The sequence below is a fragment of the Ahaetulla prasina genome, chromosome 10 (genome assembly GCF_028640845.1).
Source record: "Ahaetulla prasina isolate Xishuangbanna chromosome 10, ASM2864084v1, whole genome shotgun sequence".
Classification (NCBI taxonomy): Eukaryota; Metazoa; Chordata; class Lepidosauria; order Squamata; family Colubridae; genus Ahaetulla; species Ahaetulla prasina.
In genome coordinates this window covers 22,014,950-22,129,001 of record NC_080548.1, presented here as the reverse complement: position 1 = coordinate 22,129,001, position 114,052 = coordinate 22,014,950, and the positions used below count along the sequence as shown (strand labels likewise).

Genomic DNA, 114,052 nt, shown 5'->3' with positions numbered 1-114,052 from the left:
ATGGGAGTTGGGCCAGCCCAGTAAGGAAAGGATTGACATCTTTTTAGAAAAAAAAAGAGTGTTATAATCTTCTTAACAAAATCAGTGTAGCACAGGTAGGCAGATTAAAATTGACTCTGCACCTTTGCTCTTCTGTATGCCACAAAGTTTATGATGGCCTCTGATATGCAGGCTGACAATAATTCAAAGTAAGCGGAACATTCATTTCTTGCTGAACTCTACCCTCAAGTTAAATCAATTATTGGGAGAGGATCTCTCAAAAAAATTCATTTTATTGTTTTTAGGAAATCACTGAAAAAATTAAAAATCCCTGAACTTGGATCCAAAGAGACTTGGCTCACACAACGCCCTCAGCCCAACCAACCACCATCGAATTTAAGATTAACTGAGCTTTGCACGCCACTAAATGGTGCCAAGCTTTGCATAATTGACTGGGTTAAGTTATCTAGTGGGGCTGCAGTTGATGAGGTACGAATGAAAACGACTACATGTTAGCCTACAATATTAGCTGATTGAGGAACAGTAACATCCCGTGGCTAAAAGGAATATGCTTTAGGAAGGAATTTAAACGCTCTGTAGGAACCAGAGTCCTTAGAATTAGAGTTAAATGTTGCAATTCCCCCCCTGGCACTGCAGCATCTCTGACCCAATTGAAGGAATGGCTCAAATAGCAGCAGAATCATTGCAGGTTTAATTTTCAAGTAGCCTGAGATCAAGAAGAATGGAACTGTTTAGATCATGTTTCATATGCTAAAGTGCTTTTTTTAAATTCATGGTGGAATGGCTTCTTTTGGGAGGGGTGGGGAACTGTTTAAAAAAAAGCATCCTTTTTTGGGGGATTAATCCACAGGCCTCATCTTATTACTAGATCAGGCAAACAAAGCACACACACACATCCAAAAATTACTCATTAAAATGGCTACTACAGGTTGGTTTACCACACGGTTCAAATAAGACTTTCATGTAAACTTGGCACCCATCAACGGACACAAATCGATTAAGGTTTTTTTTCCCCCCCCCTCTTCTTCATTCCCCACTCCCACAAGCTGGAAGACTTGCCAAAAATCGGAGAATAAAAATAAGTTTTACATTATGACAACAATCCAAAAAGTGCTGGAACGTGAAATAAAGGCTTATTAGATCTTTTTTAAAAAAAAAGAAGAAGAGGGGCCAAATTTGGTAACCACTCTTTTGGCGGTACTCCCATCAAAGGCTGAGCCGGTAACTTAGGGCTGTGATGTATAACTTCAGAACTGCTTTCAGCCGACTGAAGTAACCGCGATTATGCAAATACAAAGCGCAGAAAGGTAGTTTTGGAAGGAAGGCATTCGGTCTCCGACGATCTCCTCAGATTTTGCTACAAGAACCAGCACTGACACTCTTTTATAGGCCAAACCAGCAGTAGGTTGCCTCAGATTCATGTCTGAACCTCTAGCAGATGGTAGCCCACAAAGGTTCCTAAACATGCCTTGGGCTTCCTAGACTTTCTGCAACAAAAACCAAAACCCCTCACACCTTCTTTTATTCCTGTTTGTGCAACAGAAAACATGGCATGCAAAAAGGGGGAAACTAGGAGTTTTCACAGCGAGCATCGGTTTAGGTTCCAAATATTGCAAGGTTAAGCTACAAATCGCTCTTTGTGGTTCTAGAACCTGGTTTGTGTTGAAACCCTCGAAGGGTGTATCTAGCAGGCTGATATTTTCAACAGTGATGAAGGAATGACAACATTGGAGGTGTTCCCAGGACATGTGTTTCCACCCGCCGTTGTGGTCACGTGTGACTTTTTAAATAAAGTCTGATTGTGTTATTCAAATCCTTGCTTGACATAAAGCAGAACTTTGCACATGCCGCATACTCTGGCTATAATCTCCCCAGGCTAATGACTCCAGGCATGGCTGCCACAGGAAGTCCAAACTTTTCATGAAACTCGTATGCGGTGGGAGTAAGATGGAGAGGAATACATGCACTTATCGTATAAAAAAGACACATGGATATACGGGCTCTTTTCTCTTGAGCAAAGCTATTCCAGTGGAATTCCCTGCTCTGTATGGTTGAATAAGGTGACTTAAGAGCAGAGGGTCTCCAAACTTGGCAATTTTAAGACTTATGGACTTCAACTCCCAGAATTCCTCAACCAGCCGTGCTGGCTAAGGAATTCTGGGAGCTGAAGTCCACCAGTCTTAAAAGTTGCCAAGCTTGGAGACCCCTAGCTTAGAGCAGGGCTGCCAAACATTTTCCTTCATTACCCAAAACTGCTTATCAAAAAACCTTACCAAACTCCTTTCCTTCCAGTACCATTGTAACTTCGAACTGTCACTGAATGAATGGTCATAACTCGAGGACTCCCATTATTATACAAAACAATCATCCCTGAAGGATCATTTCAGCAAATTACCAACTTGTAATTTTATCAACCTTCCTCTTAATAGGAATACTTTGGGAGATTTTTTCCCCCGAATATATGTGGCAATCTAAGTCAATCCAAATGTCCCTATTCTGATTGGCAGTGCGGTCATGTGTTGTTGCGCAAAGAAAACAAAAGCCCCAGTCTTGCTCAGTTTTGGGTAATGTCCTCACATTTGGGAAACACCGGCTTAGAGGGAGGCAAATCTTGTTGAAGCGCACAGTGCTACGCCCTGAGCCCTAACACCATCAGGCAGCCATCAAATGATTTTGGAGGAAGAGATCAATGGTGGATGGTGACAATAGGTGATGGTTGACAGTAAGGAACTGATGGTAGGCGATGGTTGATGGTGAGGAAGCGACAGTGGATGTGCTGATACAATTCTCCCCCACACACACACAAAAAGGCAGCTACTACCGTGTTTCCCTGAAACAAACCTCCCCTGAAAATAAGCCCTCCCAGAAAATCTTTAAACGCATGCGCAGCTGGTTCCCACCATTTCCTCTGGTTAGGGTTAGGGAGACAGCTGGAAATCAGGTAAGATAGCAAGAGGAGCCCTGTCTTGCTCCACGCGCCCCAAAATAAGATGACCTCCCCGAAAATAAGGCCAAGCGCTTATTTCAGGGTTCAAAAAAATATAAGACAGGATCTTATTTTTGGGGAAACACAGTATGCATCTGAAGCAGAATGACAGCAGAAGGAATGTAAGACCATGGGGGGGGGGGTGAGAGGGAAGAGAAAATGACCAAGTCTGAATATAAACCTGGTTTTGAATGCCAAGAGCATCAATCCCATGTTTGCTTCCCAATGTGTGAGTGAAAACGACTTGCAGGAGAACCACAGGAAAAGGAGAAACCAGGTACGGTACCCACAAATTCTCGCCCCCTCAAAACTTCCCCATGTTTGCTCCCAGCTATCCAGACAACACAGAAGCTTTGCAGGTAGTAATAGCAGGTGAGGGAGGTGGTGTGCAGGTGAGCAGACTCAACAATCCACTGGCTGATTTCTCCTCCCTCAAACCCATTATCGTCATCCGAGCCACACGGACCGGCTGCCGTAATAATAGCATTTTTAATTAACTCTTGGAACCCATGCATATCCCTTTGTCAAAACAGCTGGAGTCTGGAAGGGTGTTGCCTGCGAGTGTGGATGACAGCTCACAGCCTCACATGCTCTACAGAGAACCTCCGGACTGGTTCTCATCATTCTAGTGCTCGGCATGATTGTACATGCGCATGAGAGAGATTCCTTTAAAAATGGAAGAGCAGCTAATTCCGGTCAGGTTTTGTTTTGTTTTTGAGTTCCCACCTTGGCAAAACAGGAGCAGAGGCAAGAGCAGCATCTGAGCGAGACGCACAGAATACAATGAAAAAGAGACCTGGGGGGGTGGGGGCGAGGATGGTTGTGTGAACCAAGTTCGGTTTGCTGTTTCAAGAGGTGGAAGAGGGCAGCCGCTGGGTCTCCGGAAGATCCTACGCTGGTCCTTCTGTCCAAGCAAGTGGTGAGGTAGCAGAAATAAAGGAATGTGTCCCTCCCCTTCCCCCCCCCCCATTCCCAAGGATGCGCTGAGGTGCTGGACAAACCTGACACTTTCCAACTGCCGGCCGCCCTTGAGTCTTCTAGGGCTTAGTTCAAGTGACGTCAGAACATGGCACGCTGGTCCCTTTGGATCGGGGTGCGATTTGATGGGGAGCAGAGCGGGGAGGCTTGTCGATGAGAGTCATCCGTTGTATTACCCCCCAAATCTGGCTGGTTTTTTTCAAGGAGTGTGCTAGGCCAACAGGAAAGGAAGCAGCTGTTTTGAGGCCAAAGGGAACCCACGAACCTTTGGTGCTCCGGTCCCTGCCAGTGGAGCAGGAGACAGTGGAGGAGGGAGACCCCATCTCAAATTTATTGCTTCTCTGGATGGCTCAATCAAACATGATCGGTATGAGCGGCCAAACTGTTGCACTGCGGGTGAGAAGGAGGAGGAGGAAGAAGAAGAAGAAGAGATGCTGCTACTGGGAAGCAATGGCCCAGGAAACCCTGCTAGGCCCTTCTTCAAGAGCTGTGGGTCGGAGGTGTCTGGTAAATTGGCTCTCCAAAGCTGAGGACCAGCAGACACAAGTCCAAAGTGGTTTTCCGTGGGACTTTCAAGTCAAACCAAACCGAAAGCTGCTCCGGGAATGGAGTCAATTAAACACCCAAGCCAAATATCCAAAGTTCTTGGATGCTTCCAAGCAGTTCCTAGCTGAGGGTCTCCATCGATTCGCGCTCGGTAAAGTCCCAGAGTGGGATTCCCCTGAGCAAAGTCTCCACATCCTCCTTCGCGGAGGAGGAAGAGAACGCAAAGCCACCATGAAAAGAAAAGTCCATCTGGGTTGGGGTTGGGTTTTTTTTGTTTGGTGGGGGGGGGGAGAGGGAGAGTACTGGAGCACTGAAAGGGGGTAGTCAGGCACCGAATCAGTCCCCCCATGGTGGACTGGCATCAGCAGCAGCAGGAGAAAGATGGCGTTCCAGGTCTGGAAGTCATGCAAACTGCAACAGGAAATAAGCTGGGGATACAGAGAGAGAGAGAGAGGGAGAAAGAAAGAAAGGACAACATCAAGTGTCAGTTTTAGAGCTAGTTTGGTGTAATAGTTAAGATGCTGGCCTAGAAGCCAGGAGACTGAGTTCTAGTCCTGCCTTAGGCATGAAAGGCAGCTGGGTGACTTTTGGGCCAATCACCAGGAGACTGGAAGTTCTAGTCCCGCTTTAGGAATGGCTGAGGAACTCTGGGAGTTTAAGTCCACAAGTCTTAAAGTTGCCAAGGTTGGAGACCCCTGATCTAGGCTCCCCTGGACTCCTGAACAAAAAGAGAGAATGAAGCCTTACCCTCAGCCACTTCAGTGGGCTTCCGAGTGGTCTCTGGACCACCGCCTCCGTTCCTCAGCCCTGCTGCTCGGAAGTTGGCGGGGCAGTTCCGGCTTGACCTCTGCCCTCCTCCTTGACGTCAGTTGCTCAGAGGAACTATATGCTTTTCTCCTGGGAGCAAAATCTTTGTCTTCCTGTACCAAAAAGCAGGAGGAAAGAACTTTTAACAAAATTTTGTGAGTCACCTACACAAGTGGTCCTCGACGTACAACCACAATTTTAGCCCAAAATTTCTTGTTGCTAAGCAAAACATTTCGCTGGCAGAGCTCTTGGGCCACCACAGGTGTCCCCCCCACGTCATAAGTGATGTTGAGTTGGCCACACCCACCAGGCCCCAGAAGTCAAACACAACCCTGGCGCAGCCCTCAATGAAATTGACTTTGACCCCCCCTGTTCTAAACTGTTAAACCAAAACATTCAGGTTTTGGTTTCCCACAAATAGTTTTTGTCTCTTAAGGAGCCGGTAACTCTGGAAGGTGTTTCTTTTTTATTTATTTATCTATTTTGTCACAAAGTATATATGAGCGTAAGCATGAAATAACTATACAATATATAAGCATATATATAAGTATGGGTATGTAATAATTATATTAATTGGATATAACGAAAGGAAACAATAGGACAGGAATGATAGGCACGCTTGTGTTCTTATGCACGCCCCTTATAGACCTCTTAGGAATGGGAGTGAGGTCAATAGTAGAGTTTTTGGTTAAAGCTTTGGGGATTTTGGGAAGAGACCACAGAGTCAGGTAGTGTATTCCAAGTATTAACAACTCTTGTTACTGAAGTCATATTTTCTGCAGGCTTATCTTCTCTTCCTGCAGGCTTATCTTCTGAGCTGAAAATGACTTCCCCAAATCTCTGATGGTGTTTAGCATGGAGTTTTGAGTTTACTTTTACTTGTCTCACTGCTGTCTTTTAGACAGATCTCCTGGCTGTGATTTTTAATCCATTAAATAAATTAAAAACAACTTCTTGCCGCACGATCCTGCACTTTCAGGTGGATGCCAGAAGAGGGCGTTGCATTACAAGATCTAAATTTCTTCAAACATTCAAAACTATAGTTCCTTTCCTTAAAAAAAAACTTGCTCCTTTGCATGTTTTTTAATTGCCACTTTCTGGTTCCATGAGCAATGGGGGAGGGGGGTGAGAAGAGGAGACAACCAGGCTTGGCTCTCCTTTCCACTCCTTGCCAGAAAAAAAATTTGCAAAACAGCTGAACCAAACGGCCTCCATAAATCCCTCATCCAGAGAAGTCACTCCTGAGAATCAGGGACTGAAAGTCCAGCCAGTTTCACCTGTGAAAGATGGACACACACACCCCGCCCACAAAAGGGAGGGGAATCCATCTGCAGAGAAAAAAGGCCTCCTAGTTGAACCTTAAGACTTTTTAGTCAGAGAATTGCATCTGCAACTCTTTTTTTTTTAAGAAAAAAATTATTGGTTTTAAAAACAAACAAAAACAATCGACATTGCTCTACGTCTCTGGTTTCTAACATTTACGTCAAGTTCAAGTTACTATATCATACATTCCTCAGTCTATATACAAATTTAGGTATCTTCTGCAACTCTTGTCTCTACTCAGACTTTGCCTTTGGTGGAATAGGCGGCCACCTAAATTTGTGTGTGTGTAGATAGATGATAGATAGATAGATAGATAGATAGATAGATAGATAGATAGATAGATACAAACAGACAGACAGATATGGGACGGGACTAGACTAGACTAGATTAGATTGAGATGTATAAATAATAGGTATAGATAAGGTACATATATCAATAGCTATAGCACTTAATTGTATACCGCTTCATAGTGCTTTACAGCCCTCTCTAAGCGGTTTATAGAGTCAGCCTATTGCCCCCAACAATCTGGATCCTCATTTTACCCACCTCGGAAGGATGGAAGGCTGAGTCAACCTTGAGCCTAGTGGATTCGAACTGCCAAATTGCAGACAGCCAGCAGCAGAAGTAGCCTGCAGTACTGCATTCTAACCACTGCGCCACCACAGCTTTATAGAAAGATAGAGGAATGAGATGATAGATAGGTGAGAGAGAGAGAGATGCATAGATATAATGATAGAGATAGATAGATAGATAGATAGATAGATAGATAGATAGATAGATAGATAGATAGATAGATAGATAGAAAGATAGATAGATAGATAAGATAAGATAAGATAAGATAAGATAAGATAAGATAAGATAAGATAAGATAAGATAAGATAAGATAGATAATGAAAGAGAGGGGGAGGGAGGGAGAGGGAGGGAGAGGGCTGTGTAAATTACTAGTGCATCAGTAAAAGAAAACATTTTCCTCAGGTACCTATTGTTGGTATTTCATGGCAGGAACCGGAGTAGGGTGAGGAGAAATTTGCTTCCTAAGAGTTACCCCAAGTCCATCAGTAGTCATTATCCGCAACTACACAGGTTGCAATTGATAGGTCTCTACTTCTTGATGGGTTATAAAACGAACTAGAAAGTATACAGTCGGCAGGTGGTTTCTAAGACGGCATTCTGAAGGTCAGTTTGGACCATAGGCCGCCTTGGTTTGGTATTCTAACTTCCGAGACAAGATTTCTTCTCTGGTGGGCAGGAAGGAAGAGAGGAAAGCTGGAAAGGAATACGGCAAAAACAGGAGCGCACACCATGACCAGCTCTAACCATCTTGCGAATTTTGAGGACAGAGTTAAGATTCTGCCAAATGGGTTGAGATTGTGTGGCTGGTGCTCAAGGCATACTAATGGTTGGCAGGCACGGACGCCAGGCAGGGCCCTATCCTCCCTCCGAAGGCAACAGTCACGCTATGCCTTTTCACTGACAGTTATCCGACTCACGCAACCATTCAGCACAAATAGAAGAGGATTTAATTTAGATCTTTCAGCATCTAAGAGGCAGCTTTCCAAATGCAATTAATAAAAAAAGACTGGAGAATTACAGCTCATTTGGGACAGTTTCCATTGAAAAAGTTTGGCTTGGAGAAGACGGCACAAAAGGGGATGAAAAATGCAATCCTGGATTCTATGGTGGCTTGCCTAACCATGGTTTATGGGAGAATTTCTCTCGGGGTTCTTATAGGTCCCCGAGAGGAATTCACCACAGACCAGAAGGGGTCTCCAACCTTGGCAACATTACGACTTGTGGACTTCAACCCCCAGAATTCCTCAGCCAGTGCATGCCGGCTGAGGAATTCTGGGAGTTGAAGTCCACAAGTCATAAAAATGCCGAGGTTGGACACCCCTGCCATAGACCATGATTAGTTGAGAGGTTCAGATTTGGGGTGGGAGGCAGGCCGTCCTTCCTCCAAGTGTTTACAGAATCCGAAGCGCTGACACGTTCTTAAGGACAGGAAAAAGGGCCAAGGAAATGCTTATTGCTGTGAGCAAGTAGCACACAATGATGTAGCAGCTAACGGGAGACTTGTGGAATTCGGGACAAGAAAATCCTCCCCCGGATTCTTGGGAAATCAGCAGGTTATAAAATGGAATAAACAAGAGCCTTCCTAACAATCATGCGATTTCTCAACAGGAATTCTGCTTCCTGTAGAGCTATGTGGTACATCCTTATATGGATTACTGGTGAGCTGCATTGCAATACGTGTTGTGGGCTGGTGGCCTTTTGAGTGTCGTGACAGGAACCCGTCCTGTGAAAAGTGAATATGGCCAGGACAAAAAAGCAAGGGAAAAATAATTTTAATTCAATTAGATTTCAATTCCTTTTTTTCCCCCCCTTCTGTTCAATGGTGTCCGATTCTTGGAAACTGACTGGACTAGAGGCCCTTACAATTCACTTGGCAAGGCTTTTCATAAGTGGTTTGCCACGGCCTCTTTCCTAGGGCTGAGAGAAAGAGACTGGCCCAAAGTCACCCAGCTGCAGTGGTGGGTTGCTCCCGGTTCGGTCCGGTTCTTGCGAACCGGTAGGAAAAGCAACGGGAGGCTCTGCCCACCCACCTGGACGTCATCATGGATGATCTGTGCATGCACGGAAGCTTCTGCGCATGCGCACTCCCGTTGCAAACAAGTAGTAAAAGTAAGTAGAACCCACCCCTGCCCAGCTGTTTTTTTCATGGAACTAGAATTCAGAGTCTCCCAGTTTCTAGCCTGATTCCTTAACCTCCACACCAAACTGGCTCTCTTAATTAACTAAGATACCGTACATTTAATGTGACAACTCCCAAATCTTTAAAATTCCAAGCAGCTCAAAAAGAATTTCTGGAAGATGGAATTGCCAGCCTGGGGTGCGAGGTTGGATATATATATAACTGACCCCATAAGCTGAGCTCTTAGACCTTTCTATCTGTTGCAATTTGATCCCAGTTACACAACACAACCCAAAGTAAGACTTCGGAATGTGCTACTTTTAGAATCCTGGCATTGTTATGTTTATCTGATTCGGCTGGTTTTCATGTAGCTTATTTTTCCAAGTTGAAGTTCTCACCGCTCTTATTTTGTTTTTAACCATCGTCCAGCAATAAGTCAGTAAGTTCCAGGGACCGGGAGGGGAAATAAACACTTATAAAATAAGACGGCATTGGTAGGAACTCTTAAAAGAAATCAAAACACATCCACTGCAGAGGGGCCAACATAGGCAACTGCAAGCATTTTGTGATGGACTTAAGTTAATGGATTTAAGTTTGAGTCGTGGTGGTGCAGTGGTAAGAGTGCAGTACTACAGGCTACTTCTGCTGGCTGCCCACAATTTGGCAGTTCAACTCTCACGAGGCTCAAGGTTGACTCAGCCTTCCATCCTTCTGAGGTGGGTAAAATGAGGACCCAGATTGTTGGGGGCAATAGGCTGACTCTGTAAACCGCTTAGAGAAGGTTGTAAAGCACTGTAAAGCGGTATATAAGTCTAAGCGTTATTGCTGTTAATAAAAGTGTAAGAAACAATGGACGGGCCTATCTTGCTTAAATTCTTCTGTGTCAGGCTTTCATCTCAATAGGGCAGTCCAGCTAAAGCTTTGTCGATCTTGTGCTTCGGTTTGTGGACCCCGGATATCTAACTCGACCAACCAAAGGCATTCTCTAAAGCAAGGGTCTCCAACCTTGGCAACTTTAAGCCTGGAGGACTTCAACTCCCAGAATGCCCTAGCCAGCTTTGCTTTGAGTTGAAGTCCTCCAGGCTTAAAGTTGCCAAGGTTGGAGACCCCTGCTCTAATGATATCCTATTTTTTTTAAAAAAATGTCAAACACAGTCACCCTGATCAGCCATACCATATCCTATATCCCAGATTCTATTTCCCTTTAATTACTATTTCTGGTCCCCATACCCCCCCCCACTCCGCATCGCACTATAAATCATCAAGCATTCAATACTTTCTAGGCATGCTCAATTGTCACACATGGAAATCGAAGAACCATTCCCAAAGATCCCAAAGGATCTCTTTGTCATGCACACACACACACACCAGGAGGGAGAAAGGGGTAGGTAGGGTTGTGTGTGTGCCTGTGGTTACTTTTGCTTACTAAAATTGCCTTACACAATGTAAGCCGCCCTGAGTCTTCGGAGAAGGGCGGGATATAAATTCAAATAAAATAAAATAAATAAAATAAATAAATAAAATAAAATAAATAAAATTAAGCAGCTGAGAAATGCAGACATAACTGATACAACATGCCTATGCATTGTTGCAAATCCAGATGCTATACACCAGCTTGAAGGTGGCCCCCGACTGCAACTCTTTAAAATAACCATGTTTTCCTCTGGGTGCCTTCTGCAAAATCCCAAGAAAAGACATACCCTACATTTGCACCTTGATGTGCTCTAAACCAGGGGTCACCAACCTTTCGGACCTCAAGGACCACTATATACATAATGTTAAATGCTGCGGACCACTAATATGATCCGTCTAATGACCAGCTGGGTGGTCGTGGCTAGGTGGTCATGTGACTGGATGAGTGTGGCCAACTCGATGTCACTCACATGGAGGGGCGCCTCGCCAGTCTCTACTCACCCTTCCCCTCCCAGCCACTCCTGGCCTCCCTGCCCGGGCTCCTTAGGGCCCCAACAGGAAGCAGTTGCTGGAGCTAAGCAGCCACCACGAGAAAGAGTTGGCAAAACAGCTGGCTCAGTTCAAATTGGATCTGAGCGAGAAAGAGGCTCAGCAGAAGCACCTCACTAAGGACTAGGAGCATAGGCTTTCCAAGCAGAGGGAAGACCTGCGGGAGTGCAAGGCCAGGTACCAGCGCCTGCAGGCTTAGCGGGCTGAGATGGTCAGCCAGTTCCAGGCCATGATGCAGTCCCACTGGAACAAGACCTCTGGTTTCTTGCTACCAGCAGCACTTCCCTCCAGCCTTCGCCCAAAGCCCCACACCAGGAGGCTGAAACAGATCTCAAATCGGAATTTCTGCCCCCCTCCAACCCCCACAAAAAGACCCTGAAGGGGGAGACTCTCTGCAGCAACACAAATGTTCATTACACGTATCCAGCCCAGGGGCCGTAATTTGAGGACCCCTGATTTAGTACAATATAAAAAATGCAAATAATTTTTCTATCAACTGCCAAAATTTTCTCACGGACCACCAGTGGTCCACGGACCACCAGTTGGTGACCGCTGCTCTAAACAACCTTTTGCCCTGGGAATCTGAAAAGTACAATTAACAGTCCACATTCAGAAAAAAAGCTTGAGCAAACTGAAGCGAGGATGGCTGACCTATAAATCATACAAAAAGGCAGACATTGAGTAAGATGTTCAAAGGAAACCACTGACATTTATGTACATGTGGATGTATTTATTAGTCAGAGCACAATGGGAGGGAATTTGAAGCCAAGTAATTTTTTAAGGGCTGCTTTTCTTCGACATTTTTCTTTCTCTGTTTTTTTTTTTCTCCCGTCGCTCTTTCGTTTTTGTTTTCTTTTTAAATGATCACGTCCGATTATCCTTTCGATAATGATAAATAGTCGGCATATTAATATTATGTTCAAGGTTTTATAAAGTTCCCCGTGGAGGGTTGTTGTTGTTGTTTTTTTTAGATGATAGAATGAACTTTGCTCTACACACCATCAATTAATTAATGAAAATCATGAACTTCAAATTTCATGATAATTGTAAACTTCCTTTCTGTTTACTATTTTGTTTTCTTTATCCACTGTGTTTCTTTTTCTTTTTCTTCTTTTGGTAGCTATTTATTCTTTTTAATATTTCAAGAAATAAACCGAAAAGGAAAAAACCCTACTTAGTGCTAAAACTAGACCACAATCCAAACCTGTTTCCAATATGCCCTGCCATTAAAACTGAAATATGTACAGTATCAGAGATATAACAAGTTCCATGGACTAATTCCTTCTGGCCCTTAATATGCGGGGAAATTCCAAACTATCCATGGGAATATAGGAAGGATCCAAATATCTAGAGATATTATCAACGGGTAGCTGAAATGTCAACTATAGGACAAGCCCTTTCACTGCTATTCAGTTCTGTCCCCACTTCCAAGCACAGTGCAAGATTTAACATTTAAGGACAGAAAAACCGGCAGTTTGTGGAAGAGTTCTAAATGAAAATCAACCAACTGTTGAGTTTGAGGCACAAACGAAAATGAACAGTTTGTTGGAAAAGGCAAATACCTTCCCGTCCCTTTGCGGCCCCAGCCCTTTTTAACTGTTCTATGAAACTGTTGTAATTCATATGGTTGTCAAAGTTATGTTGCAGATGGAACATAAGGTATGCAAATCTAATGGATGAAATTGCAGAGTATAAAAAATAAATGTTGATGTACACGGACGGCCTACATAAACACCGCCGTCAAAATGCGGGGTAGATATGCCAAATCAGCAAAGCACCCAGACTCTGGGGCATGAAATGGATGCTGATTGGGTAATTTCTATCTAATGGAGTTGTACAGACACATCCTAAGTATTCCCTCATATACTGTATGCGCATGAATTGCATTTAAACTCTCCAAGCTGACTGAGGAACTACAAGTCTTAAAAGAGCCAAGTTTGCTGACCCCTGCCCTAGGGCAAGGGGAAGGATGCCAATAGAGAAGTTGAGAAATTTATAGCGTTCAATCAGGGGCCTCTGATGGCTCAGACTGCTAAGACAGTCTGTTATTAACAGCAGCTGCTTGCAATTACTGCAGGTTCAAGTCCCACCAGGCCCAAGGTTGACTCAGCCTTCCATCCTTTATAAGGTAGGTAAAATGAGGACCCAGATTGTTGGGGGCAATAAAAGTTGACTTTGTATATAATATACAAATGGATGAAGACTATTGCTTGACATAGTGTAAGCTGCCCTGAGTCTTCGGAGAAGGGCGGGATATAAATGCAAATAAAAAAAAAAATCAGTCAGAGGCATACAAGCCCATACAGGTTGTCCTTGACATACGACCACAGGAGAGCCCAAAATTTTTGTTGCTAAGCGAGAGATCTGCTACGTGAAACGCGTCCCATTTTATGACCGTTCCTGCGACAGTTGTTAAGTGAATCACTATAGTTTTTAAATTAGAGATGTGATTGTTAAGTAAATCTGGCTTCCCCATCGACTTTGTTTGTCAGAAGGTCACAACAGGGGATCGCATGATCCCGGGAACCATCATAAATATGAGTCTCGGGTGCCAAGCATCCGAATTTTGATCATGTGACCATGGGGATGCGGCAACGGTTGTAAGTGTGAAAAATGGTCATATCTCACTTTTTTTCCAATGTCGTCGTAACTTTGAACAGTCGCTAAATGAACTGCTGTAAGTCAGGGACTACCTGCATGGGTGATTAACTCTGATTATTATTGGAAAGGATGGTAGGATGGTCGTCTTGTTCAAAGCAAAGCTCCCAGGCCCAAAAAAGGGTAATTTCCCCTTTTTATATAAACAGCCCCCTTCCGCCTTATTTTAACAATGCAGTTATTTCAGAACCAAAAAAAAAAAAAGGATGTCAAACTTACTGGCATTACTGTGCAATTCCAAGAGGAAGCGGCCACAAGATCATTGACGCAGCTTTTCTGGTTAAGCATCTCGGATGCGCTCAAGTTACTTTTGGTCCTTCTAGAGTCTAATTCTGGAGTATTCCAAGAATTCGACCCGGCACTCGCCCGTCTGGAATTCTGTTCAATCGCATAGATGCGTGCCGTGGTCCCTTCCGGTTTAGAAGGGTCAGTCGATGACCTACATGGAGTCCGAGGATTTACATGGTCAACCTCGTTGGCTAGAGAGTCTTCCAAAGAACGCAATCCTCGCCTTGTCCGCCATGAGCTTCTTACTGTGACGTGCTTGGCCTCGGAGGAGTTTGTCGCCAGATTGCCGTGACTCTTCCAACTGACCGTCTCCAGGGGTGGTTCACTGTTTCTTTCGGTGGCCTCCGAAGGCCTTATTGTAATACTACTTTTGGAAATGACTGTTTCTACTCGGCTCCTCAGAACAGAGTCTCCATTTTTATCAGTCTCTGGTAACTTTAAAGTTATGCTGCTCCTGTTAAGTGAGAAGTCATTGGGAACGGTGGTTGCCTCTCCTCCTGGAGACAGCTGGCTTGGAATGGCTTGAAGTGTTGCATGTAGCTGCTCCTTTGTAGGGTCCATGAGGCTGGTCCTTGGAGTCATTGGCTCAGATGGGTAAATAGTGATACTGCTGGTCATTTTATGGGCTACTGTCTTACAAGGGGGAGGCTGTTTTTCACAGGGGGCTTCCAGACCAGAACCCACACCACCCATGACTTCTTTCACGTCTTTCTCCACAATTGCAGGTTTGATGATGGCTTTGGAGCGTAGCGCTTCCCGCGGACTAAATGGCCGTCGGGATTTTAAGCCTGACATTGCCCCGGCCGGTGTCATTTTGGATGGCCGACTGAGGTCTTCTTCGCTGCTGGCATGTCTATCATTTTCCAAGGAAGACGTGTGAACGGATCCCCGGGAGGCGGCGAATTCCCGGGAAGCGACCTCTTTTCTTATCCCTAAGTCTAAAGTAGTAGAGATGTTTCCGATTTTGCTTGTCCCTTCCTCGATGCCTGCTCTCTCGATCCGGCTGGGATTGGCAGCTTTGGACCTTGTTGCTTTTAGGTCCAAATTGTTGCAGTTTACAGTTGAGAAAAGAGTTTGGTCTGTTTCCCCTCTTTGAGGAATTGGATGATTCGGCGAACTACCGTTTTTCGAAACGAACCAAGGCTTCGATAAAAGTGAAGGCTTTGTCATTTCAAATGGAAGATCCACGGGCTCTCGATTTTGGAAGTTGACTGCCTTTTGAGGGTCTTCTTCCAAGGGCTGCCTGCGAGCCGAAAATGAGGTTTCCGTCTTCAAGCTCACTGACTCGGAAGCTGGGCTTTCTCCCGAGGGATGCTGCCCATAGGACAAAGCAGCGCCATTGGGTGGCCCACCGTTAGTTTTGGAGGTGCGAGTCTCCGTTGTAAGAGCCAGCGGCTCTGCGGCATGCATCTTTAGTCCCTTTTCAGAAGACGGTCCTGTGAATTCTGGTTTGCTGGACTGATCTTCAGGTTCATCGGGCTTAACGTCATGAGCATCGTTCAGTGGTTGAGGTCCTTTTTCAACTCTATTCCTTGTGGTATTTTCAGGTTTGGGTTTTGGAGAGGCCTTCCAAGATTTATTCTCCTGGGCTGCAGGTGGATAACGGCTAAGCACCGAAGGCTGTTCCCTAGACTTCTTCACTTCAGTGGCAGAGGTGCCGTCGTCTTTTGATGGAGAACTGTTCACACCTAAGATGGATTTGTCTTCTACCCGTTTAGCATCAGTTGATAACGAGTCTAATGCAGTACATGTGCCAGATGTTTTGGCTACCCGTCTGCTGTTCATATTAGGGCTTGTAACTCGTTTGCTACTTTGGCCGTAACTTTCATTATTCAATTCTCGATTGCGTAGCCTCTCCCGCCGGTGTTGAGGTGAAAGTTCCCGTGACTTATGCTTAGAAACCGCTGACTCGGTTGTAACCATTCGATGCTTAGGTCGGTCATGCTTAGCTCGGCTGGGCACATTCACTTCCTCCATCTCTGCTTCACCATTCTCCAGCTCTTTCTGCTTTTTCATCTCTGTCTTTATTTCTTCCAGCTGGCCCACGAGGATCTTATTCTTATTCTGTTCGCTCAAGTAGTTGTCATGGAGGTCATTGTTTTTGGCTCTTAGGGTTTTCAGCTCCTCTTCTAAAGACTCGAAGTGTTTCATTTGGGTCTTCAGCTTCTCAATTTCTTGATTGAGGTCCCTCACTTTGTTGTCTTCTTGGTTTTTATTCTTCTGGTTTTCCGATTTGTTTCGAGTTTCGTTTTCCACATGTTTTAGGTAATCCAAGCTAGCTTTCCTCCTTGTTTCTTTTGAGGATAATGCTGAAGTTGTCAAGTCAACCTCAATCCTCAAGTCATTTCTGTCAATTATACTGTTGGATGATCTCTCCAGCAGGTTTGATGTATTGCGCGTTTGGTCAGCCCGATTGAGTTTATTATTCTGTTCCAGCTTTAGGGTGAGCTCTTGTATCAGCTTTTCGCTCTGCTTCTCCTTTTCGGTGAAATGTTTTCTTTCGTTGACAAAAATGAGGGCTAAAGATTTCAATTTGTCCAGTTCACTCACTAAGCTTTGCTCTGTTTTATCCAGCCGGTCTTCGGACTGTTCCAGTTCTTTCACTTTCGCCCGAAGAATTTCCAGTTCTGTCGAAATCTTCTTGGTCAGGTTTTTCTCCTCATTGAGACTGAGGCAAAGCTGAGTACAGTCGTTCTTACTCCGACCAAAAGCCTCCTCCAGCTTCTCCAGCTCAGCCATTCGCTTCTGGAGCCTCTCGATTTCAGATTTCAGTTCTCGGGTAAGGCTCTCCTCTTCCTCCAGCTTGGTCTTCATCACGTGGCAGAGCTCCTCTGCCTTTCGGATCTCCTCGTCCTTGCCTTCTATTTTCAAAACTCTCTTTCTCAAGGTCTCCACATCAGCCAACATGCTGGAGTTGCTGCCTTCCGCCTGGATCACTTTATCCTGCAAGTCTAATAACTCATCCTCGGCTTTCTGGAGATTTCTTGTTGCTTCTTCTAACTCATCAAGGCGGCGGCTGAGACTCTGAAGTTTGAAGCGCAAATGCCGATTGGAGGTCTCTTTGTAAGTCGAGTAGTCAGCCATGTTTGCCGCTCAGTTTATTTCCCTTGCCTGGGTCTCAAACAAAAACTGACAATTGGTTGGTCCTTTTCCTTGATTTCATAAGGCTTCGTAGAGAATCGGCACCTTAAAAAACAAAACAAAAAAAAGCAGAAAGTCAATACAAAGAATGGGACTTATTTTGTTTTTCTCTTCAAGCTCCATGATTGAGTTTGTTTTAATTAGAAGGATAATAGCTCATCAATGGTCTCAGGAGGACAATTCGTTACATTTCTAAGACAGGACCGAAAAAAGCTAAATCTAGCAGTCAACTTGGCCTTAAGGCAGGGATCTCCAACCTTGGCAACTTTATGATTTGTGGACTTCCAATTCCGAAAATTCCTCAACCAGCTGGGAATTGAAGTCTACCAATCATAAAGTTACCGATGTTGGAAACCCTTGCCTTAAGGCATACCTTAAACAAAAATATTTTATCTTCTAACAGTTGGAATATCCCCAAATCCATAAAAGTTCCAAAAAAATTAACAGAAGAAATAGCAGAGATAATTTTTAGAAATGGTGTGCTAAGAACCAAAAAAGGCATTCTCCACCACCATTGCCACCCAAAACTTTACCAATATTTAACAACTAGAAAATACTTTCTTTGGGCATTCAATTCATTGCCCAAATTATGAATCGGTACAAAATATATATAACATACCAGTTATTTTAACTAAGATGTCACTGGTTTTAAAATTCCTGCAAATTATAAATGAGCATCTCAGGGACAAAATTTTCAACTTGAGGTTTTACTATTATGATAGTTTTCTCTCTGAAGAAGGCTTTAAAGTTGAAAAGAGAGAGAGAGAGAGAGAGAGAGAGAGAGAGAGAGATATTTCCCAGTATGTGAACTTGAGTGCTATACTCATTCTAATACATCAGGACTTGGATACTATGATAATCTATATAATCTATGACTTAAAATCAGTGTGATGCAATGATTCCACAACACACAGATATTCAGATATGATTATCATCCTTGACTATTTTCTGAAAGTTTGAAACGACCAAGGCAGAAAAAAAACAAGTCAATAATAGTCTTGGCTCAACTCAAGTCACAATAAGAGACGTACAGTCAATTCAAGGCACTTTAATTTGAGGTCGCTCATTTAAAGGGTTATAACCCATAGCACCATATATTTCTCCCTAAGCTTGGGCCCAATTCTCAGAGACCTACACAAAGGTGCCATCAAACTGTCATTTGCAATACTGTGAGTGGGGAAGATTATGAAAGACACAACTGCAGAATACTCGTAATAACTGTAAAGGTTCCCCTCACACCAATGTGTTAGTTGTTCCTGATTCTAGGGGGCAGTGCTCATCTCCATTTCAAAGCCGAAGAGCCAGCGCTGTCCAAAGAAGTCTCCGTGGTCATGTGGCCGGCATGACTAAATCTCAAAGGTGCATGGAACCCTGTTTCCTTCCCACCAAAGTTGGTCCCTATTTTTCTACTTGCATTTTTTTTTTACATGCTTTCGAACTGCTCGGTTGGCAGAATCTGGGACAAGTAACGGGAGCTCACCCCGTCACGTGGCACTAGGGATTCAAACCGCTGAACTGCTGACCTTTCGATTGACAAGCTCAGCGTCTTAGCCACTGAACCATCGAATCCCTGCCCATAATAGCTGCACTTAGTTAATAAGTAAATGGCAAGTGCCCTAGTCTCCTCCATCAATGGGGAAAGCTCTCCTCTTTGGAATGTAGCTATGGTGCTCCAAAACAGCATCCTTTGAGCGCATACCAGGGAAATCTCAGAGACTTTCTGTATGCAAGTCCATCCATGGATTGACTATATAAATAGTTTACCTTTGAACATGTAAATAGAGCGAAATAGTTTCATATTCGCTCATTGAAAATGTAGTTGTGATGTGCTTTTTAACCTTTTCATCGTAGGTTAAATAAATAAATGGAGTTAGCTTCGATTACTGTGATATTCAATGAAATCAGTCCCAGTTTTTGTTGTGGCCTCGTCCATTTTGGCATGGGTCCTGTGACCCAGTACACAGAGTCCCAATGTGGCTCTTGGCATAAGCAAACAGAAGCCCAACTCTGCGGCCACTGTGGTAGCACAGAGACCTTACGTGCGTTCCAATTTACTATGTTCCGACATAAAATCCACAATGCGCATGAAGCTTCAGTGGGCCAGCATGCTGTGAGACCTCCTTGGACATGGCTTAGGTCATCCATGTTGTACACTGAGCAACAATGGCGCAATGGCAAAAAGCAAAGGTCACATTGAAGCAGGGCAGGCCATTTCTTTATAGTCCAAGACATGGCTTGCTTTCCATGTCTCTTGCCAAGTCCAGCTGGAATTTCGAGAGACACCAGGTGGGACGTGCGCATCCCATTTGGGAGAGAAAAAAAACCCTAAAGCAGCCTGCATTCCTGGAGCACAACCTTTGTAGGGGTGAGCAAATGGTACCCTGCTATAACCCAAAGGCAGAAATTATGACGTAGTGACCCTAAGAGGGTCAAGGATAAAAATGAAAGAAGAAAAAAATCAAGCTGATGATATCGCACGCTTAAACGAGCCAAATATATCCTCCTGTATCCTCTTCTCCTTGGGAAGCCTCTCCCTCTTCAGTTGCATCCTGATGCCATCTGGTTTGCAAGGAAGACCTCTTTATATCCCCAAGCCCAACCTCTTGTGATATGAATCACTCACAGTCCTATTAGACGGCTCCCACCCAGCAGATGTCCTTTCCGAGAGTTAGTTCACTTCCTTTTCCTTTCCTAATGCTGAATTACTCAGCCTTGTAAAAAATGGGCAAAAGAACATTTTGTAGAGTTGAGACAAGGAGTCCAACACGATTTGGGAGGCTGGGGCTGGTATCTCCGACAGGTGCTGCCACAAAGAAGAGGGAGTCAAACTATTCTCCAAAGCACCTGAAGGTAGAACGAGAAGCAGTGGGTGGAAACTAATCAAGGAGAGAAACAACTTAGAACTAAGGAGAAATTTCCTGACAGTGAGAACAATTAATCAGTGGAACAACTTGCCTCCAGAAGTTATGAACACTGGAAATTTTTAAGATGATGTTGGATAACCATTTGTCTGAATGTGGTGTAGGGTTTCCTGCCTGGGCAGGGGGTTGGACTAGAAGACCTCCAAGGTCCCTTCCAACTCTGTTATTCTATTCTATTTTAAATGAAAGGTTATAGAGTACTCGGACTTGGCCCATAAAAGGATCATCAGAGCAATTACAAAACAGAATGAAAAATCATAATTACAACTTCCATAGGTTGGTGATTAAGACAAGCTTTTATTTTTCATTTTTCTTTTTGTTGCAAAATAGTCCCAGCTTCAAGTATGGAGCTAATCTGGAGCTAATCTCCATAAACCAGCATATAATCTCCATAAACCAGCAACGGAACTTACTATACCGGTGATAGATAACCTTTTTTGCTGTCATGTGCCAGAAGCGGGGAGCGCTGGGGTGGGTGGGTTTGCACGTGCCCACATCCATAATTCAATGCACCCCAGTCCTCAGGCATCTGCGTGCAACTCCCCCCCACTCCCCCCATTTTTGGCACATGACGGCCCGGTGGGCCCGGTAGGCCCATTTTTCTACCTCCCGAGGCTCCAGAGCCTTTCTTGGAGCCTGGGGAGGGCGAAAATGGCCTTCTCCCCACACACACACCCTGGAGGCCCTCTGGAGGCTGGAAACAGCTCCATGCATGCTGGAGCTGAGCTAGGGCAATGCTCGCAATATGGCTCCACGTGCCATTTGTGGCACGCATGCCATAGGTTCGCCATCATGGTATTATACTATTCATACAAAACACTTAACCAGGTCGGTTACAAACTTATTGGTTCCTTGAGTCCAAGGCATCGTTAAAATCCAGAATGTGGTTTAAATTCGACAAACAGGTGAAGCATTTTGTATGAAACCACTGCTATTAAGATTGCTTTCCTTATTCCTAACTCCATGCTAGGTTTAAATATCGCACTAAGCCACCAAGGGATTTGTTTGGTTTTGGTTTTGAGACCTGTGACTCCAGGACAGGGTGTGAAATATTGTTTTGTGGTTTAGTATTATGTCAGAATTAGATCACTGTGGCGTGTTCAGACCAAGCACGGTGGGTCTAACAAAAGCAGTATTTTAAAACTTATTAGCTTTTCCCAATATTGTTACCAAGTCTGTGGGCCTTCAGACGCTACTATCCTAGCACAGCCAGCGATGAAAGAAATGGAAACTTGTGATGGGATATTTTACTAATCCTGGAAAAGCAGAAGAGGAAAACAAGATCATTGCAAATGTCTGTGGAGAGCCTCAATCATCCAGGTCATGGTTGTCCCAAAGGTGTCTTTTTCCAAAAGACAATGGGACATTCTTGGGCTGTTGTTTTTTTCCTTTAAAAACATTTCGCTTCTCATTCAAGAAGCTTCTTCAGCTGAGGAGGGAGAGAGAAAGAAGAAAGGGAAGAGGAGAGGATGAAAGGTAGGGGAAATAAGAGTAGGAAAGAAGGCTAGATAGGGAGGAAGTAGGGTGGAGGGGGAGAAAGGAAGGGAAGTAGAGAAGGAGTAGGAGAGAAGAGAAGAAAGGAGGGAGGAAGAAAGGAGGGAGGGAAAGCAGTGAGAGGAGAAGAAAGGATTGGTGTGAAAAGCAAAAGATGAAATGGAAGAAAGGCAACCCCGAAAATATTTGAATATATTAGGATAAAAATTGAAATAGTTAAAAAAAAAAAGAATGAAAGAGAATGAACACTAAAAATGGAGAAATTAGAACTTGAGGGCGAAAGAAGATGTGACTTAATAAAACGAGCAAGGAAATATTAGGAAATGAATAAAAACTATGAAAACAGAACATTTTGGTAAAAACTAATTAAGTAAAATATATTTGAATATATTGAATTGTATAAGATATGATATGACCAATACTCTGTTCATAAATCAGGTATGTGTGTAGGGGGGGGAAACTAAAAAATCAATAAAACTGGGCCTCTGGTGGCTCAACAGACTAATGCAGTCTGTTATTAACAGCAGTTGCTTGCAATTTCTGCAGGTTCAAGTCCCACCAGGCCCAAAGTTGACTCAGCCTTCCATCCTTTATAAGGTAGGTAAAATGAGGACCCAGATTGTTGGTGGCAATAAGTTGACTTTGTATATAATATACAAATGGATGAAGACTATTGCTTGACATAGTGTAAGCCGCCCTGAGTCTTCGGAGAAGGGCGGGATATAAATGCAAATAAAATAAAAAAACTTGCTAAAAAAAGAAGAAGCTTCTTCAGATGATAAGTGAAATGCTCTCAAAGGAAAAAACCAAACCAAACCAGAATGTCTAGTTGCCTTTTGGGGAAAAAAACACCTTTGGGCAAGACCATTGTAAGAGGCACCTTGGGTCAAGGCAGTGGGGAGGCTTATGGGGAGAAAGAAATTCAAGAGTAACTACACCTTAATTACATTAGGTAGAGGCTGAGCAGGACCAGCTCCTAAATAAGCTGCCAAAGGTGCTTTTTTTTCAAGAGGCAACTAGACTTTCTTGTTTTTCTTTGAAGACTTTTATTTGGCTTCTCATCTAAGAAGCTACTTCAGCTCAGACCGGATGGTAGTGGGGAATGGAAGGATTTGCTGTATATTCCTTGCAGTCAGCTAGTCATTTGCATCCTTTTAGAGAGTTGTTGAGGCCACTTGGGAGGTTTATCTGTGTCCTCAGGGTCACCCGAGTGGTGCAAATGGGTGTGGAGCCTTCTTGGAACTGCTGAAAGGACCGTGTTGTAGATTGGAGATAGATGATGTCTATCCCTCCCCCTCTGTTGAGAGAAGGGCTGTTCAGTTTTGACATAGATGGTCCCTTTGACCCAGGGGTGAAATCCAGCAGGTTCTGACAGGTTCTAGAGAACCGGTAGCGGAAATTTTGAGTAGTTCGGAGAACCGGCAAATACCACCTCCCCAGAGTGGGGAGGGAATGGGGATTTGGCAGTATCCTTCCCCTGGAGTGGGGTGGGAATGAAGATTTGGCAGTATCCTTTTCCTGCCACGCTCAAGCCACACCACGCCCACCAAGCCACACCCACAGAACCGGTAATAAAAAAATTTAGATTTCACCACTGCTTTGACCCCTTTTTTAAATCAGAGATCCCCTCTGTCCAAAACGTGGACTTTGCTGCCTTCAGAAGAGTGGCCTTTGTCTTTTAAATGCAATAGCAATAGCACTTAAGACTTATATACCGCTTCACAGTGCTTTACAGTCCTCTCTAAGCAGTTTAACGAGTCAGCCTATTGCCCCCAACAATTTGGGTCCTCATTTTACCCGCCTGGGAAGGATGGTAGGCTGAGTCAACCTTAAGCCTGGTGAGATTCAATCTGCCAAATTGCAGGCAGCCAGCAGGCAGCAGAAGTAGCCTGCAGTACTGGACTCTAACCACTGTGCCACCGTGGCGCAGATGGACTGCTGAATCTTGCCCTGATGGGTTTGTTCTCCTATGTTGTGCTATGTTGTCAAGGTTGTGTTGTATTATTCTCCTGGTAATAAATACCTTCCAGAAATCCAAATAGTTCTCAAAGAATAGAATAGAATAGAATAGAATAGAATAGAATAGAATAGAACAGAACAGAACAGAACAGAACAGAACAGAACAGAACAGAATAGAATTTTATTGGCCAAGTGTGATTGGACACACAAGGAATTTTCTTGGAGCTTGGCCACTGCAGTTCAGCCACGGTTATTTGTCTTCACAAGGCTATTTAGTCTTCAATCCACACACAAGATCATAATTTTTATGACTATAGCTGGCCAGGGAGTTCTGGGAATTGAAGTCCGTGAGTCTTAAACTTGTCAAGGTTGGGAAACTCCTATCTTAGTCCAACATCTTACTTCTCATTACGGCCAAAATGACAGCTTCTATGATGCATGTAAAAAGAAGACAGAGGCATGTTGCTCCCCGGCCATTCTCCTCCAACTGGTGTTTGGAGCTAGGCTGCTCACAACTAGAAGTTAAGGCTGGGTCTTCAAGAGCAATAGTCCTTAATAGACTTGTCCTCCATGAATTTACCCAATTCATTTTCAAGTCATCCATGTTCAAGGCTCTCATCACATATTCTGGCAATAAGGTCCTCAACAGCGGTGGAATTCATTTTTTTTACTACCGGTTCTGTGGGCATGGCTTGGTGGGTGTGGCTTGGTGGGCATGGCAGGGGAAGGATACTGCAAACTCTCCATTCCCATCCCACTCCAGGGGAAGGCTATTGCAAAATCCCCATTCCCACCCCACTCTGGGCCCAGCCCAGAGGTGGTATTTGCCGGTTCTCTGAACTACTCAAAATTTCCGCTACCGGTTCTCCAGAACCTGTCAGAACCTGCTGAATAGCACCCCTGGTCCGCAAGGTAATTTGTACCATGTGAAGACGTGTTTTCCTTTGTTCAAAATCTCCTTCCAATCAATGTCCCTGGATGTCCCTATAACAGCCTAACCGCTTCCTTCTAGATCTTCCTCATTCCATCTAGGTCTTCCTCGCCATTGTGCAAAATTACCCTTCTTGGGCAAGAACTTTTTCTTTTCTTGCCTTCTTTTTGATCAGCTGTTTCCACAGCTTTCTTTGCAGCTTTAGACGGGCCAGAAAATTGCACTAAAATATAAATTATCATGCCCCACCCATTCAAGTGATGGATTCTCCGTTTTCCCCACTTAACTGCATTCCAATGGCAGGGTTCCAATTATTGTTGCAGAAAATTTAGGGTTGAAAAGGGAACAGGGGTCCTTTTATCATAAATATTTATATGTTGCCTTCATGTGGAGAAAAATATTTAGCCCAGAAATATTCAAAATAAAAAGGAGGGCATGGAGATGATGAAAGCTCAGAGGGCAGGAACACTGTAAACAGCCTTTCCCCATTGCCTTTTTTAGTTTTATTGTTCCGCTGCTTTTTAACGTTCTTTTTTTTTTATTATTGGGACAAACCAAACATCAACCAAACATTCAAGATAAAAAGGAAAAAAAAGGAGTTCTTAAAAAAAAAGGAAGGGGGACAAGGACAAAAATCAAACACTGGAGGGGGGGAAACACAGCTGTGGTTATATGGGAACATACGAACATACATTTGTGGTCTTAAGGAGAAAGACCAAAAAAAAAAAAAAATTAAACATCTGCATCCAATATTTCTATCTGGAAAGACCCTGGCACAGATGGAGTTTATCTGCTAGAACGATATTATTGCAAATAGTAAAAGATTTCCCTTTCCATTCCTGAGATGATACCGCTGCTTTTAAAACCAAAATATTAGCTGAAGGTCAGCCTAACTTTGCCTCTGGAGTGTTATTTAGCAGCTAAGACCATGGTCACTCCAGATGTTTTCTTCCCTTTTTAAAGGGCAGGCCTTCCTGTCAATCAGACAGGAATAGGTTTTTTTTCCCCCTTTCTCTCTCTCTATAAGCAGCAACCACAAAAGGTAGCTTTGGGCTAAGTGAAATTAAAAATGTAAAATGGCCTCTCACGGCTCCTTAGACCAACATCTGATGTCCTCCAGATGTTTTGGATGACACTTCCTCCAATGCTTTGCTATAAACTATGCTGGGTTGGAGCCAATGGGGACTTCAGTCAAAAACATCTGGAAAATACCAGGTGACCTTAGAATAGTCTTCCTTACCCTGATACTTGGAAGGTACTTCTGTAGTTTACTGAAATGTCTTTCTATTGCAAAAATGAGAAGATAGAGCAGTAAGAGGCAGTTTGGTCTAGTGGTTGAGGTGCCGGGCTACCGTGTTTTCCCCAAAATAAGACCGGGTCTTATATTAATTTTTGCTCCAAAAGACGCATTATGGCTTATTTTCTGGTTAGGTCTTATTTTGGGGGAAATACGGTACTAAATGCACCCATCTGGCTGACAATCTTAACTGGGGCTTATTTTGGGGGGTAGGGCTTATATTACGAGCATCCTGAAAAATCATGCTAGGGCTTATTTTCCAGTCGGGTCTTATTTTCAGGAAAACAAGAGTAGAAACCGTGAGACTGTGAATTCTAGTCCCGCCTTAGGCATGAAACACCAATTGGGTGACTTTGGACCAGTCACTCTCTGTCAGTCCAACCCAGCTCACATGGTGGTGGTTGTGGGGAAAGTAAGAAGAGGAAGGTGTGTTGTATAAGTTCACTGCCTTGAGTTATTTGTAAATAATCAGGTGGGATACAAATAAATAAATGACTTTCTATATGGCCTAGAGCAAGGGTCAGCAACCTTAAACACACAAAGAGCCATTTGGACCCATTTCCCAAAGAAAAGAAAACACCGGGAGCCACAAAACCCTTCCCGGGCCTGACTATTTCCTAAGCGGCCACAAAACTAGCATACGTAGTTGAATTAAACGTTCCGTTTTCTTCTGAAACTTTTCTTTTCTTGGATTTATCCATGGTTGGCCTACTGGGAGCTGAAAAGCTCAATAAACCGCGTGCCAGCGGGTGTCGCACATTGGCGGTTTTGTGACACATATTTTGAGCGACAGGGAGCTGCAGCAGAGGGATGAAAGAGCCACATGCGGCTCCAGAGTCGCAAGTTGCTGACCACTGACCTAGATGGGTGTTTTTCAAACTTTGCAAATTGAAGATGTGTGGACTCTCAGATTTCCATACTTTTCAAAATTGCCTCCTTTGAAAAACACTGCTCTTAGAATTTAATACGCTAAAGGTTGAGCTAAATCTATATTAATTAAGTGGGTTTTCTTCTTTAATTTTTGTTCATTTTAATTGCTATTGTGTATTTAAACTTTTCTGGTTGAATTATCACCGTATTGTTTAAGATAGATTGTAGATAGATGATAGATAGATAGATAGATAGATAGATAGATAGATAGATAGATAGATAGATAGATAGATAGATAGATAGATACAGATGGACAGACAGAAGAGATAGAGATGTAGATAGAGATATATAGATATGAAATCAGAAAAGAAAAATCTAAACTCCAGAGATTACACTTTTATAGGTCAGTCAATGTTTGTATTAGTTACAAACTTTCTAGCGCCTTGAAATTCTTCTTCATGATAGTTTTGATTTAATTATGTTGTTTTGCTGAGTATTCTTCTAGTCCTCAAACTTAGCACCCTGAATAAGAGAGTGGAGAATTTTAGGAATGTAGACGTATGCAAAACTAAAGCTCCTGGGTGTTTCTGCTCTCATCACTTCCCAATTCTCCGTCCAGTAGCTTTGTTTCTCATACACTTAGCTAAATTCAGCAGCTTCTGCTGACAGCATTAAGCGCACAAGTTTATTGAGATGCGAGCAAATTTAGATTTCCTGATGATTTGCTGACCTTCTAAGCTAAGGAAACAAAACAAAGAAAAAAGAAAAAAAGAAGAAAAAACCATTAACACACTATGCAGATGATGTGTTCTGCTGCAGGAAGGAATTATCTTGCTTCAGCATGTCAACATAGGCAAGAAGAATAAGGAACAGAAAAGGGGAGGGGACACTAGAGAGCAAACTTTTCTTCTTTCTATTCTACTAGTAGTAAATAATGTTTTTATTAAGACACACACATACAAATGCAGAGGACTAGAAACATGTTTCTACAGACCCTTCCTTGTGATCATTTCTTTGTTTATCTGCCTCTCTTTCACCAGTTCAAAGACTCCAAGTGTCTGGAACAGGCAGGCACAGTCGTGGCCTCATGTTACCTTTGCAATAAAAAATAGCATGGATGCTACCTAAGCAATAGATAGTGAGCTGTGGTGGCGCAGTGGTTAGAGTGCGGTACTGCAGGCTATTTCTGCTGACTGCTGGCTGCCTGTAATTTGGCAGTTAGAATCTCACCAGGCTCAAGATTGACTCAGCTTTCCATCCTTTCCGAGGTGGGTAAAATGAGGACCCGGATTGCTTGGGGGCAATAGGCTGACTCTGTAAACCGCTTAGAGAGGGCTGTAAAAGCACTGTGAAGCGGTATGTAAGTGCTATTGCTATTGCTAAGCAGGGGGAAAAAACATATCAGAAAGGCTCCAAATACTCACATTAAGCTCCTTATGTCACTTTAGGTTCCAAGGAGAAAACGACATCTTTGTATGCCATTTTTATCGAAACTCTTAAACAAAAAGATTAAAAAAAAATACAAACGAATATAAAGTAACGAAGACAAAAAAGAAATAAAAGAAAAAAGTGACAAGTGATCGAAAAGGGAAAAAAAAGTTGAAGCAAAATAGAAAAGAAAAAGATATAAAAGAGTTAGGCTTCTAATATTCTTCCCAACAATTATAAGTAGAAATATATTTTAACTTCTCTCTCAAAAGTTACAACTCATTACTCTTGTGTCCATACCCTATCCTCTCCAATCCAATCCTCAGAACCATACATCAAAAGTTCCTTTTTTTTTCTCATTTTTATGCAAAAAGACCATAAGAGGCTTCCAGACCCCAATAAATGTTAAGTAATATATTTTCTTCTAATCAAAGAAGTCAATTGATCCATTTCAGCGAAGCCTGACAAGTTCATCAACCATTCCTCCATAGTGGGCAGCGCTGAATCTTCCCGCAGAGAAAAATGACAATTTCATCGCCACCACTGGCCATTAGTCAAGTGCAACCCAGAGAGGAAAGAAAGGAAAAATTCTGGTCTCTGAAAAAATGCTGACCAATCAAACTGTGAGCCAGCTCAGTCTGTGGGGGATAAATCCGTGCAAGGAGACAGCCTGAAATGAACTCTTATAGAGCCGGGTCTGTTTAGAGCACTAAGTGCAGATCTGGGCAAAGAGAAGATTGGTCACTAAGCAGCATACCAAGAGAAGGGTGGTCATTAACTAACATACCAGGAGAAGGATGGTCATTAACCAGCATACCAAGAGAAGGTTGGTCGCTAACCAGCATGCCAAGAGAAGGTTGATCATTAAACAGCATAACAACATTTTTAATGCAAAGCAAGGAAGAGAGAATTATCACCTGGATTTATATATTCCAAGAGAAATCGGGCGATTCACACGTTAGTCCTTCCCCAGAGTCTTTGAATGGCACACAAACAACTTTTTGTTATAAAGAATTTCCATCCAGGCCTTGCTAGGAAGCAACCACAACACACACAGAATGTGCTGTCCGCTTTCTCACTCTCCAGATGTTAATTGCCTCTGAGTAAGCAGATCCGTTTAGCTATTGTGGCTAATCATTGTCTCTTGAAGCCAAGAGCCACTGTCGCATCTTCGGGGACTCCGCCAAGTATAACTACTTCCAGCAAAACTTTGTTACCGCACACAACACTACTTAACTTAGAAATTGTGGGGAAAACCTGGAACAATCCACGGAGGCTGCTGTTCATATGGCCATGGGAACTGTACCTGTAGTCCTCAAGTTACAACCATTTGTCTAGCAATCATTCAAAGTTACAGTATCATTGAAAAAAGGGACTAATGGCCGATCCTCGCACTTACAACTGTCCCCAGGGCATCCTCAAGGCCATGTGATCAAAATTCGGTTGTTTTGCATTCGAGGTCACATTAACACTATTTGCAACCTTCCGGCCGGCTTCCACCAAGCGAACGTCAATGAGGGGAGCTGGAATCGCTTAATGACATGATTCCTTTAACGGCTGCAGTGATTTGCTTAATAAAACTGGCAAGGGAGCTTGTAAAATCGGGAGCCTCTCACTAAACGTTGCTTAGCAACGGAAATTCTGCTCCTAACTGTGGTTGTATGTCGAGGATTACCTGTGGTTCAGTAGCATCCTCACAGGATTATGGGTTACCCAGTCCTGCTCCTCTTCTGTCTCCCACTAGGCTTGATTTGTGTCAAAGGCCGCAACCTCGCTTACCAAGCTCATTGCTGAAATGTATAGCTGAGATGAAATATCAATAATGTTCCGTTTATAGACATTTATATCCACGCTAATAAAATGCAGGCTGAAATTAGCCAAGCCTTTCTGGAGAGTAACAGTTTATATCCCATCAAGCCGCTTTTTCAATTTTATTGCTGAATTAGCCTGTTAATATTAATAAAACACAAACCGGATCGCCCCAGGGAAACCAAGGTTAACTCTTTCGTTTCCATATTGCAAAACAAACATGCAGCTCTCTTCTTAAATCTGCCTTGCATTCCCCTGGCTTTGGAGGGAGGGGCTGCAGACAGCTCCCCCAACCTCCTTGTTCAAAGCATCAGGACACTGCCAGGTTTGTTTCCTTTCAACAAAAGGAAAAGCGACATGGGTGTCAGGTGCAAATAACCAGGAACACTTGCTGGGTTCAAAGCACTACAGCACGGGTGTCCAATCGTGGCAATTTTAAGACTTGTGGACTCCAACTCCCAGAATTCCTCAGCTAGCAATTAATTGTCAATTAATAGTCAAAATTGAATTGGAGCTAGATAAGTGTAAATTGAATTCACCGGGGGCAGGTGGGGGGGGTGGACTTGGGTTTCATGTGGCTGCACAACGATTCCAAACTGATGACGTATTTAACTCCGCCTTCCAGCTCAGACTACTCATCTCCTACTATGGGTGTGAGAAACCTTCACTAGGTTTAAGTCCCCTATTTTTATTTTTTTTTGAAAAAAAATCAACGTCCCCAATTTTCCTGCCCCAAACCTCCCAATGGCTGCTAAATGTTTCTGCTTCCCACCTTCATTGCTAATGCTGCCACACCCACTTCGCTTCTCAAAAGTGACCCAAAGCCACCTCCTTGATCAATGAATCTAACCTAAATCCTGCTGAAATTCTCCCTTAAGGCAGTCCTCAACTTATGCCCACAATGGAACCCAACATTTCTAGATGGAAAATAGATCAGAAAATTGGTATAAGGCAAAGTGATGATAATTTGGTAAAACAAATAAAAGATCAAGGTCAACAGCATATAAAGAGATTATATAATGTATTGGTTGAAATTGATTCAGAAATGGAGTTGGTTAAAGATTGTATGGTAAAATGGGCACAAAATTTTCAACAACCTATAATGTTAGAAACATGGGAAAAAATTTGGGTGAGGAATGTTAAATTCACGCAAGCACAAAATTTAAGAGAAAATTTTTATAAAATGTTTTATAGATGGCATTTAGATCCTAAAAAACTGTCATGTATGTATCCAAATGTGAAAGCAAAATGTTGGAGATGTGATTGTGAGGATGCTACCTATTATCATATATGGTGGACTTGCAAAAAAGTTAAAGCCTTTTGGATTAAAATATGGTGGATTATGCAGAACATTTTGAAAAAGAAGATCAAGTTTGTTCCACAGTTCTTTTTATTAGGAATAATTCCAGATTGCACTGTTATAGAGACAAAACTGATTTTGAACTTAATAACTGCTGCAAGACTATTGATTGCACAATATTGGAAGAAAGAAGACTTACTTACAATTGGAGAATGGATTAGTAAAGTATCAAATTTAGCAGAAATGGCAAAAATTTCTGCCTACTTGAAAGACTGCACACAACAAAAATATATTTTGGAATGGAGGAAGTGGATTGATTATTTATTTTATTTTATTTATTTTATTTATTTAATCAAATTTGTATACCGCCCTATCTCCCGAAGGACTCAGGGCGGTTCACAGGCCAATAAAAACATATAAATACAGATTAAGATCACAATTAAAAAACTTATTCTAAAGCCAAATTAATTAAAATGATATAAATACTAAAACCAATTAAAATCAATACAAATTTAAAACCTAGCCCAGTCCTGCGCAAATGAATAAATATGTTTTAAGCTCGCGGCGGAAGGTTCGGAGGTCCGGAAGTTGACGAAGTCCTGGGGGGAGTTCGTTCCAGAGGGTGGGAGCCCCCACAGAGAAGGCCCTTCCCCTGGGTGTCGCCAGACGACACTGCCTAGCTGACGGCACCCTGAGGAGTCCCTCTCTGTGAGAGCGCACGGGTCGGTGAGAGGTATTCGGTAGCAGTAGGTGGTCCCGTAAGTAACCCGGCCCTATGCCATGGAGCGCTTTAAAGATGGTTACCAAAACCTTGAAGCGCACCCAGAAGGGCACAGGTAGCCAGTGCAGTCTGCGCAGGATAGGTGTCACGCGGGAGCCACGGGGGGCTCCCTCTATCACCCGCGCAGCCGCATTCTGAACTAACTGCAGTCTCCGGATGCCCTTCAAGGGGAGCCCCATGTAGAGAGCATTGCAGTAATCCAGGCGAGACGTCACGAGGGCGTGAGTGACCGTGCATAGGGCATCCCGGTCTAGAAAGGCGCAACTGGCGCACCAGGCGAACCTGGTAAAAGCTCTCCTGGAGACGGCCGTCAAATGATCTTCAAAGACAGCCGTTCATCCAGGAGAACGCAGATTGCGCACCCTCTCCATCGGGCCAGTGACTCGCCCCCAACAGTCAGCCGAGGACTCAGCTGACTGTACCGGGATGCCGGCATCCACAGCCACTCTGTCTTGGAGGGATTGAGCTTGAGCCTGTTTCTCCCCATCCAGACCCGTACGGCTTCCAGACACCGGGACAGCACTTCGATAGCTTCGTTGGGGTGGCCTGGTGTGGAAAAGTACAGCTGGGTGTCATCCGCGTACAGCTGGTACCTCACACCAAAGCCACTGATGATCTCACCCAGCGGCTTCATATAGATGTTGAACAGAAGGGGCCAGAGAATCGACCCCTGCGGCACCCCACAAGTGAGGCGCCTCGGAGCCGACCTCTGCCCCCCTGTCAACACCGTCTGCGACCGATCGGAGAGATAGGAGGAGAACCACCGGTAAACGGTGCCTCCCACTCCCAACCCCTTCAACCGGCGCAGCAGGATACCATGGTCGATGGTATCAAAAGCCGCTGAGAGGTCTAATAGGACCAGGGCAGAGGAACAACCCCTATCCCTGGCCCTCCAGAGATCATCCACCAACGCGACCAAAGCCGTCTCAGTGCTGTAACCGGGCCGGTTATATTCAAAATAAGTATCAGATTAAAAAATATCAATTAGTTTTTGAGTGAAGTTAGGAATTGCTATGTATTAGTTTAAGAAAGAAGGGAATTGATAGTGTGATGGTGTGAAATGGAATATGTTTTATGTTATATTTTAGATTATGTTTGTTAGTTACAATACCCTGTATTCTGTTCTGGGAAGTCTCGGGGGGGGGGGGGGGGAGGAGAAGACTATAAATTGATTGGTTGCCATTGTACAGGAATAATGGTAGAATTAAACAAGTTGGAATGGTGTAAAGTCGGGACTGCTCGGTAACCACTCCCGAAGGGAAAGGGTAAGGAAAGAGGAGTAAAGAAGGAAGAAAGTAGGTAGGCAGGTGGGTAGGGAGGAAAGAAGGGAGGGAGAAGAAAGAATAGGAGGAGAAGAAGAAGGAGAAGATAGAGGGTTAGAAAGGATGGTAGTGAGAAGTGGGAAAGAGGTGGGGAAGTAGGAAAGCGAGAAGGATGGTGGGGAAAGTTGAAGAAGGATGAGAAGGGAAGAAAGGATTAAGGGAGGGAGTGGCGGTCGAGCAGCCCTGATTGAGTATAATTTGAGTATAGGATTGATTGTTGGATAAGTGATTGTATTGTACACTGGTCAAATTGTGGGAATTACTATGGAAAATAAAAATTTTGCCCTAAAAAAAAAAAATTCTGTTGCTAAAGCAAGGCAGTTGTTAAATGAGCGTTAAGTGACTCGTGCTTCATTTTACGACCCCTGCTCAGGGCCCCTTGTTTCTCTTTGCCCCAGGCATTTCATTAAAGCCCAAGATAGGTATTGACTTTGAGTCTAAGGACAACCAGAAGTTATGACCTACAGATTAGGAAACCTTGTTTAGCAGTTAATCAGAAATGTCACCCCATTTCTGCTAGACTCTGAGTCACCTGGCAAATTAGCTTCTTGCGTGAGTCCCCTTGCCTGCCTTTGCATTCCAGGTTGGTGGCAGACCTTAATAATCAGCTCCCTCGAACCTTTGCTTCGCACGCCCCTCCGGATCCCGGCTGCTTGGCTCACAACACCGCACACTTTTGAGTTATTGTTCTTGGATTTCCTCTTGGCATTCAAACTCAACATAGGAAAACAATGCCAGGGCCCCTGGGTGAGTCAGCTGCAGGAGGCACAACATTCCATGTTGGTATGGCTCAGGACTCACAGATACGCCAGTGGGGACCGTTCGGGTTAGCGCATAGGGCTCCTGGCAGCGCCACCTGACGGGAAAGCCACAAACACTAGCTCGCACAAAATTTAGCACTGTGCAGTCGGGTCTTTCATTCGCCGTTGTCAGGATGTGTTCGGTTGGCTTCTCTGGGATGTCGCCAAAGAAATCCATGGAATTTGGCATCTGGAGCAAAAGTCGGCACTCAGAAACACCCAGTTTTCCTGTTTTGCTTTGTTTCTTTTTTTAAAGAAAAAAAAAACCTGGCTTCAAGCCTGCCCCATAATCTCTATGCCCAAAGCAAGTTCTGAATTTTATAATTCCTTTCCTCTCCAGCCTCGGAACTATCGGCAGAGTTAAGAATAGTCGCAGACATTTTGAAGCCGAGTGCTGCTTAATATGTTAAGTCCTTTGCTAGGCAGATAGACTACTCCTCCAAAGCGGGTGCTGTGTACAAAATCCAAGCCTAAAGATCTGTCTATTTTTTTTTTCTCCTCTCCTGCCAAGGGTACATTCCTGTCTTAGACCCCCAAGTGCAATCGCTGCAGAACCCTTGCTAACCTCCCGATTTCTTCTGTTTTCATTCTCACCATGTTGCAAACCGTCTTAGGTTGCAAGCAGGCCGTTGTTGTTGTTTTTAAAAAAAAAAACTCGCTCCTCTCAGCCAAACTCGGTTAAAAACACGCTGTTTAAACAGGGGTGGCGATCTGGATTGAAGCATTTACAGATCTCGGGCAAAGAGCTGTGAACAAGAATGCCACAGATTGCACATAAAAGGCCGGACGAATCTCCTCTATTTAGTTCAGAAATTCTGGAATGCAGAACAGGAAGTCTCACGCAATCCAGACAGTTCACAAATATGGACAAAAGGGAGGCTATCTTGTTTTTTTGTTTTTTTTTCCTATGCACATTCTCCAGAAACTGGTACTGAAGGAATGTTGTCTACAATTCGGGGGGGGGGGCGGCAATAAACAGCCAGGAGGTTGACTTACCGCTGATAGGCCAGACCTGTACAAATTTGTCCATTCTTTTTTAAAAGCCTCTCTACGGGCATCTATCACCCCGCAAACAATGGAAACAAATTCCATTGTTTAATTTAGCATCATGTAAAGAAGGACTTTCTTGAATCTGTCCTCATTCCCCATGCTCTTTATTCCGACTGTTGGCCTCAAATTCTAACGTTATGAGAAGCAAAAGAACTTTTTTGTTTTTCCACTTTCCCCCGTGTTTTGACATACCTCTGTCACGTCTTCTTTTAATTGCCTTTAGTCTAAACTTAAAAGCCCCAATTGTGGTCATCTTTCTCCATAAAAGATCTGCCTCGTCTCTCTAATCATTTCAGTTGCTTTTTTTTTTTTTTTCCTATGCACATTCTCCAGAAACTGGTATTGAAGGAATGTTGGCTACAATTCGGGGGGGGGGGGGGCGGCAATAAACAGCCAGGAGGTTGACTTACCGCTGATAGGCCAGACCTGTACAAATTTGTCCATTCTTTTTTAAAAGCCTCTCTACGGGCATCTATCACCCCGCAAACAATGGAAACAAATTCCATTGTTTAATTTAGCATCATGTAAAGAAGGACTTTCTTGAATCTGTCCTCATTCCCCATGCTCTTTATTCCGACTGTTGGCCTCAAATTCTAACGTTATGAGAAGCAAAAGAACTTTTTTGTTTTTCCACTTTCCCCCGTGTTTTGACATACCTCTGTCACGTCTTCTTTTAATTGCCTTTAGTCTAAACTTAAAAGCCCCAATTGTGGTCATCTTTCTCCATAAAAGATCTGCCTCGTCTCTCTAATCATTTCAGTTGCTTTTTTTTGTTTTTTCCAAACTTTTTAAGCTAGGTGTTGCTCTGCTGAGGAGGATGGGTTTGCAATGGCTAATCCTCAGATGGCCTGGTTGAGATTTGCAACCCTAGAAAGTCTTAGAGGTCCTTGGTGGTCTCTGAGCTTGGTTGTTTTCTTGCAAATGTTTCATCGCCCAAACTAGTGTTCATGTTTTATTTTTATTTATTTTATTTATTTTGTCACAACATCATACAAAAAGATTCTATAGTATATAAACATATATATGAGTAAATATTAGGAGGTATAAGCATATATATATATAGGAAGAAGAAAAGAAAAACAGTAGGACAGGAACGGTAGGCACGTTTGTGCGCTTATGCACGCCCCTTATGGTCCTCTTAGGAATGGGGTGAGGTCAATAGTAGAAAGTTTTTGGATAAAGCTTTTAGGATATGGGAAGAGACCACAGAGTCAGGTAAAGTGTTCCAAGCACTGATGATTCTGTTACAGAAGTCATATTTTCTGCAATCTAGATTAAAGCGGTTGACATTAAGTTTAAATCTATTGGTTGCTCTTGTATTATTGCAATTAAAGCTGAAGTAGTCTTTTAACAGGAAGGACATTACAATAGATGATTCTGTGAGTTAAACTTAGGTCTTATCGAAGGCGACGGAGTTCCAAGTTTTCTAAGCCTAGGATTTCAAGTCTGGTGGGATAAGGTATTAAGGTAGTTTGGATAATGAAACATCTGCAAGAAAACAAGCAAGCTCAGAGAGCACCAAGGACCCTTCATTTCAGCCCTGAGCTACATTCTCTTTTAGTCTTCATAAGAATAATTTTGCAGGGCAAAGTCTCGGCAAGAGCTTTGTTAAGAACTCTCAGGCTACAGTCGTAGAGTCTTTGTAGGAGCTCAAAACCCAACTTTATTGATTATTCATGTAATAACTGCAGCTAGAATTGCATTTGCACAAAATTGGAAAAGTGAAGAAATCCCTACAGATGAAAATGTGATTAAGAAAAATATTAGAATGTGCAGAAATGAATAGATTAACACTTGCAATTAAAGGAAAGGAACTATCATCTGACTATTATAATATATGGGAGCTATTTTATCAATGGTTAGAGAATAAATATTGAAAATTAGGGCAGTGAAATATCGAAAATGTATTACAAAGTCAAATAAGCTAAGAAGAGAAATGTTACAATAGTAGATATGTTATGTATTAGTATTAATTCAAGAATAGATATAAATAATGAATAAAGGTTGTAAATTTTAATGGTTATTGCACACAAAAAATGTACTCAGATGACACACTGTTTAATGAAAGATGAAATGTTTGTATTAAAAGAAAATATTTAAAAAAAGAAAAAAGAAAAAAAAAAGAAACCCAAACTTTTCCCAACTCGTTCATTGACTTTGACCACATCACTGTCTCTAGGTCCAAAGACAAAGAAACCATCAACAACAATGACATCACCTCCCAGAAGAATGGGCAGGAAAAGATGATGTCCAGAAGACTTGCAGTGGGAACTATCCCTGTTTAAACCCTGTATGGAATTTCCTTTGGGAGACTTACTTGCTTAAAAATCATGGCTTACTTTATCCTATGCCCGTGATGGCGAACCTATGGCACGTATGCCAGAGGTGGCACTCAGAGCCGTATCGGTGGGAACGCAAGCATTGCCCTAGCTCAGCTCCGGCGTGCCAACTGATTTTCGGGCCTTCCGGACCTACCGGAAATCAGCAAATGGGCTGTTTCTGCCTCTGGAGAGCCTCGGAGTGGGGGAGGCTGTTTTCACCCTCCCCAGTCTCCAAGAAAGGCTCTGGAGCCTGGGGAGGGTGAAAAATGGGCCTACTTGGCCCACCATGCTATCGCGTACCAAAAGCGGGGGGAGCATGGGGGGGGAGGTCACATGCGTATGCACAAGGGGGGAGGGACACATTGAATTATGGGTGCGGGCACGTGTGCGTGCGATCCCGCCCCCGCACTCCCCCCACTTTTGGCCACGCGACGGCAAAAAGGTTACTGTCCTATGCAGTGGTTTCTTCCCCTTTGCTGGAGGTTTTGAAACAGAGACTGGATAGTCATCTATCGGAGAAGGTGCCGCAGTGAATGCTCTAGTCCGCAAGGAACTGAATTAATAACCTCTTAGGTCACTTCTTATTCTATCATTAGAATAATATTTAATTAATATTAAATCCTGACTAATCAGAACAGAAGCCAGCTAGCAAGAAGAAAAGCACAAGACTTGTCTTAAGGACTTTCCTAAAGGGAAGCAGAGTGTGTGTGGAGGGGGGTGGGGGAGATTGTGGGATGCCTAGTGGGGGGGAGGCATTCCAGAGCAGGGGTCTCCAACCTTCGCAACTTTAAGACTTGTGGACTTCAACTCCCAGAATTCCTCAGCCAGCAAAGCTGGCTGAGGAATTCTGAGAGTTGAAGTCCATAAGTCTTAAAGTTGCCATGGTTGGAGACCCCTGTTCCAGAGCACAGGGTCTGCCCCAAAAATTTCCTAGGTCCCGCAAGGGAACACGGGGTCTGCCCCACGTTTCCTAGGTCCCACAAGGGAGCAAGGAAGGGGCATGAATTTAAGTAGCCAAGAAATTGGGGGCAAAAAGCCAAGGGGGAATGCTTAGCTCTGTTGTATGAATACAGCAAACACAAAGTTCTCAGGTAAATTAGAAGAACTAGTTCAGTGAGGTTTCCCACCCACCCCCAAGCTTGGCAACTTTAAGATGTGCAGCTGGGAGTTGGAAGTCCTGCACATCTTAAAAGTTACCAAGTTTGAACTACACTGAGCTGGATTGTGGTTGGTCTTTGCCAAGGGTCCAGAAAAAAAAGCCCTCACCGGACCATGGGCAGAGAGAGGACAGGCTCTCCACAAGGAGGTTACGCCTGATGCTGAGTCACTCCAGAAGGAAAGCATCTTGTCTTAAGCAGGGACAGGAACTGCCTGGTTTCTGACTTGAGGCAGAACTTGCCTCCAATTATTTTCCTTCAAGTGAGGAAAGGTTAGTTCTGTAGGGTGGGGCCGGACTAAGACGGATTCCAGATCCTTCACTTGCCTATGATTTTCCTACGGACAAACCCTTTCAAACTTCTTTCTTTTTTTCCCTGTGCTCTAATGTCATTCTCAGATCTCACCTGAAGTCATCAGGAATTGCTTCTGATGGAGAACTCTAGGGAAAATGAAAGAAACGGCACAGCCAAATTCCAGTTATTAAGCACTCTTTTCCAGGGGTGAAATCTGAACCAGTTTACTACTGGTTCGCAGTGCACACCATGCAACAAATGTGCAGTGCACGCCAAAAGGAGGCATGGGGTAAGTAGAACAGCGCGCAGGGGGGGTGATCAGCTGTGGCACATGATCTTTTTTTTTACTTTTAAAAGCATTTTTTACAACCTATTTGGCTGAATAGGTTGTAAAAAAATGCTTTTAAAAGTAAAAAAAAAAAGCTCTGATGATCGCGCAGCACAGCTGTGATCGTCAGAGCCTTTTTTTTACCTTTTAAAAGCATTTTTTTACAACCTATTCGGCCGAATCGGTTGTAAAAATTGCTTTTAAAAGTAAGAAAAAAAGGCTCTGATGATCGCACGACTCAGCTGTGATCATCAGAGTCTTCTTTTTATTTTTAAAAGCATTTTTTAAAAGAAGCAAGCGGGCAAGCATGCGATTGGAGGGGAGCATGGGCGGGGGGGGGGAGGGATTTTTGTTACCGGTTCTCCGAACCAGCCACCGCCAATGCTACCAGATCAGCCAGTCCGGTCCGAAGCGGGAGCATTTCACCCCTGCTCTTTTTTACTCAGGCTGGCCGTTGGCTTAGAACTTCCTCTTGGCTTGTCTTGGAAAGAGAACTGAGCCAGTGAACTCAACAGCATCAACTGAAATCCATTCAATCTTTTAAACTCCATGAGGTAATCCTCGATTTACAACCATTTGTTTACTGAATATTCAAAGTTTACAATGGCACTGAAAAAAAGTGACTTATGACATCTTTCACACAATGAACAAAATTCAGACAGTTGGGCAACTGACTCATATTTATGACAGTTTCAATGTCCGGGGTGGGGGGGGAGTTCACATGATTCCCTTTTGTGACTTCCTAACAAGCAAACTCAGTGGGATAGTCAGGTTTATTTATTTTATTTATTTATTTATTTAATCACATTTTTATACCGCCCTATCTCCCAAGGGACTCATGGCGGTTTACAGCCTAACAAAAACATACATATAAATACAAAATAAAACACCAATTAAAAAACTTATTAAATAAGGCCGAATATTAAAGGTTCATTCAACAACCCTGTTACTAACTTTACATCTGCAGTGATTCACTTAACAACTGTGGCAAGCAAGGTCCTAAAATGGGGCAAAAATCACCTAACAAATGCCTCACTTAGCAACATAAATGTTGGGCTCAGAGGTGGTCGTGAATCGAGGATCACCTGTATTCCAACAGGTCATTTACTCGACATCATCAGGGTGGGAGAACCCATTTCATCATCTCCGTGTTGGCTCATGTACCTACTTTTCCTTTGATATCATGCCTCCTGGATTTCATACTCACTATTTCCAACAGACTTTGGTGGGATGTGTCATTAGAATTGCCCATTCCCAAAATGATAGTTTTCTTTAAATCATGGTATCAAACATCACACAGAACTTCTGGGAATCTGCTGCGCTAACCTGTATCACAAGTAGCCCTTTACCCAGTCTGACAATTATGGAATCCTATGAACTCAAAACAGGTGGCTTCGTGGGTAAGACGCTGAGCTTGTCGATCGAAAGGTCAGCAGTTCAGCGGTTCAAATCCCTAATCCCATATAACGGGGTGAGCTCCCATGACTTGTCCCAGCTTCTGCCAACCTAGCAATTCGAAAACACGTAAAAAATGCAAGTAGAAAAATAGGGACCACATTTGGTGGGAAGGTAACACCGTTCCGTGCGCCTTTGGCCACATGACCACGGAGATGTCTTCTGACAGCGCTGGCTCTTTGGCTTTGAAATAGAGATCAGCACTGCCCCCTAGAGTCGGGAATGACTAGCACGTATGTGCGAGGGGAACCTTTACCTTTACCTTTATGAACTCAAAAGCCAGACCTATTCAGTCAAAGGAGTTGGACTACTGCCTTAATTGGAATTGGAATATTAGAATATTCCTTATTGGTGATTGAACACACCAGGAATGTGTCTCTGGTGCCTAAGCACTCAGTGTACATAAAAACAACAAAGTGGTAAGTTGTAGATCGTAAATCATAGGATGCAACAATGAAGTTTCTTGGTAGGCCAAAATCTTTGTTGACTTTGCTTTATCAGATTTTTGCCAATTTATTTGTAACTGCTACAGAAGGTATTTTAGTCTGATATCACCTGATCCATAAAGCAATCCCAACTATTCTCACCTAATGTTTGTCTTCCTCCTCCTCTTACCAACACTAAAGAACGTCTAAAAACCTGTTGAAGAGATTTACTCCATTCATCGATGGGCTGAAAACTTAGGCCATGGGTGCAAAAGGGTAATCAAACCACCCTAGGTAGCCTACCAAGGTGTCATTTTTAGTCTCTTGCAAGTGTGGTTTGTATTTTGAGGTGTTCAGGAAATGTTTCCAGGGCAAAAATAAGTATTAAGTTAATATTGCATTTGCTTAAAAACCGAGAATGCTTTTTTTTTTTTCCCCAGACAGCGAGCAGGTATCAGTATCATATAATAGTCAGGATATGTCCTAGGCAATGGATGCCTCAAGTATTCCTTCAAACCCTCCTCTCACCCTCATCACCAATGCAAGATCTTGCCCTAGAAGTGCAGGTTTCACTGAATCGTTTAATTAATTTTGTAAAAATCCATTTTGAAACTGCAAGATAGAAACCAGTTTTTTAAGAATCAGTTATACATGAGGAGTTAATATATTTCTTTCTAAACTATATAATATCTGAATTTTGAGAAATAAATTTTCAGCAAGAATAAGAAAACTTAAAATTCTGAAGGCCATGACTATTAGCCCTCTAGGTTAATTTTTCCACATATATAGAGGAGAACTGAACAACAGGATTTATAATGGAATGCAACTTAAATAGCAAGAGTTAAGTCTTTTGCAAAGATACTGGACCATACACAGATTATAGTGAAGAGTGTGAAAGTATATTACAGTCTAAGGTTTTCACAACTTTCTGAAACAAAGCTGCGGACATATTGAATTGGAAGTTCTCTGGCTGATTTGGGGCCAGTCCTTCTCTCTCAGCTCAACCAAAAATGAAGGAAGGAGGCAGAGATGGTATTCAGCTGGTTCGTAGCGGTTTGGGTGAACCAGTAGAAGAGATCGAGTGTGGGCCACCCACCCCGGCTCTATGCCGTCCTATTTAGGCATGTTTTCGAGGCTGGGCGCATGCGCAGAAGGCACTCAAGTGAGTACAACGCGCATGCGGAAGGCCAGGCACATGCCCGGAAGGTGCACATGCGGGGCGAATTGGTGGTAAGAATATTGAAAACTCACCACTAGAGGAAGGGCTACGAATGTTGCCTGTTCATTAAATGAACAGGCAGAATATCAACCTAACAAATCAATAAATAAAGAGCACCAAACACGGAGTCCTGGCCCTGCCATCTTCTGAAATGCAATTTTTGACGTATTGCATGATGCTTGAAATAAGGTCAAGATACTGTCTTGTCTTTTTTTAAAAAATATATATGTTTTTTTAACAAACAAAAAAATGACCAATCTCCCCACTCCCTCTTTGCCCTCCCCAGATCACAAACACCCACAACTCATTACTATTTGGGGGCATTCCTGTATGCATCCATGCTTGAAAGAAGCCTCGAGTGATGTCACCGTCTTACACATCTCGCAAAACCTCCAATGCACTCTTTCTCAACGGAACGACATCCATTATTGGGAGTCAAGAAGTGATGAGACATGAACACACGCATGAATCAACCCCTTAATTAAGAACAATCCAGGACATTGTTGTTAAATCAAGATGTGAGTGGGTAGAAGCCATTACTCTATTCCTTGATGGATGAAAATGGTGATCCCGCCTTCAGCTGGCATTACCCAGTTATAACACCCTTAGTGCTCTCTTACGTGGGAAGGAGGCACAGCCAAGAATGCCATGTGATCATGATTTGTATGGAGTGCCCTATATATTTTAGGGAGGGTGTCCACAATTAAAACTTTTCTCTGGGGGGAAAAAACCTATCTATTTTATTGCATAAAATATGCCTCAACATTCTACCTACAATGAACTACTTCCAAGACTTCAGCTGTGAATCATTCATTCATTCGTTCATTTATTTGTATCCTATCTTTATTTTATTTTTTACAAGTAACTCAAGGCAGCGAATATATCCCACATGCCTTCCTCCTCCAATTTTCCCCACAACAACAACCCTGTGAGATGGATTGGGCAAAAAGGGTGACTGGCCCAAAGTCACCCAGCTCCCTCTCCCTCCCTCTTTTTTTATCTCTCCCTCTTTCTTCTTCTCTCCCTCTTTCTCTCTCTCTCTCTCTCTCTCTCTCTCCCTCTCTCCCTCCTCCCTCCCCTCTCTGTCACACACACATTCAATGCATTACTTTAGACCACTTGTTTCTCAACCTTGCCAAAGGAGACGCGTGGACTTCTTTGGAGCAGCCGGGGAATTCTGGGAATTGAAGTCCATGTGTCTTAAAAGCTGTCACAGTTGAGAATCACTGTTTAGGCAGAATCTTCTTTCTCAGCAAAAAAGCCAGTGTGGAATAGTGATGAAGGTTGTTTAGTCTGGAAACTAGGAACCCCACATTTGAGTCCCTCATCACCCACAGAAGCTCCCTGGATGACAGGGTGCCAGTCTGTCTGTCTGTCTCTCTCTCACTCTCTCTCTCTCTCTCAGCCCCAACTACACCACAGGGTTGTTTTCATGGAGAAAAAACTAGGAGGAGAGAGTCTTATCTATTCTGCCCTGAGCTCCTGAATGAAAGGCAGGATGTCAATCTGGCCAATCATCAATCAATCAATCAAACAAGCAAACAAACTGCCTGTGTTTGATTTCCTTTCTTCCAACCTTAATTGAAGCTTGCCTATTGAAATGGTTACGTTTTCAATATAGCAGCATTTTTTCGTCTAAAAAGATTTCTAAGAAGTCCCCTGCCAAGCAGAGTCTTTCGGCATCTTCGTGGATGCAAAAGAAGAAGAAAAAAAAAAAAGCAACAGCAGCCCCAAACTGCAATGAAATCTCGATGCAAAAATCAGAAAATGCAGCCAGATTCTGCACGGAAGTGTAAAATTTCGCAGTCAGCAGTTCAGGGCTCAGGGCTCCAAATTGCCTGATGAATATTCATGTTTTAAGAGCTGGAATGACATCACAGGAGAAGAAGAGGTAGGAGGCGGAGGCGGAGGCAGAGGCCTCTCTTTTGAGGGCACTCCAAAAAAGAGTTGATTGAAAGTGAAAGAATCATTCCAGTTTTCTAGACACCAAACTTCCGTGGATTCAGAGACCTGTCCTAGGGGTTTCAGCGTTCCCCAACTTGGCAGCCAGCTGCAGTAAAGCTGAAGTCCACACATTTTGCCAAGGTTGAAAAAAATTGGGTTAGACAGTGTTGCAGCAGGACCGTGTTGTGGGTTTTCATAGTGAAGACAAGCAATATTAAATTCAAATGAATATCAATAATAATAATAATAATAATAATAATAATAATAATAATAATAAAGCACATAAGAACACACACAAGAGCAAATGATTAAAAAAAATTGGGAGGATACACACGCACACACTTGTGATTGTAAGGATTTGTATTCAATATAATCAATGTTAAATAATTCTTCATAAAGATATCCATATCCATAAACAATTAAGGATCACATTTCAAAATATAAGTAAAAATATATCTTCCTTCCTTCCTTCCTCTCTTTCTTTTCTTTCTTTTTTCTTTTTCTTTCCTTCTTTCTTTCTTTCGCTCTTTCCTTCCTTCCTTCCTTCCTTCCTTCCCCCCTCCCTTCCCTTCCCTTCCCATTTCCTCCCTATTTTTCTACTTTTAAAAATCACTGAGCCACAAAACAATATATTTTAGTTTTATTCCATTTTTCCTCAACAAATCTGACAGCTAAAACAAACAGGGGGGAAAAAAATAGTCCTAGAGCTGGAGGAAAACTGGCCAAGAAGGCCGCAGTCGAATTAACTGCTGAAGATAGCAGAGTTATTTTTCCACACACATACACACACACACACCAAAAAAATATTCAGCTGAGCTCAATACCAACAAGAGGCGTTTATCTGATGGCAACCAACTCAACCTTATCTAGAAAGGCTTCTTGAGCTTTGTGCTTGCTAGGATAATTGGAGGAGTCAACATGGGCCCAGGAGGCGATCCAGAGTGCCCACGGCTGCACAGCTCATTCCCATCAGCAAATCCTGAAAGAAACTACGCCTTCTCCTGGGCTTGTGAAGCCCGGAAGGTGTGACAGGCATGCCCACACACGCTTCCATCACCGTCCCACTTTTGAATCCAGATTGCTGCACAACCTACTGATCAGGAGCCAGCCTCTTTGTTGAAGGAGTTCGGATGAGCTCCAGAGCATACCCCGAGTTGCAGAGCGGTGCAGGGTGATAGGACCAGAAATGGGGAGAGCCAGCTTCTATACCTCCCTTCAGCTATGACAGCCCAGTGGGAGACCACCTGCAGTAGTGGCCAAAATTGTGGATATGGGAAAAGTGTATTTTTGAGGTTTGATGACAAATAACAGCTCTCTCTCTCTCTCTTTTTTTTTTTTTTGGCGTTTCAAGATAATCCTATTCCACTGTTGGAATGGCCTGGGAATAGCCCAGACCTTCACCGAATTGAAAATCTATGGAGCTGATTAAAGAAACTTGCTAGAAGCGATCCAGCAATAAAACCCAGTTAATAGAAGAAATCATTCAATCTTGGTTTCACATTATAACAGCTACAGAACTCAAAGATTTGGTTCACTCCATGGGAAGACAGTTGTAAGGCTGTAACTCACGCTAAAGGTTACCCATTTAAGTATTAACTGGAAGGGTGATACTTTTTTGTATATCTCGTATTTTCTATGGTGATAATTTTTGTATATCTCATTTTTTCTACCTGTTTCACTTTTCTTCTTTATACTGTAACTGCTAGTCTAATAGCAAATCCTTCATAAAAGTTATTGCATTAGATTATTGATTAAATTAGCTTTTCCATTGATATATAATTTGATGGTACTATTCCCCCCAAAAAGTGGTGTTATTAGCTAGGTTTAGAAAATACGCTTTTCCCAAAAGGTTTCCACAATTTTGGCCACTCCTGTAGGTTAATACCCTGGTCTTAGTCAACCTATCTTGCAAGGCTGTTTTGGTAGGGAGGTACTTTCTAAATACTTTTTGAGTTTCTGAACAAAAAACAAAAGCAGAACATACACGAAATAGACACCATATGTCCTATTAATTGTTTCTCAGGCACCATCCAAAGCAGGGGTCTCCAACCTTGGTCCCTTTAAGACTTGTGGACTTCAACTCCCAGAGTCCCTCAGCCAGCAAAAGCTGGCTGAGGAACTCTGGGAGTTGAAGTCCACAAGTCTTAAAGGGACCAAGGTTGGAGACCACTGATCCAAAGACAACCTATGGGGCTAAATCTTGCACGGACATCACCAGGAGAGCAAGCGGTCACTTTAAGGGGCATTTCCCATTCCAAGATGACCAGGCCAAGTTACAAAAAAAACAACCAACCCGCAACATTTGCACGCTCCTCTGTCTGTTTGGCATTCTCAGCTGCACCGCCAAATTCAGGGAATGCTGTAGCAATCTTACCGCAAAATTCTTTCTCTCCTCCTCCCCGCACCCACACCCGTGGGGGTGGGGGGGGCGGGGAGGAGGGGAACAGGGAGGCAGAGGAAGGCCCTATCCAAATTATTTATGGTAACAATGGAGGAAAGGAAAGATGTCTTGGTTTCTTGCCTCTCTCCGTTGGTGCCTTTCACTTAGGTAGCGCATGTAAGGACAAGTTCACAAAGGCATTTCAACAGATTCCACCTCTTCTCCCCCCCACACACACTCCGCCCCACTCCCAGCCAGCTTTTCATGGCTGCTTTGCACACTCCTATGGGAAAGGAGGCGGGCCAGCCAGACATCAGCAAGCTAAAAAGTTCTGCATTGAAATCAGGTGACTGAGTGACTGCCATTTCTCTGCAGTCACCCTGCCAAGGAAATAGGTCTCTTCCCCCCCCCACCCCACAACTCTCTTCCTCCTCTCTCTCTCTCTCTCTCTTTCTCTCTCTCCCTCTGTTTCTTTCTCTCCCTCTCTTCTTCCTCCTCCCTCCTTCTTTCTCCCTCTCTCTCTCCCTCTCTCTTTTTCTGTCTCCCTCCTCCTTTTCTTTCTCTTTCCTATCTTCTTCCTTCTCCCTTTCTTTCTCTTTCTCCCCCTCCCTCCACCCTATTGCTTTCTCTCTCCCTCTTTCTCTTCTTCTTCCCTCTTTCTCTCTCTCTCTCTCTCTCTTCATTTCTCTCTTCCTGCTCCCTCTTTCCCGCTCTCTCTATGTCCTTCCTCTTTCTTTCTTTCTGTCCCTCCCTCTCTAGGTCTCTCTCTCTCCCTTTCTCTCTCTCTCTCTCTCTCTCACACACACACACACACCCTTCTCAAATCACAGAAGCAACTAATACTGGCAGGCATTCCTTGGATGTTTTTCCCCCTTTTTTCTTTCTTTCTTTCTTTCTTTTATTTTCCTTTCTTTCTTTCTTTCTTTCTTTCTTTCTTTCTTCCTTCTTTTTTTTTTGGTAATGGCAGAATACATTCAAAGCAGCTAATCCCACTGACCGACTCACAAACTGAAAGGAAAGAACAGGGCAAGCCTGTCAGCAAGCCCGCAGCGCTGCAGCAAAAACACACAGCAAAATAAATCCCCAGCATGCTGAAGTGCAGTTCCTTAATGCAGCAAAGGCCAGTAGGCTGCAAAAAATAGCCGGCAAGCCGCCCCAGGCCCGAAGTCAAGCCTGATGAAGGTCCTGCCTGTCATTCAATGACACTTGCTGACACAGGGTGGGGTGGTTGTGTTTTTTGTTTTTTATGCCTTCCCTGGCATCTGCCCAAGGATGCAGACCAGCTTTCTAAAGCCTGGTACTTTCCAGATGTGCCGAATTCAATAGCATTTCCCATGCTCCCAGCTGCCTGGCTAAGAATTTGGGGACATTTAGAGCTTCAAGTTGTGGAAAACTTGAGTAATGGGCATAGTATTTTCGGGAAGAGCCCAGGATCAGATCAAATCATCGTGTATTAAAAGGTGACATGGGACCAAGAATGAAGACTTTTGTAGTTTCTGGGAAGCAGGAGTTTATGTGAAATATCTCCAAAGGAAAATCTAGAAGATCTAGAATAAAATCTGGCTCCTGGCAAAATCCGGTCAAGTTTCAAATCCAGCCATTATTCATTATGGATTAGGAAAACAGCTTGTTAAAAACTAAACTGGGCTTCTGCAAACTTCACTCTTTGGCTCACACAACACAACAAACTGAAATTCAGCAAAAAACAAACAAAACATCGAGTTAAATGCGAGCAAAGTTCTCTGGCTAGAAAAAGACCAGGTGCATCAATTAGGAAGGAAACAAACAGGGTTAAAAGAGGTGACTTATCTTGTACCATCACAGTAGTGTGAGAATGGATGCAATTCTCAACAATTTCTCTTGAATACCAGGGCATCTCACTGGGTATTAGCCAAACGAGGCTCAACTGTATGTGGGCCATGCTTGCGGTGGAAAGAAATCAGAAGGTAACAAAAATGTATCTTGTCTGCATTGTTGCAGATTAAAAATGACGTTTCGAAAATGGCAATAGGCAATAGATAGTCCTCAAGTTACAATCATTTGTTTGGTGATCAAAAGTTATGACGGCATTGAAGAAAAATTATTTAAAACTTGCGACCTACCCAAGAGGCTTCCAATAAACAAAACCAATGAGGGTAGCTGGATTCATTTAATGACTGCAACAAAAAGTAAAATGGGGTATCACCCATTTAAAAACAGCCTCACTTAGCAATAGAAATTCTGGTCCCAATTGTGTTCCTAAATTGAGGACTACTTGTAGTTAAGAAAATATTTCAGGGGCTGCCAGAAAGAAGAGGGGAGGTCAACCTATTTTCCAAAGGGCCTGAAGGCAAGACAAGAAGCAATGAATGGAAATTAATCAAGGAGGAAGTAAGGAGAAATTTCCTAACAGTGAGAACTATTAACAATTTAGAAGTTGTGGGTGCTCCATCACAGGAGGCTTTTAAGAAGAGACTGGACGGCCATTTGTCTGGAATGGTACAGGTTCTCGAGCTTGAGCAGCGGGTTGGACTAGAAGACCTCCAAGGTCCCTTCCAATCCTGTTATTCTGTTAAAGGAAGCACCTTCAGAGGTGGGTTTCAGCAGGTTCTGACCAGTTCTGGAGAACCGTTAGTGGAAATTTTGAGTAGTTTGAAGAACCAGTAGTAAAAATTCTGACTGGCCCGGCCCCATCTATTCTCTGCCTCCCAAGTCTCAGCTGATCGGGACGAAATAGGGATTTTTGCACTAACCTTCCCCTGCCACACCTACCAAGCCACACCCACAGAACCGGTAGTAAAAAAATTTGAAACCCACCAACTGAGCGCCTTGTACCCATTTACACCAATTGGGGGGGGGGTGTCGATTCCAGCTCACAGCTGCAATAGTTCTCCAGAATTTTGAAGAGGTGTTGCTTCTCAGCCCTGCCTGATTATGTCAGAAATTTCACCTAGGACTCTGAACGTTGAGCAAGTGGTATGCTCTGGCATCTTGTGTTTCTTCAGCCTTTGCTGGAAATTATGGAAAGCTGCCATCAAGCAGAGTCGATGTGCAAATAATCTGAGTTGATGCAATGCATCTTCCTTTGAGATTATGGGGCAACCAAAAAGCCAAGGCCCAGAGCAATGGCTTTCTGCTGGTCCACTTCTGATGGCTTCCACCTCCCTCGTTCTTCCACTCCATAGGTCCCTGTCTTAGTTCAAGAGAAAGTTCTCCAGCCCATTTCCATTTCCCCCCCCCCTTTTTTTTTTGGCACAATATAAAGCCTCCAAAATTTCAGATCTAATAGAAGAAAACTCAAAGACCCCAAGACGCTGCAGGTAGTCCTTGACTTACGACCACAACCGAGCCCAAAATTTCTGTTGCTGAGTGAGACACTTGTTAAGTGAGTTTTCACCCCATTTTACGGCCTTGCTTGCCACAGATGGATCACCGAAATTGTTAAGTTAGTAGCAAGGTTGTTAAGTGAACCAAGCTTCTCCACCGACTTTGCTTGTAAGAATGGAATGGAATGGAATGGAATGGAATGGAATGGAATAGAATAGAATAGAATAGAATAGAATAGAATAGAATAGAATAGAATAGAATAGAATAGAATAGAATAGAATAGAATTTTTTATTGGCCAAGTGTGATTGGACACACAAGGACTTTGTCTTGGTGCATATGCTCTCAGTGTACCTAAAAGAAAAAATACCTTCATCAAGAATTCTAAGGTACACCACTTGATGATAGTCATAGGGTACAAATAAGCAATCAGAAAACAATCAATATCAATATAAATCGTAAGGATACAAGAAAATTACAGTCATACAGTCGTAAGTGGAAAGAGATTGGTGATGGGAACGATGAGAAGATTAATAGCAGTGCAGATTTAGTGAATAGTTTGACAGTGTTGAGGGAATTATTTGTTTAGCAGAGTGATGGCGTTCAAGGAAAAACTGTTCTTGTTCTGGTGTGCAGTGCTCTATAGCGTCGTTTTGAGGGTAGGAGTTGAAACAGTTTATGTCCAGGATGTGAGGGGTCTGTATATATTTTCACAGCCCTCTTTTTGATTCGTGCAGTATACAGGTCCTCAATGGAAGGCCAATTGTAGCAACTGGTCGCAAATGATGATCCCATGACCACGGGACACTGCAACCGTCATAAATATGAATCAATTGCAAGCATCTGAATTTTGATCAAGTGACCAGGGGGGATGCTGCAATGGTCATAAATGTGAAAAATGGTCATAAGTCACTTTTCTCAGTGCCGCTATAACTTTGAACAGTCACTAGATGAACTGTTTTAAGTAAAGGGTTATCTTATTACTTTTTTGCTGCAGTCATTAAGCGATTCATGGAGTTGTTAAGGAGATCCAGCTACTGCCACTGACTTTGTTGGAAGCCACCTGGGAAGATTGCAACCTTAATTAATTAATCATACAACTGTTAAGGAAATCATTATATTAAGGAAATGCTTCTAATGAAAAGGCAAAAAAAAAAAAAACCTTTGTAAGCCCACCTAAAACCTGAGTGTAGCTCCAAGTATGTAATTGCAATTAAACTTTAAGCCGATTAAAATATGTGTTAAGATTATGGCCTAAGCCTGAAAGAGCTTATTAAAATCAATGGAGATATATTAAACAACAAAGTGTAGGACTGTAAATAAGTTTATTGTTGTAACCCCAAGTGAAGAATGTAAGGCATGCTGTAAAACACAATAAAACAACAATAAGATGGTGAAATTATAAAATGAAGTACCCTGTTTCCCCAAAAATAAGCCTTCCCCGGACAACAAGCCCAATCGGGTTTTTGAGCGCATGCGCTAAAATAAGCCCTCCCCGAAAATAAGCCCTCCCTGAAAATATTTAAGCGCATGCGCAGCTGGTCTCCGCCATATCCTCAGGTTAAGGTTAGGGAGACAGAGGTGGAAATCAGGTAAGACAGCAAGAGGAACCCTGTCTTACTCCACGCGCCCCAAAATAATAAGTCCTCCCCCGAAAATAAGGCCAAGTGCTTATTTTGGGGTGAAAAAAATATAAGACAGGGTCTTATTTTCAGGGAAACACGGTAATAGAAGAAGCATTAGATATTAAAAAAAAAAAGTTACAGCAAAATAAAGCCGAAGAGACAGCCAAGAATTTAAGTATTTCTTTCTAAATTTAAGTGACAGCTTGGATGCCGGCAGTTGGAACACATCTGCAAGAAGATAGTTCAATTTTTCAAGGTCAAGGAAGGGGTATTGACTCATATCCTCCATCCAGCTCTCAAAAAATAGCACAAATAATGCAACACAAACAGTACTTTGGCACATACTGAACAAAGGATCCCCACCACCACTCTGCCTAACAGCCAGGAAAACGATCTGCCTGATACAGAACTAGCCTCCAAAAGCCAAAGTAGAAAAGATGCAATGATACACAGATTTTTTTTTAAAAAAAAGACAAGTTTAGACTAATAATCATAATACAGGTAGTCCATGACTTATGACCACAATGGAGCCCCAAATCTCTCTTGCTAAGCAAGACGGCCATTAAATGAATTTTGCCCCATTTTACTTGCCACCGTTGTTAAGTGAATCACTGCGGTTGTTAAGTTGATAACCCAGTTGTTAAGTGCATCTGGCTTCCCCACTGACTTGGCTTGCCGGAAGGTCGTAAAAGGGGATCACATGGACAACCGTCGTAAATATGAACCAGTTGCCAAGTGTCCGAATTCTGATCACGTGACCATGGGGGAGTCATAAGGGTGTGAAATTGTCATAAATCACTTTTTGTAGCAGGACGTTCTCTAAATCTCTTTCTTAAATTGTCTAGATTTTAAATTTTAAATTTCATTTAGTTTTAATTTGGGGTCTTTTAGATTTTAACTATCTTAATTTCGGCCACACTGTATAATAAGTTTTTTAATTTGCTTTTAACTGTACCTTGTTTCTTTTTTACTTTGGCTGTACACCGCCCTGAGTCCTTCGGGAGAAGGGCGGTTTATAAATCTAATAAAATAAATAATAAATAAATAAAATAAATAAATAAATGGTTTCTAAGTCCTTTATTTGACTTGGGCTAAGGAAGTCGCAGTTCAAATAACTGATCAGCCAATAAATTTGGAAAATTTAGCAGCCGATGTACTAAAGCGTAATGGCTAGTGCAAGAAAATTCTGTATTATCTTTCACATCGGGACAGCAATGCAGTCCTTGGCTTTTTAAAGAAAAGCCAAATGTTTTGAGTGGAAAAAATGTATGAATCTTCAGATAAAAGCAATCCTTCACTTACAACCAGCCACTGAACAACCAACTTAGAAGTTATGATGACATCCCAAAAGCTACTTACCACCTAATTTTGAAGTTATGATGACTACATAACACACACTGCACTCATGAGATTGCCTTTGGGGTGCTAGGCAAACCCCCCCCCTCACAGCATCCTGCAGTCATATGACCATAATTCGTGATGTTTTTTGCTAGTTTCCAGCCAAAAAAAAAAAAAAAAAAAGCCCCTTGGGCAAAATTGATTCACTCAATAACCACTTAATGATTGCCGCGCAAAATGTTGGGGGAAAAAAATCAGGTCTGGCCACATGATGTCTCAATTTACAGCTGCAAATACTTACAACCATAATTCCAGGTTGTAAACTAAGTACGGTACCTGTATATTAATTAGCATATTTTTCAGAAGTATAAGACGCACTTTTTCCCCCTTAAAAGAGGCTGAAAATTTGGGTGCGTCTTATACTCCAAAGGTAGCTTTTGCCTGCTCCCTCCAACTCTCAGCTGTGCTTTAGAAGCTTTTTTTCAGTCCTAAGGAGGCGCTAGCGAGTGAGGCTATTGCTTTGCCCACTTTTCTCATTGCTGCTCCCTCTCAGCTGTGCTTTAGAAGCTTTTTTTCAGCCCTAACGAGGCACTAGTGAGTGAAGCAATCTCCATGCTTTGCCTACTTTTCTCATTCCTTCTCTCTCCAAAGATCAGCTGTGCTTTAGAAGCTGTTTTTTTTAATCCCCAATCAGGGGATAAAAAGCATGTGCACTCTCAAAACCAGCAAACTAATGTGCTGAAGCTGACCAGACTAAGGACGCTAGCCAGATGAATACCTGGTAGGCAGATTTTTTTTTTTTCTATTTTCCTCCCCAAAAACTAAGCTGCGTCTTATACTCCGAAAAATACGGTATACTAAAAATAAATAAAATTCAAGTAAATGTCACTCAAGCCCCCCCCCATCCCCACCCCCAGTTTTAATATCAGAAGAGGGTGGAGAATCCTGCCTTGCCCTCTCCAGTGGAGCCCACAGAGGGGACATGGATCTTATAATGAATAAGAATATGGGGTGGCTTACATACCACACTAGTTTAGGATAAAATGGATTTGAGGAGTTTGTGGTTCACTGCATAAGAAGAAGCTTAGCCTCATATGGCTCTGGTCTTCATATAAAACCACCATGGGATTCATTAGAAAGGCTTCATATGACAATGCAAAACTGGCACCATACTTTGGTTAATCCAAATTTGGGTCCAGTGTGTTTCATGATCCCAGCCTGATGTCAATCTAGCCCAGTGCTATTATCTCTCCTACAAGTTTTGCCCCCAGCTCTGCACTAACCCTACAGACAACCCTTCTTCTCATCTATTATTTGATGCTCTTAGGCAAAAATTCCAGAGATGAAACCTGACATCCCTCAGCAGGTAAAGACTGAGATTCAGCAAACAGGAATCGAAGAATCTAAGATTCAATTTCTTGGCAGGATATCTAGATAGTCCTAAATCTTATGAACAGTACTCACTGAACTTTATAGCTTCTGAACAAGCCCGCCCGCTCACCCAGTATCAGTCTGATGCAGAGCTGTTAGGATCATGCTAGGGAGCAAAAAGGACCCCCAATCTAGCCACTCTTCATTCCCGCACCAACAAAACACAAATTCATCTAGGATGACTTCCATCTAGAACAATCAAGCATTCTTCCTCTACTCTGAATGAGATTGTATGTTCTAAACACTATTGTCTTTGGCCTGGAAATAGGAATGAGCTAATAAGTATATTACTGAAAAGCTGGACTCATGAAAAGCAACCAAATATGATCAACACTCTACAGTTCAAGAAGTTCATTAATAGCACTACTGAAAATTAAAACAAGGAAAGAAGGGTGCAAAGTGTATTCAACAAACAACTGTGACTTATGAAATATCCTCATTCTTTTTTGCTGTGATAACATGTAAGAATATTAATTGTCACTGGAGTTGAAGGAGGGAAGACTAGAGGCAGAAATGTTAAAATAATGGAAGGGAAATAATGCAAACTCTGTATCAAGCCCAACTCCCAAGGACTTCAGCAGTTTTCTTGGCAATGCGTCAATACATATTTCCTGCCTTTCCCTATTTCCGTAATTATTTTGGGTTTTCCAGTCTGAGTTAGTTCTGGCTTTTCTTAGTAGTCTCCCATCCAAATAGGGGTTTTGTTTTTATGTTCAGTCATGTCCCATTCTCAGAGACTGCCTGGACAAGCCCCTGCAGCTTTCTTGCAGGTGTGGTTTGCAATTGCCTCCTTCCAAGGGCTAAGGGAAAATGACTGGCCCAAGGCCACCCAGCCTTGGTGGGACAAGAACTCACGGTCTTACCGTTTCTAGCCAAGTGCCTGAACAACTGCACCAAACTGGCTCTCATCCAACTAGTAAACAATTCTAAACCTACTTAGCTTTTGATATCCGTCAACATAGACCAGAAGGGACGGCTCAGTGGCTAAGATGCTGAAAGGTCGGCAGTTTAGTGGTTCGAATCCCTAGTGCCGCATAACGGGGTGAGCTCCCGTTACTTGTCCCAGCTTCTGCCAACCTAACAGTTCAAAAGCATGTAAAAAAATGCAAGTAGAAAAATAGGGATCATCTTTGGTGGGAAAGTAACAGCGTTCCGTGCGCCTTTGGCATTGAGTCATGCCGGCCACATGACCACGGAGACATCTTCAGACAGCGCTGGCTCTTCGGCTTTGAAACGGAGATGAGCACCACCACGTAGAGTCACGAACAACTAGCACGTATGTGCGAGGGGAACCTTTGCCTTTAAGGTAGACCAGAGGCTGCCACCTATTTGGACATATTCATTATTCTTAATTTTAATTATATTTAAATTTAATCAGAATAAATTCTTCCAAAAAAGTAAATCTGCCCAATTTCACCTGTTCCTGATTTCCTGGAGTGCAGCCCCTGGTTCACGGGTGAAAAGTGTTATAAACCTTGTGTGCAGCGCCATTCAGCATAGCACGGATAAAAGCTTCGCACTATAACTCAACAACTGAACCAACAATGACGAAGCAAGAAATGGAGGGACGCATAAATCTGGACAAGACTATATCACAGAGTTGGATTCTATTGAAGTGGAATCGGTCACCAGGTGAAAGACCTCCTAGCTCAGAAAAATATTCAGACGAAACTCCTACATCACCATGAAAAATCTATATTTCGAAAGGGCTGTCCATTGTGTTGACAGATACAAAAGCAAAAGCTATTAATCATCATAAGCCAACCCCGGGGTCAGTTGGGCAACTGACCTCTCCAGCTTATAGTCACAGGACCAATATACTAAGAAGCTGGGTTAATGGCCTTGACTACGAAAATGGATGTCTTGAATTCTGCAGATGACTTCAAGTTTGTAGGAAGTGCTACTCATAGAGAAAGGAATTTGGAAATTATTACCAAACAAAGTGAACTTGTAAATTTAAGAAATTTATCCAATGTGGCGCTTGAAGATATGGGAGCTTCAATTCCCACAATGCCTAGGCAGTACAGGTAGGTATTCTGAGAGTTGAAGTGAGATATATACAGGGCTGGGCTGCTGGGGGTTCGGGAGAACCTCTAGCTAAGATTCTGTGCAGTTCGGAGAAACCCCAAATCCCACTCCTGGCTGGCCCTGCTCTGCCCTTCCCACCCCTCCTAGGACTCCTAACACAGCCCGTTTTGGATGCAGGCAAATGTGACTGCAATATAGAGGATGTGAAACAAGAGATACGCAAATGCCCAAGTTCCCTGATCCATCTACTGTTTTTGAAAGAAACCATAGTTTGCTACAGTTCACCCAGTTGGAATACAGGTACTTACTTTTTACTTCTGTAATATCATGCTTCCCTGAAAATAAGACCAGGTCTTATATCAATTTTTACTCCAAAAGATGCTTATTTTCCAGTTAGGTCTTATTTTCAGGGAAATACGGTACTAAATGCGCCCGTCTGGCAAACAATCTTAACTGGGGCTTATTTTTGGGACAGGGCTTATATTACGAGCATCCTGAAAAATCATGCTTATTTTCCAGATGGGTCTTATTTTCGGGGAAACAGGTTAGAGCCTGCCCATCGCTGTCATAAATCGTGACAGTCATAAACCAGGTCATCATGTGAGCAACCTGATTTATGACCTTTTTGCCACATAAGTGTTGTTAAGTGAATCAGGATTCCCCCATTGACTTTGCCTGTTGGAAGCCAGGTGGGAAGGTCACAAAGGGTGATCATATGATGCCGGGTACTGCAATTGTCATAAATACATGCTGACTGACAAGGGGCTAAATTCTGATCCTTGACTATGGGGGCAACAGTTTTAAGTTGAGGACTACCTATAATAAAACTCTATTCCCTAAACTCTGTCTTCAGGTTCTGTCTTTTTTTTTACCTGCACAATTGCAGCAAGAAAGAGCCAACACTGAAGCACATCATACTTAAAACTGGCAGCGCTTATTAAATCAAAGAATTTTACGTCGACCAAGTTTCTGCTTCCTGTAAAATACGAACATGATAACATCAACATGTGGCACCTAGAAAATGGGCAAGCAACCTTAATTCCGGACAGATGTTCAAATCCCGCAAGATCCATTCTGCATGGCCAAGGGGCAAGAAATTAGGGGAGCAGTAGTCCAAAATATGTGAAGAATTTCGAAGAGCGATCAAAGTGTCTGCATTTCACATGTTGAACGAGCGTCTTTTTAAAACATTTTTTACATTGTTGGGATAAGGTGACCCATGTAAGCTCTATCGGCTACTTTTTCCCATCAGTGGCTGACGGGGCTGTTGTCCCACCCCCTTTGTAGTGCGGTCAGCTGAGCCTCAGTGTGTGTGTGTGTAGGGGATAATTAAACAAACTGACATGCCTGGGAGCTAGAGAGATTGCGGACACCGTCAGTTCCCCATTCCTAATCAAGGGGCTTGTAACTGGTTGGACCGGTCCCCCACATCCCCCTGTTGGGAATCAGGGACCACAGGCATGCAAAACATCCTGGTTAGCGGCTGCTGAAATCATTTTTCCCAGCTGCAACTTCAGTAGGCAGCAAGCTGGTTTTGCATGCAGAAGATTCCAGTGCAATTTCGAACATCAAGAGCCTGCTTGCTTGCTCATGCATTCATCCATTCATTCATGGCTTGAGATTTTGGAACTTTCCTCTAATGGATGGTTCTCCAAGTTGCAGAATTAAAACCAGCATTATCCATGCTGACCAGAGACATTTTTCTGCCTGGCAGATTCTAGACAAGACTGGTCAATCAGAACAGATTTTACTAGGTTAGATTAGAATTACTATATATGGGCTGCCAAATTACAGATGACTGGGATATGTTCTTGCTCACTGTTGCCATCTATTGGTTATCTGGGGTTGTGCAGTCGAGATAATGTTGCCCTAAATTAGATCGAGTAGCTGCACCTGAGATTTTCTTGGGCACAGCAGTAACTTCCTGAGTTAAATATCTGGATTAGTTTTTGTTTTGTTTTAAACTGTCAAAATAGCACAAGATGTCAACCTGATCTCAAATTAAACGGTTAAAACTTTTTAAAGATCTTGTGCAATTTGGATAGTTGGGATTAACTCTTTGAGAGTCTGATGGATGTGACATTTCCACTCTGATGCCATCATCATCATCATAAATCATCCTAAATTTATTCAATCAGTGGTGAAGATAAAAGTGTTGTTTCAGATGTGAGTGTTTAAGTTAGTTTCTCAGGTTATGTTCTTTTTGGGTAATGTTCAAACTATCAGTTTAATTAACCCAGTTTATGGATTTGTACAATACACTGCATCATCAACTCACTGAACAATCTGAGTTTACACATTACACAAAGCCATACAAAAAGTTAACCAAGGCTAAAACCACTGTAGCCGCTAGGTTTCTAAGTGACTCGGTTGACTAAGTATGTGGTGTGGATGCAAACATGAAATTAGTTTTCTATTATGATGTCTTTGCTCACGATCTGAATGTGGTTCCTATTATATGTATGTAGTATTTGTTTCTGAAACTTTGCTGCTCTTCTGACACGCTAACAATTTTCTCATTCCTTCTCAACTTTCAAGGATGCCTGATGTTGTAAATTATTGGATTTAATGCATTCTTTTAAAATTACAGAGCCTCCTCTCCCCTCCCCCCACCTTCTCATTTCCACACATACACACACACACATACACATGGCTTTCTGGTTTTCGAAAGGCATCTTGCTTACCACTGGAGGGGACTATTCTAGCACTTCATCCTTTGTGCTTAGCAATTCACTAAATGCTGAATAGGTAGACCTCAACTTACGAAGGTAATTGACCCTGGAATTATAATCATAGATTTTTGAGGTCATAAGTAGAGGCATGACTTGACTAAAAACTCCAGATGTTAGTCTCAAAGGTGCTTTTTCAAAAGGCAATTGGACTGTTTTTTTTCTTAAGAAGACATTTCCCTTCCCATCCATCCATCCATCCATCTCTGTGAGAGGGATCTTGAACTCTTAGTGGATAACCAATTAAATATGATATAATAGTATGCGGTGGCAGCCAAAAAGGCCAATGCAATCCTACGTTGCATTAACAGAGGGATACAATCAAGTGAGGTACTAATACCACTCTATGAAGCCTTAGTAAGACCACATGTAGAATACTGCATCCACTTTTGGTCACCACATTATAAAAAAGATGCTGAGACTCTAGAAAGAGTGCAGAGAAGAGCGACCACGATGATGAGGGGACTGGAGGCTAAAACATACGATGAACGGTTGCAGGAACTGGGCATGGCTAGTCTAGTGAAGAGAAGGACCAGGGGAGACATGATAGCAGTCTTCCAATATTTGAGAGGCTGCCACAGAGAGGAGGGGGTCAAGCTATTTTCCAAAGCACCTGAAGGCCAGACAAGGAATAATGGATGGAAACTGATCAAGGAAAGATTCGACCTGGAAATAAGGAGAAATTTTCTGACAGTGAGAACAATCAACCAAAGGAACAGAAGTGGCCTTCAGAAATTGTGGGAGCTTCATCCCTAGAAGCTTTCAAGAAGAGACTGGACTGCCATCTGTCAGAAATGGTGTAGGGTCTGCTTGGGCAGGGGGTTGGACTAGATGACCCAACTCTGTTAATCTCTCGGTTAAATCCATCCATCAATTTTATGAGTCCTTCGGGAGGAGGGCAGTATAAAAATCAAATCAAATAAATAAATAAAAATAAAATAAATATTCATTCATTCATCCATCCATCCATTCATTTGATTTGTTTACCGCCCCTCTCACTGCAAGGTAATTCTCTTTTATGACATTTTTCGCATCGGTCATTAAATGAATACCAGAAACTTGGGAGTAAACACCAAAAACCTGGCAAAAAAAACAATTATCACAAATTGCAGCAATGTGATCACTGGATGCTGCACATTGCTATAAAGGTGAACCAGTAGCCCAGTGCCCAAAATGCGATTACATGACCACAGGTGTGTGTGTGTGTGTGGCCATCGTAACTCCAAAAACAGGTGGTAAACAGCATTGGGGAAGTCGGTTGCGAGTTTGAATGGTCGTAAAATGTGCGGTTATAATTTGAGGACTACAGTACTTGTACTACAAGCATCGTCATTGGAAATCTGATCTTCATGGAGCTAAATTATCATTTTCACCATCATCATCTGGAGCTAAATAGTCCTTGAAGTTTAGCTATTTTATCTTTGCTCTTTGATATTTTTTGCTATCTTATCCAACAAGATGAGGCTCATCAAAGCCATCCTTCTGAAAGTTAATTATCAGTGGAGAATGAGATGGTTCAAGATGAGTTGCTAAAATGCTGAACCAGTTACCAGTTCTGAATGCAAACATTAATAGGCTTACATAGTATGACTGTTCAGGCCTTAGGCCACGGTGAAAGGGCCAACCCAGCCAGTGAGAGAAACAAAACTCTAAGGAATGTTAAAGACATTTCATTATGCAGCACCTGAACAGGAGCTCCTGAAGGCCTCAATTCCAAACCCAAAGCTCAGTATTAAAACATATGTTCTTCAAGCAGAATGCCTCAACATCTTTAACCAGGCCTTCGAGGACTTCACCCAAAAAACCCGGATGTCTGCAGAGATGACAACTTTGAGTCATGGTTGTCTCAAAGGTGCTTTTTTTAAAGGCAACTGGACTATTTTTTTTCCCTTGAGGAAGAAGTTGTTTTGCTTCTCAACCAAGAAGCTTCATCGGTGCTTCATCAGTTCATCCTTCCGTCACCCCTCACCATCCTACCATGAACTGATGGAACTGATGTGCTCCATTTATATCTCCAAGTGAGGCCAGGGGTGGGCTGCTGGGGGTTCGGGAGAACCTCTAGCTAAGATTCTGTGCAATTACGAGAACCCCCAAATCCCACTCCTGGATGGACCTGCCTGCCCCGCCCCACCCAGGAGTCCCCAAGCGGCCCACTTTGAATGCAGGTAAGTGTAGGGTGCATGCACAGAATCTCTGGGAGGGCCTCTTGTGGCTCAACAGGCTAATGCAGTCTGTTATTAACACAGCTGCCTGCAATTACAATTACTGCAGGTTCGAGTCCCACCAGGCCCAAGGTTGACTCAGCCTTCCATCCTTTATAAGGTAAGTAAAATGAGGACCCAGATTGTTGGGGGGGCAATACAAGTTGACTTTGTATATAATATACAAATGAATGAGACTATTGCCTTACACAATGTAAGCTGCCCTGAGTCTTCGGAGAAGGGCGGGGTATAAATTCAAATTTTTAAAAAAACAAAACAGGCCTACTGGAAGTTCGGGAAGGCTGGAAACGGGCCCATTTCTTGCCTCCTGAGCCTGAGGAAAGCCGTTTTCATCCTCTTGGAGGCTCGAGGAAAGCCTCCAGAGCCCGAGGAGGGCAAAAAGCTTTCCCCCGCAGAGTGCAGGAGACCAACTAGGCCACGCCCATTGTGGACACACCCATCCAGCAACCAGGCAGAAAACCCCTTGCTAAAATTTTTGAAGCCCACCCCTGAGTGAGGCTATGAAAGATCTCTGGAGATTATTAGTCCATGCAAACAAATTAACCGGAGATCTGGAGATCTGACTGGTTATAAGGTCCCAAATGAAATTCCTGGCCAATTAAACAAAAGTGGAAAGATCTACTGACACAATGGAGAACCTTTTCCATTCAAACACCTCCCAGATATGTTGGGATTATTACTCCGATAGTCTCATATCCTGTTGCCCGATACGCTACATAGCATGGGAGAATCAAATGCTAAAAATAAAAATTCTCAAGCCCTGCCCATTACGGCTTGGAAATTGTCATTTCGATCTGTCTGGAAGGCGGAGGAAGATGGGCCAATATTTAATTGCTTGGGTATTAAAATATGTGCTGTCTATTGAGAAAATACAACTAATAAAAAAAATAAGGTGTAGCAGAGTTGTATAACGTCATACGACCTGGTAATATTGTAATATAATTTTATACATTTAGAAAGATTACAAGATATAGACGGGTTCTCTAATTTTAATTATATGCAATACGTATTACAATTAAATTGTATAACATAGTACTGAATGTTAACAAGCTACTTTTCATAAAATCAAAGTCAAAATAAACCATATTCCACCTTGGCATAATATGCAAATGCAGGCACTGAGTTTAATAAGACCGATTTCCCAAATTGCATTCCATTTCCTGGAAGTAAGTAAGAGCCATTCAATTCAGTTGAGAAGGAAATTGCATTTAGGAACATTTAAAAAAAAAAAATCTCCTGCTTCTTTGCAATATTTCAATGGTTGCCAAAAAGAAAAAAGTTGTTGTTGTAAAGGGACCTGTGGCCTACAACATCTGGCTTTAATAGTTTGTTGATACAATTTTATGCTACCAAGACAAGGTACTAACACAGATGTGTTATGATTGTCCTTGCCGCCTCTCTAAATTATCCCTCCGCAGATTATGTCTTATCTCACTGTTTTACGCTGCTGAGACTCTGAGGATCTGAAATGTTAATGTTAATAAGCAGCATCATTAATCCACCCTGGATTTTTAATGAAAGGGGGAAATTAATGTCACCCGTGTAAATCCTATTCACAGCTACCTTTAAATACTTAAACCCCACTAGGATCAATGAGACTAAGTCCCAGGTAAACAGGTAAAGGATTGCAACATTTATGGAACAGTGATTTGAATTACAGTGAATCTGCTCTCAAAAATATTTGTGGCTCAACCTCCTCCCCCTCCCACAGATTAACACAGGTAGTCCTCGATTTACGACCACAATTGGGATCATAATTTCCGTTGTTAAGCAAGGCGATTCTTAAGCGAATCATGTCCGATTTTATGACTTTTTTTTTGCCATGGTTCTTAAGTGAATCACTTCAGTTGTCAAGGGAATCATTTGGTCATTAAGCGAATCCAGGCTCCCCACCCCACCCCCGCCCCGCCATTGGCTTTGGTTGTCTGAAGCCAGCTAGGAAGCTTGCAAATGGAGACCACATGACCTCAGGATGCCGAAACTGTTCTAAAAAATATCCGACGGTGGCCAAGTGCTTCAATTTTGATCATGTGATTGTGAGGATGCTGCAATAGTTGTAAGTGTGAGGATCAGCACACTTTTTTCAGTGTCATTGCAACTTTGAATAGTCACTGAATGAATAAGTTATAAGTTGTGGACTACCTGCATGCAATAAGATTTTATCCTTCTGATGATCCTAAGCAATTAAGTACCGTAAGTAGCATCTTTCCAGATGATCACATTTCATTAAATGGCAGGAGCTGTAGCTTATGAAAGCTTCTGCCTTTTAATAAAATTTGTTAGTCTAGAACAGGGGTGTCAAACTCAAGGGGGCCACCATGGGCCACATCCGGCCGGTAGGGTGCTTACATCTGGCCCGCAGGGCTGCCCTGGAAACAGCAGACTGGCCCATAGAGGCTCTGCCAGCAAAAATGGAGCTTGGGTGAGCCGCATGCAGCCCTCCCAAACTCTGTTTTTGCTGACAGAGGGCTTCAGGAAGCCGTCACAGCTGAAAACGGAGCTCGGGAGCCCGTTTTCGCTGGCAGAGCACTTGGGCCACCACAGGTGCCAGAGGTGAGTTTCAAAAAAATTTTACTACTGGTTCTGTGGGCGTGGCTTGGTGGGCATGGCTTGGTGGGTGTGGCAGGGGAAGGATACTGTAAAATCTCCATTCCCTTCCCATTTCAGGGGAAGGTTACTGCAAAATCCCCATTTCTTCCCAATCAGCCAGGACTCGTGAGGCAGAGAATAGATGGGGGCAGGGCCAGTCAGAATTTTTACTACTGGTTCTCCGAACTACTCAAAATTTCTGCTACCGGTTCTCCAGAACCTACTCAAAACTACTCAAAATCTGCTGAAACCCACCTCTGACAGGCACCCCTGACACAAGTGATATCAAGCTGGCCAGCCCCTCCCCACCCCCCAGGGTCAAACACAACCCTGATGCGGCCCTCTACGAAATCAAATTTGACATCGCTGGTCTAGAAAGATGCCACTAGATTTCTTCTGATCCTTGACTAGCCAGGGCTGCCTCCTACAAAGCACACTGTTATACAATTTCCTACCATGTCCACAGTTCTGATGAGTGTCCCTGCACAGGAAATGAACTGCATCCAGACTCAAGTCATCCTTATAGACAGGCCTACGGAAATTAATGAGTCTTAGATACTTGCGATTGTCCCCAAATTTCATAACTGCAGTGATTCTTCTCCACGTACAGCTCTTAAAAGTTTTTAATGGTCTTACCTCTGTGATGATGCACTGCGAGCTTTAAATTTGGTGCTGTTGTTTTTAGGCCCAGCGATCAATTATACCCAGCGATGTCCTGTGTTTTTTAAGCTACCGGTTGTGTTTATGGTTTTAAGTCTTTTGTAAGCCACCCTTGTCTTCGAGGGCGTCTAATAATTTGGCTAATAACTTTTTTTCAAAAGAAATGAGTAAGCTTGGAATGAACCCTGGTAGCTTGGATGTATCATCGGGATTCTAAAAAGCTTAACAAAGTATTCAACAATAACATTTAATCACAAGCTGGGGCTGGAGACAGAGGAAGGAGGAGGAAATGTACAGGAATTCAACTGACTAATGCATTCGTTCATACTGTTTTACTGAGTAGATAATTTCAGATGTCTAGCTTCTCCAAAGAAATGGGCCACACCTCCCTGGAAGTCACTTTTAAAATGTTGACCTCCTTTTCTGCATTTTAGCCAAGACACGACCCTCTTGCGGTCACTTTTATGCAATCGGGAAAGATGGCTGATTGTGAAATAATCATATAGCATACATCTAATTTTCCGTGCAACTTTGAGCATGTTCAATGTAAGAACTTGCCCTCTGGGAGGTTTTCTTTTCTAGCCGTCTTCTTTACTCAACCCTCATTCGGTCATTTCAAAGGAGTCTTTCTTTTTTTTCTAGATTTTTTTTTTTTAGGGGGGTATTGGCATCCTTCTTCCACCCTGTCTAGTGATAATGTTTCTTTTGCCTCCTAAACCAGGGGTCCCCAACCTTGGCAACTTTAAGCCTTGGCGGACTTCAACTCCCAGAATCCCCAAAGCTGGCTGGGGGAATTCTGGGAGTTGAAGTCCGCCAGGCTTAAAGTTGCCAAGGTTGGAGACCCCTATCCTAAACTACAGGCAACTGACAGAAACATGGGGGGTGATAATTTCAAGAGGGTTACTGTTTCCTAAAAAAAAAAAAAAAAAAAGATTATAGGGAAATCTCCCAAAAGCATATCTTTCTTGTGCCCTATCCTTCTCCCAAGGAAGTTTGCAAAACTTATAGATTTCTCTAGGGAAAGTCAATATAACTCTCAGGAGAGCAATTCCCACAGGCTACCAAGCCACTGAATGGATTGCCAGGTTTTAGTTTAGCATGCTGCGGGCACTTAGCCAATCCTGCTGACAGATTATGGTTAAGCTTACCTTACAAACTCGACAATGACAGCTTCTCCTACAACTCCTGATTTACAACTTACCGTACAACTCCTGCCTTTGTCTCCACTATCACAAACTTAGAGAACAAACCTTTGTAGGCGTGAAAGTAACTACTAACTGCAAACGCGCACACACAAAATCCAGCAACCCTATATTGTCAATGACATTTTTTTTTCTTAAAAAAAGATAAAATGTGGTTAGTGTCATTAACACAATGAACATGAGCAACGATGGCAACTTTACGACCTGTGGACTTCAACTCCCAGAATTAATGAATTTCAACTCCCAGGATTTGAATCCTGGGAGTTGAAGTTTACAAATAGTAAGGTTGCCCTAGTTTACACACACACACACACACACACAATCGTAAAGCATACCTTGGTGTCTTCACTGCTTTGCTTTCACCAATTTTCATTAATCTATCTTCCCTCATACTTAATATTATAGATTTTTTGATACTCATCTTCATATTTCTAAGGGGGGAATGGATAGGGCAAGATGGAGGGGGGAATTAAACATTTGCTTCTAGATTTAAAAGCTGACAAAGAGAAAGTTTGAAAAGCCCAGGTATAACCGGTTGACGTTGCACTATTTTTTTTTAAAATGGAGTTGTATTTCTCACTAACTTCACTAATTATTATTCTTGCCCGTTCCTCTGCCTTGAACAGCTCACGTCATTCTCTCTTCGTTTCCCATTGATGATTCAACAGCCACAAAGCGCGAGAAGCTTTTTCTGCAAGTTCATATTGTGATTCATAACACAAACTAGAGTCCTTTTCCCATGGCTCAGCCGGGTAATGGGACCAAAATGATTACAAAAAGCTCCAGAAGATCTTGTTTAAGTGAAGGATGGGTCAACCGCATGACAGATGCGATTAATTTTAAGTATAAAATGATGTGTGCTGGAGCAAAACTCTAACATTGCACCTACAGTGATGGGGACTGTGTTACTTAGAAAAAAAACGATCTATAGCTCAATGAAGACATCAAGCATATGTAGCAGTTGTGAAAAAGGTATACTGTGTTCCAGGGATAATTGAAATGAAAATGACAATAGTTATACAAATCTATGATCTACTTATCTATCTATGCTGTGTACAGTTCTGGATACCACTTTTGATTACATTTGACTAACAGAGTTGGAAGGGACCTTGTAGGTCATCTAGTCCAACCCCCCACCCAAGCAGGAGACAATTTACCATTTCTGACAAATGGCAGTCCAATCTCTTCTTGAAAGCTTCCATGGATGAAGCTCCCACAACTTCCGAAGGCAACTTCTGTTCCATTGGTTGATTGTTCTCACTATCAGAAAATTTCTTATTTCTAGGTTGAATCTCTCCTTGATCAATTTCCATCCATTATTCTTTATCTGGCCTTCAGGAGCCTTGGAAAATAGCTTGACCCTTTCCTATCTGTGGCTGTCCCTCAAATATTAGAAGACTGCTATCATGTCTCCCCTGGTCCTTCTCTTCACTAGACTAGCCCTGCCCAATTCATGCAACCGTTCATCGTATGTTTTAGCCTCCAGTCCCTTAATCAACCTGATTGCTCTCCTCTGCACTTTTTCTAGAGTTTCAACATCTTTTTTATAGTATGGTGCAATCTGAACCGGTTTACTACCGGTTTGCTGGCTGCGCATGCACACGCGGAATTGAACGGTTGGCTTCCAGTTAGGACCTTTGTGGCTCTTTGAGTGTTTAAGGTTGCTGACCCCTGGTCTGGAGTAAGGACTCGTGAGCTAGGAATATCAAATCATACAATACATGTAGAAAAATGGATATGTGTTTCCCCTGCTCACAAAACACTAAAATCAGGGGGCAGTCGATGAAGCTGATTGGAAAGAGATTTAGAACTAATAAAAGCACTCCTTCTTGTAATTGGTGGGATTATCTTGACATGTGGTGACGAGGGCCACTGAAGTGGAGGACTTTAGATTCAAGGAGGACAAGTCTATCAAGGGCTGCTTTGACCTTATCTGGGTATTTAATCTCAACAATCAAAAGAGAGTCATTATGGCAGGGGTCTGCAAACTTGGCTCTTTTAAGACTTGTGGACTTCAACTCCCAGAGTTCCTCAGCCAGCGAAGCTCTGGGAGTTGAAGTCCACAAGTCTTAAAAGAGCCAAGTTTGCAGACCCCTGCATTATGGCATAGTGGTTAAAGTGTTGGGTTAGGAGCAGCAATCCAGGTGAAATCTATCCACAGCTACCCAAGTACATAAAGAGACCTGAGTCTCCCAGCACCCAGTCTAGCAGTTTTCCCCACTGAAGTCCAAATGGGTTGAGAGAAAGGGACTGGCCCAAAGCCCCACAGGGGACTTCCATGACCTTGAATCTGAATCTCCTTGATCCTAGTCCAACATCTTGCAAAATGTAGGTCATTCCATAAGACAGGAGCCATCGCACAGCTTCTTTCGAACAGTTGACAAGCCAAAAGACTAGACATTCCTGAAAAACTGTAAGTGTCTGGGAGATTAATATCAACAATGAGAAGACATCTAAAGATGTCTTAAAGACAAGAAAAGTTCTTTCATTAAAATATGTTTGCATATGTAACCAAAGCGGTCCAGTTCAATCTTTAAACAGCAGACACCACGACTGCATGGAATCAGTCACTGTGTTCCCATTGATAATGGGTTTCTTTCTTTTTCTTTTTTGAGTATCTATATTTTGGCTTTCTTTTTCTCTTTTTGGTGTAGCTGTACCACAGCAATAAAAATAAGGTAAGAAGGAAAGGATAAAGTTCTTCCATTGCCTGAAGATTAATGGCCTTCTCTATATTTTTGAACTTTCATTTCTCTACTTTTCCTTTTGGTACATAGTAGGGAAAATTGTACTAGTCTAGATAGAAGACCAACTTAGTCCAACAATCAAAATATTCACTGTTTATTCACCTTTAAAATAACAGTACCAATATGATGAGTTTTACTCAGGATTTTGGCTTGTCTCATCCCCAGTTTTCACAATAGTATCAAATAACCCCATGCTCTTATTCTTTGCTCCAAATTGATATTCTCTTCCAGCATCTTCAACATCTGAACTGTGTTAAATCCCCTAAAACAAGGAGAATCAGTTATGATACTCAATAATCATCAATACTGATGATGATCTCAGTATTTCACCTCCAATCTAGGAAATAATGTGTTTCTTACAACACATGTTGCTGGAGAACCCCAGCAGAAAGGAGATCCGATTCTTGTGGCAACTTTGAAGATCATCTAGCTGGTCTTTGGGAGAAGCACAATGCAGGATCAGATTCAGCAAAATACTGCGTACTTTCTGATAATCCAGCTACCATCATTACTAATGCCTTCAAAATGTGTCTATGGAGATTCTCAGTCATCCAGGTCATGGTTGCCCCAAAGGTGCTTTTTCAAGTGGCAACTGGACTTTCTTTGTTTTTCCTTGAAGACGTTTCGCTTCTCATCCAAGAAATAAGAGAACTGAAGAAGCTTCTTGGATGAGAAATAAAATGTCTGCAAGGAAAAACAAAGAAATCCCAGTTGCCTCTTGAAAAAGCACCTTTGGGACTTCAAAATATGCCAAGATTTGCTAGAATTCCCAACCCCATGCCCAAAGCGGCTAGCAATTTCAAGCAGACATCAGAAGAAGATCCAAACAAGTTTGGCATGAAAAATGTGGCCTTTCCCCCTTTTTTCCCCATAATACAGTATAAGAACTGGGAGGAGAGTGTATCAGGTGTTAGAATGAAATACAAGGAGATCTGGGACTGATACATAGATAGCTTTAAAAGTGGATTGGACAAATTCATGGAAAATGAAGTTACTACCAGTTTACTACTTTCTGGATCACAGACAGCCTTCTCAGTGAGCAGCAGGGATAGAGGACAATTGTTAATTCAATAACTGCAAATTAACTGTGTTGTCTGAACGTAGACATATTCTTTAGAAGTAAATTGATTGATTCCTTGATTCTGCTTGCTATAGTTTCTGTGCCACTTCAAGCAAACTAACTTGAAGCATTTTACAAAGTCACGATGCAAACTACCACCCGGCACTGTAATATTGCCAAATAAAGACCTCCTGTGTTGCATTTTTCTCCAGCATAGCTCCATCTCTTACATTCCAAGTTCATAAATTCTCTGATTTCCTGAAATAGCCAGCACCTCTGCCCTCCAACAATTCTCATGTTTTGCCTGGCTTCCCATAAGGAACTCAACAAGCATTCTCTGCTTACATACTGTACTTTGGGCAGCAGAGCAAGGAGCCAACAAGATCACAAACGATTATTGTTGGTGTCTCCTTTCCCAGGAACAAATGTTAACTGGTATAGCAGCTAACCCCAGTTAAGATCTTCCAAAGCCAGGCTTTCACTTGCTCCAGTGATGGGATTGTATCAGTTCGGACCGGTTCAGACAAACCGGTTTGTCCCGACAATCAGATTGGTCTACCTCCCTGCCACCCAAGCTATTTTCCTACGTTTATCTCCTCAGCTGATTCGCGGATCAATTGGCTCTGCCACGCGAATCAGCTGTGTTACTCCTCCAAAGAAACCCGAAAGTGAAGATTTGTTCAAACGGCACGCAAAGCACATAATCACCAAACCAGTTGTTAAGCAACAACCTACTAGCAAGAATCCAGGAGAATCCTTAAGACAGGATTTGTTTTTCAGGGAAGCCCAATCTCATTTATAGTCAAAAAATCGGAACCATCTTGGAACCACAACTCCATCTTGTTTGAGTTAAGCCCAAGTCTGCCTTTCTCCACCCAAAGTATGACGGCCTCCAAATACCAGCCAAGACTTTCCCCTGCATTTCCTTTCCAGCCAGGATGGAGACATATGACTGGGAACCCTTTACAAGGATTCCCCACCTCATGATGACAGATGACCTCTCAAAGGTGGCTTCGTGCTAAACAAAATGCAGCAGAGGACTTCTGTAGGTCTCCGATGCCCAACAGAGGCCAATGTTTGGAACTAGCTAACTAACTCTGCTTGTTTCTTGAAGCAATTTATTTTATATCTATGCTTTATTATTTTTATAAACAACTCAAGGCAGGAAGGTATTTAATACTCCTTCCTCCCCCTATCTTCTCCACAACACAACCCTATGCAGGGGTAAAATACTCCAAAGTCTGCTACCGATTTGCTGTGTGCACGCATGCGCGGTGCACGCCAAGCTTGCGCTTTGCGCGAAGGTGCACTGCAGGTATTACCACCCAGCACTGAAAAAGGAGGCTTAAGAAGACTTTTCTAAGGTAAGTAGAACAGCGAGAGGCAGAACAGCTGTGCCGCGCAATTTAGATTCGCTAGAAAGCAGGATTTCCTGCTTTCTAGCAAATATAAATTGTGCAGCACAGCTGATCGTCGGAAACATCTGAACCAGTAGCATTTTTTTACTACTGGATTGCCCGAACTGGTAGCTTTTATTACTACCAGTTCAAGCGAACCACTCTGAACAGGTAGCATTTCACCCCTGCTGTGAGGTGAGAGAGGGGATTGGCTCATACTGGGTGTTGGCTCCCTTCAGAATCATAGTGTCAGCCCGGGAGGCCATCTTTTCAGACCATACCTCAAAAGGGTTGCCTGCTGGGGACAACAATGAAAAGGGGAGGCTGCCCGTTTTCCTGAACTTCCTGAAAGCCTCTGCTCAGATACTGTTTGTGACTCAAACATTTATTTATTGAAATTTATTGCCCGCCCAACCCCAGTGGACTCTTACATAAAGGCCAGGCTAGAAAGCGATGGTTGATCCCGAGAGCACTTCCAGAGCACTACATCTGGAAGGACACAAATTAGGGATGGCTGCTATAATTCTAGACCCAGAATTTTTTAGAATCAGTATTCCCACCTCAATAGCACACATAGACAACAAACATACACAGTTTTTATTTTTAAATATATTGATCAATATTTTTTTGGGAAAACTTGCAAGAAATTTTTTAAGTTTTCCCCAAGTATAGAAATAGTATAGAAAAACTATTCTTCGGCAGGGGGTTGGACTAGAAGACCACTAAGGTCCCTTGCAACTTTATGATTCTATGGCTAATAAGAGCCAGTGTAGTGTACAAGTAGTCCTCAACTTATAACTATTCCTTTAGTTCGAAGTTACAATGGCACTGAAAAATGTGACTTACAACCAGCCCTCGCATTTACAACCAACGCCGCGTCAAAATTTGATTCCTGGGCATCTGGCATAGTATTTCCAGCGGTTGCAGCATCCCGAGGTCACGTGATCACAATTTATGACCTTCCTCCATTCAAAGGGGCCTCTGGTGGCTCAGACTGCTAAGACAGTCTGTTATTAACAGCAGCTGCTTGCAATTACTGCAGGTTCAAGTCCCACCAGGCCCAAGGTTGACTCAGCCTTCCATCCTTTATAAGGTAGGTAAACTGAGGACCCAGATTGTTGGGGGCAATAAGTTGACTTTTATATAATATACAAATGGATGAAGACTATTGCTAACATAGTGTAAGCCACCCTGAGTCTTCGGAGAAGGGTGGGATATAAATGCAAATAAAAAAAAAAGTCAATAGGGAAAGCCAGATTTGCTTAAAGACCACAGTTCTTGAGTGGCAACCGTGGCCCCCCCCAAAAAAGGGGGGGATTGTTAAATTGGGTGTGACTCACTTAACAACCGCCTTGCTTAGCAACAGCAATTCTTGTTCTCCGTTGGAAGCCGAGGACTACCAGGAGTCCACCAACACAACAGTGTTATTTGTCTAGGGAAAGGCACTCTTGCTATCCAACGGGGTGCTCATGCTTTCACACCGTGGCACAAGCAAACACAATCAATCATGACGGGAAGCCGAAACCCTTCCCTGCGTTTTCTTCCAGACAATAGGAGGGCCACAGCCAAAAGTGCTAAATTCCAGAGATCTTTAGTGAAAACAAATGCCATGTTTCCTCAGAAACTTAGCGGGGGCCTGGACTCCCTCCGCTCCCCCCCCCTTCCTCTCCCGCAGAAACAGACTCAGCCTCTTGTCAGCTCCGAATGGACAAAAATGGACTTACAAGGCAATAAACAAGCAGAGATTCACACCAAGCCCAAGGATGGTTTCACTTTAGGGAGAAAAGGGGGGCGGGGGAGAGGGAAAAAAAAAAAAGAGGAAGGAGGGAAAAATGCTGAAAAAATTCCTCAGAGTAAATTGAGCAAAAGTATTTCTAGAGGGGATGTGTGTGAGGGGGAGGCTGGCTGATGGGAGTCTTTTGGAGGGCGAGGAGTTCTCCGCTTGTTATGGGGGTTTAAAAATTCCCTGCTCCACCTGCACGTAGGTGGATTCCCCTCACATACACGTGCCCAGGCTAAGGATTTTTACACCACTATTTTAATTAACCAAAGCAGCAGCAAAAACCGACGGGACATGTTTTCTCCTGTTATGCCAACAGCATCCCATGCAAAAAGCAGCGAATACTTTTTCATCCCCTTGCATCCATCTCCATTTTGATTTTCTTACAGGTCCTCTTCGACTCGCAACAGTTCGTTTCAGCGACCGTTCAAGGTTACAACGGCACTGGAAAATGTGACTTATGACCGTTTGTCATACTTACAAACTTTGCAGCATCCCCATGATCACACAATCAAAATTCAGATGCTGGTTCATACTTACGACCGTTGCTGTGTCCCAAGGTCATGCGATCCTCTTTTGCGACCTTCTGATCAGTAAAAGTCAAATGGGGAAACCGGATTCACTTAACAACCGGGTTGCAAACTTATCAATTATGGTGATTCACTTAACAACTGCGGCAAGAAAGGTCATAAAATGAGGCAAAACTCACTCAACAACTGTCTCACTTAACAACAGAAAGTCGAGAACTCCCTGTATTTATGTTGTGGACTGTAATAGTCCTGAGCTGAGAGAGTGAGCCATTTAAATTCCTTGGCTGAGGGTGGACTTGAATCTGGCTCTTTCTCTGATCTCAACCCAACACATTATTCAATATATCAGATTGGCTTTTTCAAAGTGAATTATATTCTAACGTGCTACCATCAATTTTCTCCACCACAACCACCTTGTGAGGTAGGTTGAGCTGAATGAATGAAAGACTGGCATAGGCCCCTCAGGCAGATTCTACCGCTGAGGCAGAACCAAAACTTCGATCTCTGCTCATTCTTGAACACTGGATTCGTTACAGGTAGTCCTTGACTTACGACCAGAATTTGAACCTGAACTTTGTTGCTAAGCAAGACCAGTTGTTAAGTGAGCTTTCTCCCATTTTATAATCTTCCTTACCACAGTGAAGTGAATCACTGCATTTCTTAAGCTGGTAATGCACGATTGCGGTTGTTAACATAACATAACATAACATCAGAGTTGGAAGGGACCTTGGAGGCCTTCTAGTCCAACCCCCTGCCCAGGCAGGAAACCCTGTTAAGTGAATCTGGCTTCCACATTGACCTTGCTTGTCAAAAGGTCGCAAAAGGTGATCACATGACCTCGGAACACTCCAGCTGCCATAAATACATGCCAGTTGCCAAGCAACCAAATTTTTATCACGTGACCATGGGGATGCTGCGATGGTCATAAGTGTGAAAAACAGTCGTAAGTTACTTGTTTCAGTGCAGTAACTTCAAACCGTCACTAAAACGAATGGTTGTTTTTCAAGGACTATCTGTACACTACACCGGCTCTTATTAGCCTTGTCCAGATCAGTCACGGAATCATAAGGTTGGAAGGGACCTTGGAGGTCTTCTAGCCCAACCCCCTGCCCAAGAATAGTTTTTTTCTATACTAAGAAGTATCTCTTTGCTCGAAGGTCATTCTAAACCACAATTATGGGTAAAGATAGGTAAAGCTGTATATACCTTATAGATATACCTGCACAGAAGCATGGGGGGGGGGAATGGAGGGAGAGAGAGGTGTTCCATGCTGCAGTAGTGACTGATTCCACCTGTCCTCTCTGAAAAATTTGGAGGAAGGGAGGGCCATCTACAGTTTCAGTCAACTGCATTCCCACCAATGTCCTGGGAAATAGCCAAGGATTTAACATTCACTGCAGCTAAAACCCATGAATCTTGGGTTTTAAGCCCTGCATGACTATGATAACGATACAAGCAAAGTTCACAATGCAATGTGAAATTTGCCTGTTTCTAGCTTTGCACATGGAATGAGCACAAAGTCTGTGTCTTTAAAACCATGGTTAACCTAGCTCCATGTTAAGAGGGAGCAAAGCCAGGATATAGCCGTGATCTAGCGCTATAAGGAGAAGTGGGCGTTTCAGTCTCCTGCTTCAGAGAGACTTGCCATGAAGATAAAAGATTGAGGGAAAAGCCATAACCTAGGAGGTGCTGCTCATAAAAAGGCTTGAAAGATAATAAAATACTGCACCAGAATACTGCAGAAGGAGAAGCCACATTTAAAGAAGAAGAAGAAAAAAAGCTGTCAGACAGCAAACCATACTCAGCAATGAAGATGCACACATTTCCCCAAACTTAAATAGTCCAGGCAGCCCGAACTGCAGCTCCAAATACCAAACTGGTTACCTAAGTTATCTTCAGTTAGGCTTCATTCAAGCTACATCCATATTTCTCCCCAATTCTAAGGTGCAGCTTCCCCAGCCCTCCCCAGCCTGGAAGGCCTCCTGCTCTTTTTAAACACTCCATAAAAGTCAGGCTAAGAGGCAAGACGTTCATTCACCCCATGCCATTTTTTTCAAGCCGCCACCACCACCACATTACATCAGTTGAATGTCCACCTGTCCCTGTTTTCCAAAGGAACCGAACTGTTCAATGGGGGGGGGGGGAAACCAAGTCAGGAGTAACCAGCACACACTCCCTCATTATAATCTAACACTTTCTCCAGCAGTAACATTTAACAGTCCAAGAAATGCATGAAATACATACAATTCTTTCTCCTGAGAAATCAGGGCAGGATTTGCATTATATATAATGGGAATATGTATGTATGTATGTATGTATGTATGTATGTATGTATGTATGTATGTATATATATATATATATATATATATACACACACACACATATACACATACACACACACACATGTATATATATATGTATGTATACATACACACACACAGATATATATATGGGTGTCGCAGAAGCCTTTCCAAGGCGCATTTCTGAGTAGGTAAAAAAGCAGCACCCTTTCAACTGCAATGGGATCACGTTCCCAAACCACTGCGGGGAAACAGCCTCAGCACACCAAGCCTGCCAAAGAACACCCCACCAAGTTCGCGGAAGCCCCCTCCTCGCTTCCCAGGTAAACGTCCTGAGGCCCCTTATGGTAGTCCCGCCGATATTTCTGAGCCCCCACCATCATCACCACCACCTCCAGCCGCAATTCCTGAGATGACCTTGGAGTGGCTGGCTGGCTGGTTGGCTAGCCGCAATCTCCACTCCGATCTCCCGACACGGAAGGGGGCCTGACTTTGAAGCCAAAGCGCTTCGGAAACGGACCCTTTCCTCCCCCCCCGCTTTTTTTTTCCCCCAGCCAGCCCTGCTTTCTTCCCGGGCAAAGCCTTAGTCGGGATCAGGCTGCAAAAAAAGGGCCGCGCTCGCCCCTCTCTTGGAGGAAGCGCCCCTCTTGCAGAAGCAGCAGCATTGCCTTCCCAGGGAGAGACACCCCCCCCCACTCCCCACCCCAATACACACACACAACCCTCGGATCGGACCCTCCGCAGCCCCGTCCCGGCTAAGGCAGGCCCCCCCACAGCCAGCCCTTTCCACGTCTCCTCGGGTCCATTGCCTGGGCAGGAAAAAGGGCCTGGCCGCCTGGCGTCCGAGCGGGAAGCAAAACTTGGGGATGGCTTCGGAAGTTGCAAGCGCGAGGCCGGCAGGCTCTCCCGGGCGCCTGCCTTCTTCGTTCCTTCTTTCCTCCTTTTTTTTTCCCCTTCCTTCCTTCCACCTTTTCCAAAGCCCTGGCCAGCCGGGAAGTGCGGGGGACTCCCCGGCTTTCGCTGTGTATTTTTTTTTAATTTTTTAATTTTTGTTTTGTTTTAAATTTTTGCTCCGGGCTTGTCCGCGCACACTGGCAGGCTGAACAAAGCGGATGCCTCGAATTCCTTCCCAGCCCAGCTCGGGTTTGGCAGCGCTGGGAAGCCCGGATCGGCCAGCAGGAGGAGGAGGAGGAAGAGGAGGAGATGCAGCCCCTCGGAGACGCTTCCCCCAGCCCACCCGGTGCCCACGCCGCCCCCCCAAAAAAATACCCCATGCCTTACCGGTCCTCCTCCCCAGCGCCGCCGCCGCCACTGCTTTCCCTTCGGCGCGGCGCGCAGGAGCCCAGGGCGCCCCAGACTTTCGCCTCCGTCTTCTCTGCCTTTCCTCCCCCCCCCCCCCAACCTCCGCTTCTCTCGGAAAAAGGCCCGGCAGGGGCCGCCGGCTCTGCCCGTCCCGGTTGCCGGGGGGCGCCCACACTCCACGGCGGGGAGTGTGGGGGTAGGTGGGGAGGAGGAGGCGGCGGCGGCCCGCTTGGAGGTGCTGATCCGTCCCCGCGGAGCGCCTGGCTGGGCTGGCGAGCTTTCGGCTTCTCCTCCCGACAATGAGAGGAGGAGGAGGCGGCGAGGAAGCCGAGCCGAGAGAGAGCCGGAGCCCCTGCGGGCGGGCCTGACGTCAGGAGGCGGAGGCAAACGGCCGCGACGCCTCGCTCCCTGCCTGGACTCGAGCCCCCGAGACGCCTTCCGCCCGCCAAAGGAGGCGGGAGAGTCCCGGACGGACTCTCGGGGTCGGCCTTCCTCAGGCGCCCCGTGAGGGACGGGACACGGGATATTGGGGCCACCGGAGTTGGGCTTCTCCTCCACTCCTCGTGGCTCGGCCTCTGGTGGAAATGCCGCCACCTTCGGCTAAAGCCCGCGTGGCCCCGGACCGTTGGGTGGGCGTCGTATATCATGTGTGGACGCAACGACTTGGGTCGCTTGGATTCCACACACAAACACACACACACCGAGCTTAAGTTTTTAAGATTAATATATACGGATCCGGTCGCTGAGCGAACCTGGTTGGCTTAACGTTACTGCTGCTGGTGGAGTCCAGCAGGTTTAGAAGGTTTAGAAGTCAGGGGGGGGTCTCCAACCTTGGCAGCTTTTTAAGCCTTGGCGGATTTCATGTCCCGGGATTCAATTTATAGAAATCTCTTTAATTTCTATAGCTCAAGTCAATGACTTTGGGTGCTTTACAATAAAAAAAACACACATTACAATTAAAATACTAAAACATATTTTTTTTTTAAAAAGGCACAAAAACACTAAAAAAAACCACCCAGATTAAATACACACACAGGAATAATTTGGCCAATTAGCAATATAGCCAGAAATGCCCTTAATACAGGGGTCTCCAACCTCGGGAACTTTAAGACTTGTGGATTTTAACTCCCAGAATTCCTCAGCCAGCTTTGCTGGCTGGGGAATTCTGGGAGTTGAAGTCCACAAGTCTTAAAGTTCCCGAGGTTGGAGACCCCTGTTTTAATACATTATGTTACCTCCTTTGTATGTAATTGTCTAAACCAGGGGGTCTCCACCCTTGGCAACTTTAAGCCTGGCGGACTTCAACTCCCAGAATTCCCCAGCCAACTTTGCTTTGCTGGCTAGGGAATTCTGGGAGTTGAAGTCCACCAGGCTTAAAGTTGCCAAGGTTGGAGACCCCTGGTTTAGACTGCGGATTTGGGGAACTTTCCGTCTTACGACATGGAAAATAGTGCCCTAATTTTCAGCCCATGCGGCCAGAGAAGAGGAAAAAGTGGGATTAGGTCAAAGAGGAGTTGATTCACGCCTGGTTTCGAAGGTATTAAGATATATAAACTGATATATGAAAATTGCCTGTAGATATTTTTTATGATTCCTTATTTTACCCTGTCTTTCCCTGTTTTGGGCAATACATGAAAGGCCCCACTAACTCTTGAGCAAGGAGTGAGGAGTGATTTACAGCAAAGGAAACATCTAACTTAAAAGATTTTGGAAGGCAGCTGATCATCAGGACAGACAACATAAGTCAGAGCAGACAAATCTGATGTAGTAATCTTTAAAAATTCACTTCCAGAGGCCCAGGGAAAGGGGTTAAAATAACAATTATATCACTCAGGTGTGTAAGGGTAACTGTTTTTTTTCCCCCCATTATTATTTAGACTATGCAAAAGACAGTTAAAACAAAAGTAACAAAGCTCATTATATTGTTTAGACCAGGAGTCTCCAACCATGGCAACTTTAAAGCCTGGCAGACTTCAACTCCCAGAATTCCCCAGCCAGCAAAGCAAAGCTGGCTGGGGAATTCTGGAAGTTGAGGTCCTCCAGGTTTAACAAGGTTGGAGATCCCTAGTTTAGACAATTACATAGAAAGGAGGTAACATAATGTATTAAAGGGCCTCATTTCTGGCCACATTGCTAATTGGCCAAATTATTCCTGTGTGTATTTAATCTGGCCATTTTTAGTGTTTTTGTGTGTTTTTATTGTTTTAATATGTTTTGGTATTTTAATTGTAATGTATTTTTTTATTGTAAAGCACCCAAAGTCATTGACTGAGATAGGCAACCATAGAAATTGAACAGATAAATAAATAAATAGATAAATACTTTTCATTGCAAGAAAGTAATGGTTTGGTATGTAATTTGGTATGAAACTGGTGAACATCATTGTATTCCTTTGCAGCCACATAAGGTCACTGTTTATTAGAGACATTGACTAGAAAGTAGGATAGTTATTAAATAGGAGTACCTCTAAACATGTGCAGAGTTCACATGCATAGTTATTGTTTTGTAATTTTTTAAATCCTCAGGCTGATATTTAGCACATATTTTAAAAAGCATTTAAATCCTCAGGTTAATATTTAGCACATATTTTAAAAAGCATTTAAATCTTCAGGTTGACATTTAACACACATTTTAAGAAGTCAGCATTTTCAAGACATAATTTCCATTTTTGAAATGCTGAGCCTGTTTAATACAATACATATACTTGACATTTCTTCTTTAGAGATATTTAATTTTCTTAAGAGATACAAGGAGGTATGCCATTGTACAAGTTGCCACTCTGCCAGTACACAAAAGGAATTAGAATGTGGTTTTAAATACATGCTGATTAATCCCAAATAGGCAGGAATAACCCATGGTCAGAATCTTAAGAAAGGTTTTTTTTTCTGGTTGGTTCAAAAAGGCAAAGATAACAACAAACATTAGCCTATTAGCATCACTTTTTCCATGGCTGTTATTGACTCTGTGATTAATTTTTCCCCATGTGTTAAAACAATTGTGTTAGGTTGTCTTGCTTTTAATCATCGTCTTGGCGCTAACCATTAAGCATCTTCACTTTAGCTGCTGTTGTCCAGTGGGGTTCCTGATGTACAAGGAGACGGGGCAGAGTCAAGAGAGGAATGAGTCTGGAGTCCTAACATTCCCACAAGCAATCTAAATTCAACCCCTTTTTAATTCCATTACCTCTTATCTAGCGCCAATTTGGTACTGACCGTAAATTGAGTAGATTCTTGTGTACAGGCATGAGCAATAAATCAGCTTAACTGGAATTTAATGTGTGCTGTTGATTCACGCCTGACACCCAGCATCAAAAGCTTGTCCACACCTGTCCTGGGGGGGGGGAGAGGTTCAGCACTATAATGCAATAATTGCAATATTTGCAATAATTGCAATAATTGCAATATAATTGCAATAATACTAGAGCAACCAATAGATTTAAACTTAATGTCAACTGCTTTAATCTAGATTGCAGAAAATATGACTTCTGTAACAAAATCATCAGTGCTTGGAATACTTTACCTGACTCTGTGGTCTCTTCCCATAATCCTAAAAGCTTTAACCAAAACCTTATATTTACTCATGTATGTGTTTATATATTATATAATCTTTTTGTATGATACCTACATATATTGTTGTGACAAAATAAATAAATAAATAAATAAATAAAATGTGTAAAGTAGTGTGCGATGCATTCAGAAGGTGAATTTTACAAACTATAATGCCAGCTCTTCGTCAAAAGCATTGTCTTGAAGGCTTAATATAGCTGCTACACGGTCTCCTTGGTGGGTATCCATGTGTGGGTAGTGGTCCAGCTTCATTAATGGTTCTAGTGCAAATGTCGCCTATTTAAGTCTGAACACTTCAAATGAAAAAAAAAAAACTTGCAAGGCAACGGCATGCTTAATCTGGCAATTATCTTTCCAGATGTGAGAATTTGTCCTTTTAGACAAGTTTGTATTGACGTACAATTCCCACATTCTCCAATGCTAAAAACATGTTATACCGTATGTGGGGAAAGAATCATTTTATAAGCTCAATATTGATATAAAACCAAGGAGAAAGCTTAAAAATCGGACTTTTTTTATTATTTGAATTTATATCCCGCCCTTCTCCGAAGACTCAGGGCGGCTTACACTATGTTAAGCAATAGTCTTCATCCATTTGTATATTATATACAAAGTCAACTTTATTGCCCCCCAACAATCTGGGTCCTCATTTTACCTACCTTATAAAGGATGGAAGGCTGAGTCAACCTTGGGCCTGGTGGGACTTAAACTTGCAGTAATTGCAAGCAGCTGTGTTAATAACAGACAGACTTAGTCTGGTGAGCCACCAGAGGCCCTATTGTGGTACAATCATCTCACAGATGAATTCAAAACATCCTGTGCACAGCCTAGTAAACGCATTTCCTGTCATCAAGGTTTGGATGTTGATGCAATCAGATTACTCTGGATCCAAGCGTGAAAAAGAGTTAGCAGCAGGATAACCTTATGACGGGTGTGAAACTCAAGGCCGGGGGGGATGGATCCGGCCCATGAGGTACTTAGATCTGGCCCATTGGGCCACCCTGGAAACAGCGAAGGACTGGCACACGGTGCTTCTGCCAGCAAAAACATTTTCTCTGGCAGAGGGTTGCAGGAGCCATGGCAGCCAAAAACAGAGCCCCCGACCAGTAGTGGGTTTCAAAAATTTTTACTAACGGTTCTGTGGGCGTGGCTTGATGGGTGTGGCGTAGCGTGGCATGGCTTGGGCGTGGCAGGGGAAGGATACTGTAAAATCTCCATTCCCACCCCACTCCAGGGGAACGATACTGTAAAAGCTCCATTCCCACCCCACTCCAGAGGAACGATACTGTAAAAGCTCCATTCCCACCCCACTCCAGGGGAAGGTTACTGCAAAATCCCCATTTCCTCCCGATCAGCTGGGAATTGAGAGACAGAGAATAGATGGGGGCAAGGCCAGTCAGAATTTTTACTACCGGTTCTCCGAACTATTCAAAATTTCCGCTACCGGTCAGTGGTGGGATTCAAATAATTTAATAACCACTTCTCTGCCCTAATGATTTCTTCCAACAACCAGTTCACCAAAGTGCTCAGAAAGTTAACAACCGGTTCTCCCGAAGTGGTGCGAACTGGCTGAATCCCACCATTGCTACCGGTTCTCCAGAACTGGTCAGAACCTGCTGAAACCCACCTCTGCCCTCTGACACAAGTGACGTTGAACTAGCCACACCTACCCGGATCACACCCTGGCCACACCTACTCCAGCCCCCCCCCCCAAAACACAACCCTGATGCAGCCCTCAGTGAAACTGACTTTGACACCCCTGCCTTAGGATAATCGTCTCACTAAGAAAGCTTAATGTAATTTGAGCATTGATTTGGCTTTTATCATGCTGTAGTTGACTAATAGAGAAGGAAAATGAAAAATCAGAGATAAAAACCACCTGGTCAGCAGGAATCCTGCTTTTGGTCTCCACCACTGTGAGGGCCCTTCGAATGAAAAGAGAACTTCTGCGAAGCTTCAGGAAGTCCTACAGCAGAGTTGCCCAACCTTGGCAGCTTTAAGATCTGTGGACTTCAACTCCCACGATGCCCTAGCCAACATGGCTGGCCAGAGAATTCTGGGAATTAAACTCCACAAGTCTTAATGCTGCCACGGTAGAATACGTCTGCCCTGAAATGTGCTTTTTGCACCCTGAAAGTAAATAAACACAGCTTTATTTTAAAGCAAAAAAATAAATAATGCACTAATTTAAATCAACTTCTGTAGCCTTGGAGACTTTTTTTTTAATCTTCCTCACTGCCCCAATGTTTAATAGTTTAAGGCCTATAAACATTGGTTTTCCTTTTATCCCCTTTCATCCTTCCATGATCAATTCATAAACCTTCACATGTATCCACTCACTCAGGAGCCAGCATAGAAAAGGGCAGGAAGGTTGTGGAGATTAGTGGCACATTAGCATAATGGTTGTATTTCTGCATGCAAAAAGATGCTACACACATACCTTAAATGTTTTGCAGGGGCTTCACTGATTCCTAAATAAAGAGGAAAATAGCTTACTTCCTCCCCAAGAACCTTACGTTTCAAAATGCAGATTTTATTTACAATATGCTGATTTTGCTGCCTCATCTGGTTAAGTTTTTAAATTCTTGAACTAACAGAATGTTCTGCTTCTGCAGGAAGCAGAAATTATGTTTGGGAGAAAAAAAGAAGCATTCCTAAAATCCGTGGCTCTCCTTACCAACCTTTGCTGCTTCCCAAGTTTTAATATGCTAGAGGGCAAAGCAAAAATCTATTCAGTAGGTTAGATAAGAAAAATTCACACCCTTTTGTGTTCAAAGCCAAGCTAACCTAAACCACCTTGCGGTAGCTGCTTCAAAGCTTGCTGTCAGTGCATTATTCCTTCCTTTGCTAACTCAGCATAGAGTATGGGCTCTTTGCACGCTTCCCACCCTGATATATATATAACCCATTTAATTCCTGAAGAGCTCTTAGATTCAGCCTCATCCATTTAGTTAATAGCTCATTTCCCCTTAAGTATTCACAGTATAATATAACCCAGACTCCATCAGTCAAGGACTTTCTAAACTCATGAAGGAAATGGATAGAAATCCCCAGCTGATTTTTCCAATTCGGAAAGTGCTAAATCCTGAAAATCCTGTTCTCAAGCATGTATGTAATTTTTGTACCCCAAGATTCTCTGTTTCCCGTTGCTTCGTTCTAGAATCTAAACTAGAGCAAGCTTTTCAAACCCTAGCAATTTTAAGACCTGTGGACTTCAACTCCCAGAATTCCTCATGCAGGCTAGGGAATTCTGGGAGTTGAAGTCCACAGGTCTTAAAAGTTGCCCAGGTTGGACATCCCTGGTTTAGAGAAACCCTAGATTTAAATAGTTTCACCTAATATGAGGGATGAGAAGGATACCTCGCAGTACGAAGTAAGAATATGGAATATCTTGGCTTGGCTATTGGAAGATGCTTTGATTCAACGGGCAGTGGGGTGGGTTGTCAGCCTTGGCAGAGTTGAAGACAGCACCAAGACACCATATTGGTGGATCTTTCCCACATATCCCATGGTTGTTTTAAGCAGATCTAAATCTAAACCCATCACTAGTACCATGGGTTTCCTTAAGCATTGCTTAAGCATTGAATTAATTGCATGCAGTTATGATATTGATCTTTCCCCAATTAATTGGTGGAGTTTTGTCAGGTGTAGTTCATTTTAATCATTATATGGAACAAGTATTTCTCAATCTTGGCAACTTTAATGGGCTTCGGTTTTTAGAATTCCCCAGCCAGCATGCTCTTTGGGGAATTCTGGGAATTGAAGTCCAAACCTCTTAAAGTGGCCAAGGTTGAGAAACACTGATATAGGTTGTTTCTTTCACTGTTTAATACTATTAAATCTATTTGTTTCCCCTGTGGTCATCCTTTTGTCTTGTTTTGTAAATTTCATCAGGAAAGAAAAAACAAAGGGGGAGAGGGAGGGAAGGTTCCCATTTTGGGTTGTTGTTGTTAGTTGCGAAGTTGTGTCCAACCCATTGCGACCCCATGGACAACTTTCCTCCAGGCCTTCCTGTTCTCTGCCATCCCCCAGAGTCCATTTAAGCTCACGCCTACTGCTTCAGTGACTCCATCCAGCCACCTCATTCTTTGCCGTCCCGTTCTTCTTTTGCCCTCAATCTTTCCCAGCATTAGCCTCTTCTCCAGTGAGTCCTTCCTTCTCATTAGGTGGCCAAAGTATTTGAGTTTCATCTTCAGGATCTGGCCTTCTAAAGAGCACTCAGGGTTGATCTCCTCTAGGACTGACCAGTTTGATCGCCTTGCAGGAGTCTTCTCCAGCACCAGAGTTCAAAGGCCTCAATTCTTTGGCGCTCAGCCTTTCTTATGGTCCAATTTTCCCCATTTTGGGTATCAAACCACAAATCACTTTAAAATTTAATTGATTCGTTCAATTTGTATGGCTGCCTATCTCAGCAAATGACTCTGGGTGCCAAACCATTCTTAAAATAAGACATTTTCTATCATAAATAAAAAAATGAAAAGACACAGCAGCCAAGGAGACTGTCACAATCAGTGTTGTTAGCAAAACCAGGAGAGGGGCCGTGACATATACTCAAGACCCCAGGCCCAGAACCAGGTCTTCAAGGAGGGCCTTATGAAAGGCCAAGATTTCTAATTTCTTCAGGGAGAATATTCCCCCAATCTCATTTCAAATTAGCAGAGCCCTCTGCCACTTTGGGGTTTCTACTGGATATATCAACTGCAAAAAAAATGCTGTAGATGCATACGCAGAAAAACAAAGAGATGGAATCTAAAATTAGAAGAATATTTATAAACTCATTCAGTAAAGCAGCCAATTGACTTTTTTCAATCTCCTAAGAATAATAATAATATTCTCGCATTCAACAAATTGCATGGAAATAGCGCCCCCTCCTAGTAAGAGACAGTTATTTCATTCACTATTTCATTCACTAACAGTTCTGGTTTAAATTGAATTGAAAGATGACTATTTTCCTTTAGGCTCCAAATGTCCACCCCAATTCATAATAAGACAGAGTTCCTGTGTGCCTAATTTATTGCCCTGCATGCAAACAGAAAATGATCTACAGATAATCCAAGCAAACTGCTTCTTCAATAAAACAGATGGTCAATTTTTCTTCCCGCCAGAGCTGAACACGCAGAAAAATCCTTCTCTTGCACACCAACAGGGTGAGCCAGATCCAACCAATTTGTTCAGTCGTAATTAAATTTAATGCAAATGGAACCAGATGTATTTTGGTGTTTTTTTTTTGTCTTGACCTTGACTGCTTCTTTGGTCTGGCAACTCTGGCTTCTGAAAGGACAAATCTGCTGTGCTGTCATCTCGAGATCAAACATGTCCCTTGTCTCAAAATAAGTCATACATCTCTAACCTTGGACATGTTAAGGTCGTTTTCAGACCTCTTAAGTGGAAACAGTTGTCTGTGCTGACTCTGCCTCATCCTGAAATGCCGATTTCAAGTCTTCTGGGTTTCCGTTATGTCGGGAATCAAATCTTTTTCCTTCCGACAGGGAAGATTTGCTGATGTACAGTAAGTCCTCATTCAGCAACTGTCTTCTTTAGCGACTGTTTGCAGTTAACTTTGCTACCGATCCTCGCATTTACGACCTTGGCACCTTTGTAAAGCAAAGGAAAGCTGAAGGAAGATGACAAGCGCAGTCGGGGTTTCAATTAGCAGCCACTTTGCTTTATTTATTCGCGCAGGACTGGCATAGAATTTTAGATTTTATTCGGTTTCTAATTTTTTAGTGGGTTTTACTGTTTTAAATATAATTTAATCTGGGCCAAATTTAATAAGTTTTTTAAATATTATTTTATCTTGTATTTATTCTGTTGTTCTGTTTTATCTGGCTGTAAACCGCCCTGAGTCCTTTGGGAGAAGGGCGGTATAAAAATCTAATTAAATAAATAAATAAATAAATAAATAAATAAATAAATAAATAAATAAAGACCCAAGTTGCCAGTCCCAGGTTTTTGGTCGCTAAACAAGGACTTACTGGTAGGTGGGCTCCAGTATCAATGCTGGGTTTAATATGCCATTGGTTTTAAAGGAGAGGGTGGGGCAAAAGAGCGCAATCAAACAGGGGTTGGGTTCTACTTACCTTTACTACTGGTTTGCAATAAGAATGCGCGTGCACGCTTCTGCACATGCACAGAATCCCCATGATGTCAGGGTGGGTGGGCAGAGCCTCCCGCCAGTTTTACTACCGGTTCTATAGAACCGGACAGAACTGGGAGCAGCCCAGCACTGCAATCAACGTTGTGGTGTGTGCTCTGCACCATTTCAGCAGCCATCCTGCTAGCGCTCGCTCTCTCTCTCTCTCTCTCTCTCTCTCTCTCTCTCTCTCTCTCACACACACACACACACACACACACACACACACACACACACACACCGAGCTTGTATCATACCAGTGCAGTGCTGCCTTCATCATTTTAACGGCAGAAACCAAAACTTTGGGTACACAATGTTGCATATTTGTAAAAAAACCCTAAATAAAACAGTAAATTACATTAGGAAATTAAATTTCCAGAAGGAAATCTCTAAAACTCTCCTTTTTTTTCCTGGAAGTTGTCAGCAGCCATAAAGGAAGTGAGATCTGACCTTGGGGAAAGTATGAAAGAGCTGTTCAGTGGGAGAAGGAACAAACCATTAAGAAGGGATTTGGAGAAGAGATTATAGCAGGGTTTGTCCAACCTTGCCAACTTTAAGCAATAGTAATAGTACTTAGACTTGTATACCACTTCATAAGGCTTTACAGCCCACTCTAAGCAGTTTACAGAGTCAGCATATTGCCCCCAACAATCTGGGTCCTCATTTTACCGACTATGGAAGGATGGAAGGCTGAGTCAACCTTGAGCCTGTCAGGATCAAACTCCAGGCGGTGGGCAGAATCAATCTGCACTACTCCATTCTAACCACTGTGCCCTCATGGCTCCAGTTGGAATTCTGGGAACTGAAGTCCACAGATGTTAAAGATGCCACGGTTGGATACTCCCTGGTTTATAGAGTCCTGAGAAAAAGAGGAAATGTGAGGAAGATACTCAAAATTACCACAACTTGATTTTGTTTAGTATCAGATGGGATAGAGAAACTAGGAGATGTTTTCGGGGTTCTGTTATTATCCTTTCGAATAATAGTGTTCATCAGTGGTGGAATTCAATTTTTTTTACTACCGGTTCTGTGGGCATGGCTTGGGGGGCATGGCAGGGGAAGGATATTGCAAAATCTCCATTTCCACCCCACTTCAGGGGAAGGATACTGCAAAATCCCCATTTCCTCCCGATCAGCTGAGACTCAGGAGTCAGAAAATAGATGGGGCCATCATCTAAATACCAGCCAGAGTTGGTATTTGCTGGTTCTCCGAACTACTCAACATTTCCGCTACCGGCTCTCCAGAACCTGTCAGAACCTGCTGAATAGGACCCCTGGTGTTCATGTGGGGGTGACTTTGAGTTACTTTTTGACTCCTGGCAATTGCCTGGACTAGTCCCTGCAGTTTTCCAGACAAGATTTGAGAAGTGGTTTTGCCATTGTCTCTTTTCGAGGGCTGAGATAGAGTGATTGGCTCAAGGTCATCCAACTGGCTTCCTATCTAAGGCAAAACTAGAACCTAGGGTCTCTACTCCGATCCCTTAATCTCTGCACCAAACTGGCTCTCAGTAGCATCTCTGAGATTCTTACCATGCCTGTTCTGTCTCCTTCCCCACTTCAGACCCACGAGCTGGCCTTCACCAGTGGATTCACGGTCTTATCAGTCCTGGCAGAGAAATTGCAGCTGCCTGCCAAAGTTCAAACAAATGACTCACATAGCAAAACTTTCAGCTCTTTTTGAAACGGATCAGCTAAACTTTGCTTCCCGTGGAGTGAAAGCAGTCCCAAAGCTCCTTATATATCGTGTATATCGTCTTTTGATGACGCCGCCTCTCTAATCTTCTGAAGCGTGGGTCAAGCCAAGCTTGATTATTATTATCAGCTGGGTCTGAAGGCGTAGCCTGGGGAAGGGAGGAATCAGGGGATGACGGCCTCATTACGTCCTCTGACTGGTCTGGTTCTGGCTCCTGGAACCGAGCCAAAGGAATCGGTGCTCCTGAGGTAAGCCTTACCGGCCCTTCCCCTTCACTTTCTGAGTCACTTTCGGGCATGGGGCCAGGTTCGGGGGCTGGAGTCACAACACTGCCTGTTCCTTGACCATTCAGCCAGAAAAGCTAGCAGCATGTACCAAATGATTCAAATAATGTTTGGATTTCTGCAGTTGGATTGTTGAAATGGAGAGAAGGCATTAAGATTGACTTTTTTTAATCAATTATTTTTCATGCTGCCTATTTTGATGGGGCCTTGACAGCCCAGATCCAAGATTTGAAAAGGTAGAGAAATCATTTCCAAACAGGCCCGTTCACATTGCATTTTTTAAAAAAATGAAATATTTCCATACAGAGAATCGACAACGCTCAGAAGAAACATTATCTGCTCTAGACTGCATGCATTACCATTTTACCCAGGGTTAAACAGGTTTAACAGAGACACATAGAAGTACATCTGCCTTGTATGGAAAGCTTATTTAAAAGGTACACCAGCTTAAACCAGAAAGCAAAATTTGAGGATTTGTTTCTGAGTTGTATGCCAATGATAGGAGACAGAAGCCAAAATGGGTGTGGATCATATTGTCAGTGCCCTTCTGTCCATCCAGCCTCATGAGTTACCTCATTGCTGTAGATGAAACCAGAGATCATAGGATCCTGACCCATGGTAAAAGGTTCCTTATCTACAGAATAGCTGTTTAAATGTCCCCACATGGCCCATTTTGGATGCAGGTAAGTGCAGGGCACGCACGGAGGCTCGGGGAGGGCAAAAAACAGGCCTACCTGAAGTTTAGGAAGGCTGGAAACAGGCCCGTTTCTGACCTCCAGAGCAGGGGTCTCCAACCTTGGTCCCTTTAAGACTTGGGGACTTCAACTCCCAGATTCCCTCAGCCAGCAAAGCTGGCTGAAGAACTCTGGGAGTTGAAGTCCACAAGTCTTAAAGGGACCAAGGTTGGAGACCCCTGTTCCAGAGGGGAGGCTGTTTTCGCCCTCCTGGAGGCTCAAGGAAAGCCTCCAGAGCCCGGGGAGGGCAAAAACGCCCCCTCCCCGCTGTGATACAAGAGGTCGACTAGGCCACACCCACCATGGCCACACCCACCCAGCAACCAGGCAGAGAACCCCTTTGCTAAAAATTTTGAAGCCCACCCCTGCTGGATGCGTTAAAGTAATCTCAGAAGCTAAGTACTGTAGGGTCAGTCTTAATTCCTACTGACTGGGGAATTCCAGCCTGGAAGCTACATTGGAAAAGAAAATTTAGGATTTTAAAACAAAACAAAGCATAACCAAAGGAGACAAAGGGAATTCTATACCAGTGCAAGGTCACTGCACAGGTGAGAATAATTCAGGTGTGGCTTGTCTCTAATTTGCAGAATTACTTGAAGCCTAGCTGGTCTATATAGATTCTCTCTAACTGATTGATACCCTAAAACAGAGGCAGGCAATGTCTTGGTAATTAAGACTCGCCTCCAAGCGAGATGAGCATCATATAGGTTGAATGGTTGAATTAATGAATTATTTAATGAGTGAATGAATGAGTGAATGAACAAATGAATGAGAATATGAATATGAATATGGTCCTGCTTAGTCCTGAACTGTTATACGGATGAAACCACTTCACATACGAGACTGGAACTGTTGTTTTTTTACTTGCGATGTCTCTCTGCAAATTCTGGATGGCCAGTTACAATGCTTTTTTCATGTTTCAGTACAAGTAGTCCTTGACTTATGACCACAATGGAGTCCAACAGTTCTGTTGCTAAGCGAGACGGTTAACCGAGTTTTGCCCTACTTTACGATCCTTCTTGCCAGACTTATTAAAGTGAATCATTGCAGTTGTTACGTTCATAGATTGTGATTCCAAAGATACTGCAACCGTCATAAATACCTGCCGGTTGCCAAGCATCCAAATTTTGACCACGTGACCATGGGAATGCAGTAATCGTCATAGGTGTGAAGAATGGTTATAAGCAGGGGTGAAATGCTCCCGGTTCTGACCGGATCTAGCGATCGTGGCCGGTGGTTCGGCGATCCGGTAGCGATGGCGGAACAAAGCTCCGCCCACCTGCCCGAGTGTCATTACTTCCTGGTTTTAACCAGGAAGTAATGTGTTTTTTACCTTCTGCGCAGGCGCAAAACCTGCGCCTGCGCAGAAAGTCTGCGCGCACATGTGACGCGTGTGGACTTCCGAACCGGTAAGGAAGGTAAGTAGATTTCACCCCTGGTCATAAGTCACTTTTTTCAGTGCCATTATAACTTCGAATAATCACTAAATGAGTGGTTAAAAGTCAAGCACTAACTCTACTCATGATTTGAGGGCCAGAGAAAGGACGAATGACTTCTGATCTGGCTAAAAGATTGTGAGGTCCAGTTTTTAATCAAATAAAATACAATGGGGTTGTGCAGGGTTAGGGTTAGGGTTAGGGTTAGGGTTAGGGTTAGGGTTTGGTGCATTCTAGAATCCCAGCCACTAATTTACCATGTTGGATGAAGCAAGCCTCACTGCATTAAGCCACACCATGTTTTACTGTTGTAGACACACATTTTATACAGAGGCAGGTTTTGGCTTTAGCTGCTGTGTGGAGCCGGCCTCACACACAAACAGAGTTTTGTATGTGTCTCTTTTCAACTCCTCACCAATTAGTTCTCACAATACAGTAGACCACCATTTGGGGAAATGAAACTGCTCTTTACCAATTGTGGCATAATTTTTTGGGGGTGGTGGTGTAATGACCCCGTCATCCAGTGGTGAAATGTAAAATTTGTTACTACCGGTTCTGTGGGTGTGGCTTGGTGGGGAGGTGTAATATGACTGGGTGGGCGTGGTCAACTTTTTTTTTTTACTTGTAAAAGCATTTTTTCTACAACCTCTTCGGCCGAAGTGGTTGTAAAAATGCTTTTAAAGGGTTCTGATGATCCCAGCTGAGGTTATCTGATTATTTTGGCCAATGAAAAAATGCTTTTAAAAGTTTTTTTAAAAAAACCTCTGATGATCACGCAGCTCAGCTGAGCATGGTGGGGGGCAGGGATTTTTTCTACCGGTTCTCCGAACCATCTGCTGCCATCGCTACCGGATCGGGAGATCCGATCCGAACCAGGAGCATTTCACCCCTGCCGTAATCCCTTGCGGGATGGATTTGGGGCAACTGAATGGAGCTGAGTGTTTACTGGCCAGATGCCCTTCCTGTCATCAATGCAGAGTTTGCAGCAGATATATTTTCATTGTGTCCAGAGAGAGAAATATCTGCCTCTACCTAGGATCGAATTCACAGCCTCCTGATTGTGAGGCGAGAGCTCCACCTCTAGGCCACCACACCACTCTTGTGGCACAAAATTATAAATAGCCAGAATTCTTCGAACACTGATATAATGGAGAAAAGTTTTAGACTGTCCCTCATGACAATCTCTCTGCCAGCAAGAAGGCTGTATTTCTTCTGGGAATTTGTGTACAGTAATTAGCAAGCTGGATCCAGATTTAGTCATACTTAAGAACAGACCTGTGGGAATCCAAGATTTAATTTACTTGAAAGAAATTTAAGTGCTTCTGATTCCAATGGATCTCACGCTGTCTAACAATTACAAGAGTTAACTAAGAATAGCAAGATACAGGTAGACCTCAAATTACGTGTTGTCCTCACTTAGTGATTGTTCAACAACAGACCTTTCCAAGGCTACTTACAACCCAGATTTAAAGTTCTACCGAAGAACACTCACCAGAGGCAAAAGATTTGCTTAATGGCCGTGGCGTTTGCTTAACAACTACAGCGGTTCACTTAATGACCACTGCAAAAAAGGTTGCAAAACCACATGATGGTGACCCGCTTAACAACCAGCATTGTACAATCATAATTCTGGTCTTAATTCTTAATTAATAAGTCAAGGTCCACCTATATTTGCCATTGCTACTAACTGCCAAGACTAAAATAACTTTATTATATTAATTTTTGTTGCTGTTGTTTTGGTACCTGAGTCAGTGTTGACTCCTGGAAAACTGCCAGAAGTTTTCTTGGAAAGATTTCAGAAAAGACTTGCCATTGACTCCTTCCTATAGCTAATAGAGAGGTCAGTTTTTTAAAAATCAACTTTTTTGTTATCTGTTTTCATCCTAGATCTTCATCTCTGCCCCAGTTGCGCAGAAAAATTTAACAACATAATCCTTTTTAGATAAGACAGTGTTGTGGTCCATCAGCAGCCTATGGAGCTGGCAACGGAGTCGGACAGAGATGAGGCTGAGGTGGGGCCAGGGCCATCGGGAAGAGAGGTGCGAACTCCAGAGACTGATAGTAGTGAGGCAGAGGAACAGGAGGAACCTGTTCCTAATGCACGCATGAGAAGAGCTGCCAGAAGGCAAGAGCAGCTCAAGCAAAAAGGACAACTCGGGAGTAGGGCCAAGAGATGATTGGCCCCTCCCATAAGGCTTAAAACAGACCAGCAACGGCGTTTGGGCTTTGCCGGAAAACAACGTTGGTAGCTGCGTCTTCTGCTTCATCTTCTGCTTCGTCTATGTCTTGCCTTTATTTTTGTGACTTCTGAACGTTTGCCAATTAGGCAGTTTGCCTAATTGGACCAAGGTTTGCAATAAGACTGAGGAATTTGTGTTGGGAGGAATTTGTTTTAATTTGAGTTGAACAACGCTGGGAATGAAGTAATTCTCAGCTGTTCGAATAAAGTTTGTTTTTTTCATGGACTGAATTTCTTACTACCTACTTGGGCCTGGGTCACAACAGAAAGTGAATGATCATGCTTGATAAAATTTAGTCTGGATGATCATGCTTTAGGTCAGGGGTCTGCAACCTTAAGCACTCAAAGAGCCATTTGGACCCGTTTCCCACAGAGAAGAAAACACCGGGAGCCACAAAAACCCTTCCTGTGCCTGACTATTTCTTGAGCGGCCGCAAAACTAGCATATATATTTGAATTAAACATTCTGTTTTCTCCTGAAACTTTACTTTTTTTGGATTTCTTGGTTGAAAAGCTCAATAAATTGCATGCCAGCAGATGTTACATATTGGCAGTTGTGACGTATATTTTGAGTGACAGGGAGCCGCAGCCGAGGGGGTGAAAGAGCCACATGCGGCTCCAGAGCCTCAAGTTGCTGACCCCTGCTTTAGGTCAATAATCCGAAACCTAAAGTCTTCCAGCTGATAGCAGAACATTAAGTCTTCTTCAAATCACAACTTTGTAACCTGATTTAGTTCCGAAGCCATTAAGTGAGAAACTGCAGTCCACGGAAGAACATTTCTGATTTGTGTACTCAGTTCTTGAAAAAAGAGGAGCAGAGGGGCAAACATAGAAAGTCTCATCCACAACTTAGCTAGTTCAGCCGATTCATGGTTCTCTGAATACAGTCAATGAGATCGAAGCAACAATTAAAGTCCCCAACCAGCAGCATCAAGCACGTGACATCTGCCTCTAAGTGCTATCCACAGAATAGCAAAATGAAAATAGCCACAAACACAATACATTAAATAAATAAAGTGGCCCAAACCTCAGGAATTCACTAAATCATGGGTCCCCTTGGCAACTTTAGGACTTGTGGACTTCAATTCCTAGATTTTCCCAGTCAACATAGCTGGCTGGGGAATTCTGGGAGTTGAAGTCCACAGGTCTTAAAAGTTGCCAAGGTTGGACACCCCTGGGCTAAATCACGCAAGATTTCAACATTTATGTGCAAGATCGTAGGCCAGAATGTAAAATAATACTGAGATTTCAGTGTTCTTATGCAAAATCATAGGAACTGCATTGCTAAAATCTCAAGAACTCTGGTATTTCATTGATTCATTGAATTATTTTTAGTGCCTGCACCTAAATTCCTACCAACAGCTCCTAATCCACCCCAGAGAACTTCCACATAGAAAGTTTTATGCATAGAAGTCTACAATTGGGAGCAGGGTCCAAAATCAAGACGGCTAAATGCAGTTTTTAAAGTGCATTATTTTTTGAAATGCCTGCTTGAAATCTTCATTAAAGACAGTATATATAATGGGGTTAATCAGTGAGTTCAGATAACCCAACCAGGTGAAAACGTCCATCAGGATATGAAGAGGCCAACAGGCTCCTTGGCAAATAGGGTTGACCAAAGACACCACAAAGAACGGCAGCCAGCAAAAAATGAACGCGCCCAGAATAATCCCCAGGGTCTTGGTAGCTTTCCTTTCTCGCGCAGCCAAAATCCGCTTTCTTTCAAGGACGGAATCGGCTACCTTGATCCTCACGTGATTGATAACCACCGGGGAGGCCTGCGGATCGGAAGGTCCCTGGTGAAGATTCGACGTCACGGAGCATAGAGAAGAACTCGCAGAGCCGGTGATGAGTTGGGCTGTGGTGAAGCGCTTCCCGTAGAGAGAGGGTGGCTTAAGAATTCGGGTTCGCGCGGTAATGTAAATCCTGCCGTACAAGATGACAAGCAGCACGGTTGGGATGTAAAAGGCGCCACAGGTAGAATAGATGGTGTAGGAGATCTGATCTGTGTTGACGGTGCAAGTGGCCAGCTCCTCGTGAGCCTTGGCTTGTCTCCAGAAAAGAGGAGGGATAGAGATGCAGATGGAGAGAACCCAAACGACGGCAATCATGATGGCAGCCCGGCCAGCCGTCCGGCGTTTGGTATATTCGAGAGCATCCGTGATGGCCCAGTACCTGTCCAAGGCGATGATACACAGATGCAGGATGGAGGCCGTGCAGCAGGTGATGTCCGAGGACAACCAGATATCGCACATGACTTGGCCAAAAGACCATAGGTGAGTGACCGTGTACACAATGCTGATCGGCATGACCAGGATGGACACCAGGAGGTCTGTGGCAGCCAGGGAGCCAATGAGATAATTGGCAGGAGTGTGGAGTTTTCGGGTCAGGATAATTGTGATGATGACAAAGGTGTTGAAGAGTATGGTGGCCAACGTGATCAGAACCAGAGCTGCTGCCAGTAAAACCTTTAGGCCCAGCAATGTCCCTTGGTCCCAGGCCTCTTTCACGTCACTGGCATTGAGAGATTCGTTGGCCGCTCTTGGGAAAATCAAGTCTGAAGATAAGTTGTATGGGTTCATTTTTCAGCTGTGCTGGGTCTCCTTTGTTTTTAAAATCTTTGGATTTCTGAATGCCAACAGGCTTTCTCGACTAAAACACCAAGGGCTGGGGTGAGAAGAGGCTGCTGTTAAAGAAAAATCAAAATGACAACAAAAACATTAGCTGAGCCAGAAGAATGGCACGCGCTGCCGACTCTAAAGAAGATACATTCACAAGTAAAAAGAAAAGGCAACAATTTTCAGCCAAGTTTATGGATTTACAGTTATAAACACAGAGGAAACAAGTTTATTTCAAAGCCAACTAGACCACTTGAGAATCTAAACATATCAAGACCTTCTGCGTTATGGACTTAAATTTAAAATCTTTTTTATACTTTTCTCGTTATTTTGCTTCTTTTCTTTTTGCTTTAAATTTTTTAAATTTTTATTCTGTCATTTTTTTTCCCCAATAAAAATTACTTTTTAAAAAAATCTGGAAAGCTATCTGAATATACAGGATGGGATTTTCTAAAGAGGACAGCTAAGCTTTTACATCGTTAGAGACACAAAACTACGGTATTCTGAAAAATAGCCTTGTCCTTAATCGTATTACTGTAGGAGATTTCTGTAATAGGTATTTTGAAGTCAGAATAAGATTCTATGCATTACACAAGCTGTATCCAATTTTCTTGTGAAGTCTTGATGTGTTAAGGAAAGTGACCAAAAAAATAAGACAAGAATAATGTATTTACCTGTTCTTAGAGCTGCAGACAAACACTGGCTAAATTAACTGGCTGGAATATAAAACACAACAGATTAGATACATATTTCATAACACCAGTAAAACGGCAAGAAAACGGTCAATTTCTTGCATGAAGCCCTTACCTCTTCATTCAACTGTACCGGAGTAAAAAGGAACAAAAATTAAATATATCTCTCTGTCTAATGGTACAAATTCCTGTCAATCCAAGGACTGCATACAGGGTTCTGCCCAAGAGCCCACAACACTAAAAAAGGTAGAACCTGGAATTTGTCCATGGGGAAATAAAATACACCAGGCATCATTTTTGTGCTTTAAACCTGGTGGACTTAAATAAAAATGCAAAAAGGGGAGGGAGATATAAATGTTTGGCTCCACCCATTCTGAGATCATTCACCCACTCTGGAAATCACAAATCAGGATCCTGTAGAACTTCATATAGGACTTCACAGAGGGCTGTGAAAATATCTACAGACCCCTCGCATCCAGGACATAAATTGTTTCAACTCCTACCCTCAAAACGACGCTATAGAGCACAGCACACCAGAACAACTAGACACAAGAACAGTTTTTTCACCCGTGCCATCACTCTGCTAAACTATTAATTCCCTCAACACTGTCAGACTATTCACTAAGGCTGCATTACTATTACTTCTCATCGTTCCTATCACCCATCTCCTCCCACTTACGAATGCATGACTGTAACTTGTTGCTGTATCCTTATGATTTATATTGATTGTCTCCTAGTAGGATTTGATTGCTTATTAGTACCCTATGACTATCATTGTGTTGTACCTTATGATTCTTAAGGAATGTATCTTTTCTTTCTATGTACACTGAGAGCTTATGCACCAAAGACAAATTCCTTGTGTGTCCAATCACACTTGGCCAACAAAGAATTATAGTATAATATAATATAATATAATATAATATAATATAATATAATATAATATAATATAATATAATATAATATAATATAATATAATATAATATATTATATTATATTATATTATATTATATTATATTATATTATATTATATTATATTATATTATATTATATTGCAATGCAATGCAATGCAATGCTATGCTATGCTATGCTATGCTATACTGTTTAAGGGGTCTCCCCAAAAGTCAAGATGGCCAGTCATAACCATGGGGCTGAAGTTCCACTTGGTTCTTCACGGGTGTTGTGCTGAATGGCAGCCAGTTAAAGGCATGCAACTTTGACTTCTTTGTCATGAAAACAACTTTATTACAGAATATATTTTGTCATCCGATGCCATCTTTTAAACTGAGTAATTCTGCTCAAAATTCCAGCCTCAAGTAATTCTACATTCTTATAGACACATATAAGGAGAAAGAATGCGCTTTCTAATTTTCTGAAGGTTAAAGGCTACCCGTTAAATGGTTTTTTCCCAGGCCTTGGCTAATCTTTAGAACGTCGTCCTGGTTTTTCAGAGTCCAGCTAGGCATTCCTCAAGTTATGCAACAGGATGAAGGAGCGAATTAAGTCAACCAAACCCAAATCCAGGAAGAAAAAATCATAGTCTAACTATTTTGCCAACTGTGGAAATATGTTTCCATTTTTGTTCACATTTAGAGTAAGTGACCCAGGAATGTGTGGGAAGTCTACAAAGACCTCCATTTTTACAAATCAACTTTTAAAGAAATGATGTTATTTTTTAAAAGATATACCCAGAATCTCTTCCCCATAGTGCCAACGGCTGCTGGGAATTTTAGTTTACTACTAACAGGAAGGCTGGATTTTCTCAGTCCTAGTTAAGGCTTCTAAGTGTGGCCCTTATACGGAATTAACCAGATGATAAAAATATTCCCCCAGTCATTGGCTTCTAGATGCTAGCAAAGTTGTGCCATGGATGGATGTGTCTAATGGTTTACTGAGCCACAACGTAGTTTTGGTTTTACTTTTGTTGTTGTTCTATTAATTAAATGCTGTGTTTTTATTTTGTTCATCACCTGGGCTTCTTGGATAGCTGGATGGACAATACATTGAATTAATAAAAAAGAAAAAATACATAAATTTAACACATATTGTCTAAGAAGCATCTGAGCCAGTGGTGGAATTCAATTTTTTTTACTACCGGTTCTGTAGGCGTGGGGTATCTTGGTGGGTGTGGCAGGGGAAAGATACTGCAAAATCTCCATTCCCACCCCACTCTGGGGCCAGCCAGAAGTGGAATTTGCCGGTTCTCCGAACTACTCAAAATTTCCACTACCGGTTCTCCAGAACCTATCTGAACCTGCCGAATTTCATCCCTGATCTGAGCCATCATTTTCAAGTCTGGTCACAATGATTTCCATCTGTAAAGGCTGAGTCCACTTCAATAGGGATCTGCTTTTGAGTAGCAGCTAACCAACCTGGAATGGCTCAAAAAAATGAAACAAGCTACTTAGGACTTAGAGGGAAAACCACACAAACATACCAGGATTATAAACTCAGGTTAGATGATCATCAGAAATACATGAAGCCCTGGAGGAAAGCCACCATAAACTTTCTATATTTTTACCAAAACAAAGAGAAAAAAAAACCCTGCATGAATGTTTTCAGCTGTTAAACTCATCAGACTTTATCACCGTTGAAAAAAGCAGATGCTTTTGAGCTGGTTTTTACTTCTCAATTATTTGTGTTTTGTTTGTTGGTTGGTTTTACCTTTCAAATAAGCTACTATCAGCCCTTTCAGATAGGCTGAGCCAAGAAACAGGCCCAGCAAGGATTCTAGGAATCCTCTTTATTGTAATAAAGTAGAGTAACAGAACTTTGGGAGTCTCTCTCTCTCTGCCCCACCTGATTCTAAACAAAATCAAGGTGGCATTATTTTGAGTTGCTTTCTCACGCTCTCAGGGCTGTATAATTGTTTCTCCAACTGCCCCCTTTACAGGTCTCTCTGAATTTAACAATAAAGCCAGTCCTTCCTCATGCCCTATTCTGCAGAGGAACAGATTATTCTATTCTATTCTATTCTATTCTATTCTATTCTATTCTATTCTATTCTATTCTATTCTATTCTATTCTATTCTATTCTAATCTCTTCCCCGTCTGAACCCCAAAATGTTATCTGTTTGGCTGAAAATCAACATCAGGGGGCAGCCTTGCACTCCCCTTTTCATTCAAGAGAAAGCCCAGCTTCAGTTACTCAAAGCATGCTAGTCTTACTCAAAGCCAGGTAAAAGCCAGGTTCGTGGAGAGAAGCCCAAAACCAGGAGCAATCTGACAGCACCTTTTCAAACCAGCAAATTTTGATGAGAAGGCACATATTTTATTGGTGAGCTGAAGTTCTTTTTCGTCAGGTGCACAGAGCGCTCCTGCCAACCTAGCAGTTCGAAAGCATGCAGACGTGAGTAGAAGTTGTAGTTGTAGAAGTTGTAAATGCTCCAATACTGGAAGTTTTTAAGAAGAGATTGGATAACCATTTGTCTGAAGTGGTGTAGAGTTTCCTGCCTAGGCAGGGGGTTGGACTAGAAGACCTCCAAGGTCCCTTCCAACTCTGTTATTCTATTTAATTCTATTTTAAATAGGTAACAGCTCTCTGTGATGTCATGCTCGCCACATGACCACGGAAATGTCTTCGGACAGCACTGGCTCAATGGTCTTGAAACAGAAATAGTCGGCAATGACCAGCAGAGTAAAATCCACAGAGAGCCCTTTATCTTTTTACACAGAATGCCTGTCGACTGCAGATCACTTAAGCTTGTGCCTCTTAATAAAACTTGTTACAGGTACAACCTACAACCATTCATTTAGTGACTGTTCAAACTTGCAACTGCAATGAAAAATAGCAATAGCACTTAGGCTTATATACCGCTTCACAGTGCTTTTACAGCCCTCTCTAAGCGGCTTACAGAGTCAGCCTATTGTACCCAAGCAATCTGGCTCTTCGTTTTACCCACCTCTGGAAGGCTGAGTCAACCTTGAGCCTGGTGAGATTCGAACTGCCAAATTGTAGGCAGCCGGCAATCAGCACAAGTAGCCTGCAGTACTGCACTCTAACCACTGCGCCACCGTGGCTCATAAAAAGCGACTTAGGACAGGTTTTTCACACTTCATTTCAGCCTGGGATCAAAAATTTGGACGCTTGGCAACTGGCATGCATTTATGACCGATGCATTGTTGCAGGATCATGTGATCATCTTTTGAGACCGTCTAGCAAGCAAAGTCTACAATGCGCTCTACATGGGGCTGCCCTTGAAGAGCATCCGGGAGCTCCGGTTGGTGCAAAATGCAGTGGCCCTCATGGTTTTGTGCAGACCTCAGTGTGCACAGGTATCACCTTTCCTGCGGGAGCTGCATTGGTTGACGATTTGCTTCCGGGGGCAATTCAAGGTGCTGGTTGTTACCTTTAAAGACCTTCATGGCTTGGGACCAGGTTATCTGAGGGACCGTCTTTATGACCGATGCATTGTTGCAGGATCATGTGATCATCTTTTGAGACCTTCTAGCAAGCAAAGTCTACAATGCGCTCTACATGCGGCTGCCCTTGAAGAGCATCCGGAAGCTCCGGTTGGTGCAAAATGCAGTGGCCCTCATGGTTTTGTGCAGACCTCAGTGTGCACATGTATCACCTTTTCTGCGGGAGCTGCATTGGTTGACGATTTGCTTCCGGGGGCAATTCAAGGTGCTGGTTGTTACCTTTAAAGACCTTCATGGCTTGGGACCAGGTTATCTGAGGGACCGTCTCTTGCCGGTCACATCTACCTGACCCATCAGAGTGGGGAGGCAGGGATTGCTGCAGGTCCCATCCCCTAAGGTGATACACCTGGTGGGACCCAGGAGAAGGGCCTTCTCCGTGGTGGCTCCCTCTCTCTGGAGCATCATTCCCCCCCAGAGATTAGAAAAGCCCCCACTCTAATAACTCTTCTGGAAGGCGCTGAAGACCTGGTTCTGCCAGCGGGCCCGGGGAACCCAGAGCGGGATGGAGACCATTAAATGGCTTGCGTGATCGGCTGTCGCCGGGGCGGGCAGTGAGAGGTGGGGATTTTGTTATATTGTACTATATTCATTTATTTGATTCTTTTAATTAGTTTTTATTGTTTTAAATGCGGTCTTTTATTCTGTAAACCGACTTGAGTCGTCACGGGCGAATAGGTGGCAATATAAATTCAATAAATAAATTAATAAAGTCAATTGCTTGCCAGATTCACTCAACAACCTTGCTACTGACCAAAGAACTGCAGTGATATCCCTTAGCGACCGTAGCAAGAAAGGTCATAAAATGGGGCAAACGTCACTTAACAACTGTCTTGCTTAGCAATGGAAATTTGCTAAGGATTCAACTGTGGTCGTAAGTTGAGGATTACCTAGTAAAAAAATGATACTTCCATATTCCTGATTAAGAGTCAGCCAGTTTCCTGATTATTTGATGGAGAGGTTCACATGGAAGTGAAGCATGAATGGAGTGGAGTATAACTTCTGGTCATCTTTTCACATTCATTTATTCCAAAGAAGAAGAAAAATAGTTTCCCGCAGCCTGTTCCAGTTCTGTGGATGTTTTTCACAGTTCAATGGCACTGACAGCTGGTGAGATGAAGGAGTCAAGGGGTCAGGCTGGCACCTGTTCAAGCACCCCCTTGGCCACAGAAACCCACAAGAGACTCTTGGACCTGTCACTCTCTCAGCCCAACTTCAAAGAGTTGTTTTAGTGCAGTGATGGTTAACCTTTTTGCCATCACGTGCCAAAAGCAGTGGAGGAGTTGCAGGTGTGCATGCCCACACCCATAATTCTATGTGCCCCGCCCCCCACACATGCGCGCGTGAACCCCCCTGCACTCACCCTGCTTGTGGCCCGGTGGGCCCGGTAGGCACGTTTTTCGCCCTCCACAGGTTCCAGGGCCTTTCTAGGAGCCTGAGGATGGTGAAAACGGTCTCCCCCACCCCGTAGGCACTCCGGAGGCCGGAAATGGCCCATTTGCCGACTTCTGGTGGGACCAGAAGGCCCATTTTTTGCTCTCCCTAGCCTCCAGAGCCTTTCTAGGAGCCTGAGGAGGGCAAAAACAGCCTCCAGGGGGAGGCCGCCGGGTGCCGGAAATGGCCCATTTGTCGACTTCCGGTCCCATGCTGAGCTTGCGTGCCCACTGATATGGCTCCGTGTGCCACCTGTGGCACACGTGCCATAGGTTCGCCATCATGGTTATAGTGGAAGGAAATGGAAGGAGCTCCACCTTGAGCTCCTGTATGCATAGTGCAGTGATGGCGAATCTTTTCGGCACCGAGTGAGCCGGTCAACCCAGAATTCGGCACATGCTTGTCAGCCGGTCAACCCAGAAGAGGAGCTGCAAAGGGGGCATGCATGTGCATGCACACACCAGGAAATAAACTTCCGGTTTTTGGCACACACACGCACACCGGACACCTAGGCTTCTGGTTACTGGCGCGCATGTGTGGGTGATGATCAGCTGGCCGGGGCACATGCCCACGCTGAAAAACTTTCAAGTTTCGAGCACTGCCACATGCACAAAGGCCAGCTGATCGTCATGCACACATGTATGCCAGAAACCTGGAAGAGGAATGGGCGACGCTGCACGTGCCAGGCGAAATGGTTCTGCGTGCTGCTTTGGGCATGCGTGCAATAGATTCGCCATCATGGGCATAGTAGAAGCGAAATCAAACTAGCCAGGCATATTTTTTTAAAATTCAGAAGACAGGAGGTAGAGAAGATGGTTGATGAAGTAAAGTTTTAAAATGTGAGCAATCTTGGAAAACCTAAGCAGGTAGACTGCATCAGGACCTGAATGGGAGACCACTAGGAAACTCAAGGTTTTAAGTGAGTCGGAGACATTGAAAATACATCCCAGAAGAAAACAAGGGCAAAACGCACACTATAGCCAAGAAAATTACATAGATGTCATATGAAGTCACTGGAAGAGTTGCTCAAAGATGGTTCCCTACTAATGACTTACAGCAGGGGTATCAAACTTTGGCAACTTTCAGACTTGTGGACTTCCAACCCCCAGAATTCCCCAGCTAGCATGAATTCTGGGAATTGAAGTCCACAAGTCTTAACGTTGCCAAGATTGGACACCCCTGACTTATAGCATCTTTGTACAGCTGGGCAAGTTCACAGAAGTAAGAACTACCCCAACTTCAGTGTGGTGTCTCTAATGTTGGAGCCAGGAGCAAAATTACAAAGTATTGGGACCTGCAAGAGGAATGATTTGTTAAGGCAGAGTCTATTTGACTGGTGTGAAAATTTTCCTCCCAGATTCCTTGCTCTATGGACCGAACTGCAGTTTAGGAAAAAAGCTGTCAATAGCCTCATCTTTTATCTCTTTATTCTTGTCATTTTGATTCCTTTTCTAGCCTCATCATCATCTCTCATCTAACAACTAACAGTAACAGACTTGGAAGGATCTTGGAGGTCATCTAATCCAACCTGCTCATGCAGGAGATCTGTACTAGGGATTTGAACTGCAAAAGTGCCAACTTTTCTGATTGACAAGCTCAGGGTCTTAGCCATTGAGCCACCTAGTCAGGCTTATCATGACGCTAGAGGATACTGTTAAGTGTCTAGTGAAGATCCTCCCTATGGCACCTTCTAGTATCATCCAGCTATCCCAGAGCGATTTAAAATTCCTTCCCATTACTGTTATAACAATGAAACAATGGCTGGTCAGCATCAGAAGATACTGTAAGTCACTAGCAGAAGAGGTCTGTAAGGGGCGTGCATAAGTGCTCCAGTGTGCCTACCGTCCCTGTCCTAATATTCCTTTTTTACTTACTCCTTTCATATATCCAAATTATGTTTATACTTTTACTGTTATCTTATATATCATTGACAAAAATAATAATAAAAAAAGAAATAAAAACGTTATTGGATTTCAGCATCAGCTTCCTAGATTTTTGGGTTTTGGGGGAGGGGGGGAAATATGGTTGCAAAGCTGGAATTGACTAGGAGGGCACCATCAGGAGCGGCGGAGCTCAAGGCTCTTAATTTGACTCAATACTGAAATCTTCACCCAGCGGGAGTGAGGGGACCGATCGTCAACCCTCAGCTATTCGGCAACACCAAGCAGGTTTGGTTCCAACTGGTAACACAGAGAACAGTTTTTTCAACACCATCACTCTGCTAAACAAATAATTCCCTTAACACTGTCAAACTATTTACTAAATCTGCACTACTATTAATCTTCTCATCGTTCCCATCACCCATCTCCTCCCACTTATGACTGTAACTTTGTTGCTTGTATCCTTAGGATTTATACTGATATTGTTTCTGGACCACTTATTTGTAGCCTATGACTATCATTAAGTGTTGTAAATGTTGTACCTTGATGAAGGTATCTTTTCTTTTATGTACACTGAGAGCATATGCACAAGACAAATTCCTTGTGTGTCCAATCACACTTGGCCAATAGAAAAAAACCTATTCTATTCTATTCTATTCTATTCTATTCTATTCTATTCTATTCTATTCTATTCTATTCTATTCTAGAAGAGGTTTTTTTTAAACAGTAACAGATTTGGAAGGGACCTTGGAGGTCATCTAGTCCAACCCTCTGCTTCACGCAGGAGACCTGTACTGATCGACAAACTCAAGTGTCTTAGCCACTGAGCCACCTAGTCAGGCGGTGTTTGAGATCTGTTCTACAAGCCCGCCACGCAAAAGGGGTTGAAAAAGCCAACGAGGTTTATTTGAAGGATCTCAAGAACGCACCGAAAGGAACCTCTCAACAGGCTTGGTGGCCGTGCACAGAGTTACCTTCCGAAAAAAAGAATAACCCCACAAGCGCCCGATTGAAAGGTCGGAAAGCCAAGCGCTTGGGGGTGGGGGGTGTCTCTCCGCCACCCCCGCCTTCCCATTGCTAGTACGCCTTGCTCCGACACGCAAACCCACAACCACCCAAAGGCTAACTCACCGAAGCGGTGGAGACAAGCGCCCCGGAGTTAGGGAGCTATTTGCGGCAGTCGATCCGGCTTTACCATCCGCATCTTGAAAAGCTGGCTCCTATTTTAGACCGTTAGAGAAGGCAGCCGGGAAGCTCCGGCGAACTGTTCGGAATCCCCCAAGTGGGCCGCCGCACCCCTCGCCCGCTTCTTCGGCTACCCTGCAGAGGAACGTGCGGCGGCCGGGAACAGCAGCGCAGAATGAGCCCAGTTTCCCCTACCCACCCACCCAGCCAGCGCGCTCCTTTGAACGCGGCAGTTCCCACTCCGGTCGGGAACAGGGAAAACCCACCTCGGCTTTCTAGGTTTCCGACTCCAAGCTGTAAGGTGTAGTTCTCACTCCGGTCGGAAGGTTGTGGCGGGGGGTGGGGGTGGGGAGCCCTTCTCTACCCTCACCCTCCCTATTAACGGACTTCTCCTGATTGAGGTTCGCGTCTATTATTCTAGACTCGAGGACTGTGTAGTTTTCACTCCGGTCGGATCGGAGAAACGCCGCGCCTTACACAAACGCGGGACAGGAAAGCTTAGCCCGAATCGGAAAAGTCGCCGAGCGGTAGAGAAACCGGGATTTGGGGGGGGGGGAACCCACAGAGATAGAGTTGGAAGGGACCTCGGAGGTCATCTAGTCCAACCCCCTGCTCACGCAGGAGACCTGTAACTAGGGATTCGGACCGCCGAACTGCCGACCTTGCTGATTGACAAGCTCGGTGTCTTAGCCGCTGAGCCACCTAGTCAAAGGAAAGAGAGAGGAGGAGGATGGTACTGTATTGGCTGCCGGATTCAGGGAAAAGACGGACCTCTTGGGAGTAGGCAAGAAATTTGTCAAGGGGGGTGGGGGGTGGCGGAGGGAACTGTTTCATATGGTGTGAGATCATGGGGAGACTTACGCCTATTTAGACTTGAACCGTTTCGTTCTGTCTGGGGCGATTAGAGCGCATTTTCGCCCAACGTTCCATGCCAATACAGATGGAAAGGAAGGCAAGTTTCAGAGGTTGTTGTCGTGATCCATGAAAAGAATCCTTTTAGTTGTTGCTTAGCGTTTAAAGGTCCAAGTGTGTAAAATGTTAGTGTGAATTCCGCCCCCCTCTTTTTTTTTTCTTTTTTCTTTTTGCCTTGGAAATTTAAGACGGAAGGGTGAAGACCAGTGAAAAATAACCTGATATATATGTATATGTATACAGGTAAAGGTAAAGGTTCCCCTCGCACATACGTGCTAGTTGTTGCCGACTCTAGGGGGCGGTGCTCATCTCCGTTTCAAAGCCGAAGAGCCAGCGCTGTCCGAAGACGTCTCCGTGGTCATGTGGCCGGCATGACTCAACACCAAAGGCCCACGGAATGCTGTTACCTTCCCACCAAAGGTGGTCCCTATTTTTTCTACTTGCATTTTTATGTGCTTTTGAAACTGCTAGGTTGGCAGAAGCTGGGACAAGTAATATGTATATATGTGTGTATATATCTAGATAGATAGGTAGGTAGATAGGTAAGTAGGAAGAGAGAGAGAGAGAGAGAGAGATATGATAGAAGTATAGATGATAAATAGATAGATAAATAGATAGATAAACAGAGGAAATGATAGAGAGATGATAGAGAGAGAGAATGATATAGATCAGTGGTAGTCAACCTGGTCCCTGCTGCCCACTAGTGGGCATTCCAGCTTTCATGGTGGGCGGTAGGGGTTTTGTCCGATACTGAAGCACTTTCCTTTTCTTTAATTTAATTGACTTTTAAAAAAAATTTCATAGCATTATTTAAAAAAAATTTCATTAGGTTTTCATAAAACTCCCCATGACAATTTAAATTTCTGAAAATATACTATTTGTATCACCCGCTCATAAGTTTAGTTCACGTTACATAAGTGAAACTAAATGGCGCTATAATGCGACCGCAAACAAAAGAGCCTCGTCCCAGAATAGCTCGCGCATCTCCCCCCGCACCACCCAGCTGTAACAGACAAGCAGAGCTGGTACCCGGCACTCCGCCCCCCCAACCCCAATCCACGTTGCGTGAGAGGCATGCGCAGACGATACACGGCGCATTACTGTGGAATCAGTGGGTGGTTAGAAAATTTTACTACTAACAGAGATACAAAAGTGGGCGGTAGGTATAAAAAGTTTGGCTACCCCTGATATAGATGAGAGAGAGAATGATAGATGAGAGAGAGAGAGAGAGAGAAAGAGAATGATAGATAGATGAGAGAGAGAGAGAGAATGATAGATAGATGAGAGAGAGAGAGAAAGAGAGAGAGAATGATAGATGATAGAGAGAGAAAGAGAGAAAGAGAGAATGATAGATGAGAGAGAGAGAGAATGATAGATAGATGAGAGAGAGAGAGAGAATGATAGATGAGAGAGAGAGAAAGAGAGAGAGAATGATAGATGAGAGAGAGAAAGAGAGAGAACGATAGATGAGAGAGAGAGAGAGAATGATAGATAGATAGATAGATAGATAGATAGATAGATAGATAGATAGATAGATAGATAGATAGATAGATAGATCGATCGATCGATCTCTGGAAAAAACAACATCAGTGTGGTTTTGTATTTTTTCCCCTTTAGAAACCTAAAGCTCAATGAGGTGCTTCCTTGATTAGGTATTTTTAATATTCATGTCAGAGCCACTTTGATGTGGTGGTTAAAGCATCTGGGAGACTGTGAGTCCCAGTCCTGCCTGAGGCCCAGTTGGGCTTACTTTGGGCCAGTCCCAGCCCTAGGAAGCAGGCAATGACAAATCACTTCTGAAAAACCTTGCCAAGAAAACTGGGACTTTTCTAGAAAGTCTCAAGAGACAAAAAATAAAATTACAGTAATGTGATTTTAGCATGACCCCATAAAAGATTTCCTGAGGCTAGAGATGACATGCTGGGAAACCTAGCAGTACTTCTGGTGACCGTTAGAGGAGGACGACTGTGCAAGTAATGTCTACGTCTGAAAAAGCAGATTCTCCCTTGAACAGAAGTTACAGATTGGAACATCTTCTTCCAACAGACCATATCTGTTGCTGTAAAACTCAGCTTTGAACAGCAGGAACCAGCTAAGGTTGCATTTCAGTAACTCCTGTTTCTAGTGCAGGGATTACTGACAGTTTGCAAATAGTTGGAGTAAATAGTAGTTTAATATTTGGTGATAGGCTTCACTCGGATTCCATGACTTATATTGCCAGTTAAACCTTACCTTCATATATTATAATCTGCCCATATAATCATCCTATACTGAATGATCTTGGTGTTTCACCTACTTTTTTTCTATTAATATATCAATTAGAAGACAGTTATTTTAACCATGAATAGAATAGCTAATTTGAGGGTCAGGCCCTCAAATGTCTTTTCTGTCGAACTAGTAGCTGTTTGTCTTTCGTATTAGAACTATTGATCAGTGGAACTGCTTGCCTCTAGAAGTTGTGAGTGCTCCATTTACTGGAGGTTTTAAAGAAGAAATTGGAGAACCATTTGTCTGGAAAGGTATAGAGTCTCCTAATTGAGTAGGGGGGAGACACAGCTGACCGTGCAAAGTGGTGTTCAATAATCTAAAAAGTGGACCCTGCACTTGTGCGAATGTGCTAGGAAGAAGGAGGAGGAAGAGGAGGAGGAGGAGGAGGAGGAGGAGAAGGAGAAGGAGAAGAAGGAGAAGCGGAGGAGGAGGAAGAGTGGAGCAGGGGGTTGGAGTAGAAGACCTCCAAGGTCCCTTCCAACTATGTTATCTGAGCATTGCTGATAAATCCACCGATTATTTAATTCAACTTAAGGCAGGTTAAATTGCAGATAAGTCAAATATTTAAACATACCGGCAGGACTAAGATATTTTTTTCCTCCCTATCTAGTCAGTCTTGTTGACAAACAGAGAAGATGATGCTATCTCAGGAAAAGATTTTCTACCAGAAAAAATTGCATCTGCTTCCCCCCCTCCCCAGGGCACTGAGCCAGCTGTCCTGAGCAGAATCAATGATCCCTAACTTCTTGGGGTGACATTGATGTGTTGCTGGCAGGTGCACAGTGACAGCTTCATACGGTAGATTACCTGCTCCTCCACGGTATTTCTAGAAACCCCACTAAATTGCATTTCAAAGCAACGTTTCTGAAAATGGATCTTCAAAGTTGTTTGGAAGTAAGACCATTAACTGCTCAGCATCCTTTCCCATCCAAAAGGCTTGGAACCCAGAGCCCAAGAACATTTCAATTCCTTTCCCTGCTTCTTCCTCTTTTCCAAATATCTCCTCCCCGAAGCGAAGGAGACTAAAGGCAGCTTACCTTATTAAAACGCCCATCAAGCACATTCCAAAGCAGACTTTTCAAGCGGAAAGAGATTAAGATACGGATAGGACACAGCAAAAGGCGAAAGAAGATGTTAAAGCGCTCTGCTTTTAATTTCCTCGTTGCTGAGGATGACCATAGAAATGAGATTGTTTAGATGAAAGACAACAACACGGCAGGAAATTTATAGAAAAGGGGTGAAGTTATGAATGTGAGAAAATGACACCCTGGTGCAGAAAGTCTGAGTCATCCCAGAAGGGAAAAAAAGCAACAACTGCCTGAACTTGAAAGACGAAACAAAATACTCGAGATGAAGTGGCTTTCCCCATCCCAAATGCCAGGTTCTCTTTTTTGTGATTCTTATTTTTTTGTTTGTTTTAGGGACTTATTTAAAATGAAGTGTCGAAACGCCTGGAAGGAAAGCAAAGCAGGAAGGCTTCTGTTTATAAATATGATGCTTATGCTGAAGTTTTTATTTATTTATTTATTTATTTATTTTTGGTACCAAGTTGCAAGTGAGCATTGAGCATAAGAACTGCCTGGATTAGATTTTCTTCCCTGCCTTCAATTTCCCACACCAACCAAAAAAAGAGGCCTCCAAGCATTGATAGGAGAACGATGCACATCAGAACGGACAACTGGTGGGCTTGGATGCTGTTGGGTCATAGTTCTCTTTGGCAGCCACAATATAAAAAAGATATTGAGATTCTAGAAAGAGTGCAGAGAAGAGCAACAAAGTTGATTAGGGGACTGGAGGATAAAACACATAAAGAACGGTTGCAGGAATTGGGTATATCTAGTTCAAGGGCCGGCAACCTTAAACCCTCTAAGAGCCACAAAGGTCCTAACTGGAATCCCCCGGTTCAATTCTGGAGCCGACTGGAAGTCCGGTTCCCCCCATCATAGAGTCTCCTCCTAGTGCGGTGTCCTTTTTCCTCTACCTGTCCTAACCAAAAATCCTATCAGTTGTGGAGCCGACTAGAAAACCAGCCCCTTGCCATAGAGTCTCCTCCTGGCACTCCATGCTCCCCCACCCAAACCGGAAGCTCCTCTCAAAATTGAGGCGCCGACCAGCGATAGGGAGCTACAGCAGAGGGATGAAAGAGCATAGCTACCCAATATCTAAGCCAAAGGGATGCAGTGGCTCAGTGGCTAAGACACTGATCTTGTTGATCGCAAGGTCGGCAGTTCAGTGGTTCGAATCCCTAGTGCCACATAATGGGATGATCTCCCGTTACTTGTCCTAGCTTCTGCCAACCGAGCAGTTCGAAAGCACATAAAAAATTCAAGTAGAAAAAATAGGGACCACCTTTGGTGGGAAGGTAACAGTGTTCCGTGCGCCTTTGGTGTTTAGTTATGCCGGCCACAGGACCATGGAGACATCTTCGGACAGCACTGGCTCTTCGGCTTTGAAATGGAGATGAGCACCGCCCCCTAGAGTCAGGAATGACTAGCACATACGTACAAGGGGAACCTTTACCTTTACTTTATCTAAGCCAAACCAAACTATGGCTTAAGTGGGACGTGTGAACCCACCCAATGTAAAGAAACTCTCTGAAGGATACCCACCCACAATTTTGCTTCGTATAGTAGTTAACATAAATGGGAACATCTCTCCCGAGCTAAGGCAGTTCTGACCAAGCCACATAACTAATCATTATGATTTCTGCAAGCAGCTCATTTAAATGGACTTTATTCTTTTCCCCGTTCCTGATTAAATCAGATAGTTTATATTCTTTGTGCTCTCGGTTGCAATTAAATGAATGCAATCTCAATTAGATACATGTATGAAACCGAAGAAACAACGCCCTTTGATTTTTATTGACAAAATGGTGACATCTGACATTTGTGGTTCCGGCTTTAATGATGTGTTTGTTTGACAAGTGCAATACCAAAGTCAAAGGTTGGTGGAATCAGAGTTTCATAGAAACCTTTGTGCTTAATAGCTGGAAACGTGAACAGAGGCAACACATCAGGCGAACAACTTTTATTGGGTTGCAGGCGATCTTGAGGGAGGTGCCAGAGACAGCAAAGAAACGGGAGGCCCCGAAACAAGAGCAAAATTGGAATTGATCACGCTAAAATTAATTCAATGCAATGGACGCGATCACTGTCCATGTGTTTAATGTGCTTCCTGTCACAGTACAATTCGATAGCAAGCCTTGAAGAGACGGGACGTTTGTTGGCTGTATCCTGCTGCGAGATTCCATGTTATTCATCCTTTGAGAGCAGCAGGAGACACAGTCGTGACTTCCTCATCATTTGAATCTCCAAGGTGCTTTAATTTCTGTAAAGCGAGTTAAGTAAATTAAGGGGGGGGGAAATCATGTTAATATGGCAACGGATTGGCACTTTAGCTGCATTAAGCCCAAAAATTAGCCCAGATCTTGATTTACATTCCTATAGTAGTCAATGATGGTGCAAAATGTCTTTCCAAAGGAGGTAGCTCAATCAATCTGTTCCGAAAAAAAATATGGGAGTCACTTCAAGCTCACAAGTTCAGTGCTTCTGTTCAGTGGTGAGATTCAAATAATTTTAACAACCGGTTCTCTGCCCTAATGACTGGCTGGGTGGGCGTGCCCATAGTGGGCAAGGCCAGGAGGTGTGACAGGCAACATCCCGCCACCTGCACCCCCCTGAGAGCAAAAATGGGCCACAGAGGGGGCACAATGCCCCCTCCTGCCCCCTGTTTTGGGCCTAGGAGGCCTCCCTGCACTTGCCTGGGAGCCAAAATCTGGCTTGTGGGGACTCCTGAAAGGGGAGGGGAGGGGCAGAGCCAGCCAGCAATTTAACTATCGATTCGCTTGAACTGGTCTGAACCGGCTGAATCCCACCACTGGGTTTGTCCAGACTGGCTTGAACTGGCTGAATCCCACCATTGCTTCTGTCCATAAGTTACGGTACCACAATTTTAAGTGTGAATACATGTTGTAAGTCACTATTTCCAAGGCTGTCATAACTTCAATCTGTCATTAAATGAATAGTCACAAGGGGAGGCCTACCTATAACTCCTAGCTAGAAAGAGCACTTTATACAGGTATTTCTATAAGCCCAGATTCTCTGGAATTTTGACTTAGTGTTAGATAGACTCTATCATCTTAGTTGCCTTAATTATTTCTTTTTCTGAAATATTTTCCAGAAACTGAGTGATTATTTTGTTCTTTTCCAGTGGCTTTTCTCCAGTGCAGATGAGACTGATCGGCCTTGTCACTCTGGATAATCAACCATGGAATATTGATGCCAGTAATCTCAGCTCTGTGTGAGTTAAGTCTTTTTTCCTCAGACACGATGTCACATTTCTGGATAAACAGATTTGCATAATTTTTCCTTCAATAACATTTCTTCAGGAATCTAAATTAACTACGGAGTTTTACATAATGGACTCCAGTGTTTTATATTATAGCAAGCCATTTACAGTTGATAGACCTAGGGAGTCTGATGATGGAAGAAATGAAATCAAGACCCTATTACCTGAAATGAAATATTTGTTAATTTAATCAAATAGGAGTGTGAAGAACTGGATAATGAAGATAAATAATTCAGCCATTATTGACTACACTTTATTCACACTGTGTTCCCCTGAAAATAAGACCCTGTCTTATATTTTTTTGAGCTCTGAAATAAACCCTTGGCCCTATTGGGATTTTTATCAGGGGATTTCTGATAAACAGGGTACATTTAATGTCATGTGTGAACAACCAGGTCCACATGTGAAGAATTCAATTAACTGTTTATTACTCAAGCTTATACTTAGACATCTTCTCAGACTAACAGTAGGCACCTGGGTGAGACGAGAATCAGAATATTCAGTTGCTTTCAAGGGGGAGCCACATTTCACCCTCTTGTGTCCACGTAGAAGACGCTAGACTAAGTCCCCATTTGACTCCTCCCCCTGACTTGACCAGTCTGCCTCCTACACCTTATGTGTTGTTGAATTCTTCTATGTCTCGATGGCCTGTTTTATTGGATAACTGCATCCCTCCTTTTGCTGAAGTTCTGGGATGTAACTGAATGTTAAAGTTCAGAATGGGCAGTTTAAAGCTCAGATAGAGCAGTTGAGGCAGGGACAACATCTGTAGGCAGTTCTAGGCATGCACATTAAAGGGAATAATTTATAATTACAACTATGCATGTTGTAGCTAAACTGGTGTAGAATTAAAATTGGGATTTTGAGGGGGAAACTAAAGGAGAATGGCTATCTAATTAGGATGAGCTTAATTGTTCTTTCAAAAAACCCATTTCTGGAAATATATCTTCTGCAGCAATTGATATGGTTGACTCTTCTGCTGTTCAGTCAACAGCAGTCCAGCATTGTCTTGTTACTTAATGGGCCCTAATGCGCAATTGGAAAGACACTAAAACTAAGGAGTGGGGCAATCAGGATTCCATTAAATGACAAAAATATATCTTTT

At 43.2% G+C, this 114,052-nt stretch overlaps 2 protein-coding genes and 1 long non-coding RNA gene across 4 annotated transcripts; 1 reads left to right on the top strand and 2 right to left on the bottom strand.

Moving 5' to 3' along the window:
- Nucleotides 1–1,015: 1,015 nt before the first annotated feature.
- LUZP1 (leucine zipper protein 1) lies at nucleotides 1,016–77,464 on the bottom strand. Its single transcript, XM_058195389.1, has 4 exons — nucleotides 77,090–77,464; nucleotides 14,172–17,426; nucleotides 5,258–5,430; nucleotides 1,016–4,938 (listed from the first exon to the last, which is right to left on the bottom strand). The coding sequence occupies exons 2-3, from the start codon at nucleotides 17,322–17,324 to the stop codon at nucleotides 5,269–5,271; spliced, it is 3,315 nt and encodes a 1,104-aa protein (XP_058051372.1). The 5' UTR covers nucleotides 17,325–17,426; nucleotides 77,090–77,464; the 3' UTR covers nucleotides 1,016–4,938; nucleotides 5,258–5,268.
- On the top strand, nucleotides 38,543–43,409 carry LOC131204287 (uncharacterized). 2 transcript variants are annotated; one of them, XR_009156568.1, is made up of 4 exons: nucleotides 38,543–39,093; nucleotides 39,220–39,404; nucleotides 39,890–39,997; nucleotides 42,829–43,409. It is a non-coding gene; the product is annotated as an uncharacterized LOC131204287 (long non-coding RNA). The 2 variants fall into 2 exon arrangements; XR_009156567.1 differs by having other exon boundaries at nucleotides 38,543–39,404.
- Nucleotides 77,465–94,643: 17,179 nt separating the features above from the next.
- HTR1D (5-hydroxytryptamine receptor 1D) lies at nucleotides 94,644–95,777 on the bottom strand. Its single transcript, XM_058195925.1, has one exon. It carries the CDS (start codon nucleotides 95,775–95,777, stop codon nucleotides 94,644–94,646), a length of 1,134 nt encoding a protein of 377 aa, XP_058051908.1.
- Nucleotides 95,778–114,052: the final 18,275 nt, after the last annotated feature.

Coding starts and splice junctions, on each gene's coding strand:
- LUZP1 (XM_058195389.1), bottom strand. CDS start 17,324: ATGGCTGACTACTCGACTTACAAAGAGACCTCCAATCGGCATTTGCGC. Junction 5,431..14,171: donor GGAATTGCACAGTAATGCCA/GTAAGTTTGACA, acceptor TTTTTGGTACAG/GAAGACAAAGATTTTGCTCC.
- HTR1D (XM_058195925.1), bottom strand. CDS start 95,777: ATGAACCCATACAACTTATCTTCAGACTTGATTTTCCCAAGAGCGGCC.